General features: G+C 43.4%; 4 protein-coding genes across 7 annotated transcripts; 3 read left to right on the top strand and 1 right to left on the bottom strand.

The window, feature by feature from the left end:
- The first annotated feature begins 7535 nt into the window (after positions 1–7535).
- On the top strand, positions 7536–32517 carry pard6b (par-6 partitioning defective 6 homolog beta (C. elegans)). Its single transcript, XM_085781095.1, has 3 exons — positions 7536–7899; positions 9930–10152; positions 28358–32517. The coding sequence occupies exons 1-3, from the start codon at positions 7837–7839 to the stop codon at positions 29314–29316; spliced, it is 1245 nt and encodes a 414-aa protein (XP_085637221.1). The 5' UTR covers positions 7536–7836; the 3' UTR covers positions 29317–32517.
- A 1038-nt stretch (positions 32518–33555) lies between these two features.
- arfgef2 (ADP-ribosylation factor guanine nucleotide-exchange factor 2 (brefeldin A-inhibited)) lies at positions 33556–62569 on the top strand. Of its 2 annotated transcripts, none has more exons than XM_085781076.1 (39): positions 33556–34147; positions 36129–36159; positions 36618–36741; positions 38275–38421; positions 39829–40008; positions 41217–41532; positions 41631–41780; positions 42580–42707; positions 43226–43359; positions 44555–44789; positions 44927–45026; positions 45466–45605; positions 46516–46624; positions 46960–47149; positions 47315–47426; positions 47523–47728; positions 47849–47933; positions 49665–49836; positions 50299–50450; positions 50542–50670; positions 50806–50964; positions 51403–51550; positions 51717–51813; positions 52376–52416; positions 52517–52686; positions 53398–53549; positions 53654–53826; positions 53998–54158; positions 54260–54390; positions 55149–55278; positions 55440–55575; positions 56561–56699; positions 56907–56964; positions 57124–57232; positions 57343–57482; positions 57740–57917; positions 58599–58737; positions 59805–59922; positions 60801–62569. In XM_085781076.1, the coding sequence occupies exons 1-39, from the start codon at positions 33946–33948 to the stop codon at positions 60963–60965; spliced, it is 5586 nt and encodes a 1861-aa protein (XP_085637202.1). In that variant the 5' UTR covers positions 33556–33945; the 3' UTR covers positions 60966–62569. The 2 variants fall into 2 exon arrangements, with proteins under 2 accessions (XP_085637202.1, XP_085637203.1); XM_085781077.1 differs by having other exon boundaries at positions 33579–34147; positions 42583–42707.
- Positions 62570–63410: 841 nt separating this feature from the next.
- Positions 63411–97309, top strand: bcl2l1 (BCL2 like 1). Of its 2 annotated transcripts, none has more exons than XM_085781091.1 (3): positions 63411–63503; positions 67273–68027; positions 93742–96223. In XM_085781091.1, the coding sequence occupies exons 2-3, from the start codon at positions 67473–67475 to the stop codon at positions 93883–93885; spliced, it is 699 nt and encodes a 232-aa protein (XP_085637217.1). In that variant the 5' UTR covers positions 63411–63503; positions 67273–67472; the 3' UTR covers positions 93886–96223. The 2 variants fall into 2 exon arrangements, with proteins under 2 accessions (XP_085637217.1, XP_085637216.1); XM_085781090.1 differs by having other exon boundaries at positions 63441–64773; positions 93742–97309.
- A 1248-nt stretch (positions 97310–98557) lies between these two features.
- cox4i2 (cytochrome c oxidase subunit 4I2) lies at positions 98558–104510 on the bottom strand. 2 transcript variants are annotated; one of them, XM_085781093.1, is made up of 5 exons: positions 104379–104510; positions 102639–102738; positions 101479–101649; positions 99795–99926; positions 98558–98992 (listed from the first exon to the last, which is right to left on the bottom strand). In XM_085781093.1, exons 2-5 carry the CDS (start codon positions 102736–102738, stop codon positions 98859–98861), a joined length of 537 nt encoding a protein of 178 aa, XP_085637219.1. In that variant the 5' UTR covers positions 104379–104510; the 3' UTR covers positions 98558–98858. The 2 variants fall into 2 exon arrangements, with proteins under 2 accessions (XP_085637219.1, XP_085637220.1); XM_085781094.1 differs by having other exon boundaries at positions 102645–102738.
- Between the last annotated feature and the right edge of the window lie 24153 nt (positions 104511–128663).

Below are 128663 nucleotides of genomic sequence, written 5' to 3'. Positions count from 1 at the left end.
GTGGGGGAGGCTGAAGGAGAGTGAGAGAAAGAGAGGCCTGGCAGACTGTGGGGGAGGCGGAGGCCTCATCTGCAGTGCTGTGTGCAGAAGGAGCGCTTAACAGCCTTTCAAGGGGGGGAAGGGGAGGAGAGGGGAGAGGGAGGGGAGAGGGAGTGAGAGAGGGAGACGAAAGGAAGGGGTGGGGAGAAGCTCTGGGGGAGGGGAGGAGAGGAAAAAGGGAGTCAGAGAGGGACAGGAGGAGAAGCGAGGCGGAGGGAGAGGGGAGGAGAAGAGAGAGAGGCAAGGTAGAAAGAGGGGAGGAAGTGGAAGGGGCTGAAGGAGGAGGGGGTGCAGGGGAAGGGAAAAGGAGAAGGAGGAGGAGGAGAGAGAAAGAGTGAGAGAGAGGGGAGAAGAGGGAGAGGAGGATTTGGGGGGAGGGGAGGTGATGGCAGCAGCGGTGGTGGTGGTGGTGGTGTAGAGATGGCGCCCCCTGCAGCTGGAGGAGGGAGATGGAGAGGCCTCGGTGTGTGTGTGTGTGTGTGTGTGTGTGTGTGTGTGCGCTGTGTCAGACACAAAGAGGTGCAGGCTGCCGAGACAAAACAGCCCCCTGTGCTTAACCGGTCAGTTTAATATTTGCCCCTTTGCCCCTCCACAACACCACCTTCCTCCCACCCCCACCCCACCTGAGCTGCAGCACCCAACACCCCCACCTGAGCATTGATTACCAACATGAGAGAGAGGAGGAGGAGGAGGAGGAGTAGGGAGGCATGAGGTGAGGAAGAGAGGAGGTGGTAAGCAGATTGTAACGGTCGCCGTTGCGCCCCCCAACAGGAGCTGGATGGGTGGGGGTGGGGATGGGGGCAAAAGGGGCAAAAAATTAATAATAAATTTGTGCCAAAGAAAGGAGGCGGTGATGTTGTGGGTTCCACGTTTCATCTTGTTCTTCACATCCTCTGAAAATTGCATGTCAGTAGAGGTCATCTAGATCAGGGTGCCACACAAACTGGGACAATAACACAGAGAGAGAGGGGGGGGGGGGGGGGGGGGTGGAGGTGATGGAGGGGGGGGGGGGGGGGGCTGCTAAAGAAAGGCCTTGCAGACTGCGGGGGAGACAAGAGGCCTCTTCTGCAGTGGTGGGTGATGGAGTGAGGGGTGAGGGGGGTAGGCTGGCAAGAGTGGGTGGATGAGGGGGGAGGCAGGGTGGTGGGTGGGTGTGTGTGTGCGGGGGGAGGGGGGGCATAGATACAGCAGAGGGAGAGGATTGGGGGGGGGGGGAGTGGTGAGAGATGGTTGCAGACCTCTTTCACTGCTAGCGCCTCCTGCAGTCGGAGTGGGCTTGGTGCAGTGCTTCATCTTGCGCGCACACTCACGCACGCACACACACACACACACTCACGCACACACACGCATTCAAAGTGCAAATGATTCATGGAAAGAATATGGTGGAACTGAATCATTCAGTAGACAGAGGGAAAAATGCAATATGGACAGAGAGAGAGGAAAAAGGGACTGAGTGAGACCTGTGGTGAATGTGAAGAGAAGTCAGCTGAGATGGGGAAGAGGGTGGAGGGGGTTGGGGGGAGGGGGGGGGGGGTGAAATGTAAGGGGGGGTGTGGGTGGGGGGTGGGCTGAGAGAGGAAGTCACATGTCAAGACAGAGATGACAAGAATCTCTGCTTCTGTATTTCTGAAGGACACGTCGTCCACCCCGAGTGAACAGACGTGACGTGGAGGGAGTGTGGTTGATCACCAGACTCCTCTTAGGTTACACACAGAACAACTTTGATTGAAATGACGGAAAATCAAGACATTTCGCAAAGTTCTGAGAGATTCAAGACATCAAGAAAAGTGTACGGTGGTTCTTTAGGCTCTGGGGCCATGAGCCCGTCGGCTGGCTATGACATCTTTTAAAAAATATGGGAGTTCACAGACATGACGACAGTTTCAATCAAATCCTGATGTTATAATCCTCCAAACACACGACACGACCCAGACCATGAGAACACACACCTGACATTTGTAGTAATGGTGATCCCCCAGATCTCACAGAAACTCATGTGATCAAACATGAATTCAAAGTATGGAGGACAATCAAGGTCTGGTGTGTTCTCTTGTGTGCAACAAAAAACAAAACAAAAAGAAAAATAATTTGTGTGAAATCTTGACTGAGAAGACAGTGCAGATAGAGAAATACACCACTTTACAAACATGACATCGAGAGGCACAGTTTACACACCTCCTAGTGAAAAGTTAGCCTTGTAAACCAGCCTCTTCCGGAAATGCATTTCATTTCATTTCTCCCTGTGAAATGAAATGAAATGCATTTCTGGGAGAGGCTGGTTTACGAGGCTAGTGAAAAGTAGCCTACTGCTCAATCTCATCATGGCTATTACAGGTAGATCAGGAAGGTCCTAACTTGAATGGGATCAATAAGCTAGTCTTATAGACACAACATCTCTTGAGAATTATTTTGACAAAAAAAAAAAAAATCATTGTGTCATTGGGCCACACTGACCAACCTTTGGGAGGACAAACTGGGCCAAAATCAGGTCTGAAATCTAAATCATCTCAAGGTCTGCAGTGCACAGGGGCATGTAGAAGAAACTTGAAAAGATTTTGTATTTCATCAGAACAAAAGAAACATTTTTATCCCTTTGATCAAATTGATGAGGGTGTGCCGAACCACTGATCGACACAGTTTTACAAAGATGAGGCCAGTTTACAGAGCAGAGTGAAAACTGTGCCAAAGCTCAACCATTTATTGCAAAACCATTTTTGTTGTTGTTGTTGTTGTTGTTGTTGGAGGCATTTAGATCCTGGAACTACACCAGTAACAAACTGCAGTTACACTCACACACATCCTGCATCAGACCTGCATCAGCTCTGCAGATATGACTGGATATGTGACTAGAGCCTTTTTCCTCCATGTTGGAGGTTCTGCAGACAACAGCTGGACAGTGCAGGAGCAGGGGTTGTGTTAGAAACACATCAACTAAGTGATGGCAGACACATGTTGCTATAGGCTCCAATTTGCCACTCGAAACATGAACATGAACAGAAACACAGCAGACCAAAGGCCTCCTCTGCAGTGGTGAGTGCATTAAAGGAGGGAAGGGACGGTGAATAGAGTGTGTTTGTGTGTTTGTGCATGTGTGTGTGTGTGTGTGTGTGTGTGTGTGTGTGTGTGTGTGGCATGAGGACGAGAAGCCTTGCATGGTGACAATGAGGCAGCTGCTGGCGCCCCTCGTAGGAGGAAGGAGGATGTCTGCTGCAGCACGGTGCACATATCGTGGGGTGGGTCTACTGGTGAGCGGTGCATCTGTCATCTCATAGTTATTGTAAAGATGAACTGTTCTTTGCCTGACAACCAGTGACAGGTTAATAATCAGACTCAAACAATAGATGGAATCAGTGTAAATATGATGGAATCCATCTCTTGTGTGACACAGAGGTGGAGGTTTGATACCAAACAGCAGCTCTGGTCAGTGTCCCGCTCAACAAACATGCCAAGTCGAACATTTGTTTGCATGTGAACTTGTTCTGTCTCCTCAGTCACCATATGACCCTGAAGCTATAAATAAAATAAAAAAATACACTGTCTAGTGCAAAATGAATAAATATATTTGTTCTTTAGCCCTGGAGCTGTGCACTAAACATTTTCAGTAAAGTCTGCAGACTCAACAATGCACTCCTACACAATAATTTAACTTTGACAAACAAAGGAACCAATGCAGGCATGATGGTGAAGTGGTTAGCAGTGATCTAATGCAGTCAAACTGAGTACATGGCGCAGTCAAAGTCATTGCTAGAGGTAGAGAATTGTAATGTGCACTCATGTTTTTACTTGTGACATAAAACAGATACATGCTCATGTCATTACACCTCAGGTTTTTGCTGTTACAACCTGACTTATAGTTGAAGGACCAGTTTGCAGTGGTCAATGCCTGTCTAAGTAATATTGAATCAGCTATATTCACTATTCAGATCATCATAAAATGTGCAGTAGGCCTACTACTCAGCTACTTCGTCCAGCTTATTGTTTTGGTTCACTCTCATCTCACTGTTCTTGGCTGAAAGAAATAAACGAAAAAACTGAAGCTAGTGTAGCAGCATGTCCTTTGAATGTGTAAATAAGCCATGGTTTGCCAGGGGTTATTAAAGCAGATATCAGTGGAATGTTTTTGTTAATATAAGTCCTAAATAGTCCTATTTTCCGTCAGCAATCACTTACATGAAGTATTTCAGCCTAAACACGAGTCTCTCCGTCACTCTGCTCTGCTGTAACTCGAGGAGAAAATTTTCCTTGTGGGATACAAGTGTTATCCAATGAGGGGAGAGAACGGCATGAAGGGCTGTGTGTGCAGCCAAGGGATGCGCGTGAATGTGGTGACGTAGCACGAGGACCAATTGATGCCTGACAAGGGCGGGGGCTGCTAACTCATGGTGCGTTCAAGGAAACTCGTACTTTGTGTTTTTCCTTCCTGTGAAGTCATACCAGTTCGATCTGGTACGAGTTCACGGGTCGGAAGTTACGAGTGGCCGTTATAGGGAACTTTCACAGACAACAGGACGGTAAAAACACGAGCTACGGGTTACCTGGAACGCTACCAAGTCGTAGTTGTGACTTGAAGCTGTAACTTACGGTTTCAAAAGCCTGCCTGGAACACAGCATTAGCCGAAACGGCCGTGCCACTGATATCTGCTTTAAATATTAGTCTATATGTCACCGTCCTGTTGGGTTTCTACTGCCCCCAAGTGGCCAGAAAGTCTGTTATTGAAGTCTGAACGAAACGTTTGCTGCCTTCACATGGTTCTTCTACCTATAATCCTAGTTTACATTTGATCGGGTCATAAATGAATAAAATAATTCCAGAAAATCTTGGGAAAAAATTCAGCAAATTCTGGCTTTGCGGCCATTTAATTCTTTTGCGTTCCCATAGTTATATCGACGCATGATTGTTTTGTTGTAGCATTTTTCATTTTTGTCAATATTTCTGAGGTCTGGAGGTGTGTTGGAGTTTTTGGAGAATTACATCATCCCTGAAATCACATTCCTCTTTCTGCTCTTTCTATGGGAAAACCATAATCCACTCTAATACTCTTCCTGAGTCCATTAAAAATGCATTACTTGGTTTTATAATAATAGTACATGCTTGGCTTGTCATTGGCTTAATGAAAGTCATTACGTTGGCAAGAAAAAGGAAGTGAACCTGCATTTACATATTAATTTGTCTTAAAGTTACAATTATGAACAAACACAACCTATTTCACTGGTAACTCATAAATAATTCATCATTCTTCTTTTTCATTCACAGTTCACAGTAACATTCACAGTGTGGGCAGGTTGGAAATGTGGGTTAGAGCTACTTTGACTTTGTCAGAAAACCAAGGATCGATAAAACAGAAAGGGTTACAGTGTCATCTCAATGAGTTTAGATATTCATCTGTGCTCAGACAAACTGTGACTACTCTCTTTAGACGCGGGCATCAGTGAGGTAACAAAGAACCTCAGAGTAACATCAAGGCTTCATTATCATACATGAGTTTCCCATACTCTGATCACAGTGTTGTGTTGAGCAAGGAAGAAGTTCTTTAGTGTTTGGAAAACACATGCATGTTAATGTCTACCGGTAATTCAAGAATAATCCAGTTGTCTATCAGTAAAAATGTTGTTGGATTTGGAAGTATTTTTTATGAATGGCTGCATGCCTCAATTCTTTCTTTTTTTCTTTCTTTAACCTTTATTTAGATCTCGAAAGCCATTGAGGGTAAACCCTCATTTCCAATGACGTCGAGAGCACAACAAATCAACAGCAATCATATAACAAATACAGTGATCATAAAAATACATCAACAGCAATACGATCAGACATTATCAACAATTTTTTAGGATTTTTTTATTTTTTATTACACAGCGTTGATCCAAACACTTTTTCTACACCTGTACAGTTGTTGAATTGGTTTGTAAACATGTAGAGGTCCTATAAACTTGTTGGAATACCACATTTACATGTGGTGAATTTGTGTCTGTGTGCCAATACTGGATGCACATTTTACTTCATATGTAGGCTATATTCTTTATTTCTTTCTTTTTTTATAGGCCTACTTTACATAATATCTTAGTGTTATTTTTATGCTTATACTGTAATCCTGTGTTTGACTTGTGATATTTTATGACATTATTTATTCCACAGACTTTGTTATTATTCTTTTGAGATGTAGGCTAGTCATAATATCAAAATTCTGTCAAATCACATATTTTGCTCATTAGTGACATTTCAAGAGATACCTGCACTTTGTGTAACCTTTATTGCCTTATGAATAGCCACAGCTCAAAACATTTTTTGTATCCTTGTTTTATCCCTTTATAATGTGGACATACTGTAGGCCTACTGATGCTGATATTTAAGTAGGCTACATACATGCTGCAGGCCTATATGCCTCTTGGCCAAAAGATGTCACTATACAGTAAGAAACAAGGTGCAGTCATCATCTACAACATTTTACATTTATTACCCACATAAATTTTTATGTAGAGCCGCAGTATATCTGACATCTTAATGACTCCTTTAATGTACTCTTTATTTACTATAAACATTAATCATGTAAAAGAAGTAAAATGACACCATTCATTTAGATTATAATGGAAATGTATTTCCTGTAAAAAAAAAAAAAAAAAGAAGAAGAAAAAAGATGGATTATAAAAGTTACAGTACAATATATACTACAGGCCTATACATACATTTGTGTACTGGTAGTTTAAAAATGATGCATGTTTTATATGTTACATCAAATGTTTATTACATTTGTTTTGTGTTACGTTTCGTGTGTTTTATGAATATTTTAATGTATATGAATCCCAGGAAGAGTAGCTGCTACAATCCTGGCAACTAACCAGGATCCAAATAAAGGGATAAAGGAATAAAAAGCTATATAAAGGCTACTTACTGACATTTGTTTTTGTAGGTCAGAAGGTAACAATTTCAATTTTGTGCAGTGTTAGAAATCCTTATAGATATCCAGACTTACACATTGCTAATCATTCATCATCATCATTGTCCATCATTCATCTTCCCATAAACTTTAAGAAATGCCTTAAATCAAACATTTGTAACTTGCCAAATAACATTTACATTTGAATTTGGATATTCATATTCTCCTTCCTCCCTTGCATTCGTCCCTTGTTGATTTTGTTTTTGTTAATTAGCCTAAATATGTTTTGGCCTAAGTTTTTAGAAGAGACATGTGTGTAGGACAGTGTTTAGCTCCATTAGGCCCTAATAGTATTTTGTGGTCTGCAAACAAATAAACAATTAGATGGTAAAAGAATAACATTAATGTCACCGTGTTATAATGTGAAATGTTGTGTGAATATCATAATATTCACACAGTCTGACAGGGCTGCTGGGGGGCAGACGGCTTTTATTTTGAAGCGCAGAGGGAGTGAAAGACAGAGGCTGCGTCTTTTACTTTGAAGTCTGTTGTCGCGAGCTCTCCAAGCACAGTGGGAGAGAGGGAGGGAGGGAGGTGGAGAGAGGTAGAGGTAGAGTCAGAGGCAGAGGTAAAACAGACACAGTACATAGTAGTTGTGTTGTAGCAGCGCTGGCATCAGCAACTATGAGCGGAGATAAGTACACCGGGCTGAGCTAGGCTGGGCTGGCGGGCAGCCGCTGACACACTCCCGGGGAGACAACGCGGAGCACCGGACGTCGAGGAGCCTCGGGACAGCCAGTGTTGGAGAAGATTAACGGCTGTTTTCGGGGGGACACACGGCGGCGGCGGCGGCGGCAGGACCAGGACCAGGACGAGTGTGTGTGTGTGAGCGGTTTTTTGGCGGCGGTCCCGCTGCTAGCGAAACATGAACAAAAACCACCGAGTGCCGAGCAGCCGTTCACTGAGTGCCGTGGAGGTGAAGAGCAAGGTGCGTACGGACGCCACCGTCAGTGTGTGTGCGAGCTGTGTGTGTGTAACCTGAACTGCGGTTCGTTATCCCGGCTAAATTAGCCATTAGCCATTAAGTGGCTTGATAGCAACTTATGATATCGCACAAATTACATAGATATGAGCTAAAGCTTAACTAGCCTGACGCCGGTTGTGTCACCAGTGTGACTACCAGCTCGCCATATTTAAAAGTTTGGCGTTGACTGTGGCGTAGTTTGATTACAAGTTGATCAGATAAGTTTGATAGCTAGCGAGTAAGTTTGCAGGTGGAGGTTATTGTCGGCTGACGGTACAGTGGGACACTGTCACCTGTCACAGCCCGCCCCCTCCTCCTCCTCCTGCCCCTCGCTGCTCCTTCACCAAACACTGCCGAGAGGTGTGGAGAAAGTTTTTTTTTTCTTTCTTTTTCATCTAGTACAGTCCGGTGCGACGTTGACGCACTTTGAGTTTAATGAATCTGCTGTGTTGGGTCAAGCGCTGTGTCCCGCTGTATCCCTGAGCGCACAGGTGTCACAGGGCCTGGACAGGCTCAGGCTCCTTCCGCCGGCTGCTGCCTCCATCCTGTCGGCGGCACGACAACACACAGTGGCCCCGAGGGCTGTTTGCTGGCCCAAACTAGTTCTTCAAACTATAGCTGCATTTATTGACACAAACTTTGGCCTGTTTTTGGCTGTTTTCTGTGACACCACATATTAAGCTTGCAGTTACAATATAGTTTTTTAAAATTTATTATTATTACCACAAAATAGTTATGTGCTTATTCTTACTTTCTTCCAGCAGCTAATGGAGCTGTCCAGCGTCGTTAGGGATATTCTGTCCTCTCCTCTTGCTCTTAATGGCAGTACTACCAGAAACAGGCCATTGACCTGCTCCTTTCCTTAACCTTCAGTGGCTCTGAGGGCTTAATGCATTGCAACTTAGGAAAACTACTGCAAAGGCACATAACACATAAATCTGAGGACTTCATCAATTTCACAACTATGCTGCAAAAACTCACAACACATGCAAAGACACAAACATGCTGTAAATTCAGAAAATATCTTCACTAATTTGACAACACACTGCGAAAAAACTCACTGGTGGGCACAAAAAATGTCTAGAAGTTATAGATATAAAGATAGCTACCTGTTAGTAAAACAAGGTTGGTTTGGTTTATTATTATATTGATATCAAATGATGTATATGTTAATGCAAACATGGACTGTTAACAAAGTGTTCCTCTTCCTTTCAAACTTCTGTTATTTTGTTTTGTGTATTTGCAGCTGTTGTGAGTTTTTTTGGTGCATGCATTGTCAAATTGACAATTGAACTTGTTTTCTGAAGTTGTAACATGTTTGTGCCTTTGCAGCTGTTATCTGAAGTTGCAGTGCTTTGAGCTCTCAGGACCACAGGCACTGTAATAACCTTTAGTTAATACGGTGGTCCTGCTTTGCACCAGTGTATAAGAGTTTCCAGTTGTCAGTGAATTGTAGATCATCTTTTGTCAGTGCTGGGCAACAGTAACCACAACACTTGTGGCAGCACATGTCATCAACCCCACCAACGGGACATTGTGCCCAAGATCAGGCATTATCTGCAGCTATTGATCCAGCCAGGCCACACTGATTACAATGTGAAGTGGGAATACATGTGTCTTTCTTACAACAGCAGCTTAATGACACAGCACCGCTAAGTCTTAAACATGCCACATCCAGATAGAGACTCACACGTCACAAAGTCTGCATTAATAATTCATCACATGTGGTGTGTTTGAGCTTGTCCTCATTGAAGATAGCTCTCTTACACACATCCCAGAGTGGTTTTGAAATCATGAAATCTACCAGTGTACATGCTTATCAGCCACGGCCTCAAATTTCAGGCTCTTTGAAGAGATGTTCATTAATATTGCGTGCGTGTATAAGTGTTGACTAGTTTACATTCCAGGCTGTTTTCTTCTTAGACTTGTTTCCTTCATAGCTACGTGTGTATTTGTGTTTGTGCTCACGTGTATACCTGTGTGTCCTGTCCCAGTTTGGAGCTGAGTTTCGTCGGTTCTCTCTGGATCGGTCGAAGCCGGGCCGATTCGACGAGTTCTATGGCCTCCTGCAGCACGTGCATCGCATCCCCAACGTGGAGCTGTTGGTGGGCTACGCCGACGTGCACGGCGACTTGCTGCCCATCAACAACGATGACAACTACCACAAGGCCATCTCCACGGCCAGCCCTCTACTCAGGCTGTTCCTGCAGAGGAAAGGTAAGCACAGAGGAAGTGTTAGAAACGGTTATTGGGTCACTATCTATTTCGTAAAATACACACATACTAAAGTCTTTGAAGAGCTGGTTTACAGGAGCAGGAACAGGGTTTGTTTATTTAGTCTAGATGTATAGAAAAAAGAAAGATAAACTCGTGATTTACCACGGTATCATGTTAGGTACATTTTTAGGCTCAGTGCTCCATATAGCCTATATTTTGTCAACATTGTGCTGTTATTGCAAACAAACAACTAGATCCCTTTGGTGTCCCACTTCTGACCTACATAAGTAAAGGTCAGCGACTGAGAGACTGTGTTTACTTGGTGTTTAAAAAGAAAATTCACTGCAACACTAAAAAACTTAAAGAGAAAATGAGTATTCATACTCTGGACTTTTTCTTTTTAAGAATTCTGTATGATCACTATTTATCTAACCGGTCTGTATGATACTGGACGTGTGTATTTACTGTTGGTAATACGGGTTCCAGGTTCAGCACATACACCCTCTGTATACAATACTTTCATGTTTCTGTATAGATTGTCCCGTTGTAAAATATTGTGGGCTCCAAAAAAAAGTTATTATAGTGGTTTCACACTCAGAGTAGAAGAAGTAGACGTTTTATTTGTTGTAATTTATGGTCATGGCTGCAGCTTTAGTCATTGTTTACACGTGCACTGGGACTGCATTAACTTGTGTTTGTCAGACTCCAAATTTGAAAACTTCTGTGATCTCTGAAGTGCATCCTGACGAATGAGTTGCCGGGTGTGACCTGTTGAATGCAGGAGGAGCCTGGGGTGTGTTGTGCCGTGGCAGCCCGGGCCCGCGCGCGCTCTGTTGTGTTTAAGCTGCCTCGCTGTGCCATATGACCCTATACAAGCTAAGCCACTTTGTCAGGAGGAGATTAGTGGGGTCACTGTGTAGCGCTGCATGGGACCATGTTTCAATTACATGCTCCAGACACTAGCCCCATGCTGGGCTCACTGCTGCTCGCACACATGCACACGCACACAAAAAAACAAAACAAAAAAAAACATGAAAACACAGTCATGCAGGCATCACACATCAGTCATACACTCACACGCGGACTGCAAGAACAAAGCCAGGAGACACACACACTAACACTAATGCAGCCACAACCCCCCCCCCCCCTGCAGACCCCAATGCCCTCAGACTCTGGTTTCCCTCCTTATTTATTCCCCTCTCCCCCCTCCTCACCTTACTGCTAAGCAGCAGTTGGTCCCAGCTTAAAAGGCTCTGCAGTGTGCAGATGCAGCAAATTGGCAGCTTATAAATCATTTATTACATATCTTCAGACACTGGTTATTATCCATGGCAATGTCTCAATTGTAAGTTAATGGCCTGTCTACATTGGAGGCAAGTGAGGCGTATCAAGCCTACTCTGAACATCTTTAAAGCTGAACACTAAGCTCTGTTTGTTTATCACAAAAGTTTGTTTTAAAAACATCTTTAAAAGGGAACTATGTAAGACTGGCCGCTTTTCCTTTGTTTTGCTAACCCTCCTCCCTGTCATGTGCATTTGTTTACAACAAAGCCAACGGGAAATCAATCAATAGATCGCTACATAATGTTATATATTCCATGTATATTTGTGTAATCTTATCTGTCATAAACAAGAGATTACAGGTGACAGGGAGCGTTTGTGTCATGGTGCCGCAGAAACGAGAGCTGGGCACTGATCATGCAAAGTTACATGTCATTTATTAAACCACCACAATGACTCCAAAGCTGTTGAATTAAGGTTAAAATGTAGCATAGTTGAGCTAAAAATCCTGCATTCCTCTTTAAATCCTGCTCCGCTGGGGAACATAATGTTAGACTGACAGAAAGAATGACAAATTGTTTTGTTTTTTGTATAATTAGCTCTTCATGACCCAGTTTGGTGTCTGCACACATGACGACGCTGAACCAAAAGAAGAAAAAACAACACAGCTCCAACTTTGTTCACGTTATCAGCCCCATAGGAAGGAGGTCATATACGGGGACATGGGGTCATCAACATACCTGTGCCCTACCACAGCTCTCAACTGTTGACTGCTGAGCAAGCCCACTAAAGCAGCTCATGTTTACTACACCACTGTGTTTCAGTCCAGTCTTTCAGTCTCACAGTCACAAACTTGATTATAATGCCATTAGACCACCCGCCTGTCCTCTGAGACAGTAAATGGTCGATTATGTAAATGTATTAGATGGTCAGTGGTCAGATGTGATGGGATCGGTCATTATTGCATAAGAGCAGCGCTCCAGACAAGGCAGCGGCGCGGGCCAGCATTTGTTCCAACTTGGCCTTCATGGGGATAGTGACAGTGTAGTCTTATTACACTGATGTCTGGGAAATGTGTTTGGAGCTAATAAAAAAACAAGGAGGCTTTTTTTAGTTTCTGACAGACTGTTTCAGTTGGCATGACAACAGCTGATACCAAACTGAATCCAGGTTATCTGTGTCCCATGGTAGGTTCTCTGTGCGTGTTGTTCATTCATCGACATTGCAGCTGGTTTAATGGATGGATCGAGGGATGGATGTTAGGCTGCGAGTGTCTGTTGTTGTATTGTTGTGGTCTGGGTCTTGAATAATGCCCACATTGTTGGGGTTTCTGCTTCAACGCTACATCACTGACCAGCCACGAATGTCGTATTGTTTACTGCTGAAAAATAGGCTAAGTGTTTGTGTCCATGTGGAGGACCAGACTCTGTCTTTAAAAAAAAAAACTGCTTCAGCACACACCAGTATCTCCTTGGCCCCGCCCTCTGCCCGCGTGAACAATGCGTTGATGACTATTGAGCTGGCAGTGCGGTGTCCACTGTTTACCGGTTGTCATGGCACCAATGAAGAGGCCTGTTCATAGGTGGATTAACAGCACTGGAGTCTCTTTAAGGCTGATGAGAGATGCAAAGCATGCTGGGAACAATATGCTAACATTCAGGGCTGAGAACACAAATGGTCTGTCAAACCTTCATTTGTCATTTCAGTGTGTTTGATATCCTAATGCAGCTGCAACTGCTGTGAGTTGTGTGTGTGTGTGTGTGTGTGTCAGACAGACTCCACAAACTATTTCTGTCCATAAACAGAAGCAGAAGAATCAATACAATCTGAATCATACCGAGCCCAGGCAGCACATTATGATTCACTGATAGCTGAGGGAGCTGTTAAGAGCCATTTCCTGGTTCACACTCTTTTTTTGCTTAGCTCAGTGTAAACTGAGAACACGGTGGCCATTAGTCAGTGTCTGTCGCTGTCGAGGACTGTTGATCTAGTTTCTCTTTAAAATGTTGTTGTTGTTTATTGTGCTGTGTATTTCTGTTGTTATGTCAATGAATGCTGAAGAAGAGCAGCTTTATTCTGCTGCTTGGAGACCCAGCTGTTTCACATCTGGCCTATTGGTACACCCCATTCAGTCAAAGTGACAGTTGTTGTTCATCCTCCTAACTCCTTGTTTACCAGTGAAGTTGAATTATGATTATTGCAGTATTGTGTAATCATACAAAATGAAAACCAAACACACAATGATCTGTTTAGAAATGTCTTAGTACTAGGGGTGGGACGATAAGAAAATTTCATGTCACGATTATTGTGGCCAAAATAATCACGATTAATGATATTAACGCGATAGTAAAGGAAATAGACACCTGTCGTAATCTTTTTGATTGGGACAAGCACGAGTATGCCTAATACTCATAATTGTAAACATGCAAAACTATCGGCGACCACAGTGTTAAAGGAATAGTTCACCAAAAAATTAAAATCATTCTTTAGTGACTCACCCTCATGCTGATGAATACTCCGGAGTAGTTTTTTATTCCTCAAAGTGCATCTGGAGACCTGGGAGGCCAGTTCGTAGTCCAACGAAAACTTTATATGAGAAAAATAGCGCCCGACACAAAAACGTCCATGAAACTACACAAAAACCATTTCATATTCCTCCATACTGCTCATCCACTGCAATCCAAGTGTCCTGAAGGGGTTCCCGAAACAACATCATTGAGGCAAGCCTGGTCACGTCCGCGTGCGTCGCCTGAACGCGAGAGTGCGCACCAGGCAAATTCAATACAGGACTGTTTAGGCTGTAAAAATGTCCTAAATGACGTTGTTTCGAGTAAACTCTAGACTATATCCCTCCAGGACACTTTGATTGCAGTGGACGAGCAGTGTGGAGCAATATGAAATGGTTTTTGTGTAGTTTTATGGACTTTTTGTGTCGGGCCCTATTCTGCCCTACAAAGCAAAAAGGCAGTAACTACGCAGAGTTCCGAACTGAGAAAAATGACTTTAAAGTTATCCTGTTGTCCAGCCTAAGTAGTTGTAGGTAGATTATTGGACATGAGGCAGTTTTGTTACTTTGTATTAGCTTATTCTTTGTACATATTAATTCTCATATTTGATTTGATGTTTTACCCCTATTTTGCAGTTACTGTATTCTTGCTCTGTATTACTTGCCAAAAATGTGGCACCATACCAAGGAAAAGACAAACAGACAATTTAGGTCAAAGAGCCTTTCTGAACAGATTTTAATGGGCTCTATGCACAGCTCCACTACTTCCTGAATTTAAGGCAGCTCCTTTATTTCCTGTCTTACATTATTGGACAAACTGATTAATCCAGGTGTGTCTGAGTAGTCACAATGGTCAGACACACCTGGACTGTAAGACAGGAAATAAAGGAGCTGCCTTAAAGGGATAGTTCAACATTTTGGCAAATTGGCCCATTGCCATAATTGCTATAGTCATAGCAGTAGGTTCGTTACCTTTAATTGTAGGTGTAAGCTATTTTTAGTACAGCGGAGCGCAGCAGCAGGCTGCTCAGAGCTACGCTATGGAGGCTAAGGGAATTTCTTGGTTTCCCTCATTAAACTCATCAAATACAAAATCCCAAAACTCCACAGCGCTTTTGTAGACAAGTTGTGAGCTGCACAACCACCACGCTATGAGAGAATGACGGAACGATACGAAACGGAGCCGTTTTCGAGGTAAATTCATACAAAACCGCTGATGCGCGTTGCGTTCAGGGACAGTTTTTCAGCAAGCAGTCTCCGTATTTACCCTGTATTTACCTCGAAAACGGCTCCGTTTCGTATCGTTCCGTCATTATCTCATAGCGTGGTGGTTGTGCAGGTCACAACTTGTCTACAAAAGCGCTGTGGAGTTTTGGGATGTTGAATTTGATGAGTTTAATGAGGGAAACCAAGAAATTCCGTTAGCCTCCATAGCGTAGCTCTGAGCAGCCAGCTGCTGCGCTCCGCCGTACTGAAAATAGCTTACACCTACAATTAAAGGTAATGAACCTACTGCTATGGCTATAGCGATTATGGCAATGGGCCAATTTGCCAAAATGTTGAACTATCCCTTTAAATTCAGGAAGTTGTGCAGCTGTGCATAGAGCCCATTAAAATAGCTGCAGTTTTGCCATCATGAATATACAAGTAAACATACCCTGATAAAATGCACAAAAGGTAGCTTTTATTTAGGAGGGGGGTTAGGGGGGTCGTTAGTCGGACTATCCGGGGGAGGGGGAAGAGGGGTGGGGGGTGTGGGGTCGCGGTAATTCGAACACTGTACAATTAGCGCGACATAGCGCATTTACCGTTTATTAGCGGCCAAGAGCGACCTATCCATGCGTCCGTGCGTGTGTGTGTGTGTTTATGTGTGTGTACGTACGTGCGGTGCGCCCGCACGCGAGAGAGGCGGCAGGTGGAGGGGCTGACTGGCAAAGATGAGAGATGGTGAAACCAAGGACTTTGGTGAAACGCTGCTTAAAAAAACAAAACAAAAAGCGACCAACTCGTGCTTTGGCTTTCAGCCATAGTTCTCCATGCGGCTACCGCTACACACACAAACAAGGAAACACAAACAATAGAATGTGCCCCAGACGATCCTACGATCTCTGCACTTTGGCAGATCATCTACACACTCTAATCCTTCACGATCTAATATCGTCATATCGCCCACCCCTAGGCTAACGTACATATTTCGCTCGCCAGTAACGTTATAATTAGGAGAGTGACTTCATTAACCCCTTAGGGTTCAGCGCTATCGGAAAAGAGCAACGTAATACTTTTTTTAATGAAAATGAGACACGTCAGCCTTTACATCGATCCCATCGGTGTGTTTGTAGTTTACCCGTAAACCGAGCCGGTAGGATCGGGTGTCCAATAGGGACCCGTGTGCCGTCACATGACGGGCTGAAATCCAATGGGAAAGCTGTGAGCGGCCACCTGATCGGCCAAAGATCGTTTATTTACATCAAGATGATTGCGCTGTTGCCGTGTATGATCACTGCTATCAGGAAATCTCCCCTAAATCTCCCATAAATCCTCATAAATAATGCGTAAATTACCATTGATGCATTTTATGCAAGTTGATTCTCTTTTTCACTATTGTCAGTCGTCCATATTTTATGACAATGCCGATTGGCTTTGCTGCAGGTCCGACAGGTCGGGTTGTTCACATCTTGGTTGTCCTTGGTGACGTTTTACTATGTTTACGTTACTAGCTTGCGTGCGCGCCTCGTAAGGATTACAAAACGGACAATAAATTCAGGATTATGGCGATTATACGATTATGACGATTATCGAAATATTCAAAATTCTTTTATTGCGATTGACAATGATATCGTTAATCATCCCATCCCTACTTAGTACTTGTCAAAAAGATGTTGAAAATGCAGCTTGATCTTTTTTTTTATGGAAAGAACAATTTGAAGACCATTTAACACTTGATAAATTAATTTTGGTAAATTTCCCTCAGACAGTTCGGTATCTCTGCACATAATTGTTACTAACTGGATGATATTTGCACAGTGGGTATTTGCAATTATTAATTGTTTATTGTTGATTGAATCCCCATTAGCCTCTAATGCACAGTCCAATATTACGGACAGTATGCTGAGGACATCCATACATTAAAGCAGAAGTAAGTGATCCGGTCGTTTTGGCTAATGCTGAGTTACAGGCAGGCTTTTGAAACCGTAAGTTACAGCTTCAAGTCACGACTTACGACTTTGTAGCGTTCCCGGCAACCCGTAACTTGTGTTTTTCCGACCTGTTGCCTGTGAAAGTGCACTATAACGGCCACTCGTGTTTTTCCGACCCGTAAACTCGTACCAGATCGAACTGGTACGACTTCACAGGTCGGGAAAACACGAGTTACGGGTTGCCTTGAACTCACCATAACTTCTTGTCAGCCGATGGAGTTAGCAGCCCCCGCCCTCGTCATGGATCTATTGGTCCTCGTCCCTACGTCACCACATTCACGCGCATCCCTTGGCTGCACACACAGAGAGGACCACCCCTTTATGCCGTTCTCTCTCCTCATTGGATAAAGGTTGTAGGATACAAGGAAAGTTTTCTCCTCGGCTCAGAGCAGAGCAGAGTGACTGACAGACCCGTGTTTCGGACCAAACACTCTATATAAGTGATTGCCATCGAAGATATAACTAGACGTATACACAAAAATCCCGCTTACTTCTGCTTTAACAGTTATGAAAGAACAAAAGATTCAAGAGGAATAATTATTATATATTTGACTTTCAGTTTGATTTCTTTCATGAGGATGGTAAATGGTTTCAGTCTGTGTGCATAATTTGTTGTATCTTCAGAGTTGACACCTTTGATAAAGCTGCTGCTGACCCCAGAAGAATTCAGGTTTACCAGAGAAAAAGGCTTTCCTGGTACACATGATACTTGCATACAGACTGGTTTTAACAGGCAGCAGGTTAATGCAGAATGCATTTAGTCAATACTGGTGTGATACGTGCAGAGCAGAGCTGGTCTAGCATCTCTGTTTTAACATCAGTCGATAGAGTGGCCTGCTTGATTTTAGCGCTGTAGCTCTTGCTGACGTGTTATAACTGCCCCAGATATTCCAGGATCTATGGGATGTGCTCTGCAGAGCCATGAGTAATTGTACATACAGTGGATTAATTTGTAATACTTATTTTAATTATATTGTTGCTTGTGAAAGTGATGTGCTATTTTAGTCAGCCATGCTATGTTGAAATGTTGAATGTTGCATTTCAGGTAGAGTCTCTGATGGAAACTATGAGACACACCCAGCCCAAGTGTATGTTTGATCAGTAGGAGAGACATTTTCCCGGGTTGACGTCATGTTTGCCTCTGTCTGTCATCCAGAATATCCAACCTACAGAGTTTCCCCGCTGTCACCATGTGTAGGGCGTGAGTTTGTTTGGTGACGCTGCTCATTGCTCTCACAGTTTCACTCCTGAGTGTTCACCAGTAACTTAGAGGGGGAAAGGTACTGGGAGGAACAGGAATGTTTGTATTTGCATATCGCAGCTGGGACTGCCTTAGTAAATAGTCACCAGCTCATGAGTCATTCGGCCAAAGAAAACGAAATGTACAGTGTGAAAGTACAACTCGGATTAAAGTCTACCCACTCTGTAAACCAAGCAGCAGAGCAGGATAAGAGTGCAAAACGTACAGAGTCTGTTAAGTAACGAAAGAAAATGGCGATGGATGAGACGGGGTGAGAATGTGACGGTCACAAGGAGTCGGATGAAACCAGAAAGACAAAGATTTGGATGAAAGAGAAAAAGCATACAAGGCCAGAATGAACAACACAACATGTAAAAGGGAGAGATTTGTACAGCAGGCTTGAGATGAAAGGATTAAAGCAAGAGAGACAAAGTGCTGGCAGGTGTAATAGATGTCATTTTCCCCACAGAGCACAGGGGAGAAGCTTAGGGAGCACAATCTGTGGAAATAGGTAAAACAAAAAACAAAAAAAATCTGCCTTCCTTTTGGATTTCAAGTTTCCCACAGAGCATGAACTATCCCCCTAGGATGCTGTATGCAATGAGCGAGGGAAGGATGGATTCATGATACTGGAGGAGGAATGCGTGGAGGAGGAACATATCTTAGGCCCAATAAGAGAGATGGAAGGATGAAATGAGAGAGAGAGAGAGTAAACAGTATTAAACAGGGAGTAATGTATAAGGCATTGTTTTGCCAAGCATGTAATTAGAGAAGTGGGTAAAGGAGAGGGAGTAGTGTAAGTGTGATAGGAATGCAACTAGAGAGGGAGAGAGAGAGAGAGAGAGAGAGAGAGGAGGATAGTGGGAATAGTATTAGTGAGGGAGGAATGCAGAGTGAGGCCCCAGCTGGGGAGGGTGGGAGAGAGAGGGAGAAAGAAATAAAGAGAGAGATGGAGGAAGAAGGGAGGAGAGGAGGGGGGCATTTTGGGTGGAATGTGGCCAGGCTCTGATCATGTCTGCCGGCCAGATTAGACGGGACAGCAGGCCGCCCCAGACCCCGAGCTACAGAGCTGGGCTCAGCCTATCAATCGGGTGTAGATGGACAGAGAAAGAGAGGGTGAACGGTTGAGAAAGAGGGACAGAGAGGGGAGAGGACACACACACAGCCTGGCAGGCTAAAAGCTTACCCTGTACCCCTTTAAAACTTGGCTGGATGAGACAGCATGCAGGCAGCAGGGAGATGGAGGAAAGGTGGCAAAGACGGAGGAAGAACAGGGCGGCCAGTGGTAGTTCTGGATCTCTGTTATCAGAAAAGATGAGTGGATAGAGGGAGGGAGGGAGGGAGGGAAACAGACTTTGGAGATGAACTTTGCCTGCTTTGGCCTGAAGTACAGGTCATAAATACTCCCTGATATGCTGCTGGTTGACAGAGAAAAGCTGAAACAAAGGATGGATGAGCAGTCGTTTATCTGTATTTCAAAATAAAAGTCAGTGGTATAAACTCAGGGGTGTTTAAAGAAAGAAAATGTGGTTTCCACCCAAAGAATATCAAAAGAACGAGTTAACAGAGATTGACGTCATACGTCATAACGTGATAATGTGCGATGTCTTCTTTGTTTTAGCTTGTGAGGACTGTTTGGTGTTCAGTTTTGTTTTTTTAATCAAGAAGCATTCTTTCTGTGCCGTGCACCACAGTGATACAGATATGTAGCGTGATAAATGATATGCTTATCTGCTCCATTCCAGCATATTTACCCGAGCTAACCACGCAGCAGCAGTCAGCAGTCAGCAGTCAGCAGGCTCTGACATGCTGCTCCTACTCCAAACACTGTTGCCCTAACTACTGCCACTGTTTCTGCCTTATTCGCTTCTTATCCGTTGAGTAGAAACTACACTCGCATGCCCATGTGTACTTATTGAAAGGGGTTATTGGCTGCTGTAAGAGCTTCCTGTCCTCGTGGGCTGTAATGATTCTAATGGAGGGGTAATAAAGTCATTACTGAGGGCAGATTTAAGTTATGAATTTTAATGTTCACCACCCTGGCATTTAAAAAAACGTGCACAGCGCAGACATTTTGACCAGTCACCGGTGATACTAATTACATTAATGATGACTGCCTTGCTTTCACATGTCCTCAGCCAGTGAACCAGCAGCACGCCCAAAAAATCTGGACCGCATATTGAAGTTGAATGCAGTTTTCATCGCTGTAAGCTACTGTGCAGTCACCTCGGCAACGAGAAACGCGCATCATTGGCCAGATCTAACCGCAGGTGGCTGTGTTGTCTTCCAGGGTCAGACGCTGAAGGCAGGACAGGGCCAGAAGCACAGAGTCCCCCACCCCGCTCTCCCGCCCACTCTCTATTCAGACGCCTGAGCGACAGGCTTGTGAGGCCGGAGCCGCGCTCCCCCAGCCCGCGCGGCTGCTCCTCCCTCCCTTCCTCTCCTCCGCCCTCCCCGACGTCCAGTCCCTCCTCCTCCCCCTTCTCCTCATGGCGGTTACGTGTCGCCGGGCTGCGTAGAAGGCTCGGGTTTTCAGACCCAGATCTATCCAGACCCCAGACCCGGCCTCCTGCACCCCCGAATGATCCGCCCCTGTCCCCCTCCACTGCCTTGCCCTGTCCCAAACTCAAATCCAGCCTCAGCCCCAGGTGCGTCCCGGCCCCCAGCTTCCCTGAGACCAAGCTCCGGCTCAAGTCCCCCCTTTACCCGTCCAGTCCGTGAGCCTGACGCTGGTTGTCCCGGCAGATTGTCCCGGTTATCGAGTTACAAGACAAAACCTTTTGTTTCTAAACCAGATACTGCATCTACTGTCCCAGTGCTGGGCCTGAAGGGACAACTCAGTGTCCTGTGCCTGGCTTAACCAGCGGCAGCGGCTTTAAGAGTCAGAGCATCGACAGGACAGAGAAAGAGGAAAGAGAAGGATAATGGAGACAGAAAGAGGAAAATGTGCAAGAGGGACAGGCAGAGGACGAGATGCAGAGAAGACTCCTGCAGAGTGACTGAAGGACAGATTGAGTAAAAGGTGTGTGTGAGTGTTGGGGGGGGTGGGGGTGGGGGGATATTGCAGGAAGGAGAGGGGTGTCTTTGTCAGCACAAAAGAAATTGATGGAATTGCTTCATAGCGCAGCGTCACAGACTGGAGCTGTGTACGAGTGAGACTCAGGTGAATGTTCCCTCTGCCCCGTGGTGAGTGGTGCTAATTGTTTCATTACATACTACTACATTAAAGCTGGGTTTCCCCTTCAGAATAGATTTTTGATTTCTGTGTTTTTTTTGATAGATGACTCATGTCGGGGCAGAGTAATAAAGCAGGACTGATGAGTATAATAGAGAATTCACAAGTGAGATTATATGCGGAGGCCTAGAGGCAGGCTAATGTTCACGCCCGGCCTTTTTAATTATGAATTTAATAAGTAATTCCTCAAATTGGCAGCTCGGCTACATACGAGGGCTTTGTCTTAGCCTTAGCGTGCCTCCTCAGGTCTCTACAGCATCTCGCTTTTTCCCAGACACCTCGTTCACACTGTGTAGTCTGTTTTCTCGCCTGGCCCTATTCCGTCCTTCCTTCTCAGCTCTCTCCCTTTGACCTAACTCCTTCCATTTCTTCCTCCCTCTCTTATCAGCAGCATTAAGGCACTTTTATCTGGGCTGTGCCAGGGAGGTATGCTCACCACACCAGGAATAGTAACCCTCCGGGAATTTACTCCTTTGAAACTTTTTTATCACCTCCTCTCCCTCCCCCTCTCTCTTTTTCTTTCATTCTTTCTTTCTTTCCCTCTCCTCTATGTGTAAATGCTGTATATTTCTATCTCTCTTGCCTCTTGCACATCTTTTGTTTTACTCCACCCCTATTTTTTTTCTGAACTGCGCAAGTTCACACACACATGCGCGCTCCCCCTCCCCCTCCTCCACTCTCTTGTATCGTTCTGTGTCAGGAACACCGTGGCACCGGCTGTGCAGTGAACGTCCAGGCTTGTCATCAACAAACCTGACTGTTTCCAGAACACCATAACCTTCAACTGCGTGTCTGTGTCTTTGTGTGTGTTTTTTTTTTCTTACCCTGACTTTGAGACGTGTTTCATGTCTGGATACTGTAGACTGTGGTTTCACTTATCAGAGATTGTGTTCAGTTAAAAGTGGTCTTTTATTTTGAAACTTCTCCTTTCATAATGTTTCATCTGTTACTGCATCTTTATTGTAAAGACCTCGTGGTAGCCACACAATAAAGATTCTACTTTTGCATCCTGTCGCCATTTCAACATAAATTCTTGAAATTAAAAATGTGAAGGGCGTGCTGTAGTACAACTTAACAGCACTTGTAGTAGTGATAGTGGTAGCACAATGACAGACATGACTCCTTCCTGATAGTATAATGTCACCTGGACACAGTATCAGGTGTTACCCCTCACAGCACCAGGAAGTAATGGACTGTTGGTGTCATTGTTGTCGTCAGGAGTCATTACATTACAAGGCAGACCAGAGCTTTGTCATCCTGCATCATCATAATGGTAACACTGTAGGTGTAGTGTTTACAGGATAAGTTGGTGTAATGACAGTGTGAGAGCAGGTGTAAGCATGAAAAGGGTGCAGCTCAACAGAAGTACACTCATCTAATACCTTTTTCATATTTATTTAAAATTTTTACACCGTACCAATAAAATTGTCTGTATTTTCTTTATGGTCAAGATAAATACTTAGTGTGCTGGATGGATATAATGGTGTCAGTGGCTGTGGCGTGTTATGAATGCCTGCACATTCCACTTATTCTGAGCCATTAACATTGGCTCTTCTAAAGGCCAGAGTCCAGAGGTTGAGTGCAGTGAATCCCGAGTGTGTAAAGAAAAAAGCTCAGAGGGAGATGATGTGTTCAACCAATTCACGCCAGCTCACACAAGTGGTTTCCTCTCCTCAGGCAGAGTTGTCTCAGTGTCTTCAATGTCAGGACGGAGGTGCATTAGCCGTTTGTCGTAGTTACATAGTACAGAGGAGCAACTAAGCAACGCTCTGTGTGTGTCCTCACTTGTCACGATGTGTTGCTAGGTTGTCATTTTCTCCTCCGCTGCTTCGCTTCCTTTGCTCCTCACTGACTCCATTCACAGTGTGGGAAATCAAAGCAGCCATTGCATAGCTGGAATACCTAACCTGTGCAGAACCATGGCAAGCGCACGGTTCAAGATTATGTTTTCTATTCAAGGTTGGTGAATAATGCCTAAAGTATGAGAACGTATTCTGATGCAGTGCAGGTGCATCCTCTGCGGGGGTTTTTGAGGAGAGAGGAGCAGGTTTGACAAAGGTAACCGACACGGATAATTATGAGTTTAACACTGAATCATACACTCTTTGTGTCTTTGTGTTCAACCCTCTCTGCTTTGTAACACTGACATCTTTCAAATGCACATTTGTAACACAGGCTACATGTAAATTGTAAAGTCACAAGCCTAAGATGACATTACCCATCATTATGACATAGTCAGAGGTTATTTTCCTAGGCAAAACTTCTCCCCAGCCACAAGAAACATTAGACAGCTGTTTTTGTCGTAGTATCCGTCTAGGTAATTGACAGTTTGCTAGTGTAGTAAGAGTGTTTATTCGTCTGTGTATGAAGGGCTTTGAGAGAATGTTTGTGTCTTTTTTTAATCCCTTCTCAAATCCAAAAATAGAAGAGCAAAAGTGTTGGGCTGTCCTCATAAAATAAAGATGACGAAAAATGAAAAATTAAAGACTTGTATTATCGTTTGGTAGGAGGACATCTTGCACTAAACATAATGATTGCCTATTCACATGGAAGCTAGTAGGCACCAGTATGTCTGGGTAACTAGCTTACAACCATCAATAGTAGCTAGCAGTAGCTAACTTTTAGCCACAAAATGTATCTTTTTTTTTTTTTTTTTTTTTTTACAATTTATGGAATATTACTATTTTTTTAAGTATATTTGGGGGGCTTTTTATGCCTTTATAGATAAGTATAGTTTAGAGAGACAGGAAATGGGGAGGCAGAGAGAAGGGGAATGACATGCAGTAAAGGGCCGCCCGATGCGGGTTTTGAACCGGGGCCAACTGCAGCGAGGACTGTAGCCTCTACATATGGGGCGCCTGCTCAACCAACTGCGCCACTCAGCGCCCCAATTTGACAGTGTTGTCATTATGAAATCAGTCACCTGGAAGCATTAAATCGTCTCCAGTGTTTGCAACTAATGGAACCAAGGTTAGCTTAATTAACTAGCGAGCTGCAGCAGCTAGCTGTCGGTTAGAAATGAAACACTTCTTGTCCCAAAATCAAAAACTCACTCATTTAATCTTTACAAAAGGTTTTGTAATGGTAGTAGTAAATCTGCAATTGTCAATATAATCTACTTGTGTGGTAACCAAGGACAGAGCTGGACAGGTGTGGAAATGAATGTGAGGCGTTAGCAAAGAGTCACAGTGTTTAGTGGGCACGTGAGTAATCAGGTCATTTTACAATTTGTATATTCAGTCTATAAAAGTTTACACATCAGCTCTGTGACAAACATCGTCTTAAATCTGGTAATTTTACAACTTTTCTATCTCCTTCTGTCACAGTTGACCTCTGACTGTTTTGATCAATCATTAGCCAAACCAGGCGCATACCTGTTCACTCTTTGGCTGCAGCATACCTTCATCATGCCACATGTGTTTACTGAACACCGAGAGCATAGAAGTGGTGCTCAAACTAACACAGCAACAAAGGAGGAAAAAAAGAATATCATCCATTGATTATAACGGACCACAATCGTTCTGTTCCTGCCAGTTATCAATGTCATTTAATGGGACAGACCGCTGATCATTCTCTGATGTTCCCATAATGCAACAGAGGTCAAACCTTTGGTGTGGATGCACATCTTCATATGCTGTACAAGACATATCTATAATTGGCCCTAACTGACCAGAATAAATTGAGGAAAATAAGCACTTGGACCAAAATTACTGAGAGGATGGATCAATGGGAAAATAACATGCATCATAAACATAGTATTGGTTGTTTGTGGCAGTTAATTACACATTTTTATACAAGTTTAAACATTTGGTGGTTTGAAAGCTTAATATAGAACATGCTAATTAATCTTCAGCAACATGAATAAATAACGATCCTACTTGCTAACCAAGCAGGTTATTTCTCTGTCTGTATTTGTACTTTTCCAAACACTATGACAACTACCTTTCTGCTGCCTGTTCAACATACACACACACTTAAAGCAAAGAAGAGTACTGTCCAAATGTGTTGGATATTTTATGTATGATCGCAATCAGTGGGACAGTATTATTAAACATAGGAAAACAGAAGAAGAAGGTAATTTGTATTTTCCCAATGAGGAACCCTGTGTGTGTGTGTGTGTTTATGCTGAGAGTTGCCTGTAGGCCTTTGTTACCAATTAGACTGAGAGCTTTGCTGGTGTGCAGCTCTAATGAACTATAATGTAGCTATGGTTTTTCAGTGTGTTGGGTTTCTCTGTGCTGCAGTTCATTAGAGCTCAGGCATCATTACTGCCCGCAAATAAACCTTATAGACACTCGTGCACTGTGTGTGTGTGTGAGTTTAAATGAGCGCCTGTGCTCGCCGATGCTTGCATATGTTGTTTTTCATGTGTGTGTAGAGTTACACATGCATGTAGTCAAGCTATGCGTATATACCATTTGATACCAGGGCAGCATCTCTTTGCTCTGTGTGAATGAATTGCCCCGAGGGACCATCACATTCTCTTTCCTCAACTATAACTCTAATGTCAGGTCTGGCTTTTCACATGCTGGAGATGGAGGGATGGTGGAGTGAAATGAGACGTGGAGGGTTGACTCCTTCTATGCATGATTGCACCGCAAGAGCAACCCTTGTGTCAGTGATGGAGGGAGACATGGGCGTGTGTGTGTGTGTGTGTGTGTGCACTGAAACAGACACCTGTACATCCCAGCGGCTCCTTTTTATGGCCTTGTTAATGTATGTACCAAGACTTGGAGAAAGCAGTTTGAACAGAAACACAGCTTGGATTATAAACTCGTTTTATAGCACGCACTCTCGTGATGATATTGTCGCTATGTGGAGCTGGGCCGTAAGGTCAGCGCTGGCAAAGATATTGCAAATGTGTATACACTAGACCCATCATGCCTCATGGGAACTGAAATGCGAGACTGCTGCTCTTTCTTGGGACAATCGATCCTTTGTTTTGGTTGTAGGGATGGAGAGGGGGGTGGTTGGGTGCGTACCTGTCAGAACCTGAGAGCTGGAATCTTTATCAGCCACCTGAGTGGATGTTTTCCCAGATTACACACACACACAGTCATGCACCCTCAAAGGTAAGGGGACAGGTATTCAGTGTAAGATTGCCAGAGCTTTATTTATAGAGCACTTTTATCTAAAAACAGAGTTTTCAAAGTGCTCCAGAAAACAGCAAGAAATGGAAAAAGTTCAGATGAAAGATGTTAAAAATAAAACCAGATGGAGACAAAAAAAGAGCACAAAAAAGAAATTGAAAGTCGTGTTAATGTTTAGTAGCTTATATTATGCTAGTTAGCTATTACAGAGCCAAGGTCCAGGTTTTCCCTCACTCACCTGGCCAGCCCTTCCTCTAGTGTTAATGGGAACTGCTCTTGGTTAAAGTCTATAGCAGCATGACCATGTACACACTTCCACCTCAAAATGTCCATAACAATGGGCAGTGACTCATGCAGCTAAAGTGTGACCATAATATTCTCTGTTTAATGTGACCTTTCTGGCCTGTCACAACTACAGCGACTCTCATGCAAAACCATGACACTAAAATAATCTTTCAAGGAGTAGATTGATGTTTGTAAAAAAAATGTGTGCATTTCTTTTTTTTGCTGAGAGTTGTGTGAGAGCCTGGACACCTCATCAGTGTTAATATTTGGCTGCAGGCAAGTCTACACCAATTTAGAGGTTATATCTGATCTGTTTAATCTTTGCTTAAGTGTAAAAACATCATAAAACTTTGTTTAGGCGTCAGCAACGACACTGTGCCACAAATTAGTCCCTAATCACACCCTGTAAAACACCAACTAGACATTTTGCTGTAGGCTCCTGGTTGTAGCTTCTTAATTTAAAGGTCCCATACTACATAAAATAAGATTTCTTTGTCTTCTTCGGCTATAAATCAGGTCTCAGTTCTGTATCAATGCTGAGAAAGTATTAAAGCGTCAGTCCACAGAGAAATACACAGCCTGAATTCAGAACCTGAGCCTTGAAATGAGTCATCAGCAGTTTTGTAACTTTGTGATGTCACAAAGCAGTCGCCGCCTTCAGCCAGGTCCCACCTGGACCCACTCCAATCAAAAGAGAGACTTGCTTAGATAAAAAAAACTGAAAAAATTTAAAATACAAGACCTTTTTAGTGGACTGAAAATGATCATTATGTAACTAGTCCTTTAAAAGTTGGAACTTTTTTGTCCTTTAATCTGTAATGTCATAGTTGAATTCAACATTAAAAAGACTGTGAGTTGAGGACCCTCACTGACGATCTATGACATGAACCATATGCTCATTAATCTACAATACAGCATCCCTGTGCACCATATGCACCTGTGAGGCTGTGCGCAGCATATGTAGGCTAATTTGTGGGTGGCAGCTTGTCAGAGTGCTGATGAAGGACAGCCAGTTGGACTTGAGCGCCTGTTTGGCTGGCATGGCATTTTGCATCAGTTTGACCTGAGGGGAGCTCGGGGGATCGGCTTCTTGTCTGCGTTCAACACAGACGCCCCGCAGCGTTACCCCAGGCCCAGAGCTGCTCTGTTGTGAAGCATTATTCATTCTTGTGAGACTACATGATGCAACAGACTGTCAGCCTGAATAACCACTTGATTTGTAATGAGCCCCGAATGATATTATTGGAAAATTAACCTGCTTTTGTCAACATCCTCTTTGTTCCTCTCTTCCTCTTCTCTCTGCCTCTGTTTCCTCTTTTTTTCTCTTCTTCTTCTCCATCTCTGCTTCCTCCGTTTTTTCACTTTTTGCAGAGGAAGCCGATTACACAACGTTTGGCACCGACTCGCTGACCAGGAAGAAAAACACAGTGCTATCTGCGGTTCTGCTGCGGCCCGACGCCAACAGGAAAAAACCGCCGGTCATCATCAGCCTCCCCAAGGACTTTCGCCCCGTCTCCTCCATCATCGACGTGGACATCCTGCCGGAGACGCACCGACGCGTCCGCCTCTACAAGCACGGCCAGGAAAAGCCTCTGGGCTTCTACATCCGCGACGGCTCCAGCGTACGGGTCACTCCGCAGGGCCTGGAGAAGGTCCCGGGGATATTCATCTCTCGCATGGTGCCCGGCGGGCTGGCGGAGAGCACGGGCCTGCTCGCGGTCAACGACGAGGTGCTGGAGGTGAACGGCATCGAGGTGGCTGGGAAGTCTCTGGACCAGGTGACGGACATGATGATCGCCAACAGCCACAACCTCATCATCACCGTCAAACCCGCCAACCAGCGGAACAATGTCGTCCGCAGCGGAGGAGGAGGAGGAGGAGGAGGAGGCGGAGGAGGCGGCGGCGCGGCGTCCGGTAGCTCGGGACGCTCCTCGGACAGCGGCGCCAGCTTCTACGGCTACTCGTCGCAAGCCGGAGTCGGCGCCGCGGCCTCCATGCCGTCGCACATCATCCAGAACTTCCCCGCCGGGGAGCTGGAGAGCGACGAGGACGACGAGGACCTGGTGATCGAGGTGGGCGGCGAGGCCGAGCCGATCCGGCGAGCCCCTTCCAACTACAGCATGCCCTCGCTGCCTCGGTACGAGCCGCACCTCAACCTCCGCACCACCACCTCCGCCTCCGCCCATTCCATCAACGCCAACGGGACCCTGCCGGCCAGCGGCAGCAGCGGATCGCTAAGCTACGCCAACGCAACGTCGTCCACGCCGTCCCCGGACAAAGCGATGGAGAGGCGGAGTCTGGAGGAGGACGGCACGGTCATAACTCTGTAGACTGGACGTTAACGCACTGAAACACTGGAAACCAGAGAGAAACAAACACTCAGATATTTCCACACACACACACACAGGCTCGGGGGAAGTCACGGACCAGCAGATCCAACAACAGGGATGGTGGCTGCGCCCGGGAAGCACAACAATGTGTGTACATATTGAATCTTAACAGGACGCTCATACCTACATGTTTGTACATGCTAACATTTCTACATCAAACACTGCACCCTGTACCTTGATCCTCGTCATGCCAATAACCATGCATGTGTGCCATAGTGGTCACCCCCCCCTCCTCCCCCCACCTCCTTCGCTTGAGTTCTGCAGGCACTAAATGTCCACTAGAGGGCAGAGATGAGACGCCCCACTCTCCCCTATTTCTTATCAGTCCCATAAATAGATGAAGGTATTTCCCATAAGAAACACAAAGTGAAGCAGGATTTAAGCCCAACCATTTGTTGACAATCTGTGCTGTTTTTTTAATTTTTTTATTCTTGCTTTTTTTTTTTTGCCTTGTCATCCCACACATCCACACACACCCCTGCACTACACTACAACCACCTGCCTTCCATGCTCCACCCCCCCCCCACGCCACAGCATGTGATTTGGTGAACACTTTGCGGTACTTCCCACCACTATTCGGTGCCACAAGCTAAGATCTGCAATAAAACTATAAGTTTTCTTTTTCTTTTTTTTTTTCCGAGGCCGAACCACTTTTAAAAAAAACAAGTCTGGGCTCTTTGTGTCGGCGCAGATGCTTTTAACCACTGTTTTTAGCTGTGTTTCTTCTCTTCACCTGCTGTTTGTTAACAACTGACTGAATGGTTGATGATTTTTAACAGTTCTTGGGAGCAACTTGTACTTTGCTTTACCATTAGAGCCTATGTTTTATATTATTATTATTTTTTTTCCTGTTTTCCTTTTATATACCTGTACGATACTTGTGTCTCACAGCACAGGACTGCACGGCCATATTCCATCTGACCAAGTGGAACTTGCTCGTCACTCCGTAATATCGCTCCCACCTGGGAATGGGACATGTTTTTAGAATTAATTTCCTTCATATTGCACTCCCTCTTCTTTCCATGACAAGGGCTATTTCCCCTGCTGCATGTGTACAAATGAGAAAATGTGAGTGTGATTTAATTTTTGTTGTTTGTTTGTTCTCTCTCTCTCTCTCTCCCTCGCTCACTCTCTGTTCTTCCTGGACCACAACTCAATATATCTAATCACAGGGCTGTACAGCACACATCTCATCTCTGTTGTTTTCTTGGCCCGGGCCGTGAGTTCACTTGGATGTGTCCTGAGACATTCACATATGAAAAGTGTTCTCTTCAGTATTTCTGCACCACTACACAGGGCACACTTTTTTTTTTTTTTCTTGCAATCAGTAACACTATTACATGATGTAACACGATCATTGTATTCAGAATATGTTTTAAATATTGACTTTGGGGCCTACAGTAAATGACACATCAATAGCTGGACTGTAACACTATTAGTAAATCACAACCACAGGAGTTAAAGTGAATGGTGCATACTCGGACAATGGAGAAACCGTTTGCCTGTATCTCAAAATAAACCCTGGTCAGATTGAGTCAGACTGAAGCAAACCCACATGCAGACTCGCTGGGTGCAGACTGATTCACTCTGTATTTGTTAAAGGTGAGGCAGGTCTGCTCTCATGCACAGCACAGTCTTGGTCCTGAGCTGCACTTGGCATTTCAATCGGAGTTGTTGCCCTAATGAAAAGTCCCCAACAAGGCTGTAATGAACTTTGTATGAAAGGTTTGCCGTAAGATAAAAAAAAATTCCTCATGATTGATTAATGTTTTGTCTTTAAAGCTGCAGCAGGAAACATTTTGATCATGTTTAAATTCCTACTTCCCTTAAATCAACTTATGCCAATCTACTGATGCGAACGTAACTATCACCAACATGTTTTTTATTGCACAGCTTAAAGTTATATTTGTGGGATTTTTCTTTTTGGCACATAACTCCCATTGATGAACTGATGAAATTGCTCAGACAGTTGTGTTCCTCATCACATCCACAGTACGAAGTAATTCTGGCTCAGTTTTAACTCCTGATTCTGAAGCAGATCCATAGATAGCACTTATTGGAAGTAAAATATCCATTACTGCTACAGACTGCTGTTAACTGCCCCTCTGAAGTGGGAGCAGATGGTCTATTGTTTCGCTTATTGATTTTTTAGAATTTGCTTTCCTGTTAAATGATAACATTAAATTTAGGTGAGATTTTTTTTTAAAACACACACTCTCACACATTATTTTCACTCACTGACATTTTCAATAATGTTTATTGGTTTCACCAGAGCCAAACTGCACCTGTACATTCATGGGGATCACCTTCACACTAATGTATCTATCATGTTTGAGATCTGTTGTCGTCACACAGTCAGTCTCTATTACTGGAAACCAACACACTTGGTGTCTACTGTATTTCAAACTAACGTGTACAAGGTGATGTCTGTTTTGGCCTTTTTCTAGTACAGCAGGTGGGTGGGCCTCTGTCTTCTGTCATTTCCCAACATTAAAAATAGGGATGAATGGTACTCTGAATGGAAGTTTTTTATTTTATTTTTTTTTTTAGAAATCAATGTTAATTTATTTTCTTTGTCTCTTAACTTTACTACAGGACACTGGGATTGTAACCACAGCGAAGTTTTTATTTATTCTCTAATCATATGTCTTTCTTTGTACACAATTTATGACTTTATTTTTTATAACTGATGTTTTCTGTTTATTCTTGATTGTTGTTTTGGTCATAAATCTTATGGTACAGTAGATGTTATTGCCCAATACTAGGTGACAGAAGAATCTGTACAAGACATGACATTATTACTATTTTTTTTTTTCCATACTGTGAATATCATTATTTTTTGGGAGAAAAACAGTTGTATTAGCACAACCTCAGAACAGGCTTCATGTTTTGAGTCCTTTTTTTTCCTTCTTTTTAAGTGATTGAGCAATGATTTTTGCTTGCCAGATAAATCCTATGGTATAGATTTGTAATGAAGATTGTCAGTATTTTCATATCAATGCTATATATGATGTACATTTTTATCACATTTAATGAGAAATGTTTTAAGATTCAACTGGAGATGTATAAATAAATAGATGTACACCTGTAATTTCTGATTGAAGGAGCTGGATAAAATAAACTAATATGTAGCAATCTTCACTGTTCTTGGTGTGCATCAATAAATGGAGATGGGTAATATTAATGTACCTTCCCTGGTAGGACCATATATACTACGGTGGTGAGCTCCATGGGAAAATGTATTTTCACTTTAATTCCAGACACAGATAACACAATTACTGAGTGTGTGACTATTTTTGTCACAGGTTCAAGCACAATCTGGAATAAAGCATCGGTTTCTGAATGCGTTATTTACTTTGGGTGTCCCCACACTTCACAGCTCTGCTCATAAATAAAATTAATCGGAATCAGAATTGGCTTTACTTGTGGTGCATGTGCACATACAGGGAATTCCAATTCAGCGTTGCTCTTAAGCACTACAGTAACAACATAGAAATGAAAATAGGGTAAAAATGTAGGTCAGAAAACAGACAATAGTATTCATCATATATAATGTATTATAATAATTTATTACAAATTAAATTCCACTAGCAGATAAATTAAGTATCTTTCCTCATTTGTCATCTGCAACATTCAAGTGCATGTTATTCTTACTCATTATCCATTATAATTATTATCCAGTAGTCATTCTGAAATGGTTAGTTCTTCCAGTCTCTTCTTCCATCTATATCTGTATGGATATACGTATATAAATAGAGGAGACAGAGGAGGGGAAGGAAAAGTAAAGAAGAATATTAAAAAGGAGGAGAGAGATGGAGACACAGATGAAAGGAAATATGCTGTAAAGGATGGAGGAAGGAAATAGGAGATATGAAATGGATCTAACAGGTGAGAAGAAGAGGAAAGGGAAATGAGGGAGTGAGGTCGAGAAATAAAATGAGGCTGGGTATTTTAAGAGGGACCATGTAGGCTACAACATTAAACATAAATGCTACAGTTTGATACCTTGCAACATACATTGATATTATTATTAAAAGCAAAAATCTTATCAGTCCTGTTCTCTAATTTATCCTTGATATGAAAGGTTTCAGGAGCACAGCTGTGGTACAGTTGTTGTTCATTGTGGTGCTTTAGCGCCACCTGCAGGACATTTCAGGAAACAGCGCCTCTTTCAAGGAGCGCTTGTTTTGCTCCAGCGGCCCAAACGGCAAACTGTTGCTCAACTCGTGTAACGTTGCTACGGTGTAAAAGTCCACAGCTGCTGTCAGAGACGTCTAACCGGACCTGTCGTACGACCATCGCTCGGTGAGGTAGCGCTGTGTGTGAGTGTGACCTCCGTGTCCCGGAGGTTACCTGCTCCTCCGGGCGCCGGAGTCAAAAACCTCCCAGACAGCTGAGCGTCACGTGACGTGACGTGTAAGCAGCATGGCGGCGCTGAGCTGAGATAGCAACTGTACCGGACTGACACCGATAGCCTGGCTCGCGTTAGCTTTTCCTCGTCACCTGCTCGCTCGCAGGGCCAGGCCGAAGATGACGGCCTGAGAGAGGAGCCATAACAAACACAGAGAGATGCAGCAGCAACAACAGAGGCCACCGCAGCAGCAGCAGCAGCAGCAGCAGCAGCAGCAGCAGCACTACTCGCAGTCCAAGGCAGAAAACAGTAAAACCAAGAGCATGTTTCTGTCCAGGGCGCTGGAGAAAATCCTGGCGGACAAGGAGGTGAAGAGGAGCCAGCACAGCCAGCTGCGGAAAGCCTGTCAGGTGGCGCTCGGTATGTGGGTTTGTTTTGGCTGCTGTTATGACCGAGCCCCGTGTGTCTTTTATACGTGTCTCGAGCTGAAACGTTCAGGTCGTGTCTGGTTTTTCACCAGGACACACAGGAGCTAGCCTGCGAGCTAACGACAGCGTTAGCATCTGAGTGGCCTCCGTCCGTCTGTGGGGCTCACAGACAGGTAGTGTTAGCCGGATGTTGTTTGGGCATCACTCTACACTGTAATGTTCATTAGGAGATGTTAACACCCTGCCACCACAACCACAACAACAATAACAACACAACGCCACCGACGTCGGCAGCCGCTAACCAAGCTAATTAGGTAGCTGTCGTTAGCCAGCTAGCAGGTTGGTTAGTTAGTTAGGGCTCGGTTAGCTCGCTAAACAGACCAATCCCTGTGTTGTACGTAGCACTGTCACCCGGCCAGACAGCCAGGTCCTGCTCTGCACCCATGCACGTACACACACACACACACACACACACACACACACACACACACACACACACACACACACTGGGTATCTAACTCCAGGATACTCTGACGTTCTTGCTTTTCCATTCAACAAAGTCCCGGATAGTGTTACACGCACGCACACACACTAGTCTCTCCACTTCATTGTGGTATTGCTGTTTATATTTCAGCTCACACTGCCCTGCCCATTTGTGTGCAACCACCTCCTTGTCATATTGCTGTAGCTTTAGTTACAGACAGCTGTCAGTGTCTTGTATTGCATTGTTTCTCTGCTGGATAGAAGCATTTGTCAAATAGTGGTCTGATACCTGATCAGGTTGAATTAATTGTTTAAGTTGGGGTGATGTTTTCGCCTGGGGGGTGAGGAAGTCAGCCTGTCTCACTCCTCCTGATGCAGGCCATTGAAGGATTGGCAAACAAAGAGGTTGTGTTTGCTTTGTTATTGAGTCAATTAAACAGTTAAAACTGTTGAACCGCAAAACTGACTGCAAAGTAATAACTGCCACTGAGAGGCGGGCAAACAGGTTGGTGTGTGTTTGAGCTGCTGGCCTGGCCTGCTCTCCGTCCATGTTTGTCAGGGACACTCTCTCATTATTCATGTTGCTCCTTTTGCACTCCTCACCCCGCTAATGTGGATTACTTTAGTGGTTATCTCATTGTCACACTGTCTGGTATAGTGGTAAACTGTACGCAAGCTTCTTGGATATCTCATTTCCCTCCCACTGGTACAAACTCGTGGTAGAAAGTTGTCCTGCTGTGGATCGCAGGCCTTTCCATGATGAATTAGGCATGCAGTAGTTTTTTTTTTTTTTTTTTTTACAGTGAATACCATTCTATATAAAGGCTCAGTTCTGATTCATACAACATGGAGAAACGGATTAAGTTAATATGCTGTACAGTGTGTGTGTGTATATATATATATCTGATGATTACTTAAAATCTATTATATCTGCGATTGGGACATTTCTGTGAATATTTCACAAGCTGATTTCCCCTGTTGTCCTGTAACATGGGGAGTTCATGGAAGTCGACTCCAGCAGTGTTCACTACCATATTGTGTGTTATTTTAATCGATTTGGTTGGTCACATCTGGCTGCTCATGCCATTACTCACTGTGCAGCCAGGCTGCTATACCAGGTAGCTAATATAAGAAGTGTGTGTGTGTGTGTTTGAGTGTGATAGCTCTCGACAGATCGATGTAGGATGAAAAATTGTTAAGAAAGGAGAATTGATATACAGTAGGAGAAGAGTTTAGATGGGGGGAGGTGGAGGTGGAGGAGATCTGCTAAGTTGAGCCATATTTAATTAGCGAGAACGCATTAGTTAAATCCTGCTTTGTATAGTGTAGGAGAGTTAGACAAAAAGAAAAAACCTGTCTTACTGTTGTCAGTTTTCTGATTAGCCCTGTAACCCACTCATTTAGTGTCAAATCATGTCACACTGCAGTGAGCTGCACGGGTCAAAGTTCAAACTTCTCTGACATTTAATCTCCTGTGTCTCTCTTCATAGATGAAATCAAGGCAGAGCTTGAAAAACAAAAGTAAGTATTGTTACGCACACACACACTCTTTTCAATGAATGAATGAATGCCTAGCAGTAGATTCAAGGTTTTTTTTTCTTCCCTCATCTCTTGTGACGAAGCGGAGGTAAGATTTGCCCTGAAGCAGTCTGCAGTAAACTCCGGCTGCTCACTGTGATTTGCGACTAAGGTGATTTACTGCTTTTATAGCTGCTACTTTGGAGTATATCAGCAGCGGTTCAAACGGCCTACAGATGATACGTCTGCTGCTACGGGCAGGCAGGCATCTAAATGGCATCTAACGTCATGGTGCATTTCTGAGGGTTAAAAGCAAAACTTCAGTGCTCTGTTAGATCCAGCACCACGACAATGAAGATGTTTCACACAGCACTGGATTTATTAACATCCTCCATTAGAGTTGCCATTAAGTTTCAATCTGACTTTTCCCCTCCGCTCAGCTGTTCTGCTCAACCCTGCAGGGATGGAACGGTGGTCCCGCCCAGAGCCAACTACATCGAGGCCGACAAGTATGTGCTGCCCTTCGAGCTGGCCTGTCAGTCCAAATCCCCCCGGATAGTCAGCACCTCTTTGGACTGTCTGCAGGTTAATATTCAAGACCACACACACACACACACACACACACACACACACACACACACACTGGGATATCCACATGTTTTCAGTTAATTACTTTCAATAGCTTTTTTTCCCTTTGTGACTGTTTCGCAGAGTTATTCCTGGTTGTATTATCCACCTGGATGTGAACGGGGCGAGGCTTTGAAATCTTGCTACACCTGCTTTACATGTCAGACATGCCCCTAGAACAATAACTTAACATTCCACACAAACACACACACACACACACACACAAACATACTGTTTACTGTATTTCTTAAGTAGCTTGTGGATCAGCTACACTCAGTGGTTACTCACACGTCCATTCAGCCTGGTGTTGATGGAAAGAAAATTAAATCATGGAACGAGAACACACGCACATAAACAAACTGCACTTCATTTTCAGTATTTTATTTTTGAATGCTTATTTGCCTCATTTTAATTGTCTCACTGCTACAATTTGTAGTCTTTAAATGTTTTAATCATGGTTTATTTTATGATTACATTATTGATAGTGTACTGTCTCTACCGTGGTGAACTATTCAAATCCTGCCTCAAAACACGTGTCTTTAAGTTGGTATATAAAGTCTGAATGGTTTCCTTTCTTTATTTCATAGTGATTTTTACAGTGTAAACATGTTTTGCATTAGCCCTGATGATGTCATCAGGGTTATTCTTGTTTGGGTGTGAGGACCATAATTTCTTATTAAGTGTGTGTCACAAACTGGTGGCAGGAAGTTTTATGACTTGGACATTTCACAAGACCACGCTAATGAATAATGCAGTTCTTAAAGTTGCATTGTGGGAAATGTAGTGGTTTGAGGGGCTTGATCTCAGGGTTCCTAAGCTAGTATGGAAAAGTATGGAAAATGGAAGCTATTGTATGGAAATATATTTATCTTAATACTTATTTGGTTTTGGTCCTATGTGAAGTCATTTGGGTCAGTTATTTTGTATGCGCTATTGCATCTCCTGGAAATTATTTGGTGACATAATGGCATACAGATTCAGAATAATGAAAACACACGATTTATTGCATAATTTATTTACATGATACACATCATCTAATTACTCAAATGTCACAAATTATTTGAATTTTTTTTACCGAGCAGTCTGGAAAAAATATGGAATTTTGAAATTTCAAATGTGTAGGAAGCCTGTGCATATTCTCATTTGTCCAGGTCATAGTATCTCAAAGGAGGTTAAATCGAAAGCAACTGGACTTACTTATTTGTCTGGGAAGACGTTTCTGTTTTTTTTTGTTTTTTTATCCATCTCAGTTCCTATTCTGGGGCATTGAAGTGCACTGCAACAATTTCTGGAGTGTCGCTCGAAAAAAAATCTTGTTCAGCTTTGATCAAATAAAAACTAAATAACACCTGTAAGATGTAGAACAATTAACCACAATACGCTGCTTAAATGAACCCTGAACCCACACTTACTTCAGAACAAACAGAACCAAACGTGTGCGGTGAAGCCTGCCTCTGCTGCTCTCACCTGTGCTCTGTCTCCCTGTGGTAGAAACTGATTGCGTACGGCCACATCACAGGCAACGCCCCGGACAGCAGAACCCCAGGAAAGAGGCTGATCGACCGGCTGGTGGAGACCATCTGCAACTGCTTCCAGGGCCCCCAGACTGACGAGGGAGTCCAGCTACAGATCATCAAGGTGAGCCCGGCAGCACTCTGTACATCTGGCAGCCTTCACATCCTCCAGCTGTCAGTGCTGTTGTTTATTTGAGACCTAGTTAGGGCCAAGGCCCCGCATGTTGTGTTCATTTAGACTTTATCATCAAGTTATCATAGGACAAATGGCTAGAGATCTGGATCACCAGTCACCAATGTGTTTATATCAACTCATTAACTTATTCTTTTTTGTTCCTTTCATGCTCATTATTTCCCATTTCCCAATCCCTTTACTAGCGTATTATGTTTCATGGGGATTGTTTACCTTCTTTTGATAATTCTGAGCATCCCTGGTAACCACCTTATCCCTGTGTTTAACATCACAACACTATGAACTGTGGGTTATTCCATGGGTAAACTCAGCAGAAATGTGGATTTGCTGAAAATGTGCATTTAGGGCCTAAAACGTCTGTGAAAGAGTTTTCATGCACTTGAGGATTATCACAATGGGGCAGCCTGAAGCCCTCATGGACTGACCAAGAACATGTCTCAAAGTCAGTGGACAATTTGCTCTGACTGGGACACTCTCTATACTTCAGAGAGGTGTCAGTCACGGTTCACAGTCATGGAGGAAATGAGCGTTATACTGTATCTGCTCTCAAGTGAGGAAGATCAAAAACCACCGTACTGAATATGCAAAGAAAACTAGATCACATTGTCAGGCACTTAAATTGGCCTTTAATATTCTGTCACTTCTGTTGCAAATCCACCTTTCTCTAGACCACGCTAATGACAAACCACCAGTTCTGTGAATGTGGCCTTTGGTTCAACCAATGAATGATCACTCCCTTCACTTATCTTATTGAATCTAGAAAAGCTTCAAGTTTCACACCTCTGTTTTCATGTAGAACTTCTCTTTTACATTTAAGAAAGGGGCTCAACAGGCTTCTTTGTGTGTGGTGGTTATGATTCACAGCTGCTGTGTGTTTCCTCATAGTTAATGAAACACACATCCTGGTTGACTGTAAAGGGCAAAGTCTTACCTGAAGGAAACGCAACATTATCACTGTTGACAGAAGATTTACAGGACAGATTAGGAACATCAGTTTGGCTTACATTCACCACCGAAGGACATGTGAATGTCAGTGCAGTCAATTTACACTGAACTTGAAAACAACATGATATTTAAATGAGTTTGCCTTGCAGGCATTGTTGTAATAACTTTGGCTCCTTTTCATTTGAAAATGCTAATCAACCTTTCTCAGCAACATTAAAATGGCAACAGAGCGGAGCCGCAGCAGAGTATAAGAAGCGTATGTCTGCGGCTTCGTCGTGCTCCACAAGTAGGGAAGTCGAGTGGTGATTCAGCAGGTGCAGCGGCTGCGTCTTCCTCACAAGAACATCCTGTGCGATAACTCTCCACTTCCCCTTTTTTTTCTCTCCCGTCCAGGCGCTGCTCACTGCAGTGACCTCGCCGCACATCGAGATCCACGAGGGCACGGTGCTGCTCACCGTCAGGACCTGCTACAACATCTACCTGGCCAGCCGCAACCTCATCAACCAGACCACGGCGAAGGCCACGCTCACACAGATGCTCAATGTCATCTTCACACGCATGGAAAACCAGGCTGTTAGTGTAACCTCGTCCTCTCTGCCGCGTTACATCAATCCATACTGCTGCTTAGTGCTTTTCAATGACTGCGTCTTCCCCTACATGCTGCAGGGAACTAGGATTCGATACAACTGATTTCAAAATATACGTTTTCTGTCAAGCAATGTAGTTGAAAAGAGATTTTTTTTTGGACTGCACAAAGGCAACGACTAGATGCTTTATGAGGCGTGTGTGAATGTCACAGCCTGGCTCCTTTACAACACCTACGATACTAATGTTTGCCAAGAAAATATTGTAAAGCCAGACACTTCCACAGTATGAGGCGTTTGCACAACCTCTGCATGTGATTGATGACACATATAGTAAACATTTAGCCTCAGGCAGCAGCCAGTCACAGTAATTAGCCTGTGCTAATTATTTAATATCAGCTGCAAAGATGCAGACTTGCAGCCGAAAGCCATTTGTCATTATGATCCATTTTCAGCAACAGCCACCACAACACATTATGACGAATGCCGCAACACACAAGGTTCATTTTCAATCCACAGTGGCAAAACCACCTGGCCAGCCAACTCTAACAAATGGATAAATTGAATGCGAACGCACTGCTTTCCCATTCAATCCAGCCCATAAATCACAACCACAGCAACGAAAGGAATCACCCCTGAATTTAAAGAGGAACTATGCAACATTTTTAGCTTAACTATGCTACATTTGTACCTTAAACAACTTCTGAGTAACTGTGATGGTTAAATAAATTGTTCCAGGGAGAATGGAGGCTCTCTGTCTGCCACCTAGCGTCTCTTGGCCGAAAATCAACTTTGCAAGATCAGAGCCTCCGACCCGGTGTCCCAGCTCTCGTCTCTGCGCACTGCAACAAACGCGCCCTGTAACCCATAATCTCTCGTTTATGACAGATAAGACTACACAAATGTACACATCGTAACGTGTACATGATAAATAATGTTATCCATCACTCCATGAATTTCTTTCTCGACGGCTTGATTGTAAACAAATGCACATGACCAGGAAGAGGGTTAGCAACACAGCGGAAAACCGTCCGGACTTGCATAGTTCCCCTTTAAGATATGAATAGTTTGTGTTATAATGAGCTAATTTATCTTCAGATTCTACCTGATATGTGCGAATCAAACAGTTCAATTCCTTTGTGTAAAACACATTATCGACACGGCTTCTCCTCTTCTCATAATGTCCCGCCTTCACAGGCTCTGGAGGCTCAGGAGCAGGAGAAGGAGCGGCTGAGACTCCCCCAGCAGAACCCGTCTCCTGTCCCTGGTAATCGGAGGTCCGGCTCCCCCTGGTCTGATCGGACGCCCACCCCAGATCCCCAGAGCTCCCCGTCCCCGGCAGCAAGTACACCGGACCTCACCAACACAAACACCAACACCAGCTCCACCCCCCCACCGCCAGCCCCTGACCTTGACCAGGAGCAACCGCCAGACACGCCATCAATCAATGGAGAACCTGAGACCGGCAGCGCTCCAGTTAACGGAGGAACAGAGCCAGTCACACCATCAAGTGGTATGTTCACGCCTTCAATCTAAAGTCCAGCTCTTTGTAGTTGTTTGGCTTCTTATTCTATATCAAAAGTCTGAATCTTCATCATTCTTCATACTCAGTTTTTGAAGATGACGGTGTAGAGGTGCCTCCGACATCACAGCTCGCTGAGGAGGGGGACAAACCAGGGAGCTATGAGAATCCAGCAGGGTCGGTGACGACTGAAGGCGAGGAGGCGGAGCAGCAGCCGACACAGCCTCACAGCGAAACAGGTCAGGACTCAACTGCCTACGTTGGCTCCTCTTCTTCTGCCAAATGTCACTACACTTGCAGGGTTCCCACGCGTCCTGGAAAATCTGGAAAACCTGGAACATGGTTTACCAATTTCTCTATTTGACTCTTTCAGATCCTTGAGGATTTCTTTTCTAAAGAAGTGCTGAGTGAGAAAACTAGCGACATTTAAAAAAAAGAAAATTACACAGATACATACACATACGTACTTATACCCACACAAATATATTCCAAATAATAATAATAGTACTATAAAGAAAAAACAAAAACAAAGCACAAGCAGACAAACAAAACTAGCGACACTGAGTTGATGAGTGTTTCCAATATTGGACCGCGAGCATGAGGGTTTTCTCTCCTCTGCTGAGTGACTGATCAGCAGAGGGCTGTAGTGGGCGTGTTTTAAAAACAAAAACATGTTTACGTTGTTATGATGAATTTGTCATAATTTCTAAACATGTACGATATAATTTCGTAGATAAGTTGGAGCTATAGACTGCACATCTTTAAATCAGACTTCTGGGAGAGAGAATGAGAGAGAGGAATAAACACAGAAACAAACTGGTTAAATGTACAAAATAAGGTACGAGTGACGAAAGCATGAATGGGACGGGGGATGTATTAGTGTATGAGGTGATAACATGTCTGTCATGCTGTAGCAGCTGAAAATTACCTGGAAATGTCCTGGGAAATGATTTAAGGAAAGAGTGGGAACTTGTGAACAACAATATTTCTCCTCTGTGGTTCTGACCTGTGAAATGTCCACCATGGCCTCTCCTGCAGCAGAGGAGCATCCATCCCATCCTGCCACCGAGCAGACAGAGGTGTCTCCCCCCAGAGTCAGCACAGAGGGCCAGCAGATGAACGGCATCATCGAGGACCGCTCCTCAGTCTCCTCCACAGACATGCTGGTGAGCAGCGTTACGTACAGACAGAAAGATCTGCCAGTTTACCTCAGGTTAGGTCAAGGAGGAGTCACTGCACATCACCGTCTCTGCCTACCTTTACTATTGTATCGTAGAATGTGGCTCTTGTCGCCTAGCAACCTAACCATCGCTCAGCTTTTATTTCCACAAATACATGAGGTTTTAGGCCTCGTAGAGCTCTCTAGGCCACTGTAGCCAAGACTGAAGTTGAAGATTTCTGATTGTTCGAGAGTTTTGCCAACTCTGATGATGGAAAAGCTGTGAGAAGCTTTTCTGCTGTCAGACTTTTGATAAACGAGGTGAAATGAGAACTATTTAAATGGAGCATGTTTATTCTGCTGGCATGAGTATTTAGCCACATACAGTAGAGCCAAAGGAAACATCAAGCTCCCATCAGTACGGAGGCGTCCTGCCACAGAAACACTTCTCAGGCTTGGCACTTCAAAGGTCTTGCCATCAGGTGTGCTGTATCAAGTGAAACTGACTTTGGTCTTCTGTCTCAGGACGCCGAGGCCCTGCAGGGAGCCCACAACGCCGCTCGCTTCTCTCACATCCTGCAGAAAGACGCTTTCCTGGTGTTTCGCTCACTGTGCAAACTCTCCATGAAGCCCCTCGCCGATGGACCTCCAGACCCAAAGTGAGCACCTGACCTGACACTTACTAATTTCTACGTCATGGCAGTCAGTCATCCTTTTTTTTACATCACATGATGATATAACACAGAACATGGATCCTAAATTATCTATTTAGTTTGGCAAAATAAACACAGCTGCCTTCAGCTCATGCACACCGCTTCATTTCAGTCTCGGCGGGTTAATTTGCCCTTTTCCATCCCAGTGTGCCCCTGTCATCTCTGGTTACTGTAACATTAGACCCTTGGCCAGCCACAGTGAATAGGCCAGAGTAAACTGAGCTAAGGATCAAGCTCACAGAGAATTCAGTCTGTCCTAGATACCACGCTGAGACACTATTATACCCAAGTATTGTTTGCTCTCCTCAACTCACGGTAAACTGTGGAAGGTTATTTATAGAAAGGGCATGAAAGCACATTAATTCCGACTGAGCATGCAGCCATACAGGCCTCTTTAAAGGGATAGTTCAACATTTTAGCAAATTGGCCCATTGCCATAATCCCTATAGTTTTAGGAGTAGGTTCGTTACCTTTAATTGTCAGTGTAAAATGTTTTTAGAACAGCGGAGCAGAGCCATGAGCTGCTCAGAGCTATGCTACTGTACGGAGGCTAATGGGATTTCTTGGTTTCCCTCATCAAACTCACCAAAGACACAATCCAAAAACTTAAAAACGCTCTAGTGGACAAGTTGTGACCTGCACATTCACCACGCTATGAGATAATAACGGAACGTTAAGAGACAAGAGTTGTTTGTGAGATAAATTCATGCAAAACCGCTGATGCACCTTCCTGTCGAGGGCAGTTTTTCGGCAAGCAAAACAATTCTGTCTCGCAACGTTCTGTTATTATCTCATAGTGTGGTGAATGTGCAGGTCATAACTTGTCCTCGAGAGCGTTTTGGAGTTGTTGAATCGTGTATTTGATGAGTTTGATGAAGGAAACCAAGAAATCCCATTAGCCTCCGGTGAGAACGCACCTTTAGCCTCGCTAGCTCTGAGCAGCTCACGGCTCTGCTCCGCCATTCTAAAAATAGCTTGCACCGACAATTAAAGGTAACAAACCTACTCCTAAAACTATAGGGATTATGGCAATGGGCCAATTTGACAAAATGTTGAACTATCCCTTTTATGTGTTTGTGGGTTTCTTTATATTCACACTTGAGGCTGTCACTGATACCAATGTAACCGCTCTCCTCTGCAGGTCGCACGAGTTGCGGTCCAAGATCGTCTCCCTGCAGCTGCTGCTCTCTGTGCTGCAGGGCGCAGGTCCGGTGTTCCGCACCCATGAAATGTTCGTCAATGCCATCAAACAGTATTTGTGCGTGGCGCTGTCCAAAAACGGCGTCTCCTCGGTGCCCGAGGTGTTCGAGCTCTCTCTGGCCATCTTCCTCACCCTGCTCTCCCACTTCAAGGTCCACCTGAAGATGCAGATTGAGGTACAGAATCAGTGCCGCCTGAGTGGGAAGATGACATTTAAAAAAAAAAAACAGAACATTTAGACTGGAAGAGCTCATTTGGTTTAAATATCACACTTACATCTGACAGTTTTCTTCTTTTCTTTACCTTGACTCAGGTGTTTTTTCGGGAGATTTTTCTGACCATCCTGGAGACATCGACCAGCTCCTTTGAGCACAAGTGGATGGTTATCCAAACGCTAACACGTATCTGTGCAGGTATCAATCCACTCACATGAGTTTCCCATCAGAGCCAAACCAAGAAATAAATTATAAGCAATAAAACCCACAAATAACACTAAAACTCTTGTCAGACATGGAATACATGTCTCTGTTATTGTGATGGCTTCTTGTTACAGAGACACCAGCTACTTTAACCTTACTCTTACAGCTTTGTTTAGACATGACAGTTTATTCATAGACGGAGACAAGTGCTTGCACAATATACAGCACCGTCTGCTTATTTCATAATGTCTGACAGTGGAGAAGCACAGAATAAAAAGACAATGGGACTCCTGTTTAACACTTGTTTACTTTACTTTAAAACTTGGTAGTCCACCCTGTTGTTTCTAAAATAATTTAATTATCCGGTAACATCTAAAAATTGTCCTGCTTTCTGAAGGATGCTCTGTTTTGTAACACGTTCCCCTCCCATCAGATGCTCAGTGCGTGGTCGACATCTACGTGAACTACGACTGCGACTTGAACGCCGCCAACATCTTTGAGCGACTGGTCAACGACCTGTCTAAGATCGCTCAGGGCCGGAGCGGTCAGGAGCTGGGGATGACTCCTCTGCAGGTACACACTCAGGATTCAGGATTCAGCCTCACTCTGATGCTTCTTTCTAGTATAAACAACACAGCAGCATAAGTTTTGAATTGCATCGACACCAATATGTTTTCATTTTAAAACGGCATTTTCAAACAAAAAAACCCATCTCTGTCCAGACAAGTGCTTTATCTCCATATCAAATGATCTCAGTCCAGACCGTTACATCTGCAGACACACATACCTGAGCAATCACGCACACTGGGCATGCTCAAGCTGGTGCAAACTGGAAGCAGATTGTCTTCTCTACAGTTGATTAGCTGCAAGAAAAATATTACCAATGGAAAAACGGCAAAGTCAGCTGCCAGCCGACCAGATACCAACATACCTCCAGAGTTTTCAACCTAAAATGCAACTGACATTGTTTCTAAAAGTCTGATTTCATTGCTCTAGAAGACAAAACAAAAACAGTTTGGGTGTATTCTCATAACCACTGACCACATTACCTACTTGTAACGTGGTCAGTGTTGAGACAGGACCCTTCTGATGCTGCGGATATGCATGACATCCTCAATTTTCTATGTTGCCTCTCCCTCTTTTTCATTAATTAACATAAATAGTCAGATAAATATGACAACTTTTTATTTACATAAGATAAAATAGAAAATATAATTTAAATGTATTTCCACAATGCAGCAGCTTCCTTGGAGTCTGAGCACACAAAGAAAAGGCATAGCCTACTTAAAGGTGCACTTGTTAATTTCTCAAAAAGTTTTGAGTTTAAAAAACATAACAGCATCGATTCAGAATCGTCCCATTAAGAATCTCGATGCATCTTTAAAAAGATTATTTTCGGCACCTCTACTAACACTATAATTGTGTGTGTGTGAGTGTATGTTACGGTGAATGAACTTGTGTACGTGTACTATGATTTCCGCAGGAGCTGAGTTTACGTAAAAAAGGTTTGGAGTGTCTGGTCTCCATCCTCAAATGTATGGTGGAGTGGAGCAAGGACATGTACGTCAATCCCAACCTTCAAGCCAACCTGGGTGAGTGTGAAGTGGACAGTAAATACAGTGGGGAAAATAAGCATTTATCCCCTGCTGATTTTTTGCTCTTATTTCACTCGATCAGATGTAAATTAATGTAGAACCTTTATATGATTATATTATTTCTGGATGTTTTGTTGATATTCTGTCTGTCTCTGTTAGAATAAACTAACCATAAAAACTATACACCCACATTTCTTTGTGGGGGAGCAAACTTACAAAATCAGCAGGGGATCAAATACTTATTTTCCCCATTGCATGTGAGCAGCACACAGGAGGATGTATTTCATGTAATGTAATCATTGTGCATGTGTGTCTATGTGATGTGCTTGCAGGCCAGGAGCATCCGTCTGACAGTGAGGGAGCAGAGCTGAAGCTCCCGGAGCAGCTGGTGGGACGTAGGGACAGCATCAGCTCGCTGGACTCCACCGTCTCCTCCAGCGTCCCCGGTTCCCACCCGGACCACCCGGAGCAGTACGAGGTCATCAAACAGCAGAAGGACATCATTGAGCACGGCATCGAACTGTGAGCCCCTCTGTCTTTGTCCGCCTGGTTGGGATTCGCATCAGGATTAGTTAGGATCAGGATTTATTGACAGAACAGTCCCTCAGCGTGGAGGATTTGCACTTTTACACCGTTTCTCGTTCTAGAGAAACTGAACATGGATCTTTCTCTCTGCTCTTTCTATAGCTTCAACAAGAAGCCGAAGCGGGGCGTCCAGTACCTACAGGACCAGGGCATGCTGGGCGTCACAGCTGAGGACATCGCACAGTTCTTACACCAAGAGGACAGACTGGACACGGTGAGGTTCTGATTTACATCCCACTCTGCTCTCAGACAGTTAAAACAGTTCATTCAGGTTAGTAATCCTCCAACCACTTGTCCTGTGCGCCCACAGACCCAGGTGGGAGAGTTTCTGGGAGAGAACATCAAGTTCAACAAAGAGGTGATGTACTGTTACGTGGACCAGCTGGACTTCTGTGGGCGGGACTTTGTCTCTGCGCTCCGAGCGTTTCTGGAGGGCTTCAGGCTGCCGGGAGAGGCCCAGAAGATCGACAGGCTGATGGAGAAGTTTGCTGCTCGCTACCTGGAGTGTAACCAGGGGTAAGGCTTCACCTTTATAAGTGAAACATTTGTATGGACTTACAGAGGTTTATTAATAATTCTCAACAACATACCACTTCATTTTCTAACTGTTGCTCTGATGTACGTCTTGTTCTGCAGACAGACTCTGTTTGCCAGCGCAGACACTGCCTACGTGCTGGCCTACTCCATCATTATGCTCACCACAGACCTGCACAGCCCTCAGGTGAGAGCTTTGTGGTGTTTTATGTCCTGTCACCATCATTACCACATCATCATTATGTGGGCCATTGTCTAATGGAGGAGGCTGCTGTGTCTCATGTCTCTGGAATAGTTACTAAGCATTTACAAAATTTCTTCAGGCACTGGCGTCACCTTATACTGTTGGTTTAACATTCCTCTTATGGCTTTTAAAGCACTTCATGACCCAGAACTATATTTTTGAATTAATTGCCGCTAATCGACATGCTGATGCTGACTTCTGTCTGATGACCTTAGACCTGCAAAATTAGAATCTTCTTTAAAGGGACAACGAGGAGTTTTGGAAAGCGAAGTGTTCCCACATTACCATGAGCCTCCGCGCGCACGGTGAAATTCTTGGACCGGCACAAGACGGACGTCTTGCCAAGAATGTTTTCATTAATCAAGAATGAAAGTCGGAGGTTCAAAGACGATCAGATACCGTCGTAGTTCCGACCATAAACGGTGATTCGGCGGCATTATTCCCATGACCCGCCGGGCAGCGTCTGGGAAACCGAAAGTAAGAAACGCTGGTCGGCTCGCCCAGCATTTCCACCACTAACAATAATAACAAAATAACGATAGAGACAAAATGATATATTTATCGAAAATGGACCTATTAACAAGTGTGGGTAACGGCGATTCATCCACATTAATATGAGACTTTTTTATAACCAAATACAAACTTCTCGTTGTTTTGCTTCTGAATACATTTCTTTCACATAGCTTTTGATCAGTCTCCTTTATTTATATGTATTATTTTATAATTTTATCCTTTTGAAGCACCTTGTAATCTCTGATTCTGATCCTAACTTTTCTAATGATATTTTTTGAAGTCACAACAAAGTTCTTTCCAGATCAAACGGAAGAAAAGCAACATAGCAGTTTTGCTTTTCTTACATTTGATCTGGAAAGAGCACAAAATGTGTGTTTTACACCCGATCAGACCAAAAACAAGCTGTCTACATTAGTGGGGGTGTGTTGTATCAGGTGTTGATGAAATGTGACCCAGGAATGGCAAATCCATGAGCTTTGATACTGTACCTGTCGGATGTGGCGGCTTTTAACACTCTGAGAGTGGCAGCATCTTACAGCTCAGGATTATCATCATAGTGAAGGTAAATTCATTCTTTGCAGCAGCTTCAGTGAGATAAACAGTCAGACTGACCACAGCAGCAGTTTCCTCTGTCTGCCCTTTTGCTGCTCACCGCTGTGTTGCTTTACCTGAGCCCTCTGTGTTGGCTGCACACACAGGCCTGTATCCGACTCCACGCTGCTCCTCGCTAATAGCCGCTGCACCTGATTTATCTCTGCTGACACGCGACTGTGACAGAGGAAACCGCGTCTGAAATTTAAAGTCGGAGAAAAAGCAGGTGTGAAATATTTCACACTGTGACACACAGACAGACTTACGGCAGGAAAGAACAATGAGAGAGGACAACAAAGAGAAAGATGGGAACACGGCATCACGCAGTAAAAGTGGCAGTGACTCCTCCTGATTCTGATTATGTGTTTTCCTGCCTTTTAATGGCTCAACATGTCCAGTCCTGACAATGTGACACCCACTGATGCCTGACAAGTGTGTGTGTTTTTCTTAATTCACACATATGCAATGCTCGAATAATAGGAAAATGTTTTTTTCCCCACTGCATCACAATCTCCCACCTCTTTTTATAAATCACCAACTCTTGTCTCTACATTTTGTCTATACATGTAGGTGAAGAACAAGATGACAAAGGAGCAATACATCAAGATGAACCGTGGCATCAACGACAGCAAGGACCTGCCCGAAGAGTATCTGTCTTCTATATACGACGAGATCGCAGGCAAGAAGATCGCCATGAAGGAGAGCAAGGAGTTTTCAATCACCCCCAAGTCCACCAAGCAGAGTGAGAGCTTACACTTGACACAACTACAACTCAGACTGTAGGCTTGTCACGATACCAGAATTTCAGTAGTCAATACCAATACAGGTAAATTTCCACGATTGTCGATACTTATTTGATACCACAATTAAAAACAAAACAAAAAAAACTAACCCATGTACTTCTAAATTCGTTAGGGTGCTCTTAAAAAACAAAACAAAAAAAACCCCTTGTGCTTCTAAACTCGTTAGGCTACTTTATTAAAAAAAGAAAACAGAAAAAAACGATTTAACATCAAACTTTATTGTATTTAAGCTCCACTGTGCTTCAACAACTGCTCACACTGCACAGAATTTAAAGAGCATTTTTTGCGTGTCGGCATTGACTTTGTACCGAAGTATCGGTTCTTGTGACAACCCTATAAGACTGTTCTTTCTGATACTATTCACTATTTGCTTAAAACTCACAACCGTGTCCTCCCTGCAGGCGTGGCCAGCGAGAAGCAGCGGCGTCTGCTGTACAACATGGAGATGGAGCAGATGGCGAAGACAGCTAAAGCTCTAATGGAGGCCGTCAGCCACGCTCAGGCCCCCTTCTTCAGCGCGACACACCTGGAGCACGTCAGGCCCATGTTCAAGGTTTGGCGTCAGAAACTTTAGCTCTTCATTTTCAGAAAAACAACCAAAGAGGAGTCAAAGACAGTGGTTCCAATGTCTTGTCTTCTTCCAGCTGGCGTGGACGCCCCTGCTGGCAGCGTTCAGCGTGGGACTGCAGGACTGTGACGACCCAGAGGTGGCCTCGCTCTGTCTGGAGGGCATCCGATGTGCCATCAGGATCGCCTGCATCTTCAGCATGCAGGTCTGCTGACGTTTATCACACAGAATAAGCCAGATGTTTTCACACGACACGCTCCTGTGTTTCATTCTAGTTGCTTTTACTTGTTAAATGGACTCTGCGTTTAGACTGTGTTGTGTCTGGCCTTTGTGTCTGTAGTTGGAGCGAGATGCGTACGTCCAGGCCTTGGCCAGGTTCACCCTGCTGACGGCCAGTTCCAGCATCACAGAGATGAAGCAGAAGAACATCGACACCATCAAGACCCTGATTACTGTCGCCCACACGGATGGAAACTACCTGGGCAACTCCTGGCACGAGGTGAAAATTAATTTTATTCAACCTCAGAAATTTTGGATAGAGCTTAGAATACCTGCACTTGTAAATGTTTGCATCTTAAAAATGGGAGAAGATGAAAAAAACTGTCCCCCCCCTCACAAATGGTAGAGAGAAAATTCTTAAATACTAAGTTCACATTTTATTTTGAATCGTCTTACAGTAAGAGTACTATCAATTGTTAATTGATCCCAACTGGCCAAATAATGATCAGAGATGATCCTTAGAGTGATGCATTCCCTATATATGTTTTTTATTCACAATAATTCAATACAAAATATAACAAAAATATTCAGCTCAAATCACTACCCTCCCTGTATTAATTAGGAATTGACTGATCAGATTTTGATAATAAAAGTGCTCATTTATGATCACAGTTAAGAGGATGTTTGAATTATGAACACTTTTCTGTCTGTGTTGTAGATTCTGCGGTGCATCAGTCAGCTGGAGCTGGCCCAGTTGATCGGCACAGGGGTGAAGACGCGCTACATCTCAGGGGTGGTTCGGGACAAGGAGGCCGGCATCAAGGGCTTACCCTCGGGAACGGAGGAGTTCATGCCCTTGGGGCTGGGTACGACACATGTTGAATTCTAGCTGTAAAGAAACTGCACTCAGAAACAATGACAATGGTTTTTCTTACATATTACCACATTTATATCAAACAGCACTGAAGCGTTGTTCAGTGTGCTGTTAAATTTGGTGTGTGTGACTGTAAACTGTGTGTTTTGGTGTTGCAGGTAACCTGGTGGGAAGTCAGGACAAGAGACAGATGGCTCACATCCAGGAGTCAGTGGGAGAGACCAGCTCTCAGAGTGTAGTAGTAGCTGTGGACAGGTGAGACAGACCAGACAGAACAATAATAGAATATTCAATTAGAGCTGCCCCCGACCAAAGAGTTTCTTGGTCCACCAGTAGTTGTCATTTAGGGCCATTTGTCATCTAATATATAATATATATAATTCCAGGGCTGAGATAGAATGTTCAGTAATATTGTAACAGTTTGCTGCATTACAGAGAAATACAAAGCAGTAATAATATCTCTAAATGATCCCAGATTTTAGATTTCAAGAGTGGCTATAGCGTGTTGTCTTAGAGGACAGGAAAGGAGAATTAAAAAACAAACAAAAAAAAACTTACAATGAGTGTGTGTCACGACTTCCTGTATCTGGCCTTTTAAATTAAAAGCCCTCTAACCTTTCATACACACTTCAGTCATATAGATTTTGACTTGGCCCCAAATGTTTTATTTAGTCGACTAATGACTTCTTGATCAACTAACGCTTGGTGGACTATTTGGGGGCAGACCTATGATCAATGCGTGATCTATAATTTGTGTTTCATGATGAAGAAAGCGTTGTTTCCCTCCAAACATTAAAGCTGGGTTTTACATTCACAGGATCTTCACTGGCTCCACCAGACTAGATGGAAATGCCATTGGTGAGTGTGTCTTTCTTTGCTCCTGCCATCACTGTCTCTGTGCATCCTAAAGTGTAGGAAAAGTCATTCACCGTGTCGCTGTTTTAAATGTCTCCTCCAGTGGACTTTGTGCGGTGGTTGTGTGCTGTGTCCATGGACGAGCTGGCCTCGGCGCACCAGCCCAGGATGTTCAGCTTGCAGAAGATTGTGGAAATCTCCTACTACAACATGAACCGCATCAGGCTGCAGTGGTCTCGAATCTGGCAGGTCATAGGAGACCACTTCAACAAGGTCGGTAAACTGGCGTTTTGTAAAATGCCTCACAAGAAAATCCTTCATTGTGCTTCATCCCCATGTGTTTTAATGGGGTGTGGTGTGGCGTCGGGACAGGGTGTTCCTGTGGTAGCTCTCCCTGCTGCTCTTTCCACTCTGATGTACCAAAGTAGAACATGTTTTGAGCATGAAGTTGCACGTTCACATTTTAACAGTGTGTTCAGGTGCCCCTCAGCACGTTGGATTAGTTTTTATCTCCTGCCTGTCTGTTTCATCCTTGTTTTTATCAGCAGCAGCAGGAGGGCGTTTATCACTCTGTACCCTGCCTGCCCAGCATGGGACGGCAGGCGCACAAAGTCAGCCCAGAGCTAGTTAGCACAGCAGAGCATGTAGTGTTTTTGGTGTCAGATTTTTCCCTCAGGAGCTGATCTACACACACACACACACACACAAAAACAGAGCTAAAAGAGTGCTAAGAGTGCACATTTGGCAACCGGAGCCAACTCCATATGATTAATGATGCTGCTCAGTAGGAGCCTGATATTTTAATTAGTAGCTGATATATCATCAATTTTATTTATGTTAGCATTATGTTAATAGGTTGTTGTGGTGCAAGTGGGTGGCTGAAGAAAGAAAAATCAACTAATGCAAAACCATGATGATTATTTTCATAAAACAGTGTGAATTTAATGTATGATTTATTCATCTTGACTTCTGTGTTATATACAGGTGGGCTGTAACCCCAATGAAGATGTAGCCATCTTTGCCGTGGACTCACTGAGACAACTCTCCATGAAGTTCTTGGAGAAAGGAGAATTGGCCAATTTCCGCTTCCAGAAAGACTTCCTGCGGCCGTTTGAGCACATCATGAAGAAGAACAGGTAGACGATGGTTTATTATGGGCGGGCAAGGTGGGACATCTTAAAGAAACAAAGTGACAGGATTATATACACGTGGATTTTGATGTTATCCACTGTGTTTACAGGTCCCCCACTATCAGAGACATGGTGATCAGGTGTGTGGCTCAGATGGTTAACTCTCAAGCAGCCAACATCCGCTCTGGTTGGAAGAACATCTTCTCAGTGTTTCATCAGGCTGCCTCCGACCACGACGAGACCATAGTGGAGCTGGCCTTCCAGACCACCGGCCACATCGTCAGTGAGTATGGCTGCAGCTGTTTCCTAGTGGCAAAACCCACTAACAGAATCTGTGCTGTGTGACGATGGGATGGATCCTCGGTTCTGCAAACAACTGAACCAAACAGCAAATGAAATCAGCGACTCTCATCTGACTCTCTGTCCATTTTTTTTCCCATCACTTTCTCCTCAGTGAACACTTTCCAGCAGCACTTTGCAGCCGCTATAGACTCGTTTCAAGACGCTGTCAAGTGCTTGTCGGAGTTTGTGTGCAACGCAGCCTTCCCTGACACCAGCATGGAGGCCATCAGGCTCATCCGACACTGTGCTAAATACGTCTCAGAAAGGCCACAGGTGGGTACAGCTGACCCGTAACAGCTCTGTGTTACAAAGTATCGACAGTTGTCCAGATTGAGCTATGATGTAACACACCTTTTGGTTGTGTCTCCGAGCAGGCTCTGAGGGAATACACCAGCGATGACATGAACGTCGCCCCTGGAGACCGGGTGTGGGTTCGTGGCTGGTTTCCTATTCTGTTTGAGCTTTCTTGTATCATCAACCGCTGCAAACTGGACGTCCGGACCAGGTACAGAACAGCTCAGTGTGGTGGAGAGGAAGATGTGGATCAAACAGTGTTAGATGGAAGATAAAGTGTAGATTTTTATTTCTTTAGGTATTATGTTTTATACCTAGGGAATTTGAAATGATTAGCTGATTGATTAGTATCATCAACAGAGCGTAAATCTGCTACTATTTTGATCAGGAGTTAATTGTGTCATTTGATTTTATAGAGACTTTAAATTTTTTTTTTTCTTTTATTTCACACAGTTCAGTGGGTATTTCATTGGCTAAATGCTTAAAAACATTATTGACAGGTTAATCAACAATGTTGATCATTAGTTGATTATTCAACTAGAAATCGTTGGCAGCTTAATACAAATAGTACACATTTACTAAAGTCTATATAGTCACACATATTTAAAATGTTTTACGCCTGAATGTACACCTGCAACAAAGTCCATGTATTTTAATGCCTAAATAATTAGTGTTATACCTTTAGTTATCTCGAGTGCACTCAAGCACCTGTTACTAGTCTGGCTCCAGGCCATTCAGATATTTATACACTGGACCTGCCACGAAACATTTAGCCCCATTATCAGTGTTTAACCAAGCACAAAGTGTAATAGAGTGTAATAATGATTGTCTTTAAAAAGATGATCTCACTGAAAGATTCAGGGCTAAAGCTTCTCACTGGTGTTGTTGTGCCTGCTCTCTTCCTGCTGGCTGCTGAGCTTTAATGCAACAAGTCTGATGTCTCAACTGTTTTGTCTTTGCCTCTGGCAGAGGTCTCACGGTCATGTTTGAGATCATGAAGAGTTACGGCCACACCTTCGAGAAGCACTGGTGGCACGACCTCTTCAGAATCGTCTTCCGCATCTTTGACAACATGAAGCTCCCCGAGCAGCAGACAGAGGTCAGAGGGCATTGGTTGTGTTGTTTTTTTTTTGACAAGCCACTTGATCGTTTTAAGGACATTGACCTGTGTGACATGCAGAGCCTGGAGACGTGCGCTGACATACAGAATGAAAAAAGTAGATGAGTTTTTAAAACCTCCTCGTTCCTTCTTTCCTCCAGAAAACAGAGTGGATGACAACAACGTGTAACCACGCACTGTACGCCATCTGTGACGTCTTCACCCAGTTTTATGAGCCACTCAGTGAGATCCTGCTGGTTGACATTTTCACACAGCTACAGTGGTGTGTGAGACAAGGTGGGTGTTCACATTACGCCGACTGGTAAATCAGAGTGCTCACAATTCAAGCTCTTAAATCACGGATGTAACACCTGTGATGCTTTGTCAGATTTACACACCAGGTACGTTGGTGTTGTGCTGATCAGCTGGATTATACGTAGACTTTAGACTTTTTAGAGGACAGAGCAAGGAGGTAACATTGGGGGCAACACACAATACAACATATAGACAGAAGTGTACACTTCTGAGAGACTAGTTAAACCTTAGAGGAAAAAAAAAGGTGCAATGTCCTCAGAAATATTCACATTTTCTACACTCATAAAAAACAACCTGCCTTTGATATCTCAAAATTAAAGATAATGACATAGTAATAACTTGAATGATTGAAGATGGTATTCTGTTGCCACCAAACCTTACTTAAGAGCACTTTTGGTCCTAACCAGATTTTTTTTTTTTTTACAGAAAGCTTCTAAATAAAATGTTATTATCACAGTGAATGGGTTACATGGGCCACCCTGTGATTTTTTTTTGCTCTAGCCCAGATTATAAATAGGAAAGTAAGAAGATTTGCCCGAAATGTAGGAGGATAAAGGAACTGAAATGTAAATCCCTGCAAAAACTCAAACTGAAACAATCCTCCATTCAGCGAAAGAGAATAGTGTAGCCCTCCTTCCTGATAATTTCTAATCGGCTACTAAATATGAGCATTGATTTCTCAGGGATATCAAAGTGACAGCTTCATCATTGCATGCCAAGGAAAGCCTATTACCACTGAGAAAATCCTAAAAAAAATATTCTGATTAAAAGCACAGCAGTCTCTTGAACTGTGCCCGGAAATATGAATAGTGAGCTAATGAAAGCAGTCCACCTACATCACAGAGTTTGGATCCAACTCTGCTCTGCTGGTGGATCTCGGTCCCTGACCGGCACCTCGTGAACCTCGGTGAAGTAGTGGAGTGTTTGTACGTAGCAGCTGTGAAGTCATTACCTCCTTCTCCCGCAGACAACGAGCAGCTGGCGAGGTCGGGAACCAACTGTCTGGAGAACCTGGTGATTCTGAACGGGGAGAAGTTCAGCCCCGAGGTGTGGAACATCACCTGCTCCTGTATGCTGGAGATCTTCCAAAACACCAGCCCTCACACGTGAGTCCACACACAGCGGCTGGACTCGGGTTCACTTACAGCTGCCTCAGATTCAGTCAAGTTAGACACATTAAACTGGTTGTAAGACAGAATGCTAATGAGAGAGAGTCATGGCTGCTGAATTTTAGTTACGGTGCTTTATTGCTGTGACAAGATGTAAATTTCAACACTCAATTCACAGTCTGTCTTGTTTGCTTTACACGTCAGTTTGTTGACATGGCGACCGGCTGGACAGGATGAAGAAACTGCTGATGGAAAACATTTTGTAAGAAAACAAATAAATTCACTCACAGACTAAACAACAATTATGTGCATCACCAGCAGCTGTACAGATGCTTTATGCATTCAGCCAATGAAAGGACAGGTTACATTCCCACTGTATCACAAGTCTGACACTGTCACTGTGGGTGGTGTTTTCATTCAGGAAGCCGATTTTGACACTCAGTCCCAGAGCAGCTATGACCGAGCTCTGTCTGAGAGAGGACACAGTCAGATGTCCAGCGACGACACCTGGAAGGGCAAGTCCAATGCTAGTGAGTACACAGCACACACACACACAAAGTCTGAAAAACTGTAATGGTGAAAAAAAACCTCTCGTATCTCATCTTTTGTCTCTAAACCTCATCTATGTTTTGTGCTGCAGGAGTTTCAGACCAGAAGCTGTTTGCTGGGCTGCTGATTAAATGTGTGGTTCAGCTGGAACTAATCCAGACCATCGACAACATCGTCTTCTTCCCGGCAACCAGCAAAAAAGAGGATGCTGAGAACATGGCTGCTGCACAGGTGGGTCACACCAGCTGCTGTCAGATTTTATATCCACATCGTCCTGTATTCAGTTGTGATCATCTTTTGCTATTTGAATTTGTGAAGATGATTCTGAGTGTTTGAGATTATATGAAGAGGTGATCAAATGTCAGATCAGACAGGGCACTGTTTTTTTAAAAATAGTTTTTAACTTTACAAAACTGTACAAAACATACCACAATAAGTGAATCAGTTTACACCTGGCTAAAATGATGTGTAACTTTGTTTCCCTGCAGCGAGACGCTCTGGAGGAGTCGGAGGCGGAGGGAGGGGGGATGGGCCCAGATCAGGGTATGTACCGACACATGACCTCTGCACACCTCTTCAAGCTACTGGACTGTCTGCTGGAGTCACACACCTTCGCCAAGGACTTCAATTCCAACAATGAACAGAGGACGGCGCTCTGGAGGGCAGGTAAATAGAACGGGGAAGTCCTCTGTTTAGTTACTTCTCTTCTTGGAGTTGTATCCATGCAGTGTATATGATAGAATGATTTTGAAAACGTGTCCAGATCATGTAACGTCAAATATCTCATTATCTTGAAAGGTCTCTTAATAATGACCTAATAAGGCACCATGTGTTCTCCTAGTTTTACAATGTGAGCTCAATCCTGAAAGCTCAGCACAACACTGTTGTTCCCTGACTGAAGACTGATGTTTTCTGTATTTGGTGAGCCGGGTCACAGAGAATGATCTGAACTGATCAGGTCTAACGTAGTTAGGTTTGCTTTATAAAACATGTCATTCTTACTAGAAACCATCTTTTTGAAAACATCTTGTCAAGAAGTTAAGCTTGTATTTGTACAAATTTGCTGCTGCTGCTGTCTTTATAACAGTAGGGAAATAGCAGGAAATAGGCCAAACCCAAACCAGGGGCGTTGTGCTGCATTCACTGCCTCAAACATCCAAATGTTTTGGCATTTTTGCCCTGATAGAGGACTAGAGAGGAAGTGAGGAGGGGAGAGAGAGAGTGACAGGCTAATGTGTAACGCAGGTTCCATGAATGTCTCAGTCCCACATCATGTGTCTTTACCACTAAGCACTGTGTTGTAGTTGTCTTCTTTTAAACAGTAATCATGTCTCTTCAATCTGTCAGGGTTTAAAGGAAAATCTAAGCCCAACCTGTTGAAGCAGGAAACCAGCAGCCTGGCCTGCAGCCTGAGGATCTTGTTCAGGATGTACTCTGACCCGCAGCTGCAGGACTCGTGGACCGACATCCAGACACGTCTGCTGCTGTAAGTACAGATCAGGGACCACTGCTGTGTTTTCAATAGTTACATACAAAATAATCATGTATGTCTGGCTTTGGGTACACAACACTTACATGTATCAGTGTGAGCTATTTATAGCTGGTTTTGGAAGTTGTTAAATAGAGGAGCAATATCATGTTGGTAATGTTGGAGTTAAATGAGATGAACACAAACATCAGATGTTGTCTGTTTATTCATATCAGCTACCAGGTATGGCAGTATCGTAATATTAGGGATGCACGATAACTATTGGCACAGATAATTATCAGCCCTATATTGACTGATAATTTCGGCATAATTATCAGCCAAAATACACAGATAAGTCCTATGATGACATTTTTTGCCGATTATTAGAACCAATTATAATTAGCTAACATCGCCTTGATTTTTGTTGATTTTTTGAAGAGTCATAACTGTTATTGTATTTATCTTGTTGTGATTACAGTAATGATGTTGGTTACCGGCACATTATTTGGTGAAGTCAGAGGCAGAGCTATAATATTAAATTAATCTTTCCTCACTACATCTTAGCCTTTCTTTACTTCAGGTGTGTGTATAATATATATAAACAATAAAACATTAAAAATGTTATTATCGGCATTGGTTATGAGAAGCAGGAAGTTATCTGTTATTGGTATCGGTGGGAAAAAGAGTTATGATATTGTTGGTAATAACTATCACTTAGTTAATAATTAAACCTTCAATAAATAAGCACCAACTACGCCATTTCCACAAAGTGCAGCACTGGTGTTTGTTTGGGGTTGAGTGGAGCTCATGTATTTATGAACTGTACACCATGTGTGTAGAATATATTGGCATGTAAGAGCTCGGTTACTGAGCAGAAGAATATGTACCAGTAGAGACCAGAAGTATGAGATAACTTTCTTAACCTTTTTTAAACCCAGGTTCAGGATGTGCAGTCTGGGCTTCCACTCCAGCATCATAATAATCATCATAGAGACCAACTTGTTCTGCGTACACGGTGTCTGAGAAGCAGCTGTGTTGTGTTGATGTTCATCCTCTCTTTGTGTGTGGTGTGGTCTCTCTCTCAGGGTGTGTAGTGAAGCTCTGGCCTACTTCATCAGTCTGACCTCAGAGAGCCACAGAGAGGCTTGGAACAGCCTGCTCATGCTGCTGCTCACCAGGACGCTACGGCTGCCCGATGACAAGGCAGGAACACACACACACACACACACACACACGAGACAAACACGCGCAGTTTACTCACAACTACACATTAGTCAGAAGACGGAGAGGACAGGACAAACAAACATTATGGAGGATCAGAAATTAAAGAGAGGCTTGCCATGGAAGGTTATTACGGTAGTTAAAAATGAACTGAATGGAAACAATAGGTGCTCTTTAGGTTGACCCTTTTGTATTTCCTCTCTTACTTTGTATTTTTGTTATTATTTGTATGCTGTGAGCTGTCACGTATGATTCACACACTCTCTGTGTGAGTGCATGATTCATGGATGATTCATGGCAGCCTGTGACTCAGGGTTTCTTTTCAGGGCATTTTAGGCCAAAACCGTAGCAGCGCTGAGTTAGAAAACAACCCAGCACGCAGCTTGAAGCAGTAGGAAATGTTGGTGTCGTGCTGCCAGCTTTAGAGGAAAATGCCAAAACGCCACACAAACCACTGCATCAACAAAAAAAAATGTAACAGTATTGTAAAAGGAGTGGTTGGCATCACTGTGTTGTGCAAGGCCTGCTGTGAATTTTGGGAAAGTCTTTGTGCTACAAATCGTGTTTATTTGCTTGAATGTAATTTCGTAATTCAGTGAAATTGCCATGAAAGCAGAAAAATACAGAGAAATCATACATCAGCCAGGACAGAAATGGCTTCAGCGCACAGTTTAACTCCCTGCTGTGAACTCTGTGTCCTCCAGCAGCGCCCACACATCCCAGAGCAGCCGCCCTTCTTCTGTCTGTTGTGAACAAAAAATATGTTCGGATACGCTGCCTACATCTTTTTGGGGCTGAAACGCATACATATATCTCTTTGCTGCCCATTTACATTTTCTCACCCTCTCCTCCTCTTCCAGTTCAAGCCCCATGCCTCTTGCTACTACCCCCATCTGTGTGAAATGATGCAGTTCGACCTGATCCCCGAGCTGCGGGCCGTCCTCAGACGTTTCTTCCTGCGCATCGGCTCCGTCTTCCGCATCGCTGCTCCCGAGGGGGCGACCGCCCGGACTCCTGCGTCCTAGATCGGGGTGTGGCACAGGAACAAGTGGATGGGACGGATGGGAGAAACTGGAGATGATGGGAGACGTTGACGTATTAAAAGAGACTTTTCCCCCTTTCTGAGACTGGAACAGATTACAGCGGGGGGGGGGGGGGCTACAATCTGAGGAGGAAGATGACAAAGACTGTAGCTTTTCTCTCAGTTCAGGACTCTGCATTCAAGTGTTCAGCTTTTCTACTAATGCACCCAGCTGGTAGAGGAGTCTTCACCTTGTCCTTCCTCCCTTCTTCTCTCTCGGGGATGAACAGCACTGTGACCAGCACTCTCTGCTGACTGTTGTCATTCATCATCCCCCCACCCGACTCATCTCAATCTGTAATGACTAGAAAAGAACTGTAAACAAATAATTTATTGATATTGTTGCGAACCCTGTACCTGATTTTTAAAAAAATACTTAACACAAAAGTATATCTACATGCTGAAAGCAATTGAACTTATACCATTGAATTTGATGAACCTTACATTTGCCCTATTTGCGAAAATCTCCTTGGCCGCCTGTGCCTGTTAGAAAAATGATGACACCATCAGTGTCACCCTTATTGTGAGTTTGGTGATCTAATCAAAAATGTGTTATGGTATCTGAACCCTCATGTATCAATACCCATCCCAAAGCCTTGTTTGTCACTTTTAATGTTTATGTTCAGTCTTATTATTTGTGTGTTACCCAGAAGCGGGCTGTTGCCATCGCATCTGACAACAATCTGCATCTCTTACAACACTATCAAAGATACAATGCAGCTTTGTTTGGGATGGCTTTGCTCTGTGTGACACTGCCGTCCTGTCGTCTTTATCGTTCTTGCCTGTCAGTGAGATTTTACGACTTATTTATTTTGCTCATTTTCTTTTATTTGTTATGTGATTATTTTTTTCAGGATAATGGCTGGTTTACAATGAAAGGTTGGTGGAAAGACTGGCTGCTTCCCGCTGCCATTTATTCCTTCATGTGTTGACCCACTAAGCCTTACACTGAAGGACTTAACTTGGAGTCAGCTCCTCTTGGCTTTAGCATTACAGCTGGCTTAGGAAACCTTCCACTAACCCATCGATTGGCCCTGTAATGTTGCACAGTGGTTGTTTGTTTCCCCCCCACACGCTTTTGCACATCTGTTGCAGACTTGTATTAACACCACCCAGCGGACCAACTTTCTCTGAATGGTTGGAGCGCCCATCAGTGTTGTCAGATTCAACAGTAGAGTTCAGCCACAGAAGGATTTAGGAACGGAGCACAACCAAAGCTCGACTCTGACAGAGATACTGAAATCTCTGCATCCTGGATCCTTTGTAGTCTATTCCATGCCTTTTTAAAGAAGGATGTATGTAATTATTTAAAGTGCATTTAAATATTTTTTGAGAAGCATTCCTTCCCTCGCAACTATGGATGTCTACTTTTCTTCCCTACAGCAAGGGAATATATAAATATATATATACAGTGAATGAAAAAGGCAGACTGTAAAGTTTTCAATGTAAGATACATAGAAATGAAAGTGCTATACGGTTCTATACATAATATTGTGATGTAATCTTCCAAGCATTTGGTGAAGTAATCAATAAACCTGAATTCTGATCCACTCCAGTCACAATTGATTCAGTTTTAAAGTGAACAGTTTGGTCAAACACAGGTGCAGCAAATAACATTAACGACTGCTGCAATCATGCGCACTATCTCATTAATTAATATCACCTGCTAAACCTGAAAGTGAAAATGTGAGTTGCTCAGGGGCACTGAAGCCAGTTTTAGCCCTGCAACATTTGCATCACAGTCTCTTTAATCACAGGTCAAACTCAGACTCATATTTGCATTTAAAATGAACCATAGTTGCAAACTGTAAATGTGGAGGAATAATTTCCAGCGCGTCTATACAAAGATGACCAGAGCGTGGCGCTGTGCCCACACTGGTAGCCGTCCTGACCTCGCGCTAGTTTTTTGGGGTAACAAAGGTTACCATGGAGACCTCTCGCATCCTTTGTTTGGCCAACCAAAGTGGAGTAATGCCTGACAGCTGCTCCACGGATTCCCGTTAAGAAAGTGCCATGTTTAGTCCACAAACCAGTGAGTAGACAGACAGACAGACGAGCATGAATGAGTTGGAGTCAACCGCCGAGTTAAATAATTAACGCCGGAGGCTCCGACAACATGAACCAGATGAGTTTTAGCTAACGTTAGTTAGCGCTAATGCTAAACTGGGACGCTCTTCCCTGCTAACACCGGCTCGTTGTCGGGTCAAAACAGGGAGCGACTCATAAATACCACTGTCCCGTGTGAAGACAACTCATTTTCTCCCTATTGCTGCTGTTGCAGAGTGTTGACGCTGGACGAGGCTGCCGTCTCCGGCTGTTCTCCGGCTGCTGACTCGCTGAGGTTACGTAGGGAGCGTAGCTGTGGGCGGATCTGCTGTAGCCAGTAGCTAGCCAGGCAGGCTAGCAATGACGGATGGGATTATTCCTGCCGGGGTCTGGATTCTGAGCCACCAGACATGATTTTATGGAGACCACCATACAAGTAAGAGCTCCCGGTCAATTAACGAATGTATTTCCAGAGGGGGGATGCGTTCTTAGCATTTTGCGGGATCGTGAGAGGAGTAATGGTAGGAAAAAGGTGGCTTTTCCTCTCAGGATCCAGCCTAGGGAAGGCGGTCGAAGGATTTGAAAGAATGCGTAACCACAATTATGTTTCCTGCTAGCTTTTTTCCTCAAATGTCATCCTGCTTAATGCGAAGTGCACACGTCCACTGTGCTTAATGATTTAGCCGGTGCAAATACACCGTTGCTGGGGTGTACAAGCGTACTGGGAGCGACTACAGCAAGAATCAGTAGGTTAATATGATAGTGACAGCCATCTTCAGCAGCCACCTACAGTAACGATAGTACAGACGGGGCTGGATGTGTGTGTATGTTTGTGTATGTGTGTGTAATGATTTGGTTATAAATTAGTTTTTTCAAATGCTGATCACGGGTGTGGTGAAGTGTGTTTAAAGCTGCAGCTTAGGGTGGTGTCGCAAAGTGGAATTTTTATGCGGTGTGATTAAAGGTCCTTGCCCAGTGTTTATGACAGGAGACTGGGATGGCTTTGCTGCCTTCAGGGGCTCGCACTAAGCCCGTTCATCCGCGAGTAAATTCAATTTGAGAAATGTGCTTCTTCTTTTTTTTGATTGGAATTAGAAAACGTGTGGGATGATCAAAAAACAAAAACAGTAAAAAAGCACAGTTGGACAGCAGTGACGGGGCTAGAAAGGAGGAATGCGGCAGGCAGTCGTGTCGTTTATGTTTTGGTTAATACCCTAAACAAAATGTATGTGACAGATAAAATGTGAACAAAAGGGTGACAATGACGTCCCGTACTAGGTTATTATACACACAATCGGGAAAAAAATTAAACCGGTGTCTGTAATTGTTGCTAACACTGTTTACTTACAGTTCATAATGTAGGATAGAAAACACAGCGTTTTGTTAGGGGTTATTTTTACCAGATGGAGTTTTTCCACTGGGTTTTTAAAAGCCAGAACAGCGATCGTGAGCCACATATTCAGACATCTCTGAAGGCGTCTCTGTTACGTAATAGGAGGGCGGGCTGGGCATGCAAAAGAGACGTGGGAGGAAACGTTCAAACACTCCTTCACACAAAGTGGCTATCTTACATTCTTGGATTTTGACAGCTTTTTGCACCAACACACACAGACTGACATCCGATTTCGGGACGTTTTTCCAGAAGGACACGGTGATCGAACCGAGAATAACTCCATGTGATTTTTATTTATTACTCAGTACAGCTGGTAAGACGCTCACGCTGTTCTTTCTATCTTTTATATAGCCGTCATATCTGATTAACTATGAGAGTGGATGTAAACTGATGTTAAACGTGGAGGTGTAGGTAGATAAGTGACACGACCAGCACGTACAGAGGCTGTGTGTCGCTCCTGCAGCCTCGGCTTGGTTTATCTGTAACTTACAGTCCAGATTCCACCATAATAAACACGACCTCGGCCTCCCGCTTGTTTTAATTTAGTTAATATTTGAACGATTGTCATGGTGAATGTTGCGTTCAGGTGCCACATTTCGTCGCGACTCGCTGGTATTCCTGTAGGAGCTGCTGTGTGGTGTTTACATCAGTGCTTGGGCTTTTAAAACGCGAGCCACGTGCTGGGAGCTTGGGACCATGTGGCCATTGTAAACACTGCTGCCTTGTGGCTCTTTATCTGCCATGAGAGGCAGTTTCTGGTCCGTTTGAGTGAGATCAGATTAAATGTAGGCTGTGTAAATCCAGGATTTATTTATTTATTTGGGTTTATTTGGGCTTGATAGAACTACAGTCGTTTGTTTGCTCAGGAGTAGCGTCAGTAGAGTCTGAATCAGACTTCTATTGTGCTGTTAGAGGGAGTAGTTGTACTTACTATTATGTAATGCCACCAGCAGTATTTGCATGGAGCTCCCCTCTTTGCCTCACATACTAATTATTGGGTGCAACAACTTATCATCTTAAATGTCAGTATGGTTAAAAGGTCAGGTTCTTGTGTGATAACCAGCAGACAGTTTGGGATCACCTATAGGTCATCTTCCTCCCACATCTTTTTGTGTGGACCAGTTCGGGACAGTGACAGCAGTGGATGAGGGAATGGCTTTGTCAGACAGCCGCCTACTCACATCGTCCTTTGTTTCAGGGATGTCGACTCACTTAGAGTCAATGTATTGGCCTCAGGTGGACATACATCTTGGATGAAGTAAATGTTTTGTATTCACTTTAGTAATAAACTTAGGTTTGGGTTTGTGGTGTGAAAGATGATTGTTTCTTGGGCAGGAATATATGCTTATTTCATAGCAATCAATGTTAGGATTATTATCTGACTATTAATTATTCAGAGCACCTATTAATTATTAGCCTGTTAATCACTTGAATGTCAAATGAAAAATGAAATAGAAAATTTCTCAGCAGTTTCCTGTCGTAAATGCCTGTTTTGCCTGGCCAACTGTTCCATACTCAATTCACCATTGCTCAAAACGGAGTCATGCAGCTAATGCTCACAAAGGACAAAATGACTGTGGCAATGTTTGAGATTTTAATGACTTAAATTATTAAGTGTTTATAAAAAAAGACTTTTAATTTTAATTGGACATGTCAGCTGTTTCCTTTATAATGGTATAATGATCTTAGCCTTATAGGAATTGCATTTGACTTCTAATCAGCCAATCAATATCTCTCTATCTGTCTTCGTGACACATTTTCAACATATTAACCATCACAACTATTCTGTTTTTTGTCTCTTAAAAACTGTTCTGTGCCTTTATTTTTGAATCTCTCCCATCTGACCCTGTCGAACAGATGTGAAATAGAGGGCTTATTCATATGTGGCAATCTGAACACCCCTGCAACTGCGGGTTTCATACATCAATGTGAAACCACAGAATTTCTCAAGAAATTGTTAAATATAATTGTCAATATATTTCCTGACTTTGAGTTCATTAGAAGTTCACTGCATTACAGTATGTACACAGGAACTACATTGTGAGCAAACTAGACTCCTTTATTTGTTCACTGAGACAGCTCATTCCACAGTCAGGTAAACAAGACAAAATGTACAGCTGAAGTGGTGAAAAAAGGTGGCCAATATCTACTATATGGTGCATGTAGTCTTATAATGTTGATGTATTTAAAAAAAGAAAAGAAGTGTCGTTAATTACATATCTGAGAACAGAGATAATGATGATGACTTGTTTGTTTGGAAGCGGCAAGTGTTGGAGAAAAGTTATTTTTACTGTATTTGGAGACACAAGCGCATGATGTGGCAGTAGAGCAGTGTGTGTGTGAGTGTGTGTGACGGTAACAAAGACAATGTGGAGCTGAGATAAACAAAGTGTCTCAAAGCTCAGATTAGAGGTCAGAGGTCACTGATTGGGAGATGACCACTGTCTCCAGGGACCCTCGGGCCAGACTGTCCCTCTGATCTCTCCTCACCTAAACGTCACCTTCCTCACACCACCACTCACTTTGTCTCTCTGGGTGTCCCTTGTCCTCTCACTCTTTAACACACTCTCACTCACACACTCATACACACACACACAAAAATTCGCTCTACCATCGTCTCATTAATATCAATGCCATCTGCTCCATATGTAACAGCCCAATTAGAGAGATGCACTTTGACCCTACCTGTCCAAATTTAATTTGGAAGTCTACAGCCGTCCCTGCACACTCCCCCCGTCCCCACACACATATAATCACACTGCATGCGTATAGGCTGTCCAGACTTTGACCTTTTATTATTGTCTCTTTACAGGGCCTGAGCTGATTTGTCAGCCTTGTGTAGGTTTGGTTTTCAACCCCCAAGTGTCCTCTGCATATCAGTGGACCATGGTGATCTGAACGCAGGGAGAAAGCCTGGCACAGTGTGTGTTCACTCTTAACACAGGAAAGGCCTGACCGCCAGAGGAGCAGAGACGGACCGAAGCAAAGAGAAGAATCTAATTTAAACACAAAATGTCTCAAAACAGAGAACTGGTGGTTTTCTACATAACGTATAAACTCTCCCAGCGAAACTATCCTCTCACGCACATGGAGCTCAATGAGTCTCCCAACAGGACTGACGGGGGGGAGGCAGGGTTGGCGGACGAACAGCGGACAGAGACGCACGCCAACGGGACCTCTAACGGCACAAGTCCAGGAGCCCGTCCCGAGTCCCCGCAGCGGCAGCAACGGTTGCCGTCCACGACGAGCCTGGACGCCGTGAAAGAGGCCCTCCGGGACTCGGCCAACGAGTTCGAGCTGCGATACTCCCGCGCCTTCAGCGACCTGCACAACCAGCTTCACATCACGCCGGCCACGGCCTACCAGAGCTTCGCAAACGTGATGGACGAGGTGTTCCGGGACGGCTTCAACTGGGGCCGCATCATAGGGCTTTTCGTGTTCGGCGGGGCGCTCTGCGTGGAGTGCGTGGAGAAGGAGATGAGTCCGCTGGTGGGCAGGATCGTGGAGTGGATGACCGTCTACCTGGACAACCGCATCCAGCCCTGGATCCAGAGCCAAGGAGGATGGGTGAGTCTCTCACACACACAACGCCGTCTGTTTGTGTTACAGTACAGGGTTCAGTTATATGGGGAACACAAGATGAGCTCCGACTAGTGGGCTTAGGGCTATTTCTAGAAATGTGTATGGACACCAATGGCTTGTGCCGATTTGATTGTATCAACAATGGTTTGGTTGTGTGTGGGATTTAAAATGTGGTTCTCTATCACACTTGCTGTTAAGACCAGATTTGCTCAAGTCTGTAGATGTCTTTTATGCATCATGTGCCAGTTGGTCAGCCGTGTCTCTGTCTGAACAGTGAGGCTTGATTATCTGCATGAACTGTCCTCAAGTGACACCGTGTCATTGGTTGAGAGTAGGATCCAACTGATATGAGATTTCTGGGGCCAATACTGATGTAAGGGAGGGAAAAAACCCAATAATCAGTTAAATAGCCAATATTCCCCATGTTTACAAAAACAAACAAGTATCTCTTAGATGTTTTGGAGGCACAACATTTTACCATTTGACAATAAATTACTTTTGTCATCAGCGCAGCACTGTGGTGAACTCTTGGAAATGTTAATACAATGAATAAAAATAACTAGGAAAAGGTCTAAAGCCTACAGTGAATAATTACACACTTGTCAGTCCTGCAGTTGTGTGGAGCAAACCTAGATAAATGAGGGAAGCACAAACAGGGAAGCAAGTGGATCAACCGATGAAGGGCGTTATATCTAAATTAAAGCCAGACAGTTATCAGTTCACCTGCAAAGTTTGAAGGCACAAAAAAAGTGTTTGCATTGGTTCTTGGCCAATAGGTAAGATACTGATACTGATACGCCTGATAGAGGCTCACATCAGCCCATTTAATTATGAACTTAGAACATACCGGTAGTTCTTTGTTTAATGTTTGTTGTGACTTGGCTTATGCAGGTGGCCCCAGATATGCCCGTATGACTACATTTAAATTCTATCAGCCTCCATGAGATTATGACATGGCACAGGGGTGGGGCTGGATCTGTGGGCAGTGGAGGAGATAAAAGTTCAGATATGATGATAATAATAATAATAATGGAGCAGAAAAAAAGGCACCGCACAGCATTTGGAAAACCATCTGTGCTTTAAACGGTAAAAACATCATGTATGTTTGTGTGGTCAGCAGCTGGTTCAGCTGTTCTCTAATTGATCAGCAGCATGGAGCTCAATGAGCTGAATCGAAGTGGGAGCTTAACAGGCTACATCAGGGCTTTGTAGCTCTCTGCCTGGGGATCGAAGTTCTCTCATCACAGGGTGGGATGAAGTCCAGGGCTTTTACAGATAGCCCTTTGTTTTACTCCGGTCAGTTGATTGGCTGTTTTTTCCCCCCCTATCTGTCCATTTCTGTTCTCCTCCTCTGCCCCTTGTCCACTCGTCTGTTATGTTCTCCAAGACAGCTGCATGCAGATGAAAGCTCCATGTTTTCTTTTGTTTTTTTTCCGGGGTCAGTTTAAAGTGAGGCGCCCTGGTCCTGTATATCACAAGCGTGTGTGTGTGTGTGTGTGTGTGTGTGTGTGTGTGTAGTACAGTGAACTCTTCCAGGACAGTTAAGGTCAGCTCTTTTCCTTTGTGCCCGCCATTTGATGGTATGAAGGAGAGCGGGAGCGAGGGGAGGGGCTGTTTATAGTCACTGCAGTGCTGTATAACACCAGGTCAAGGGTTGATCCTATGGAAACCGACATACCATTGGCTGAGCAGCGTACCTAGAAGGATATCCAACCGGGCAGACCATGCCGTGGTACGCTGTACATGATTTATTCACCGTTTTGAAAAGTCCATCTCCACTGCATTGGCTTGATTTGGTAGCATCGTCCGTTGTAATGACAGTCTCAGATTCCTACTGATGTCCAAGATGTCTTGAATGCATTAACCTACATTCTCTACAGTGTGGCTTTTCTTGAGCTCCTTTTGTCTTGAGTACGGAGTCCTGCATTTTCCAATCATCTCAAACGAAGTGGGTTGTTACTGTGACATAGGATGCTGTTGCTAGGGAGTTCTGCCCATCTGTGGCAAGAGCCACATCTTTGTCTTTGGGTAATTCCTCGTATTTTGTCTGAGGTACTGCTGTAGATTCCTACGATTCTGTCCGTCATCATTTCTCAGACATGAATTCAGCACCTTGGTTCCACCTGCTGACAGGTTTCTTCATGTAAGCCTCTGGTGCTGCACAGTGAGCGTGTGACGGGCGGTGTGAAACATGACTCAAGACATGACTGTTTGGGTGGAGTGGTGAGCATCATACTCATATTTTGTACATGTGCCCTCAGGTTGATGATGCTGGAGCGGCTGCCTAATTGTTACAGAGCTTTAATGCAATTTAATCTTGTGCTTCCACTATTTTGCCAACTACTGTCAAAAAATCCGAAGTATTTCCAAGCTGGTGCCTCAACTGTCTCTGCAGCCGGGTTGGGTTGTGATCTCTCTGCTGCTGTCAACACGGGCTATTTTCTCATTTTGACTGGCATTTATTTTCACTCAATGAAAATATCATTGAGCGGCTCCAGTCCTGTCTGTCATCTAATACATTCAGCCTTGGCCAAAGCAGACAGCTGCGGAAGTGCCGCTTGTTTGTTCATTTATTTATTCTTACAGTCGAATATTTAAAAAAAACTCAACACATAATAGAATTCAGAATAACCCCTGACAGCCTTACTGGCAGCACAGCACAGAAATCCCATCTTACATGTGTCTTTGATGTCATGTAGTCAAAGTGATCCAGTCTCACCCACAGTCAAACAAACACATTTACACCCTCAGACAAGGCAGTTGACTTAGCAATGAGTTATCGAACAGCATGATGTAGCTGCTTGTGGTTAGTGGCTTGCATGTCAGGGTAACCTCGGCTTGGAGAAGTGAATGACTTCATCAGAAATGTTGAATGGACCGGCGTGCACCAGAATCCTGTTGTGACGGTTTCACTTCTCCTTCTATTATTAACATTCTCTCGAGCACATGATGCCACTTCTTTTTCCTCACAGCTTTATGTAATTCGCTTTTATTTTGCCGTGCTTCCCTGGCGCTGAAGGGGAGAGCACTGTGTCCCATGTCAGTTCTTCATAAGGTGCCACAGCTTGCCACAGGGGTAGTCCCAGCGAGCAGCAGAAGATGTAGTTCAGTAGGTGGATTACCGGTGGAGTCATATCATTTCTATCAGTTGCTTTTCCCTCTCTTTGTCACAATAGCTTGAGTTTCTCCCTTTCATGTGGTTTGTCGGTTCAAAGCCAATCTAGACAGTCCCTTGAATGTACCACAGTCTCTCAGCAAACCCACAAGAGACTTTGTTGTTTTTCTTTCTTTCTGTCTTTTATTTCCCTCTTTCTTCCTTCCCTCCCTCCCCTGACGCCTCCTCACAGGGATGAAGCACAGAGCCGTTGGCAGATGTTGGAACCTGAGTGTAGCTGTGAGGCAGGTGTTCCCTCAGTGTTAGCTGATGAAATATTAGTCTGCTCTTAGCGGCAGCAAGGTCACTTTCTCCCCCTCTTCTCCCAACCATCAATCTGTATGTATCATGACCGTTTCTACACAACTTTTTACCATTTGCTTTTTTATTTTGCAGGGTTGTGATAAAGTAGAGAGGAGGAGAAAGTTTTGCTTGTAGGTGGTAGTGTAATAAGAAAAAAAAACATCCGATGTGACAGGATGATGTAAGATTGTCTTGGAGCTCTTCTCTGAAGTGATTTGCATGATTAGTTTCCCAGAAGTTGGGGAATTTACAGATCTGTCTGATCTTCATAATGTAATGTTTAAAAATAGAAGAAACAAAAACAGTGTAGCATTCATAAGCTGACACCTTATTAACGAAGCAGTACCCTGTACTTGAATGCACCATTCTGCCCAAAGCTGAGGCAATCAGTTGTCTAATAGGCACAGATTCTGCAATATCACATATTACATTGTGTAGACAAAATATTTGATCTGGTAATCTGGCGATTATTTTCCTGTACTCCTCATTAGTGTACACATTTTGACAGTTTTGTTTACTGGTCAGTATTGGTTTCAATGAGTTAATCCCAAGAAAAACAAACATACCACACAATCTCATATTTCAAAAGGTTGTGTAGAAAAAGTAATTTCTTAAAACCTAATATAGAACAGCCCTAGCGGGTTTCATCCTCTATAATAATAAACAAAACCAAAAAACATGGTTACCAAATAAAGCTAACGTGAACGCTAGTTCCAAGAGGAGGTCATGCTGCTGAAAAGCTATTGTTCTCTTTACCCACGCACACAGCATTATGTCCATGTAAACACTGCTACACATAAAGACACCTGGTAAGACAGGCTTTTTGAGCTGCTGAAATAGTCCAGGCGACAGTTGGATATTGAGAAGTGAAAGGTGTTTTGCTCAGCAGAACAAATCTTGCTGATAAAGCCTCGGCCTAAACGATCCCCGCCGGAGCTTATTTTGGAGCCTCCACTGCCCGGGATGCTGAGATATTTGATGGTAGCTTGGGACCTGGGGTAAATATGCTCAGCCAGATTCTGGCTCCACAGCCCAAGGTTTTAAAGGAAGCGCAGGAGTGAAGCCATATATTGTCAGATAATAAACCTCCTTGGCAGACAGCAGCGGTAGAGACACTGCCATCGACCTAATAATGCTGTTTCCAGCAGAGCAGGCGATGGCAGTGATTACTCAGTGGAGATTGAGCCGCCTCGGGGTGGGGGTACGGGGGTTATTACCAATTATAGATGAATAATATCTCGACCTGCTACTGGGGGAAACAATGTTTTTTTTTTCCTCCTCTGACAGACTAATAAAGGCTTAACTCATTTAGAAGAATCACGCTGCTGCGGTCTGGGGAAGCTTGGCTGGAGCTGGATGTGGATGGTACAGTATCCAGTACAGAGGGGGCGTTAGCTCAGTCGTGCTGCTTTATGGTGTTGACGGCCTCGGCAAGGTCAAGAAAAAGGTAACGACAGAACAGAACAAATGTCCATTTGAATCGTCCAGTTTTCTTCTTCTTCACCTGCTCGCTAGATTTTCTACAAATCCTATAAAAAAGTCTAACACTAACTGATAATAATAACAGTAATTATTAGTATCATTGTTATTACCACATCGTATTTGTATGTTCAGAGATATCCCCAAAATCAACACCTTCAGTTTTTACCATGAAGACAAAAAAAACTGTACACACTCCTCCTGCTGGATATTCTCGCTGGACCATCACTGATGTTTACGGAGTTTACAGACGTTACAGTGCCCAGCTGTTTGAGAAAAACAACTGCACAGCCAGTAGAAATATAGAGAAGGGACGGGCCAGTGAATTGTTTGTTTTGCCCTTTTTTCGTGGTGGTACTTATGAACAACAAAAAACATAGACTTTATACAGGTAACAGTGTATTTATCTGCTGTGTTTGTGTGATTATAAACACACTGTTATAAAGACTGTTGTAAAGTGGGTTAGATATTGAGGCTGTAATAAAAGGCCCATGGAGGGTAAATCCATTGGCTTGTTTTGACAAGGAAAACACCTGAGCTTCCTTTGTGTCATTTTCCCCGGCAGACTTATTTACTCTTTCTCTCTCTCTCTCTCTGTCTCCCTCCTGCTCTCTCCTTCACACACTTTCTCTCTGTCTCTCCCTCCCTCACCGTCTCTTTCTCTCTCTCTCTCTCCCTCACCTTCTCTCTCTCTCTCTCTGTAATTAACATGCACATAGGATAGGCAGTTAGATCCACAGAGTCGTCTGTCAGACTGCCCTATCGAAGAAGGAAATCTCCCCCATGGGACCTATCCAGCCCGCCCCCTTCTCTCTATTCTTCTCACACCCCCCCCAACCCCTTCATCTTCCATATATCTCCCTGCCTTTCACTCCGTGTCCTTACCATCTCCTCTACTTGCACCCGTCCCGGTGCTGTCAATCGATTTCTGTCCCTTATCGTTCTACCCCCCCAACTCTCTTTATGGTTTTTTCTGCTCCCTTATTTTCCACCTTGTATGCCCTTCCTCCATTCCTCCTTTCTCATTTTTATTCCTTTCCCCCCATCCTTGCATCCATCTGTCTCTAGTCCTCTAGTCGACGCCACAGATTATAGCAGATAAATGCATTACAGGTCACAGATGCTACACATGGCGACAACCTGGCAGACGACCCTGTGTAACAACGCTCCGGACCTTTTTCCCATGTTTGTCAGTTTTGTTAATCAAGCACACACACACAAACACACATGGACCCTCATAACACAGTCGTCAGCACTATCGATTCCCTCTGACTTGATCCCCGTTCACCACCCCCCACGCACCCGCCCGTGCATCTGCCACCTTCTCTTCATCCTCGCCTTCATCCCTCTTTTACTCCTTTCTCATCTCTCATCCAGCCATCCTCTTCCTCCTCCCTTCATCGCTAATGGCTCACGTGTGTCTAATTAGGAGAGATGTGTTGTTTTTTCCTCCGTAGCCGTCTGGGTTTGTGTTTTAAGGACAGTGTTTTTGCTCATCAAGCAAAGTTTCCATGAACATGAACATGTGTTTTGTTTGTCAACACTTCTGGTGCGCAGTGTTGTCGTCTCATACATTAGGAGGTTTTATTGTATAGTGGCGCGCTGCTGAGGGGAGGGGACGGCGGCAAGTCGGGCTAGTCATGTGACTACCTCAAACAAAGGACCTGTGGCCACACACACACACACACACTCTATCACACACACTCTCACACACATATAGGAATTTGCTTTACTGGCTTTTTAGTTGTGCCCGCACAGGTGTGTCGAAGCCGTGTCGCTGAAAAGGACGACGGATCCAGAAGCGACTTTTGTCATTGTCTCATTCTTTAACTTGTGACTCATATAAAAGCCACACACACAGACAATGCTCCCGCACACCCTCTTTGCATTGGATCAATGGCGGCCACTTTTTGTTCCAGCGCTGTCAATAAACGCCTCTTGTGCGGTGGGCGGCTCTATGCAGATTGATCTCTTGAATGTTTTCATATGAATGTAGCTGCTCAACCATGGACGGTCCCCTTTGTTTTCTGTCCGCGTGCTTCCGCGCTCTGGCACTAGTTTTTCAGGATCTGTGACATCAGATGCGTGTATGTACGTGCATGTGTCGGTATTCAGCAGTGTGTGTGTGTGTGTGTGTGTGTGTGTCAGTCACAGTTTGAAAATGGCTGCGAACAGATTGTATGATTCAGTCGCCCCCAGGTCCGTGATGAGAACATCGAGGATGTGTCGGTTGTGTTAAAGCGAGCGCACGTGTGTCCTTGTTTATACAGACTTTTGTTTGCCTTTGAGGAGAAACACTCAAACTGTTGTTGTGTGGAAGCAGACGGCTGCTGCACGCCCGGTGCAGAGGGCATAAGAACACAACCAAACTGCACAAGTGGAGTGATGCGAGTTAATTATCTGTAAATTTGAAGGTAATTCATTGTGATAGTTGTTGTGTGTCAACACATGTCGGGGCATATTTCTCCTTAGCACATGAAGCAAGCAAAGGTAATTAATCCTGGCATGGCGCTGTTTACCTCCCCTCATGTGATCTGGGTACGAGGCAGCGTCCAAGATGTTGATAAATCCTCTGCTGATCAGCTCTGTACAGGAAAAAGGTTGGAAAACACAAAAACTAACTCTCCTCTATGTGTTTTAGTTTAGTTTATTGGTTTAAAATATACAGAGACAGTGCACATTAATAAACATTTCTGTAAACATGACGGTTTAGCCAAGTTGGCTAATTTTCAACTGTAGTCTGGGCAGGTGACTTGAGCACTACAATAATTAAAATGCATTAAAAAACACTACTATGCCTGCTTATAAAATACAATACATTACAATACAATATATTACAGTCCATAAAATATACACTGTATACAGTATATACATCACAGTTTCAGAGCAGATGGTCTCTCAACCATAGTTTTAAATTTATTTTAAAAGAAAGGTAAGTGTCATACTCCCTGAGCTGTGCTGGAAGAATATTCCAGGTGTGAGCAGCTCTCAAGTACACAGTCGGGGGGGGGGGGGGTGTCATGTAGGATCTTATAGGTAAGACAGGCATCTTTGAATTTAACAAAATGATCCCAGCTCAGTAATTTGTAATGCTGAGAATAGTGTTGTCACGATACCAACATTTTGGTGCCGGTATCGGTACCAACATGTTTTTCGATACTTTTCGGTACTTTTCCAAACAAAAAGAGAACACAAAAAATGTCATTATTGGCTTTATTTTAATAGAAAATCTTAGAACTATAACATATGCATCAGTAATCAGTAAATCCGTAAACAGTTACTTCTGCTGCAGGATTAAATTTCCATCTATATTAATCTGAACTCTTCCTAAATAAAAACATTAGTGGTCTGTTTAAAAATGAATATCAACTTGTTTTCTTTGCATTATTTGAAGTCTGAAAACACTGCATCTTTTTTTGTTATTTTGACCAGTTGTAATTTTTGGGAGAAATTGTTATCAGTAGTTTATAGAATGAAACACAAACGTTCATGTTACTCAAACACAGACCTATTGTTTCCCATACGTAGACCAAATTGATTCTGTGCCCCTCCCCCCATCAACACAATATCGTTCCGTTAATTCATCTCCACGTAGCGCTCCTTCGCTGTGTTCACTCACTCACAGAGAGAGAGAGAGAGAGCGTGCAAGTGGTGGTGCGCGGTAAAACCGAAACTCATCAACCAGCAGTGTTTGCATTAATTAACGAATCTGTGGCGGCCCGTCTCTCTCGCGCGCGCGCTGGCACACACAGATACACACACAAACACAGGCACATGGACAGGTGGCGCTGTAACGGTAGGACGCTGCGGCTCAAATTACAATGCGGCGACTTCACGTGGCGACGTCACCGCTGCCGGCGGCGCAAAAAGGAAAGTACCGGTCCCATCTAAGCGCAGTATGGTACCGTTTTAAATGCGTCAGTACCCCGGCGGTACCACTCTAGTACCGGTATACGGAACAACCCTAGCTGAGACAATGATGATGAGCATTTGTCTTCTTGACAGTACCTTCACAGCCTGATGATAGATTACTTGTACAGATTTTAGTGTTGTACAAGAGGCTTGTGCCCGGCTCAGACATTATGACAGGTGTGACATGATGATAATAGCATTAAAATACAGTACTGCTGCTTATTGTTTGTTTTGTCGTGTGTGTTTACATCTTCTGTCTGTTTCCTGTCATCAGTGGTCATGTGAAAGGGAAGACCTGTAGCCCCAGAGCCTCATACGTGCACAAAGGGGAACACAAAGCAGGGAGACATCAATACAGACTCTTAACGACCACATTTGTAGGATTCAGACCGCATCTGAATCTCTTGATCATTTATGAACCCACACACACACTCTGGTGCCACAGTGGCGAGACGTCCGTATGTACCATACCCTGACACTGTTTGTGTATACAGCACAGATATCCAGCTGTGTAATAGATGAGCGTGTGTGTCTATACTGCCAGGACACCGCAGAGTGCGAAGCTATTAGAGCAGCTTTGCCAGACTGGTAGACATCCGACTTCTGCTTTAGTGCACCATTATGTGCCACAAACCCCTTTCACCCTCCCCCTGGAAGTATCCGGCAGTGCAAAGAAGACGGGACAGAAGAAGACAAGGGTATAGAGAGACGGGGCCCGGTGCAGATGGCAGAGAGGAAGGCAGACGAGAGGAAGAGGAGGCTGGTGACTCAGCTAGACGAGGACGCCGTATGCAGGCCAGTAGGTTACACTGCACGTACGATACGGTGGTTGATTCCTACACACCGCACCAACTGAACAGCTGTATGTTTGTGGAGCAGAGTGAAGATGCTGCAACGTTTGGTTGCCTACGTGCTGCTCCACTTCTCTCCGAGGCTTAGTGGTGAAATCAGGTCACGAGCAAGGGCCCCCCCCTCTTCTTCCTCCTCCTTCCATCTTCCTCCTCATTCTCCCCTCTCCCTCTGTCTGTGCTCGTCCTCCCTTTTTTTTTACCTTTCTACTCCAGCCCACATCCTTACACCTCCTCCTGTGACAGATTCTTTTTTCATTTTCTCCACCTTCTGTCTTCACACAGACCTACAGTAAGCATCTGTCTGCATCCCTCTCCTCTCCTCTGATTGTATTTCATTCCCCTCCATCCCTCTCTCTCTTTATCCATCCCTTCGCCACTCTCTTTTCTGTTTCTCTCTCTATGCTCATATCTGTGATCAGATTATGAGGCATATCATGGGATTAGTGAGTCTCATGGCATGTATTAAAGTGGGAGAGCTGAGGGGTGGGTAGGGAGGCTTGATGAGTATTTCATGGTAATGTGGCACCCAATCTCATACAGCACAGGGACTAAATGATGATAAAGAGCATCAAGGCCATCGTCGTTATATATATCACAGGCTTGTTTGAATGGCAAAGGGAGCAAAGCATTAAAGACAAAAGATATCATCCGTGGCTCTGGAATAAGACAGAGGCGCTAATAGAAAGAGGACTGGTTCACGGCCTGTAGATACTCATCTTCTGCTCAAGTGATCCTGGGGAATTAAGTTTTTTTTTTTCATGTCATCAAAGTTTGTGAAGATATACAGTAAGCTAGGGGAAGTGTAGTATCAAAGAAACTCCTCTTTTCACATATTTCTCTCCTCCTGGGTTTCCCCCTTTCAGTTTCGAGTCATTTTCAATAGCTTTCTTTCCTCTTATTTTTTATTATTATTTCCTATTCTGTCCTTCTCCTTGTCTGTCTGTGTGTGTGTGTGTTTGGTGTCTTTCATTCTGTCCCTGCTTGCCTACATTCTCCCATCCAGGCAGATGGCAAGTCTCAGGGTCATGGTGAGGTGTCTGGGTGGGGTGACGGCCCAGAGGGTGGAGGGTTATAACGTTGAAGACGTTCAGTCAAAGACCGTCTCTGTCTTCTCCACCTCAGCTGCGTGTCTCCGCTCTCCTACTCATGTCTTCACACTTTCCTTAAACATGTGCTCCCTCTGTCAGACGTACACACTCAGTGAGTGAGTCCTTGGCCTTTCCTGCTGCGTGTCAGCAGTGTATACATAATGCGTGTGTGTGTGCATGTGCATGTGTGTGTTTACTGACAGAATGGGGGTTTGTAGAGAGAAACACCCCCCCAGAGTGGGGCAGGGAACAGATTGGAGTCTGAGCCTCCTTGTCCTGACTCATTAATCTCCTCTTTAATTCATGGCCTCACCGCCGGCTCAACACACACACACAGAGATGTAGACACTCACATGTAGCCCACTTGAAGGTTCAGAAAGAGAAGAAAGAGTACACACTGATACTGGCACAAACACCATCAAGTGTCACATCTGAGGCGAGTTTTAATGATTCAATTTCCTCATTTACGCAGCTTCCTTCCTGTTACTTGAAAATTATCCATCAAACCAGTTCCTGCAGTGATCGACAAAAGACTGTGGTGTTAATAAGATTGGGAAATAGCTCAACAATAGATCCAATGGACCATGCAAGTTGTTATTGCTGCACTTGTGAAGATGCACATTAATAATTTGAGCAGTTCCTTTCTGGCTGAAGTCCAGTTCATTCATCATTGTGATGATACAGAAGAAGAACGAGTAGAATGAGTAAAGTGTCATCACAGCACTGTCTCTCAAACTCTCCCACTTGACCCCGCGCTTGTTTCAAAATCCCGATAGTTTGGGTCTTATCTGCGTAGAACTGCTCCCTGTCAACCCGTCATTTAATATGCCATGTTTTCTCCCTCCCAGCAGTGAATCAGAAAGAGAAGTAGAGAGGAACCATACGCTGAGCAGAAATCCCATTTATTCAGAGACCTGAATGTAAAACAGCTTCATGAGCAATGGAAGAATAATTCCAGCTATATGAAACATGCACATTTTTAAGCATCACGATCCAAAAGGATGCTCTCCTCTTCAGGGCTCAGCAAGTGTAATATGTATTTTTCATATTTTCTTTCACAGTGGGTGCGTTTCTGCTGTTTGGCTGCTTGAGTGGTCCATCTTTTTTGGATTGGATGGGGTCTCGATCATTTTCTCAGTATCTCGCCGGGACTTTGCCCCTCGTTGAATTACCCAGCATCTGCTCTTGTCACTTGCTCAAGTAGAATCTGTTAAAGGGATAGTTCAACATTTTGGCAAATTGGTCCATTGACATAATCCCTATAGTTTTAGGAGTAGGTTTGTTACCTTTAATTGTCGGTGCAAGTTATTTTTAGAACGGCCGAGCCAAGCCATGAGCTGCTCAGAGCTACGCTACGGAGGCTCATGGGATTTCTTGGTTTCCTTCATCAAACTCATCAAATACACAATCCAACAACTCCAAAATGCTCTCGTAGACAAGTTGTGACCTGCACATTCACCACGCTATGAGATAATAACCGAACGTTATGAGACGGAGTTGTTTTCGAGGTATATTCATGCAAAACCGCTGATGCACATTCCCATCGGGAGCAGTTTTTCGGCAAGCAGTCTCTGCATTTGCCTCGAAAACAACTCCGTCTAGCAACGTTCCGTTATTATCTCATAGCGTGGTGAATGTGCAGGTCACAACTTGTCCACAAGAGCATTTTGGAGTTGTTGGATTGTGTATCTGATGAGTTTGATGAGGGAAACCAAGAAATCCTATTAGCCTCCGTAGCGTAGCTCTGAGCAGCTCGCGGTTCTGCTCCGCCGTTCTAAAAATAGCTTGCACCAACAATTAAAGGTAACGAACCTACTCCTAAAACTATAGGGATTATTATGTCAATGGGCCAATTTGCCAAAATGTTGAACTATTCCTTTAAATCTGAGTGTTCCCTTCTTTCTGCTAAAAGGGCATCAGATAAATGCCTTTGCTGTGGTGGGCCTCTCTTCTCAGTGCTCAGCTCTTCAGTAATTCCTTCCCAGCTTGGTCATATGGAACCTTTTGGCAGTTGGCCCGACTCTCTAGCTCCTGCAAACACTTTGTTGAATGTGATGAGCATGAAGAAAGGGTCGGAAGGCCTTGAGGAGGAGCAGGACAGGATGAAGCTTGTGGGGTACATGAGGACACTGATACAGTAGAAGGAGGAACAGACACACACATTGTTGGTTTGTCCAACTGGACACAGATTTGAATTTGCTATAAAGGCTGAAACCGACATCTCGAAACCACTAAGCCACTTGAAAAACGTTGAGCGATACAGTACAATACAGTAATTATTATCACATGATGCTGATGACGATGGCAGTGTGGGTATCAATGGAAGTTATAAGATTAACTATTTTTTTATTAATACTAAATTTAGACTCTGTTGATAGTGTCCTCAGTGCTGTGTGATTTCATTCAGTGAGACCATAATGAGTGTTTAACCCACAATGATAAAGCAATATAGTAATCAAAAATCATAATTTACAGAAGCATTTACAGACGTCATTTGGGATCATGTAAAAGCAGCCTTGGCAGTATAGTGCCACTTGCAAGCGTCTTGGACAAGTTTCTACAAACTTAGCTGACGTGGACCTGTGGAGCAGCAGATGCTCTCACTGGTAGAGCCTGTCCAACTCAGTCGGTGTCATTTATGATCAATCAACGACTTTTCCCTTCGACAGGACACTTCATTGATGCATGCACTGGGTAAATGTTGACAGTATTGATTAACAACAACAAAGATTTCTCAACACTGGTTTTAGTACTCGCCCAGCACTGCTCTCCTCAGGTGATGTTCTGATCTGAGCTCCATGTTCAGGGATTCTGACGTCCAGAGACTCACTCCAGTGTTCATATCGCTTTTGGTCTGAACTACGCTCAGCAGTGAACATGAGCATCAGTCTGAGGTTGTATGCACATCTGTCTGCCTTCCTCCAGATGTAGCTCTTGGTTCCTCAGGCCAAACACTTCAACACTGGTCTCACCAGACCGGAGAATGATTTCAGACTCCTTGACATACCTTTAGCGAGGTGTTGACTCATGACTGGCCTCAACAGCTCCACCATGGATTTGTGATTATCTGAGGACTTCCTCCAGCAAGTTCTCCTATGCCTGGATTTCTGACGTTGCCCAGATACAAACCATGACACAATTTGATTGCGAAAATATTGTTGACAAGCAAACTGGCAGTTAATGGATTCTAACTAGAGCAAATGACAAAAGCAGACATTAGATAAAACTGAGAGGGGCAGAGTTCAAGCAGAGCACGAGGAAAAGGATCAGCGTCACATCTGATCACATCTGAAACACGAAACACGAAATCCACAGAACTTAGAGTACTTGCACTGTGGGAACCTGTCTTCACAGGTATGTGTTTTTTCTGGATCATGGCCAGTCCCCTTTGCCACAGATGGTCTCCCATCAGGTCCTAAAAATAACTCAAGAGTAATCAAAGCAAATAGGATGCAACTGGGCTCAGTGTGAAAGGCGCCAGAGCAAGGAGTAAACAAGTCAACAAGATTTATTTATTATCTTCGCTGCAGTGCAAAGGTGAAAGAATATGAATTTTGCGGGTTATGTTTAGGAGTTGACTTGTCAAATGTCAGTATGTCATTCAGCATGGAGTCTGGTTTGTGGTAGGTTGAGTTTATCTCGGTGAATTTGATGTTTACTGTTTGATCCACTGGTCCTGTGATCTGCTCATGGGCCGTTTGTCACAATGCGACACAGAGGTCACAGGACAAATCACATTTACTCACTGTACTAGCTTTAACCTCTCTCTGGTGAGATGACATCACCTTGTTTCACCAGCCAGAACATCGTGTCACCTTGTGTTGCTCCGTAAACAGAGTTTACAGACCGGTCACATGGATTCCACTGTCGGTTCGCCCAATTAGCAGAAAGAAATACTTGAAGTGTTGTGTATCATGCTGTACTCTGGGCTCAGGAACAGTGTGTGTGTGTGTGTGTGTGTGTGTGTGTGTGTGTGTGTGCACTGTGCACAAGGCCATGCGGTGTTTGCATGCACACATCCCAAATGTCGCAACTTACAGGAAGCGTTGCTCAGCGACAGCCAGGACAGATGACGTTTTTTTAAATCAGCCGTCTCCATGTGACTTTCTGGCACCACCAGGCTCTGAGTCCATCCATGGCTGCTGGTGAACTCTCACAGCTTTCCCTTTAACTTTCCACACATCCTTTACTTTCTCCCTTTTGGGTCTCTAATCCCTCTCTAAATGTTTCCCTTTTATTGAGTTTCTGTGAATCAGTGTCACACAAGATAAATGATCCCGTAGAATACTCTTCTATAATATTGCCTTCATTTCTAAACAGCCCTCTCAAGGACGTGGAAATACACTTGATGTATTGTCTCATTATAAATAATTGTCAGTCTCTTGCTGGAACGTCTGCCTTAGATTTAGTCTAGAAGAGAAATGGACAACATACACTCGCAGACAAAAGGTCTGTACATTGATGACTGTGCAGATGTGACTCAGACACACTGCCCACTCCCTCACCACAGATATACAGATATACGCTTCATAACAAACGTGTATGGAATTCAAAACATAAAGGTTAGGACACTGAAACAGTTTCACATGTTTTAAATACAGTATCATGACACCTACATGTGTCATAAGTTGCCAGATTTTTAAGTACAAGTTTGGGAGCCAGACTCCGGAAGCAGAAATATTGAAACCATAACCACATCTCTATGTGTCATCATAAAGGACTGCCACCGTTGGTGACTCATTAATTCTCATTATATCCAGCTCCAGACAGAGCATGGCCTGTTACAGTTTCTGTAACTTTCTATTTGACCCTGTCCCTTTCCACATTGTTACACTAGCTCAAAGCTGCTTGATCTAGATTACTCTTGTAAAGTCACTGCTGTTCAGACACACACACCCACACACATTCATACATGTGTGTCCTTGGGGAGGAGTCTATGTCAGCTTTGTACCAGAGGTTTCTAGTTAGCAATGCTGAATTCTCTGGATTCCTCTCATGTGAATGCCACCTGCCGCATCCTTCCTGTTAGCAGCACGGTTTCATCACACTGAACCGGTTTCCAGGCCTGGGCTTGTGGCCGGTGCGGCCTGAACGTCACATGCTCAGCAGGTTGCTAGAAAGAGGTCCTCGTCTCTCTGCTGAGCGCCGTCTAGACCAAATGTTGCACACACACACACAGAGGAGCGCTCACTATTTTAGAACGAGCACACAGCCCCACTTTAAAATTCACTTACATAAATATATCACATAAATGAATTAATTATTTTTCTCAGCAATGAAGATGTTGATTGTTTTTTAATTAAACAATTCGTCTTTCGGTGCATATAATGACATACAGACATCAGGCCCCAGGGTGTTTTTTTTTTGTAATTATATTTTTATTGGAACATAACAATGCTCAACACATCCATCACACTATCAGTAACAATTTATTCAAAACTATATGAGAAAGAGGTAGAAAAAATGTTCCATATGTATTGCATAGAAACAACAGGACCCTCATCCAAGGGGTTTCAACCTCATTTAGGTCTGATTGCTGGCAGGTAGAACTGAGTAAATCTGTTGTCAGTTCCTTTTATTTTCAAGCACTGAGCTGTTCATTTGGAAAAACAGCATTTGGATTTTTCTTTTTAAAGGAGGATTTTCAGATTTAGTTTAGACAAAAAGGAGTGAAATCGTCGGTCTGAGGTTCCTTCTTTAGGGAGCAGCCTGCAAAACCTGGTCTGGATCTGTACAAACATTGCCCTTCAAAGTGTAACTGCTGTAAATCTTTATGAATTTAACTTAGCAGTTTGACTTCCACTTGTTGAGATCAGTTTTTGGTTGCAGCTCTCTGACTTTGTATCTTTGACTTTTCAGTTCTGCAATTTCCTGATGGCTATCAGCCGACATGTATGTGATGTGTTAATGTTGTGATAAGATAATTCTGCTCTGCGTGCTGGCCAGTTCACAACTCTGGCTCTGGTTTAGTCCCGTTAACAAAAGTCTTTACAATGACATGCAGATCTCACATTTTGGAATCTAGACTAGTCACAATCACACTTAGGATCATTGATGGATTTGCACAATTTTTCAAGCAAAAATAATAGATATGGCCAATTGATTGAGCTTCTGGTTGTTGTTTTTATTTTTATCATTTAACCACCAGTCACTAAAAATAGTCGTTGGTGGTGCTCAACTCTGAAATAATGACGAAGATAAACCGATTTGTCGGCTCACTCGCCCGCTCTCAGTTTGACATAATAATGATGACAGGATTGCAAATATTAACTCAGTGTACTTTTCAAAGTGTCCTCAAGTTATTTAATTTTGTTCAGTCTTCTGCCCCGTTTTTGCCTAAAAAGAAGAGGATGTTGGGTGTTAATCGATGTGTGTGTCTCTGTGTCTGTGTGCATGTCGTGCTCAGAGGGTTTCAACATCAGGGGAGTTTAGTGTGCAGCTTGTTATGGTGCAACACTGGAGCAACAGACAAGTCAAAGCTGATGAATGGGAAGCTGCTGCTAATGATCGTTAAAACGCTCCTTTCCCCACATGTAGTATTGGGCCATTTATCAGCTCCAGAGATGGACCTACAGGTCCAAAACACACTCGCATATCACACACGCTAATCAGCTGCTTGCCGGTAGCCTTGGCAACCAGCTGCCGAAACTCCTTCCCTGTGCCCTTTCAGTACCTCTCTGCCTTTCCTTCTCTCTTCTATCCAACCTTATGCTTTCATGAGCTAATCCTTTTTTTTTCCTCCTGGCTGACAAAGAGAGAGAAAGTTAAAGAGGCAGAGAAGAAACAGAGACGAGGCCTGAAAGCTCTCGGCAGGCCGCTGCCTAGCACCTGATTTCCTCAGGGAACGGAGCAGAGATAAAGAAATAAAGGCGTGACCGTGTGAAAGGGAAAGGAAGAGAGCAGATAAAGACTGGGTTTACCTGCCAGGTGGGACCACGGGAGATTGAGCATATCAAACCCGCAGTGCTGCCTTGACATGTGCAAAGTGAGCCGACTGGTAATGCCGCTAGAGAAATAAAGCGGGGCGGCGCGCTCATGCGTTCGGTAAAATCAAGTTTTTCTATTCATTTATTTTCCTGATTCTCAAGTGAAGAAATGGATTGAATAGACAGGAGACAGATGGCTGCTTCCAGCATTTATAGCTTGAATATGCAAAGGAACAATACAAGTAACCATGGTCATTTATATTTAAATCAACTAATGCCATGACATCCTGGTGCCGCTAATGGAAACAGCAAAGGAAATGTTTGCATGCGGTGTTATAAACAAACAATTAATGGTTAGAAATTTGCTTAAATGGTTCTTTAGGATTGGCCAGTGACTCTTGAGTTCAGCATCTAAACTCTGAGCCGTTTGTTTCATTACTCTGTGATAGAGAACAGGGTTGGGCAAGTTTCCAGGAGTGTCACAGACTTAAAGATGACTCAATGCTGGTTTTACTGTGTCACATTTATGCTGGTGCAATAACGCATCAGAGAGAGCAAACTGAATAGGGGGGGAAACACAGTGTTTGTCTTTTTGCGTGAGTGTGTCTGCATCCTTGTTTGTGTACCACATCTCATTTGAATCAGTGATGACCCGTCACTGAGACTGTAAGAGTATGTAAAAGGCCTGGCTCTGTAAACACAAGATCAAAGCTAAAGATCACCCAGACCACTTTACATGTTTAATAAGGGCCGTACATTTGTTTGATAAAAACGGTAGACACACTCAAATTCAAAGGTGGATATGAGTAAGCAGTTTCTGATGCTGCTTGATCCCTGTCATTCTGACTTTATGCTACATTGAGCATGTTAATCAGTTTTATTTAGGTCAGTCTTATGTAGCATTGGATTGGAGAGATATTTCAAAATAGAAACAAGGACGGAAAGCTTAAGAAAAGACTGAAGACATTTGAAAAACATCTACAAACTATGTTCAAACATAATTGGTTTACTAACATATAGCTTACCATCTCTGCTGCATCCTTATTGTATATCAGACAATTGTTTCCAAATGTGACTTGTTTTGTTTGGACCATAATAGGTCTCAACTCTTTTACAGTTTCATAATTAGTCTTTGTTATAAGTTTAATGGACAAGTTTTATGGTCATCTATTTGTTTCTAACCAGCTGCAAATTGAAATGAAGATGAAAAACCCAACAATGACTGTAGTATGATCCACACATCAAAGTATCTGTTATATCTTCACCTTGGCCATGGAGCTCCATCAAAACTATTAATGAGCATCACTGTTGCACTAGGTGACATGTTCCTTCATCACTATGAACTTGGCTGCAGTAGATTCACTGTCCTGCAGCATTAAATACTCATATAGTGTATATGCAAGTGTATATCAATCCGCGGATGAAAATAGTCCCCATCCAATGCACAGTTTCCTTCTTTTTCTTTTTTTTTTGCCTGAATACTTATATTTGTGATGTTTTTAAATTATATCATAAGCACCGTTGGTTTTAATGCTTTGTTTATTGACAATAACAAAACTATACAGCCATTCCTCTGCCTCTGGTCTACATGGACTCTTCCAGACACATATAATGAACCTGGCTGCTGCTGCTGCTGTAAAACCTGCAGCTTCTCAGCTGAAGTCAGCCCTGGCTGCTAATTTACACTGTAACATGTGACACATGGTGGTGGGGGGGGTTCTGGTAAATGTTTCAACCACAGCTCTTTCGGTAACATTTTTAATGTTTGAATATTTCCAAGAAGAATCATGGGTCTTACTCATGTAAGTCTAAGCTAATCTAGACGAGACCTGCAATTTATGTTTTATGTATCAAAGCTGCAAAACACATTCTTATTTAACAATTAGTCAAGTGTCTGAACAGTGAACTCAGGAGGATCTGTGTCTCCTTCTGCTAGAACAGAACCAGACATCCACTTTAATGTTGAGGTTTCACCAGTGTTTGAACAGGCACTCCTTTACACTGCCTCACACTACCACATAATCAATACATTGCCTCATGATATATTTCCTCTGTATTATCATGTCCTGACATGTCTGTTTTACAGGTGTCAGTCACCATCACAAGGTGTTGTCGTTTTCCTCTCTCCACCCTCATTCCTCACATTATTCCAGGCAGCGGTCAGACAGCTCTCAAGAAACACTTAAGGGGGGGCCGCAGTAAAACTCTGACTCATATTAAATGATGTACAGTACGGTGTAATCAAACTACGTCATTGTTTACTTTACTTCCATTTATCAATCCCTCGTGCATAATTCAAACTGCTTCACTTTATTGCTGCTCGGTGATCAAGACACTTAAAAGCAACTTTCCTCCGGTGCAGCTTTCAGCCCAGCCTCTTGTTGCACACACTTCTTTATTTCCGTCCATGGTGTCATCTGTGTCTAAGAATTGCAATCAGTTTGGCTAAAAATGGCCAAAAGGAAGTTTGAACGAAGCTGAAGACAAATATTTAATCTTCTCGACAGCTTCCTCACACACAGAGACAGTCAGGAGTCTCTTTGATTTCCTCCCAGTCATTAACAGGCCTTGGTAGGGAGAGTCAGTATGCGAGGGCCAAGCTGTTCTAGCCTTGACTGAACTATGCATGACATGAGCCCATGTCTCCAGCGAAGCCTTCAGATCCGCACATATTTATAAATTCCTCCGCCAGTACTCATTGACCCAGCGCTCAGATCTAAACATAAGTGTGAAAGCTTCTCAAGGATGTTTGATAAGTGTTTCACAGTGGAAGTATGCGCATGTTTATTTAACCGAGTGAAACCATGAATGAAAGGATCTCATGTGAGAGCAGCCTGGCTTCCTCTGAGCCAACAACCTGCGCTACAGATCCAAGGTGCAGTGACTGATGCAGACAGAGGTGTGTGTGTGTGTGTGTATACATATATATGTGTGTATGTGTGTATGTGTGTATGTATATATGTATGTGTGTGTATATATATATATATATACATATATAGTAGTAGTAGTAAAGAAATCATTTCAGCTGACAAGGATAAATTAAATCGGGGATACTGCAGCAGCCAGCTAGCCTGACAAGCCAGACTATATCATTAAAATGTCTAGTCTGGCAACGACTGGTAGACCTCACCACCAATCCAGGGGGCAGGATGAAGGCTGTCTTTCAAACTGCCTCTGCACGCAATAGGGTAGCACTACGACCAATCAGAGCAAAGAGCAGGATGACGTTAGCCTGACAAGCCAATTAAGATGTATGTCGTCATGGCGTTAAGCCCGCCCAACGACTCTCTAAACAGATATGATTGGTGAACACAATCGGTGTTCGAGACTCAAAACGTTCCTATGGCTCGTTTCTAGACCTACAGAGCAAATATATATTGCTGCCGCTAGGGTGCAGCTAGATTTCTAGGCTAGCAGACAACAACGATTTACAAGTTTTAATAATAAATGTTAAAAATAAAAGTGCAACAGTACCAGCTGCTAACACTCCGTTGCCACCTGCTTAGCTTCTGTTGTGTTTCCTAGCAGCTCACTCTTCTTCTTCAGTGTGACAAACCAGATGCACAAACTGCAGATTGGAATCTGGATCGCCATCTGTTCGATATCTAATCAATAATTTTTTACCAACATAGATAGGACCCAACACTAATATTGGATTGGATCAGTCTATCTCTGTTCTCACAGTTTTCTTAATCATTCATCGTTGGTTTCATGAGAATTATTTGCTTTATCAAGAGATTGAATATCAGCGTGGTGATACTAAATATCTGTGGAGAAAATCAGATAAATGTTGCTATAAATAGGTTCACACCATCAGCGCACTTGCGATGACACATGCATCGAGCTGTCAGTCACTTTTTTGGTTAGGGACTGAGCACAAATGAGGTCATCACCACCACGCCATCTCCTCCGCACCATCTCTTATCTTCAGCCGGCACATTTCCACCCTGCATGTTCTTAGAAGTACGAGCTGCAAAGCCAAGATTGGTTTCCTCAGAACTCGACTGCAGCATCACGGCGCTGCAGACGCCACCGACGAGTCGAATGCAGCAACATCCCCGCTCATGCTTGAGATATTTACAAGTCATCCTGTAACTACGTGCGTGTCATTGTTGGTACGTTTCCTGAGAGACCAGTCAGATTCATTGTTTGGGTTTTCAGTCCGTTCTTTATTGGTCCATTGGTGGTGATGATGTCACACATTAGGCAGGGGGAAACGCCAGGGCGGGGAGGCATGCTGGCCTCCACACCTCTGTTATCAAACAAAATATCAAATTCCTGAGGAATGATAGCCAGCAGCTCTGACCCCCCCCCAAAAGGCCTTTCTCTCTGTAAAACACCTCTGAATCATGACTTGTCACTTTGTCTTCACTTCCTCATATTGTTACACTCAGACTGTGAGTCTGTTAACTGATAGCGCCTCTTTCAACAATACAACAAGTGTCAGGGCCTTAAGGAGCCGCAGGACGCGCTCATTCATTTTCCCTATCGATCGGGTCGATATCGAAGCTCATTAATTTTCACTTCAGCAGACTGAGATCAAGATCCCCACCGGACATCGGATCATCCTCAGTGGACCGTCCTCACTAATGTAACCACTGCTGTGCACAGTCCTTCCCATCACAATATTAATCTCAATTTGCAGTCCACTTTTCTACACCCAGAGTGGTTCACACAAGCAGCAAAACAAACATGAAATGAAAACATCACAGAGACAATGTAAGTGTCTTAGTGCAAATAGACCAAGAGCTGTGTCACCAGCAGGGGGCGATGAGTAGTAATCAGTAAAACCAAAATAAAAGCAATTGCAGTCAATGCTGTAATCAAAGTCTAAAGTGTGATATTTGGCGCTAATACCAATAGGGAGTAAAGAATTCCAATAAGTGATTAATGAGCTGATATTATTGTATACATACAGAAACTGTGTTTGTCATATTTATTAAACATGGTTCAAAGACATGTGACAAATACATATTGTCGGTTTGGCGCGTAACTGTTTAACGATAAATAACTGAACAAGGAAGCCTATGGTGAATAATTACACACGTTTTCACGAGCCCCCATCAGTCCTACAATTCAAATAATTTCCAACCATTTCATACTCTTCATATATTGTTTCATCTCTTCAAGATTTCTTCACTTAATTCAGCATTGTTTTAACAATTTATTCAGCTCATTCAGCTTCCAGCTTTCAGCATTCACCCGTATTTCCTTCAGGAAATGCATTCTCTAGTTTCTAAATGAAACCCAGACAGTTTGCAGTTCAAGTACTGCAATTATTGACCAACACATGCACCAATATTGAAACTGATATCTGCCCAGTCAATCAGTCAGGCCGTAGAGAAATCAGGAAAAGCTCCACAATAAAAGAAGAGATCTAAAAGAGGCCGCTGACCCTGCTGACCTGATTTCCTCAGGCAGCTCCCTCCACAGTTTCAGGGCTCTGACTGTTGAGGCTCCATCGCCTTTGGTTTTTTATCTTTGCCTCAGGAACGACTAAAAGACCTCAGGCTACGAGCTGGTTCCTGCTGTTCAAAGGTCAGGTGTGCAGCGCAGAGAGAGGCTGCGAAGAGCTTTAAAAGTCAACAGCAGGATCCCACCGAGAGCCGCTGTGATGCAGTCACCTCATCATCACCACCGTTTCCCCGGGACTGAGACCTGCACTCCACATACTGGAACTGCTCCTCATGAAGCTCCTTACTCACTGATCCACATGATCGCTGATGATGTCATGTTTCTCACGCTGCCGGTGTCCATAGATACATCACAGGAGATCAGTCCTGGGTCTTGAACCAGACGCAGCTGAATGAGACGTGTGGGGGCTAAATGGTCCGGTGAACAACTCTGTGTTAACTCACCCACCCTTTAAACCACTTTAACTCGTTCACTGCTGCCGTGTGTCTTGACTCTTTTGCGCACCGTGTCTCCCATCTGTGGATGAAACCAGAGGTTGTGCACCGCTTAATTTACCTGTTGTCATGGTGATTCCTGTTATTGGAGCTTCCTCCGTTGTCAGGTCGCGGTCAGGAGTTTCAAGTGAGTTTGTTAGTCTCCTCTGGAGCAGCCCCCGTGTTCCTGTAACTCCTTTGATACGGCTCTGATGATTTACTTTGCTTCATTACTGTTTCCAGAAACCCCCCCCCCCACCTGCATTCTTTCTACGTCTCAGTGATTCCTGCTCCGTCCTTTCACTTTCCTGTTCCCGTCAGTAACAGCCTCCAGATGACCCTGTGGCCCACCTGATAAATTGCCAACTTTATCAGACTGAATCTGAATTAGTCATGTGACCTCTATTCAGATTTAATTCTCCCGTCTTCCCGCTAAGACTCTCCGTCAACATGGACTTCATCACCGGCAGTGACTCAGTAGGGCCAGGTCCACCTCAGCTGATCCACTAGTTGTGTTTGTCCATTTAGATGTGAGCCTCGCTGCTGCCTCCCTGTGGCCGTGGGTCAAAACTGCACGATCCGCGGCTCATTTCCAGGAAATGATTTCAGTGGGCGGCAATGCAGGCTTGGCAGAGCGAGGACGACGGTGGGAGAGAATGTCGGCAACAACAGCAGGTCTGCAGGACGGAGGGGACGCCTGCAGCACGAGGGGATGTTCAGTGGAAAAATTTGTAAACTGAGCTCCTGTGAGCAGCTTCTGATTCACGGCTTTAATGTTTTTCTTTTCCCTTGTAATCAATGAGACGTTGTTATGAGTGTGCAGGTGGCTTTTGGGGCTTTTCACTGGTCGTGATGGTTCCTTACCTGTGCGTTTGCTGTGGTGAGTGGAAATTTCCACACAGTCATATGAATACCCAGATGTGGGTGTCTCAGCAGTCGTCATTGTGTTTGAGGCCCGCAGACCTTTATAGAAGGGAATCTACCTGACTCTCTAAACCTGTCTGCGGCTGCTTTTTTATTTAAATGGGTGTTTTGGGAAGTGATCAAGTTTGCATGCTTTTTTTTCTTCCATATTTGAATATACAGTATTTCACATAGTCAGCAGCAAATACCCTGGTGTTAGAGCTGCGTGGGTGATATGACCTAAATATAAAACCGACAACCACACTTATATTTACAATTTGAATGCATTGTTTCCCCTAAAACCTAACCACAAGAGACACAGGAATTAGTCAAATAATTTGAAGGCTCATCTTGATCGGGGGCTGGTTGCATTTGTCATTTCAACACCATAACTCTGTCAATGTGAAACACCAGCATATCTATACCATAATACATACAGGAACAGGAGGAACTCTTCTTCTCATGATGAAAATGATTGTGCTAATGTTGCTGCATGTTCGCTAGTAGGTAGTTGTAGAGCTGCTGATGTGAGTGGCACAGACTGCTCCCACTCAGCTGCTGCCTCTGTTTGAAACGCGGAATAAACGAGTCATGTTGCTACTTTAAGTCATCACAGATGTAACAGTGACATTGTAAACATTGTTTTATCCAAGGTTGGACACAAAAAAACTGACAAACCCCTTCCAGACGCTGATCCCCTCACTGTTATCAGCTTGTGCCGTCATGTTGATGTTTCACCTGAGTCTAAGGCAGTAGTTCCCAACCTTTTTTGGCTTGTGACCCCATTTTGACATCACAAATTACTGGCGACCCCACAATCATGATGCGCCAGCTCAGATATTTTTATATGCTGCATTTTGTTTGAACTCAATATATATTCAAAAAAGTGAAAGTATAGAATACAGTTGTTTAAGATTGTGTGTGTTGTTTTTCGTCACATTTTTAAAAGAATAATTCATTTTAAGTTGTTTTTTTTAATCAATTACAACACATTTCAGGCGACCCCATTTGAATTTCAGGCGACCCCATGTGGGGTCCCAACCCCAAGGTTGAAAAACACTGGTCAAAGGGGAACTCTTGGCTTACTTTGAGTACAAAAGTCCAAGTGAAACTCAGTTTCCGTTCTTAGACATCGTCCTGAAGCATCGATTCATCTACCTAGGTTTAAGCCTTTCCTTCTCTCCTTGTCTTCCAGGAGCACTTTGCTGAAATCTTCGGGCAGGACGCAGCAGCAGAGACCAGGAGGTCTCAGGAGAGTTTCAAGAAGTGGCTGCTGGCGGGGATGACCCTGGTGACCGGGGTGGTGGTGGGCTCGCTCATCGCCCAGAAACGCCTGTGAGAGGAGCCGGAGGACGACGAAAGTCTCGACGCCCGTCTCCCACGATCGGCCCTCTCCACCACGCACCTCCTTCACTACACTCAGCGTACACGTCGTAAAAGTTGAAATGAAGGTCCTGTTTGTCTCCTCAGAACTGATGATGTTTACTTCCCCTCCCTCACACAGTGGACTGAGAATCCTCACTTTGTTGGACTGTTGAGGAGGAAGACAGAAGAGGAAGAGTTATTAGTATTCATGTTGCCACCTTACTCCACCCTGGTGAAATGTGCATGGTTATACAGAGACAGGCATATTACTCCTTAATTCACTGAATCATTGTTATTTCTGTTCCCTTTCTTGTTTCTGTATCATTTTTTTGTATGTATGTATTAGTTTTAACAAATTTTTTGTTTCTCATTTTCAATCTCAAAAGAGACTAAAACTGATTTCCAGTCTGCACAGACCTGTCTGATGTAAAGAGTGGGCCTGGGCTGCTCTACATGTCTCATCTTGAAGCTCGTTTCATCACACGTCCCCTCACACAATAGCTTTGTATGTGCCATATGGAGACGGATGTGTCCCTGAAAAGCTCCTGTAGTTTCCATCCTGGATCACCGACTCACACAGTATAACATCATACTCCATGACTGCATACACTGACTGTTTTGTGCTCATGCTTTTTAGGTTTGGTGTGACTGGGAAACGAAAAAGGAGTCGGAGAGATTTTGGTTGAGAAAACAATGAGAGTCTTAAACTGAAAAAAAACCTTGTGGGGAACTAAATCAACTTAATCTTCTGCTTGTTTGTGTTCGTTGGTGCGTTTTGGTTTTTTGGATTTGTTGAAACATTAAAACCCCACTGCTCCCGCCGAGCTGCACCGAGCTCACCGTCGCTCACTCTGCCTCCATCTGACCCTGTTTGTGTTAAGTCAGTGAATCGGCGTGATTGCAGCACAGACAGAGCGGCGTGCAGTGGCTCAGACCCGTGTTTATTCCACAGTAGCTAAATAATGCAGCAAATACTGTAGCAACACACACACACACACACATTCGACGGAAGAGAGCGACACCGGTCACAGAGACTTTTAGACGGATCTTTCAACAGCACGAGAGACTCTTTGATCCCAACAGTCTTCAGGGTTTCACATGTGGATATTTGGATGTCAAGCTGTCGTTGTGGTTACACTTTACTTTAAGCCCCGCCCCTCCATTCTGCTTCGACAAACAACATCAAAACAATGAATGATTTACAATACAGTCTAATGTAATTGTGAGCAGTTTTAACAACATTTTTATTAAGGTATGTGTGTGGACAGCTTCTGTGAAGAATCCAAAACTGGGGTATCGGCGGTTAATGAACGACTGACAGAGACGCAGCTTCACTCATGTTTAATGATTGATGATTTCATATTGAACACTAACGGTGTGTTACTGGACATTTTACAATTCACTCTTGGGGTGGGTTTTCATGAAGACACCGAGCAATTAAATAAATAAATAATCTATTCTCTATTATCTCCAATTATAAGCATAATAACAGCTAAATTTATGTTTTTGTATGTATATACATCTTAAACCCAACTCTGAATTGTTATTTAGATACTGGGCGTTTATTATTTCTAGTAGTAAACTGGCTGATTTTAGTATATATATATATATTTTTTCCTAATATGACTAAGAGGTAAACAAAAGGGAAACTTGACAATGATACTATCTCTAAATTAAATCTAAAAGCCTACTTTTATTTTGCTGCTCTTTGTTGTCACTATAGTCAGCTGACAAATGCACTGAAACAGACATACCTGCAATAAGCTAATGTGTAATTGTAGCAGTTCTTATCTCCTAATCACTGCGTCTGCAGGAAGCTCACATCAGCCACTGTATTAATCTGGCCCGCTTCATCGCTCCAGTTCTAATAGCAGCTGCGATGTATCACTGTCAGTCGCTCATCATCTGTTCATTGTCCAGTTACAGAAGCTTCACAGGAGCTCATTGTTGAAAACTGTGTTGATCAACTTACCAAAATGACAAAAAAAAAAAAAAAAAAAATCACCTGTTAAAGCTTCTCAGATGTGAAATTTTTACCTCTTCTCTCTATATATAATAATCAATAATCACACCTATAACAATAAACTGAATATCTTTGGGTTTCAATCTATAGACAAACGTTTTCAATAGCATTTTATCAGGATATATCAAGTCATTGAGGAAATACTAATAAGTTGCAGCCATAGTTGTTTACATGCACTACTCAGTGTGGGGGTGGGGGTGGGGAGAGGGGGGTTAAAGTAAAGTATCAGAGTCATTTTCACTGATAATTTTGCAATAAAACCAATTCATGTGCTGCACTGTTCTCACAGAAAACTATTCCTGCTGTTTTTTTTTTTTGTTTGTTTTTTTTCCCCACTGTGCTGTTTGAATAATCGCTGCCATTAGTCCGAGTTATGTTTCATCTCAGTAAACATCAGAGTTAACATGACGTTGATGTAGCAAACTGCAGCTGCTGCCGTGCACGAGGAGAGACGACGCAGTTCGGCATCACAGGTTTCAGTTTGATGAGGAACGTGTCGCGGCGTGTCTGTTCACCGTCTTAAGGAAACCAGCCGCCGTCTGAGGCTGCAGAGGCGTAAAACTAGACGCCAGAGCCTCCGTCTCTCATCTCATCTCACACACACTCACTCCTAGTTATCCACGCGTTGCTTTCACAGTCCAGCCCCTCCACACCCCCCCACCCCCCCGTCCTCCCCAGACGCCTCCAATCTGTCAAATCTCCATCCGTCTCTCCTCCTCTCCCCCTCTCCCCCTCTCCATCCAGCTCCACCTCTTCCTCTGCGCTCCCCTGGCTGTCACTGCACCTAGTCACGTGTGTCAGTCACAGCTGGCCCACCTGCTGCTTCACACATACACACACACACACACATACACCTGCCAGTCAGATGTAGTCCACAAGAGACGGAGAGAAGGAGACCTCGTCTTTGTTTCTCAACATCTTTCCATCTTTAATTTAAAGCTGGAGTCGGAGGAGTGTTTGTCGCCTGGTGTTCACGCACCAACAACTGGCAGCTCCGTTAATTTACTGGGAAGGGAGGGGAAAGTGGGGTAATGGTGGTGGTGGTGGGGGGTGGAGGGTGTTCTCCTCCCCCCTTCCCCAACTGCGTCAAATTTGATCTTATTCCAAATCCAGTCTCCAGCTCACAACAGTATGTCCCTGTGTGCTAAAGCAGAACAATATAAAGCACAACACGGCCTCGGTGCGCTGACTGACAGGGACCGTCTGAAGCTCATCAAACCAGAGTTCAGCTCTAGATTCAGCCGTGTGGAGCCACACAGAGGAAACATTAAAGGGAAAGAAACACCCATCACTGCACTGTCAGAGCAGCTGTGCCTCCATCTTCAAAGCAGGACTCATCTCTCATCCTTCAAAATCAACCAAGCAACACTTTACCAAAATAAAACAACAAAACAAACCGATGAGTCTCCCCCTCTAAATGCATCTTATTGGCCAAGATCTGCTCTCATACATTCCAGTACAGTATATATTTCTATATTTTTCTAGTGTGTGTCACACCAAGAAGCTGCTCGTTGACTTTTCTCTGCTGTCCAGGCAAACCCCCCTCTTACATATGTGTGAGTGTGTGTGTGTGTGTGCATGCGTGTGAATTTCTGTTCCCGAAGGAGGCACAAATGAAGGAAGTGTGACAGCATATATATTTACATATATATGTATTTCTATATGTAAATATATATGCTAGTTATTTAAACTAATTAGAATAGTGCGTTAGCTTAGTAACATATTTAAGAAAAACTGAACTGATGGCTTTTAAACATTATTTATATTTGGTGTAAAAAGCATAATTGTGCCCCTTCAAATGGCCTTAAAAAACCCCCATCTTTGCATTGATGTGCATTGTCATTCATTGTGCTTTTATTTTGTAGGGTTGTTGAACTGCTTCTAGGCGAGAAAATGCAAAAAACAAAGCAAGAGGATATTTTCAAAAGGAAAAAAAAAAAGTTGGGTCTCTGGTGCATTTTTGTTGGTCATAAGAGTCTAGAACAACCATGTCCAATGGTCCGTTTGTAAGTCTTAGAATGGCATTGTAAAAACTTTAAATTACGTTGAACTAATAAAGCTCTAAAAAAAAAAAAAAAACCATGTTGGAGGATGTGGTGAGTCTGTCTCTGTCTTTTTCCAGAGTCTGGGCTAATGGGTCAGAGGTCATGACAGTTCATCTTGAGAGCCGTTTATGAGATATTTACCTGAAAACCACAAAGACCTTGTTTGTTTCAAAGAGCCACATACATGGAGGGATTGGTATTTGAGACAGAAACAGATCAAAATACAGCTTTAGAAAAAAAAAACTGCAACCCTTGAATGCATCCTATAGTGTTATGTGTAATAGTTCTGATGCATGCATGTGTAGCATTATGTAGTATCAGTAAGACAGATCAGTGCTTTAGACTAAGAAAACTGAAAGATATTGTTCCTTAAATATTCCTACTTTCAACTTATATGGAGACCTGTCCCTGAACGCAACACATCACCTATAAGAAGCTGATCTTGTTCTTTATAATCTCAATAACCTTTAGGTTAACCTTGAATGTACCTGAAGTATCCTGCTGATGTAAATGATTTGTCTCTTGCCATCCAGATTCAAACAAACACGACTCCGTACACACTGATACAACAAAAGACACAGAGACACAAGTAAAACTTTATTATCATACGGCTCCACCTGGACGGACACGGTGGTCATCACCATGACGAGGGGCAGCAGCAGTGGGGGGAGAAGCAGCTGACTGACTGACTGAGGGCCAGAGGTGGTGCAGTAAAGTGAAGACTCCAGAGATGCCGACAGTGGATATGAGCTCTATCTTTCTAGTGGTTTTTAACAGTGACGATGCAACATTCAAAGCCAGAGCGGAAACAAAGCCGAGCTCTGGAGTGTCGGGTCCGAACTGTGAGCCACCTCCGCCGCCCCAGTCCAGCCCGTCCCTTTACTTCCACTGACCCTTTTCATAGTCCCAGTTGACGGAGAAGCCCTCGATGGGGTTCACCCTCATGTCCAGCATCCTCTTCAGCTGTTTGGCCTGCCACTCCTCGTCAAAGGTCCTGGGGGTTTTAGGGTAGACTGGAGGAAACAAGAGGAACAAACAGACACACAGTGCATCAGTGAACATTGGATACTTAAAGGGATAGTTCAACATTTTGGCAAATTCGCCTATCACCATAATCTCTATAGTCATAGTTCATCTCCTTTAATTATCGGTGCATGTTGTTTTGAGATCGGCGGGGCAGAGACGTGGGCTGCTCAGCGAACACAATGGAGGTGAATGGTACAGGTCTCCTGTCCCTCATCAAACTCATCAAATACACAATCCAACAACTCCAAAACGCTCTTGTGGACAAGTTGTGACCTGCACATTCACCACGCTATGAAATAATCATATAACATTATGAGTTGGAGGCAAATGCGTAGCCGGAACTACATTTCAGACATAACTGCTGGGCGGAGTGATTTAAAAAACGCAAGTATTTTTGAGTATTTGCTTCACATGTCGTAATGTTACATAATTATACATGATCATTTCATAGCATGGTGAATGTGTACAGTAGGTCACAACTTGTCCACGAGAGCATTTTGGAGTTTGTTGGATTGTGTATTATGAGTTTGATTAGGGACAGGGGACCTGTACCGTTCACCTTCATTGTGTTAGCTGAGCAGCTCACGTCTCTGCCCTGCAGATCTCAAAACAACATAATCAAAAGTAATGAACCTACTATCACTATAGGAATTACGGCAATAGGAGAATTTGCCAAAATGTTGAACCATCCCTTTAAAAGGAGCAGAGGCGCCATTAATGTTGTTAGTCACTCATTTTTCTGCAGCGACAGTTCTGAACGTCTACGTGACAAGAAAACTGATTTATTACCATAGAGCTTCTGCCACCAGACCACCAGCCCGGTGAAGCCCAGGAAGATGAAGATGCCCCCCATGACGGTCTTCCACTGGTGTGACGGCTTCGTCATCTCTGGGAAGGTCTTACAGAATGACAGCCGGTACACTGCAGGGAGGGGCGGGGAAAAGGGCAGAGGCAGAGGCCAAGGGAAGACATTAGAAAAGTGAAGACATGTCAATGTATCAGAAATAGAAACACATTCAACACATTCACAGTGAGGGAAACCAGTCGTCATTTAGTTTGAAAAGATCACGTATAATGATAGACAATATCTGCATGTGACGCCTTCTGTTTGTTTCATGAAGCAAAAGATGTTACTCAGTAGAGACACATTTGTATCAAAAGTAAAAGTACAATGTCTCCTCTGACTGATATGTTATGATGTTTGTCATAAATAGCTAAATTGCTACTGATGCATTAGTGGAAGAGAAGTATTTTAATGTGGTGGGTGTCATGGTTTGTCTCTGGTTTCCTGTCTTATTGTGAAATTCACTGTGTCTTGTCTTCCTGTGATTACCTCATGTATCGCAACTGTGTCTAGTTTCTCCCTGTGTATTTAACCTCATTTAACCTCTACCTGTTCTTTTTTGTTGGTTTGTCTGTGTTCATCTTCAGATCTCCTGTGTGTCTCTGCTGCTTCTTTGTTCCTGTCTCTGTGCCCTGTGTTCTTTCTCTATGTTTCCTGTGTCCCTGCCTTTGTGTATGTTTTTGTGCTCCCAGTAAGCCAAATCATTGTTTTTTTTTTATTATACTGTGTATTGTGTCTTCTGCATCTGTCTGGATTTGAGTCCAGTTCAACCAAAACCGTAACAGTGGGTCAAGGTGGCACTAGAACCTCCACAATGAAACTGTTATATTTAAAGTAGTGTCTACAGCAGTGATAGCTACTTTATATACAGTACTTTTTCAGGCACCAAATCTCATATAAATGATCTGAAGACACTTTAAACAGTTGTGTCAAGGCCTCACAGTATCATGGTATGTCAACAGTTACAACAATGAACAACAGAGTGACAGAGGAAGAAAAACTCCCTTTAACAGGAAGAAGCCCTCTGTTTACAATCTGCTCAAGTTCTGCTGTGCAAACTTAAATTTATATTTTGTACTTTTCTCTGATCTTCAAAGGAAAGTAGAAGTTGAAATTTAGAGGGGAAATCTTTAGAAGTCAGAAGTGAAACATGTGACAACTAGACACTGTTTCTTTTCCCTTTTAACATGGGATCACGAGTGGAGAAAGTTGGAACCGCTGATTTAATCTGAATTCCTGAACAACATATTGTGTTTTCTAAACTCATCATGTGTTTTGAATGTTACGTTTTATTTATATATAATAATAGTGATAATAAGAATCATAACAATATGAAGAACATTCATTATCAAATGTAAATATCTATCAGAGGGTATCAAAGTTATATTATCATATAATAATAGATGATGTTGCATTATGATGTAACATATGATGTAACACTAACATTTTAGATGCTCATAGGTTTTTATATCTTACTCTGCACAGTATCAGCAGCCACAGCTGTCAGATACAGGGAGTGTTACTTTTGATGATGATTCATTTCCTGTGTGTTCAACTTGTTTCAGTGTTTTATTGTGTGTGTGTGTGTGTGTGTGTGTGTGTGTGTGTGTGTGTGTGTGTGTGGCGTACAGGCGAGCTTCTCCTCTTTGGACAGCTGGCCCCAGGGTCCCTTCTCCTTCTGTTTCAGGCTCTTCTCAGAGGGACCATGGGCGTCAGTGTAGGGTCTGTCAGGCAGGGGGATGTCCGTGCGGTCCCAGTACATCGGCTGAGACATGTCTGTGGCTGTGTTCTCCGCCACATCTGGATGGACAGAGGTGACAGAGTCATGATATTTTCAAATGACGCAGCAAAGTTCAGTCAAGAGACATTTAAAAAACCCAGGAAATGTTACTTGATGATGTCAAGTCATGACGGTACAGCAGCGCCATCTGCTGGTATGACAGAGGCACATTATCAATATCTATACATACTGTATATCTGCAACACTGAGAACTTTTATTTAAATTCAGCTGGTTGATTTGAATCTGTTTTTAAACAGATACTTCAGGCTGTTGTGTAGCAGCCAGTTACAGAAAATATTTTCCAGTCAGCTTTTTAAAAAGGTCTACAGATTTTACACCAAGACCTTTGACCTAGTTACAGTTGTATTATTCTTTTATACTTTTCACAAACACAATGGCAGCCATAGTGTTTCCAAAGGTTTTAGTGACAAAATTTGATTGTACCCAAATCATTAAGTACATTTACTCAAGGGATGTAGTTAAATACGTTTTGTTATAATAATAATAATAATAATAATAATAATAATAATAATAATAATTATTATTATTATTATTATTATTTTTACATTTTGAGGTATTTTAGTTGAATATGTCCATTTTCTTCTGCTTTATAATCCAGTTTCACCACATTTCAGAGGGAAATATGAAGCTTTTTTCAGTTTGTGTCAATTCTCTCCATCTTTAACAGTACTTTATTGACCGGAAAATTAAGCCATTATCTATCTATCTATCTATCTATCTATCTATCTATCTATCTATCTATCTATCTATCTATCTATCTATCTATCTATCTATCTATCTATCTATCTGTCTGTCTGTCTGTCTGTCTGTCTGTCTGTCTATCTGGTCCCTGCAGTGACCTTTGACCTTTGACCTCTGACCTGTTGTGTATCATAGACATAGGCCTACTGTTATATTTGTGACAACTTCCCGCCTCCTGTTTCAGTCTCGGGGACTTCTCTCTACTACCGCACAGGAACTAATTTACCTGGCGGATGTGATAATTACCGTGACCGTGGCTCGCCATCCTCGCGCTGCCGGTGGCGAAGGTCGCCGTCGCGCGCTTGGCCAATAGCCCTCCCACGCGCCCTGCAGTCAGGTGAAGCATCTGGAAACAACACAGGTAACAACACACAGTGATACAGGTGAACAGTAAACTCTCATAATTCCTACGAAGTGACCTTCTCACAAAATGCTACGGCTAAGTAGCTAGTTAGCACCTGAGCTAAGTTTCGTCTCAGAGCTCCAGGACACACAGCTGTAAGGAGGTGACCTACTTTTAAATTTAGATGACTGAATTAGGTTTGGACGGTTTTTTAATGAACACAAAAATAGATACATTTAAACAAATTAATAAATTAGTTATTCCTTAAAAAACATTCCAGAAAAACCACCAGCATTTTTAACCAAGTGAACTAAAAGTCATGAATAAATAGGCCTATATATTTTGAGTGTAATAGTTTTGTTTACTTGTGCAGCTGTTAACTTTCACTTACAGTATTATTTTGTCACAAAGTAAATGGCATTGGTAAAGAGGACCAAAGCACCTGAACGCACCACAGGTTGTAGGCCTTTGTGACTCAGAGGAGCGTTTAAAGGGCAGCTGTGAGTGTAACCAGCAGTTCAATGAAAGGCAAAGACAATATTTAGGTTATTTTTCAATTATTGCACAAACAAAAATATGCACACATCACATTTACACACAATAATTCTTAAAGTGTTCACAGTCCATAATGTTTGTGTTTTATAAAGTTTGTCTGGATGAAAACTACTTGATAGCACATCGTAATAACGCATCAGCACAGTATCAGATTCAATTTAAAACTAATTGCCAAAGCAGAACGTGTGTCCTTGATGTGGGTGTTGGGTGAATGTGAGGGTCAGTGATACGCAGCAGATGACACCACGTGGACAACGCTGCACTGACCTTTTTTTTTAACTTGATGTGGAAAGTTATTCATGTTCAATTTGTTTTCCAGGTTTGTTAGTGATGAGGAATAGTATTTAAATCATGCTGGAAGATTTAATCTCTTTCCCGCTGCTTTTGTCCTTTCAGCTGAATTTCTATGGCTTATTGCACACACACACACACACACATACTAACACACACACAAGCACAGCGTCTGAAAATGGCGGATATTGGCAGGTATTCAATTTAAGAGTCCGTGCTGACCTTCTGAGAGGGACAGAAGTGAGGCAAACGACTTGACCTGTTTACTAAAACAAATTTAAAGAAAAACACTGTCATTTTTGTCCCATGCAGTTTCTTTTCTTTATCTCAACACAGTTTATTACGTAATAAAAGGAACTGGAGGGAGCATTGTTTGCGTCCAGTAATGGCTATCAGTCAGCCTTGATGTTTACTTTTTCTCTCAAGTGTTTTATTCCTGCAGAGACAGAACATGCAGACGAGGAAATGTTTTTAACCACAAGGTAATACTTTTTTAAATATGGTATAAAGTTCTAGATACAGCACCAGCGGGTTTTGACATACTTTATTCTGTCTAGAGACTGTTTTTTTTTAGCTTCCTGTACTAACACAGCTGCTACTGCACATTTAAGCAATTCATGAAATCTTTCAGCTCGATCTATGTCACGGTTTACTATCCTTTCTGCACGTCCGCCACTCTCCCTAGCTGTGTGGGGTAAGGGAAGGAGTGGGGGGGGGGTATCTTTTCCTCTGTCATCTCCCTCAGTGTTGCCTATTATAGTCTTGTTTACTTGTTTCAGCTGAAGGCAGATACTTACGGTCGGTGTCGGGGAGTGGATCAGAAAGTGCAACAGCAGAAAGACCAAATCCTAAGAGAAAAGGGCCGTGCAGGACTTCTTTCCCGTTTTTGCGTCTCTGCTCTTATCGCCACATAAAAATAAGCAGGAATCAACTGGTGGGCGGGCGAGAGAGATGGGAGAGAGAGAGAGAGAGAGAGAGAGAGTAGGGCAGAGGGAGGGAGCTTATAAAGGAGTGTGACCAAAACCAGCTCAAGTAAACAATCTGAGAAAGCTTTGATAGGAATGGCAGAGGCAGAGAGAGTGGGTCGAGTTTAGTTTGCAGATCACACACACACACACACGACAACAAACTCAATCTTTACTTCAACAGCTCTTGTTCACACGGTGGGCTGCGGGGTCGCTTCAGGTGAGGTTACTTCAGGACACAGACAGGGCTATATTTTACAGCAGGCAGGAAGTGGGACAGTGCGGCGCGCGCATAGTGAAAGTGTTATTTATCAGAGAGTCAAGAAAGACACTCTGTCTCACTCACACACACACAGACAAGATTAGCCGTCACATTTTACACTAACTAATGCCTCCATGAGGGCAGGTTGGCACCGGGTCACCATTATCCCACTGTTGCTTGGCGGACTGCCCTGCGGTTGACTGTCTGTGGGCGGGTTAAGGCAGCCAACGGTCACCGGCAGTGCAGCGGAGTCAGGAGGAGGAGGAGGAGGAGGAGGAGGAGGGGCGAGAGTCCCGAGGGTCAGATAAGGACTTGTTCACAGTAACCCCACTCTGCTAGGCCGTGTGCGCCGCCCAGAGCTCTCTAACTAAAATGCAGCTATAGGCAGCATTAGAATGTGCAGTAAATGGTGTTAAATGGATCACATAAAGAGGGAAAACACCTGTTAATTTTTTTTCCAGCTTGTTTAAATTTACTTTAGTAACTGCAGTAACAAACCTGTGGTAAATGTTCTTGATATTGTTTTTGTAAGTTTAATAGATAGAAATAGATCGTGTTATGCTGTATACTCCTGCTTTAGGTAGATGAGAGGAGCCTCAGCTGTCCTGCAAAGCTGTAACACCTGGATAACTTTTCCTTCTTTTCCTTGATATAAAGGATGTTTTCTAGAGTCAACTACCTGTCCCCTTCCTCCCATCTTTGTGAAGTGTCCTTACTGCCAATAACTCCAAACATCAAAGTGTCCTTTTTACTGGTCTGCTTGGAAAACGCTCCCCTTGTGCACCTAGGTGTCGATTTAGTACAACCCTGCTGGAAAATTATGAATTCTAGGTGTAGTTGAATGTAGACTCTCTTAAAGCAGATATCAGTGGAATGTTTTTGTTAATATAAGTCCTAAATAGTCCTATTTTCCGTCAGCAATCACTTACATGAAGTATTTCAGCCTAAACACGAGTCTCTCCGTCACTCTGCTCTGCTGTAACCCGAGGAGAAAATTTTCCTTGTGGGATACAAGTGTTATCCAATGAGGGGAGAGAACGGCATGAAGGGTTGTGTGTGCAGCCAAGGGATGCGCGTGAATGTGGTGACGTAGCACGAGGACCAATTGATGCCTGACAAGGGCGGGGGCTGCTAACTCATGGTGCGTTCAAGGAAACTCGTACTTTGTGTTTTTCCTTCCTGTGAAGTCATACCAGTTCGATCTGGTACGAGTTCACGGGTCGGAAGTTACGAGTGGCCGTTATAGGGAACTTTCACAGACAACAGGACGGTAAAAACACGAGCTACGGGTTACCTGGAACGCTACCAAGTCGTAGTTGTGACTTGAAGCTGTAACTTACGGTTTCAAAAGCCTGCCTTGAACACAGCATTAGCCGAAACGGCCGTGCCGATGATATCTGCTTTAAAGACCACAGACTATTTTAGGAGTCAGTTAGAAGATTTAATAGAAGATGTACCACAACACAAGCAAAGTGTAACTCTCCAAAAGAGAAAAAATAGAAGGTAGGCTGGGTGTAGTTTAAAGATTTCCTGATGCGTAGGATGACCAAGTCCTTTACTGGCCATGGAAGTCTGTGCAAATGAGCAATATGCAGATATCCCATCTATTAGGGGAGGCAATTAGAGACCTCAAGGAGATAAATGACACAAGGTCCTTTTATTCTCTTCAATTTATTCTTATACAAGTAAGTAGATTAAATACAAGGGTTTTCTCAGTGAGGTGGATTGTATTTTATGGACAGTGATTCCAAATAATTGTATGAGCTTGTTACTCCAGAGGAACTTAAAGATTTAGTCCATGATGTGTAGATGGTTAAGGCGTTTTAATGGGGTGACTTTTTCCCAGAACTCTATTTAATTCGAAAGAACAAAGTGGTTTTACCAGGGGAAGTCAACATGGCTCTTACCACCTTACTTGTAAAGAAGGATAAAGATCTTACTATCTAGATCTAAAACCAAGGTTTTGTCTCAATGACTAAAACACTGCATGATTTATACCGGTTTATACGTCGTCGTTAATCTGCCAAGAATCTCAGACACTCAAAATAAAATTGATGTTAGCAAAGATGATAAAACACCAGTGGCCGTCATGTGCTCAGATGCTGTAAAAGGTTTGATTGGCTGGAGAGGTCATCTCGTCCATATGATTAAAAGACTGTATGCTGCTCCATCAGCGATGATCTTGACAGGCAAAATGTGCTTGTTGCCTTTTTCACTGCCAGATCAAACCGGCAGGGCTTCCCCCTGAGTCCATGTCCATCTGCCTCTTCATGATGCCCTTCATGCAGAATCCTTTAACATCTGCAACTCATCTGCAACCTGTCAGGTTTTAAGATTAATTGGTCAAAATCTTCTTATATCCCCTGAATCAGCTGTCCTCCCTGAGGACATCTCCGTGGTCAAACATTTCAGATATCTCAACGTCAAACTCTTCCTTACCCTCTTAACCCAACTGTCGATTGTCTGTAACATGATACAGCACACACCATAACATCCTCCAGGACTTTAATAGATGGTCTGGGCTCCTCAACTCACTGCAAGATTCAACAATGAAAATGAAGGAATTACCAAGAGTGTCAAATTTACTCCCTGTAACAACCTTGAGGACTAAGCAGAAGCTCCACACAACAATCTTTATGTTTATTCAGAACGATAAGTGTCCTAGACTCCAAATGTCACAAGTTTTATTACACCTTTGATCTGTGTTGTTAACGCCTCTGATTAAGTGGTGTGCTTTAGAGACTCCAGGACATAATTTACACCAACATTTCTGTCAGGCAGCTGCAATAACATGACTCCGCAAAAGGCCCAGAATTTGTATGTAGTGTTCGCTGCCTCTGGCACTCTGACACCTCAACATTCAACAACAATCAACTACTCACTGGATGGGCGACTGTTTGTCTTTTCCCTCAGGGTAAAAAAGATTCACATGAAAGAGATTTCTTATAGTCATGCTAGTCTTCACTTGTTCCAGCATCTGAAAGGCTGTTAGGACTAATTTCACAAACTCATCACTGGCAGAGGAACTTTCAGAGGCTGTGTCTTCTTGTCTACTTGAGTCCTCTTACAAGGACCTGACCTTAGCTCCCCCACAGCTGAGATCCGATTGCTATTACTTTGATAGAATAGAACTCTTGTCACACTTAACGTACAATCTGTGCAATAAGATTTTCCATAAAATAGGGTTGAGCTGGGATTATTTGATATGGACAGAGGAATGTAGCAGACCACAGCTGTGGTGTGGTGTGATGAAGTCAGTCTGGTGTTTTGCCACTGTAAGTGTGTTGTTGTTCAACACAACTGCTGTGTTATATAACCCTGAGTGAGTATACGTGCTACAGCTCACTCACGCTACCTCATTTCATAGTCTGCATGTTCACCTGCTCTCCCTCCACTAACTCAGGTCAAAGTACATTCAGAATGACAATGTAGTTTGGCAGGAACAGGCAAGAGCTCATGAATAATTATCTAGTTTATAATTCTTTAGGCTTCAGCTGTGCTCATGTTACACTTGCTGCTGTGTTGGTTTAAGTGCAATAGTGAGAACTGAGTGCTCATTTACATTTGAGGCTACTTTGAATCTTAACTCAAGGCTTCATAGGCAGATACTCTACTTCATATCAGCAGCTAGTTATTACTCGACATATTACAAATCTTACAGCCAGTTGACAGTTTAGTAGTGGTGGAGTTAGAGGTAAATAACTTTGGCAGTCCTGCCTGACTGATAGATATCATACTTAGAGTAGAAAATGTGGAATTATTAGAAAGACTAATGCAAAATAATTCAAAAGCACAACAAACCTCATCACATCATGTGTGACCGATCGTTTCGCCAAGAGGTCAATGACCCCTTGGCGAGTGGATTAGCACGTCTTTTATGGGAGAGTAAGTTTAACTTCAGTACCGCTAGCCGCCACACGCCGTCACTTCTCCTTACTGGTACCTCGTGACTGTGACTATACCCGCGGACCTCCGTTACACATGTGTATAAACAGTTAAAGTTATTTCCACCCCAACCAACTACAGCCAAAACTTAAAACATTAAATTATTAAACATTATTATTATTGTTGTTGGTGATAGTTGTCGTAGTGTAGCCGATGTTAATCTGGCCCTCCGCGTTGTGTTTCGGTACGGACTGCCCCAGGTTGGTCTCCGGCATGGCGGGCGACGATACAAACCGCTGTGCCAAGCGGTCAATGACCGCTTGGCAGTCTGGTTTGCACGTCCTTTATGGGTGAGTGAGTGCACCCGGACCCTCTGTTACACTCACCCCCGCTGAACTCACTCCACCCAGGGCATCCGGGTCACGGCACCACTGTAGCCGATGTTAATCTGGCCCTCTGCGTTGTGTTTTGGTTCGGACTGCCCTAGGTGAAGTTTGAACCCTGGTCTCCCGCACGGCGGACGACGATGCAAACCGTTGTGCCAAGAGGTCAATGACCGCTTGGCAGTCTGGTTTGCACATCCTTTATGGGTGCGTTACAGTAGCAGTACCTGCAATCCTAATTTAAAATGTAATATTTAAATGACAGGGATCATTATATCTCTAATGAGCACCTTTTCCTATGATAATTAAAACACACATAACACACAAACACAACATCAGCATTTTATCACCTTATGAAAGACATATTTATACATGCAGCAGTAGAGGTGAAGTGACATTATCATTACTTTGGAGTTGTGTTTCTGTGTCACCTCATAAATAAGTATGCGTCCATTATTCATTTTTCTTTTAGCTCTGTTTTTGAATTGAACCAAATCGTGACAGAGGTAACAGGCTCTTTATCTACTGTATGGGGGGCAAACTTACTTTTAACCTGGACATATGAAACTAAAACTACTTGCATGGCTAAACACTATTAGAAACTATTGCATTTATGTGGACTGACCCTTTAGATTATGTTACTTTAATTATTAATACCACCAATGTCCACTAGATGGCAGCACACCACAGACCTTTGAGGCAGCACACATGGCTGTGACACATTTGACAAAGAAAACGTTTCAGAGACAAGACACTAATGTGTTATAATAATAATCATACAAATAGGTCTTTTTGTGCCATAGTATATCTTTTATTGGAAAAATAACCACATGCACAACAGTTAGGTTTATTGTTAAAGTAAAGACCTTTTTATTGAATGATCTGAGACTTCACCTGTTTCTCCATGACAATTCATTTACTTGAATGATGCTGTGCAGTGTTCCCTCAACACACATTACCTGCCTTTCTACATTAAATAGTTAACTCAGGTGTGTCTGTCAGCGCTCCAACTTATTGCGAGAGCTGTTGTCAATATCATCAACAACAGGCCTCATGCTGCCCGACCAGCTGTGTTTTCAGTTTTCATTTCTGGAAAAGAGGCCGAAACCAAGTAACCGAAACGTGATTGGTGCCCGGCAGATTTTCCAGAAGTACACGCGAAGACGGCTCACGGATGATTAAACGATGGAAAGTCAAGTGGAGCTTGATGAAGTGCATTTAGTCCTACCTCTCCAGACAGAAATTAATTTGACGAAGCTGCTCCCTTGTCGACACGTAGCGAAGAAGACGTGGCGTCTGTCAGGGCAAGACGGCAGCTGCGAGTACAACGCGAACCCAGTAGGGCACGCGTCCTTGATTCATTTATGGAAATTAGATGAGGACCGTGACGGTGCAAATAACCCCGAATCAACCCCCTCTCCCTTTCTCCTCCTCAATCCCACTCTGTCCTTTATCTCCCTGCAGGGTTTCACCCCACTGTGACCCCCCTCCCCTCCCCTCCTCAGCCGCCCTCCCCTGTCCCATTAGAATTGGAGATGTTACTCCATCTCTCTGGAGGAAACGTTTGCCATCCGTCACCTCTCCTGTCCCCTTTGTGCAGTGCTCACCCATCGTCTGCTTTCATAACAATAAAGTAGCAAAAATGAGGATTGAAGTGTGTGTGTGTGTGTGTGTGTGTTCTTGTACTTAATACGTTGTGAGGACCGGAAAGAGTTTTTAACCAACATAGTGAGGACATTTTTGGGAAGTGAGGACATTTTAGCCGGTCCTCACTTTTTCCAAGGGCTGTTGGAGGGTTAAGACTTGGGTTAAGACTTTAGGTTATAATTAGGTTAAGAGTAATGGTTAAGGTTAGGGTAAGGGGCTAGGGAATGCATTATGTCAATGGGTGTCCTCACAAAGATAGCATTACAAGGATGTGTGTGTGTGTGGTGGGGGTAGCCTGGAGTGTCAGTTTGGAGTCAATCTGGCACGTTAACCAAACGCAACCCCCTTTAAAATGGTCCAGATCTCTCAGTGGCCTGCTCGAGCTCGTTTCCTCTCTGACACCCTGACAAAAGGCAGATTCAGCCCCGGCGCTCGCTGACACTGACACTGACGGCTCTTGGTACTGATGGCAGCTGAGAGAGAGGTGACACCCAGAGTGCTTTGTCATCCTTTATCATCTCCTAGTTTTGCCGAGATGAAGCTTCGTCACGTCGCTTTTTTTAAAAGAATTCGATTCGGTGTGCCCTGCAGGAGAGTGACTTGCTCCTTGTGATTCCACTGCGCTTTGCAAGTTTTTCTCCTCTCAAGTTTCCCCTTTCATCCCTTTTTTCGTATACGGCGTAGGTAACTGTACGTACAGTAACGGCGCTGATGGCTTTGCTCAGCCAAGGGGAAACCGCGGGGCAGGGAGGCAGAAGGAGCGAGCCCTGCGAGTGTCTGCTCATCAGTCAAGAGAATGCGTCTGCGAGAAAACCTTAATTCCTCTAACATGGTGTATGTAGGTCACAGAAAGCAAAAAAAAAAACCCAGTGTGATGCTGTGTGTGTGTGGCCTCGCATCATTCTCACTGCTCGGCCTCCTCCTCCTCTGTGTGAGAGCCTCAGACTCGTGCCTGGCTCGATCTGTCACCGTCTAACCTCAGCATGTCCAGGCTTGTTGCATTTGGCCTTGTCCTTCCTGTAGAACTTGTCCGCACCTTGGCAGAATATGAGTGTGTGTGCGTGTGTGTGTGTGTGTGTGTGTGTGTGTGTGTGTGTGTGTGTGTCGGCACGTGAGTTTGCATGACTGTCCGTCCCCTCCAATTCCACCCTTGAGGCATTGTGCGTAACTGGGTCATACTGCCATCGCTCCCATGCTAATGATGTTGCTCCTCCTCCTCCTTCTCTTCCTCATTATTCCTCTTCCCGATCGCTTCTGCCATATTCTGCTCTGCTGCTTTGTGTTGCACTGGTGGGCCCTCTGCCCTCGCCCCCTTATTGGCATCCCCTCAAAGAGAACACCGATGCATGACTAAGGATGAAAGGGACTGGGAGGTGGCCTTGATCGACTGCTTGCTCTGCATGCATAATCCACAAACATACAGGCAGCCTACATTTCATTATTTGATCATTTACCGCAGTTCATGCAGAATACCCATCGTGTCAGCGTGCTTAATTCTTCAATACGTCCTATCAACCCTCCATCCATCTGTTTTCAGCTCATAAACTGGATTGGGGCTGCATGCAGTGCTCCTTGGCTAAGGGAAGTCCTCCATCCTCAGCCATGTCCATGCAACCCGTCCAGTTTGTTCTGGATGTCCAGAGAGGAGGAAGGCATTCACTTGGAACGTCCAGATCACCTTAACCGACCCGCAGCAGCTCTACTCTGAGCCTCCTCGAGCTCCTCTCAGCTTCTCACCCTGTCTTTGTGAGCCTGGACAGAAAGAGAAGCAAATTTCTTTGCCTGGCATTGGTCATGCTAATTTAGCGAAATGTACCATTTATGTTTGATTTCCCTCACAAAACAGCCACTATACCAATGGTATAGACACTGGCTTCAAGCTAGTGATGGACGCACTGGCTTTTATCTGTATGAACAGTTATTTCCACTCTCTCTCCCTTTTCCCCCCTTTGATCTTTCTACATAGATGAAGTACGTCCATGAAGCCGCAGGACACACAGACATTTTTTTTGCTCTAAAATGTTGAAACATTTTTAAATTGCGCAGCGCGCACCACCCGAGGCACCACCCCACTAATCAAAAAGTCTGTCCATGAACTTTGCTTTAGCCCCTTTACAAAACAAACACACAAAAACTCGTTAACATCTGCCAACACATGGCAATGCAAGAAGTTTTTGCCTTTTTTGGGCACACTATAGACACACCAGTCACCTGTCCAACATGGTGCTCTTAATCACCACGTGCTCAGGTATGAAAGAATGAGCTGCAGCCCTGAAATAAGTTTAAACAATTAACAAGTTGAAGTGGAGACTCTTACCCCAAACCAAGGATGAGCGAGCATGTTAGCTAACGTTATTCGTGTGTGTGTGTGTGTGTGTTCGTGTGTGTGTGTGTGTGTGTGTGTAACTGCATGTAACGATATGGGCCTTTGCAGTTGAACAGAAAGGTAAACTTGGCTGGCGGTGTAAAAGATGTTAATCACCTTCTGAAGCCTGTTAACCTGTGAATAAACCTGCTTGTACCTGCCTATTCAGATGTAAAATGGATGTTTGTATTCTCACAGTAAGTTGGACCCCAGCCGTCCCACAAGGACATTTTTAAAGAAATGACATTAAACACCCAAAATAAACCATAATCCCTAACCCTAACGAACAGTTTACACTTATTTCCAGTCCAGCCTGAGTCAGAGTGTAGTCCTGAGGCCATTAAACTCTCCTTAGCTGTGGTACTATGCTATTTTGGAGATAATGTCCCTGAAAGCCTCAGAGCCCTGCATTCACAGAGACAGCACTTGACTTCCTGCTGAGAATTTGGACACAGCACTGAACAGCTCATGGTGACAGCCCGGCAACAGTACCCCCTAATAAGACACCCTGTGAGCCACTGTCATAACTCTTCTTCAACTACATAAAACACACTGAAGACCAACTGGTCAATGGTTTTATGACTGAGACGGACTCCACATTGTTTCCCCTGAACCTGAGGTTTGCAGTAGTATCAGTGGGGTGACATAGTGAAGGAATTCTCTGGAACTGTCTTTGTTACACCGTACAATTTATCAGATTTAAATTAGATTAGGAATCAAATGTACCTGCAGCTTTTTCAGAAATATTCTCTCATCATGATCAAGTCGTCTCCCATGTGTCCGTTCACCCATGTTGACAGGTTTCCACTGTTTATTTTTAATGATGCCAAACTGGAAAAGGCACTAATCAGCTCTGAGGCGTTTCCTCTTTGTCATACTTTCTCTTTCTGTCTCTCTCGCTCTCTCCTCCGCTCAGTTCCTCCTCTGAGAGTGGGTTTTTAAAGTAGAGGTCTGCTGAGGTGTGATAACATTGTCTGTGGTTTCAGACTTGGCACTGTCATGTTTCCACGGGGCGAGATGTCTCACCCTTGGTTTGCAGTTTTAGAATTTTCCTACTTCCAGGAAAACCGGGTTAATGGTTTGGTCCTTGAACAACATTGTTCTTCGATCACTGTGTTTATAGTAGCAAACAAGACAGTCAGATGATTGGGTAAAGCAAATTCAGGTTGGAATTTCCTCCTTTGTTGTTCACAATATTCTATCACCAATATTAGCATCTTAAATAGTGAAGCATTTAAACTGAGGGCGATTTGAAGACCACGAGAAAGCACCGTTTTTCTAAACGTGTTAATGTTTTGGGGATGTGTTTTGCTTTTGTCCAGTACTGAGTGATGTAGTCATCCCTAGATGTCTGTTTTAGTCAACACTGAAATTTTGCGGTTGTGTTTAGTAGTTTCAGTCTGTATACAGTCTGGTTTCAGGTAACCTTCTTGTCTCTGTGAGTCAACCCACAACAACCTGTCCTGCACAGCTGCGTCAATGTCATCCACACTTGTCAGATATTTTTAGTGAGGTAGGCCAGTAGTCTTAAGCCGGACTACATATAACTGTGATGACTGGCTGTTTCTTCAAATGTCAGTGACACGACATAGAAAATATTTAAATAACTGAACATAAAACAGAAGATGCTGGCGAACCTGAGATCACGGTCCAGGCTATCATTTAGGATCTGTTGTGGAGCTTTTTACATGAGCCTGAAAGCTAAAGGACCGCTACTGAACTTTAAAACTCAACATAATGCATAGAACAAGGTTTCATTCTCTTTAGCTTTCATTACGCAATTCTCCGAACTGTTCATCTGAAAGATATTCCCTCATTTCGTGATCAAGTCAAAGCAGTTTCTATTTATATAGCACAAGAATTCAAACAATGAGCAGTGACAAGGAAAAACTTCCTTTTAGAGGCAGAAACCTGTGGAGGGACTGGGCTCAGGTTGGGCAACCATCTGCCAGGTGGCGAGAGTTGCATCATTTTCAGACTTGTAAACCTCACGCCCGGTGTGGAAGCATCTGTCTTGTAGAAATCTAAGAGTTTAACTCAGTTTCTCCTCTAGGAAACCAGGCTCATTCACGGGGTGAGCAAAATCAGGACAGTCTTGCAGGTACCAGACAGCCATTAATTTAATTAATTTAATGAAGTCAACAGAATGTCATAGTGTTAGTATAATGACACCCGAGTGTTAGAATACCATGTATGAAGTATTTACTATTGCTGCTTTCTCAAAAACCTGATGTTAAAGAGGAACTATGCACGATTTTTGTCTTATGCTACATTTTTACCTTAATTAAACAGCTTCAGATTAATTATGATGGTTAAATAAAAGACCTTGCAGGGTCAGCGCCCCCGACCGAACACAAATGTGTCCTGTAACCCATAATCTCTGTTAGACTGTTGATTTGCGGGATGCACTTTTCTGACTGATCAATCCAATCCGTCCCACACAAGCTCAATTAGAGGGAGGTCTGGAGACTGAGAAGGCCAAACCATTTTTGAAGTACACCTTCTTCTTCCTTTTCTGACCTGTTTCTATCATCATGACTTCCAGTTTCTTCTAGTTTCTTCAGGGTGTAGTGAACTTCTTTGTTGTACACCATTAGGCGTTGTGCAATTTATCTTTCAGTGTATCCCTCTTTCCTCAATGTGCAAATCTGTACACTTGTTTCTTTACGTCTAGCCATTTCTGTGGTTTGTAGTTTGTCAGAGATATGAACACAGTTGAGATTTATTTGGATTTTTGTATGCAAACTCTCAAAAGCCAAAGAGCTGATGTGAATAATGCAAACTGTGATTTGTTTTTTTACTTTTGCACTTAAGTTGTGACTCTTGCACATCTTCTCAACCCTCTTTTCTTTTGGTAACATTTATTCAGCAATAGTCTGGTAACATATAAAGGTAAATTGAGGGAAATTGTGCATATCAATGAAAGAAAAGTCTGATCATACAGTAAATACATCAAAAATTCATAGAACTCATACTGTTTTTTAAGGAAGGCATTGTGAACAGAAACTTGAAGTTGCTTCCAAACTTTTGGCCTGTAGTGTATACACGTAACATCGTGAATGATATATAATGGTATCCAAGGATTGCTTTCTTGCTGGCTTTGTTGAAAACAAATGCACATGGTTGGGAGGAGGGTTAGTAAAACAGCGCAGAAGCAACTGGACTTGCATAATCCCCTTTAACACTGTATTTTATTTTCCATTTTGAGTTTTAAAAACAATGTGAGAAATGCAATTATGAACGAAAAAGGTAAGCAAGAGAAAAAGGTTCTTTTTGCAGTGTTCTTAGTGTTGTGTTAGTTGGTTACCGTGGAAGCAAAGGCCCATTTCTGCCTATGCCCTTAAAGCTGTGAGCCTTCCTCTGTGTGTCAGCGAGGGTTTAGTCCTCATGATGGATCACCTGTGGACACAATGCCAGGGTCCCGACCCACTGGGGTTCCCAGCAATGCCCGAATTAACTTAATACCAATTAATCTACAAGAATGCGCTGCTCTGCCACCTCGGTGTCGTTTGTGAAGGGGCCCTGGGCAAACGTGACAGGAATGAATCAGCTCCCTGGTCTACGTAATTGGTGCTAATGGCTTTTTTTCAAAGGCAACCGACAAACAGTTTAATGCCGTTTTGTCATTAGCTGTTTCAGACCAGCTCATGAGTTGACCCAGGAGATTTGTCGTGGCAACATAATGTGATCAGCTAAAGACTGAATTTATTGAGGGTGTACAAGATGCATCAAAAGGAACTACTGCAACAAATGTTATTAACAGTAATGTTTCATTTGAACTTTGGTGTTAACAGTAAAATTAACCTGACAAGTTGGTACTCACAGTAAGTAATAGAGATGCGGCTAACATAGGAGCCTGATGCTTTATAAATCAATGGAAGCCGATGGGAAACACTTCAGTTTCCCGTTTTTCAGCCCCACCTCCACATTCAGACTATTGGTAGATGCTTCAACTTGAAGATGTTAGCTCTGGTGGAGTTAGTTAGCCCTGATGGAGTGTGCTGCTAGCTACAGCACACTCCATCAGAGGCCTGACTGAGGGTTTGGGGGCAACTGCAGTGCACTGCAATGTCTTTATGGAAGGTTTATAATTGTCACTGCAAAGTGGGCCAGTATGAGGGGCCATCAGGGGACCTCTTCACCTTGGGGGCCTCAAGCATTTGCCTGGTTTGGCTCTCCTGGTGGTGTGCCTCTGACTGCCTGAATGCTAATAGCATAAGGGTACTTTGATCACTTCCTAGACCTCCTGGAAGGATGTGAAAGGTAGTCCTTATGTTGGACCAACAGAATTGAACTGTCTATTTCATAAAGAAACTATCAAAAAACAAACAAAAAGTATGAATTTTAATCTTAACTAGAAAATTTCCTCTCGGGAAATTTTGAATGGGCCACGGGAGCTACTGCGGGTTGTGCCATCTCTGTCAACATGGGAATCAAACCCACGATCTTAAGGTCAAGACAGAGCTGATCAGACAGACACATGATCATCTTTCTATAAGCACTGATATGGAGGAGCTGTAACCACATTAGGTTAACTGTGTGTGTGTGTGTGTGTGTGTGTGTGTGTGTGTGTGTGTGTGTGTGTGTGTGTGTGTGTGTGTGTGTGTGTGTGTGTGTGTGTGTGTGTGTAACTGTAATCACATGAAACTGGCTCTAGAGTCTGTGTGTGTGTGTGTGTGTGTGTGTGTGTGTGTGTGTGTGTGTGTGTGTGTGTGTGTGTGTGACTGACTTGACACATAGTTAGTTAGTAGCTGCATCCTGTGTCAGTCTGATTTAGCTGTGTCTGTGTTTATAAACATTTAAACGAGCGCCAGGTGGATTGTTTATGAAGTTAACGAGCTCTGGCCTGAGGATCAAAGAGGTTACCACGGCGATAGGGGCCCCCGCAGGCTGAGACAGACAGAAACGTGGAGAAAAAGAGCCATTTTCTGCCTCTGCACCGGTCTCACATTTAGGCTTCGCGTGACAAAACGGTAACTCCTATCAGAACAAAACACAGAACACGTTGCTCTAAGGACTTCCTGAAAATTTCGGTACGATTTGGTGTTTCTACAGTAAATATTTTGGAGAGGATGGCAGTTTTAAAACATCAGGCCGTTCTGCTTCTCTCAGAAAATATTTGTATTGGAGTCAATAGCTGCGTTTCCATTACAGATTTTCGCAAAATAAAAGCGATATTTCTGAAACTTCGAAAAAGTGCAATTGCTATTTGCGGGTGTTTCCATTGAAAGGTATTTTGCGAATGAGCCGTAATGCGTCTTGCGTTTCTATGGTGACGGCACAGCGGCTCAGCTGCCTACAGCTGTTGCTGTTATTGTTTTTAACAAAGACAAAAACAGCGCTTGATTGCTGAAAGGCAAAGCCCGTGTGGCGCTGCAGCGGCCACAAATAAGGACGCACTCACACGGGACAGTTGTACCGTGCTGAAGCTCTAATGCCCCCTCCCCTCTCCCCCGTTGGCCCGCACTCACACCACCTCCAACCCAAGCTGATCAAGCACGGCCTCCGTTGATATAGAGAGGGACTATTTGTTTACCAACACGGCGGATGTGCGCTTTAACTTGACTGCAGAAAGAACGGAGCCTTTTAAACACCGGCGGTGATGAGGCGCTGACAACAATATAGGTGGTTGTGTGTCCACACACCCGTACTGGTTTATGTGACTTAAGGTGACATGTCGGCGCAGGAGGGAGTGGGAGCGTGGATGCGAGCCAGTCTCCTTCAACCATGCACGGGAAAGGGGAATGATAGGAAAGGTTTTTCTAATTTATTGAGAAACAATGCCCAGGTCAGCAATGCATGACAATAAACATGTGGTTCATTTGTCCCCTCAAGTTACATAAACCAACACAGCGTGGACACACACAACTCCGGTGACGTGTAGAAAAGCGAAAAAAGTGTTTCCATTACACTTTTGCGATACACGTTTGTATCGATACGTCTCAAAAACCACCTCATGAGAGCGCAAAAACTTTTTTGCGATATTTGAGAGTTTTTTCGAAATGTAGGTGTTTCCATTACCAGTTTTTAATTTCGATATTTAGGTTTTGCGCATTTCAAGGGGTAATGGAAACGCACCTACTGAGGAGCAGGGACAGACGTGGCCGCACGTAGAGGCTGATTCTGTAAGTTCTGTAAGTCTCTCTGATATTTTGAGCACATGAATTGATAGATAACAAGTTTGTCTTACAAATTCTGAAAAAATTATGTGTGTAGAGTGTAAATTGTGGCCGTGCTGACAGTTTATCCAGAAAAAATACAGAATGTTTCTTCACTCTCTCCCACTCTAACTCTCGATGATGTCACGTGCTCTGACACGAACATTCCATGCAATACACAACCATTATAAACTCATAATTTCTCCAAAAATGATCATGGTCATTGATCACGGATTGATCAAAAACTATATGACCTATCAAAACGTGGAGTAATACGACAATACACAAGACTTGTGTCTACTGTTTAAAGTTTAAATGGAGTCTCTAGGTGAAAGTATGCCTGAGCAGTAGACGTTTGTTAAACTCCAATGATTGGTCTTTTTCGGTCTTTTTTTTCCGCCCGTCCCATTGACTTACATGCAAAAATTTTGCGCAGTTTTTCGCGACTTACGTCGCGAAAAATTCGTAAACTGTTGAGAAAAGTAATAGCCCACCGATCCCGATCAAGCCGCACGTTTTTTTGTTTTTTTTTTAAAGTATATTTTTTGGGCTTTTATGCCTTTATAGATAGTACAGTTGAGACAGACAGGAAATGGGGAGGCAGAGAGAGGGGGGATGACATGCAGCAAATGGCGCCCGACGCGGGACTCGAACCGGGGCCGACCGCAGTGCCCGGGCTTTGCCTGGTCCCTGCAGCTATTTCATAGCTGTTGGGACCAGTGCCCGGTGCGATTGCCCGTGGCCCTAATAACAAGCTCTCCCATGGAAACTCACTTAATCTTAACATTCATCATTGCAGCTCTGACAGTGATTTTGAGTTGCAGTTTTTGTCGAATGCTTTTCAATCCCTCATTTCTTTGTATTTGTATTAATAAACAAGATTAAACCTCAAAGAAGCTCAGATAGTTGATCACCAACTCTTGATACTTGGATCACTAATGGTCGTCCCAGCAACTAAATGGAGCTGGACTTTCACTTGCTTTGTGTGTCAAATATATTTTCAGCACTAAGTCATCGGCACGATGCATGCATGGATGCATATCAACAGGTCATCTGTGTATTTTCATTTTCAGAATGAGTTGAAACCAGTTTGCCTTCATTTTAAATCTGGAGGGGAAATCATGTAAGAACAAGTGAAATATTGTGGATATAAAAGATGTTTAAATGAAATTAAAGACACCAAAGTCAAGTCACACACAGGTGCCCAGTGATAAGTATCAGGTAACAGGTTGCCACTGGAACCATAACCTTAATTCAGGCAGAGAGGACGTGTTAGTGTACAGTTGTGTCAGTAAACTCTGCTGCAGGGCATGTTAGTATGTGTTCCAGGATTAAATTCCACTGAAATTGTTTTTTTGTTGACACAGTGTAAATTATTACATAAATACTCTATGTACATGCTGAGTGGACACACATTACACCAATTTTGCATGCAACAACTCCACATCTGATGTTTTACATGTTTGGACCGCAGTGTCAAATCACATTAAGAAGGCAGTGCATGCAGCCACACTGAGTCAAATAAAACTCCTAATCCACAGTTGCCAGCGCGGCCAAACACGTGTTGGCACACAGTGAATGCACACAAACACCCACACGCACGCACATACAAAAACAAATGCACATTGACTCTCTGAAAACCCACCCTGGCACGAGAAGCAGAAATTCTCTAAAGGAATGTGTTCATATCCTGGTTTCTGAACAGGTGACCTGGAGGGAGCCAGAAGTGACGGCTGGAGCTGCCTGGGGTTTTCTGAGCTCTGTGGGAACAGTTGGAGTCCACGCCCTGGAGTTCACCGTCTCCAACATGTTGCTGTATCCTAGCTTCATGTCAAACCTCCCTTGATTAAACTCTTCAACAGGAGGAGTGTGGATGGCATCACTGACACAAGCAGGTACTACTGATCTGTAGAGATGTTCCCATACCACGTCCAGTACCGCCAAAAATACCAGAGCAGGCATTACACCGATCTGATACCACAGACATTAGTTTGGCCCATGATCAAACTGCAATTTTCTCACAAATATTATTTGATTTTGAAGTTGTTGTTTTATACTGTATTGGACAGACTCGTGTTATATAATATATTTCTGAACTATGTGGCTGCACTTTATCTGTTTATTTTAAGGTAATTGTCATTTATTCCTTATTTTGTTTCTTAGTTTTGAAGTTACTGTTGCACTGCTGTTGTGTGTTACGGTGCTGTTTTTAAACTTTAAAGGTCTTTATTTTTACACACTGTGGCTGCACTCACACAGCTGTAAAGGAAGTGTTTATTCCTACAGATATTTATGATCATTTATAGAAACTATCAAGTCTTAATCAGCATGCACATTCTCCTTTGGGTGGTGCTGGGAGCAGATCCCCAGTCAAGCTCAACATAAAAAAATCAACACTTGCTCCCGCACTCACTCGAAGCTATTTTATTTAGTCAACGTTTCGGTCTATATTGACCTTCATCAGGACCCAGTATTTTACTCTATAGAAACTACACAGAGTAGTAGAGTACAGTCAGTGCTGCTGATGGTGGATTATTTGCTCTCTTGTGTTCAGAATCAGAATCAGGGCTGCACATTTTATTGAAATATGACAGAAATAGCAATGTGGCCAAAGGAACTGCAATTTGTTTTTTGTGATAAATGTAAAATGTGTTGTGGTGCTGCAGAGTTGGACTGGCCTGGTCTAAAGGAACATGCCTAAGATCATTATTTTCTTTCTTTTTTTGATTGGAATTATCATTCCAACTGAAATTGTGACTTGTCGTGGAAATTTCCTTTAACTTGTGAGAGAGAAAATCATAAGTCCAGCAAATTGAGGTTTCATTTTAAGTATTTTATTTTATCTTGCAAGAGGTGGACTGTCATACACACAAAAGTCTGTACGAGAGTGCACACTGAGATTTGGCAACGTCAGGTTACATAGGTACAAGAGCAGGAAGGAGCCATGTGCTCCTCTTTGGAGGCGGCATCATACATTGTCCAATAACATTATTGCATTCTTGCAGAATAAGTTTGCATAGTACAAGTTTGCACTTAGCGCTCATGACATATCATTGGACTATTAGAAGATCAGCTCATATGTAAAGGCAGGAAGCTAGTGGTTGACTGTAACTTAAGGTTTGTTGTGGTTTTTTCACACTTCAGCATGTTGACATTTCGTTGACATCTCACTGTGGTTTTGGATATGGAGACAACTGCTTGCTTAAGCGTAATCATCATAAAATAACAGGAACCAAGTCGGACACCTGCATACTGCTCTATGCACAGCAGACAAGTGCAACTTGCGCTTTCTTTGAAGTTCACCTAAAGTTCATGAGCATACATCTTCAAAGTTCAATCAAGGGTCATAAACATAAAAATTTCCATTACAGACTCATAACACAATTGCAATTTGATTATTTTTTCATCAGCTCTAATCAGAATATAGAGTATATAATATAGAGAGTAATATAGAATATAGCTCTACTTGTACCAAAGCAACACTCAAAGTTTATTCTCTGAGCAAATCATCAGCTCACATGAATTTTTAATCAATATCGATGATTGATGTTTTGCTTTCTGAATGATAATATGGTCGCTATAGCTGCATCGGTCTCTGATTTAACATGTGAGATGTAACAAAATGATCATACAGAGCTTTAACGTGTGTTCGTTGGCAAACATGTTGACATCAAAAACACTGTGACAAATGTGACGACTACCTCTGAGGGATGATTCAACTCTTGCCTCTGATTCACAGCTGCACAGCTTCCAGTATCAGCCACGTATATTATCTCCCTTTTATTATTCATTTTCATGGCATCCATAATTCATGTTTTGTTGAAGTGCCTCTGTATGAGTACAGCTGAGTGTCTGCGGGGGGCTCCATGTTGCTGCAGTCGGGCTGGTGCCACACACTCTGCGTCATGTGTCCCAGATTATCAGGGATGAGGAGATGGGGACGGTGGAGGAGGAGGAGGGAGTAACATGGAGGGGACAGGAAAATGATGGGGTTGGAGTGTGTGGAGTGGATGATGAGTGTGCTGGTTTAGCCGTGGGTCAGCTGTTATACATAAAGAGACAGGATATCCTTGAAGAAACTGAAAAAACAAGATCAAAAGAATAATTAAACATTGTGGGGAAAAATGCTTAATCACTTCCCTTTGAGAGACAAGATCACCTGTCTGTCCATTGTATAGGCTGCTGCCTGGAGACGGTCAGCTTAGTGTAAAGACTACGGGCAGTGGGAAACAATGAGCCTGACTCCATCCAAACGTTTTAAAAACAAACTCTTAGTTCTAACACATTTTGAATGGTAAAACTGGGACGTGAAAATGACAATTTGTCTTATGATGACTGTGACTTCTGGAATTTTTTTTTTGTCATCACTAGTTAACCAACAATGACTCCAGGAAGTTGCTGTATCCAGCAAAGACATAGTCCCACACACAATGTAGGCTATGTGTCCACAACTCGGCACTCAGGGGCGGCATCCTTTGAAGGATGAGCTGAAATGAAGGTCTGTATCACGAGCTGTGCCCACACTTACCAGTGCATCATAAAACACTGCTCCTGTCCCCTAGCAACCTTTATGACATGCAATTTTTTTTTTTTTTTTACAAAAGTTTGAGGCTTTAAAGCCCTTGTTTTTTTACCGTTAGGGTACCATTTCAACTGAGCTGAAAGCCAATACTTACAGTGATGAGCCTTCAAATTGGGATGGCCTAGTTGTACCACTGTGACACAGTCAGTCTTCCCCCGAAGGATTCAACCCCTAAGTAGCGAAACAGTTAGAGAAAAACAGTTAGTGAAAACTTCCCTGTGTTTTATATTTATAGCAGTTTCTTACTAAGTTAAACTAAACACAGAAGCAGCTTGATCAAAATTAGAGGGATTGATTAGAGTCTCATAGTGAATTATTGAAATGACTCTGGCTTTGCTGCCATGTTGCCATGTTTGTTGACACATTTGTGTCAGAAAAGTGTCAGAAATCTTCAATGTGATTTTTATTTCAGTTTTTTTTCTCAGTTGCAAATACAGCATATTAAAATAACATCTATTTGTTTTCACTCAGATTAAAGAAGCAAGGTAGAACATGTGAATCGATGAGTTTTTAGGTGTATTTTGTTTCCCTCTGGCAGAGCTGGGCTAGCTACAGTACTGTACATGCATATAAGAGCTAAGTGGCTGCTGGCTTCTTCAGAACTGAGGAGGCCTTTCAGATGAGAGGCGAAACGTCCTCAAGAGCCGAAAGAAATCCAGTTGCCTTTGATTTCAGCACTTAACAACTGTATGAATGGCACCATACCAAACTACCTTATTTTCCAAACCTTCAATACAACAGCACTGGTTCAATGACATTAGTATGAATGGCATAGAGCGGCGGTTTCCTGTCTCACTTCACTCTGCAGTCTGTCCATCAGCAACCATTTGTTTTCATTTCTAAGCTCAAAGGTTTCAGGAGACTATCAGAGGGTTAATCGGGTTAAAGGACATGTTGGTTTGACACTAAGCCTTTGTCGTCACCATCTTCCTATAAACCTATAAAGGCTGCATTCACAGTAGGCCTACAACACATTGACCAAACTGCTGAATCCTCTTTCTCTCAAAACAAACAGCTTTTTGCTCTGTTACCCTCCCACCAGAGGTTTTTGAGGCCACTTCTCTAGATAATCCAAATGTTTCAAGCATCTTCCATTTTTGCCTGACTGCTGCAAAGAAACAAAGTAAAGCTGTGACCTGCTTTCCTTTAATTGCTTAAAATGCATTTGTGAAAAAGTTATAAAGGCAGCACTTTTTTGAGATGATTAAAAAAAGAAAGAATTAAAAGTGGAGGGGAGAATATTTCAGGTGGAGGAAGGGAGGATGACAGAACGGAGTGATTATGACTTATCTTCCCATGGGCCTGTGTGTATGTATGTGTGTGTTGAGGGTGGAGGTTGGAGTCTGGAGGTTTTATCTCCCCTGGGCTCTGACCCTGACTCTGCCGTTAAACCCAAACCCTATATCACACGTTCGTGGTTAAAGCCAATAATGAGTGTGTGGGTGGGGGTCCGTTGGACTGGGACCCCCAAAGGCAGTTAGAGGAGTGTGTGTATGTGTGTGACGGAGACCCCCAGAGACCACTATGTGTGTGTGTGTGTGTGTGGTAGGGGGACCCCAGAGTTCACACCAAGCGATGAGTGTGTGTTATAACAACAGTGGCCGTGGTGATGGAGGAGGACTCAACACAAAAGATCCCGGCACATGCAGCCCTGACCTGCGACCTGCTGCGTCTAGTCGCACCCATCCGCTCACTCCCTCCATCCTGCCAGCCCTCCGTCATCCCCCCTATCGTCTACCTCCATCCCTTCTTTTCCTCTCTGGGGATCATCCCTCGCTCAGATGGAGGTATGGAGCAGCAGCTGGTTGTCCGTATAGAAGGGAAGTGGAGGTGGCCGAGGGGTGGGTGAGTGGAAGAGGCAGGGAAGCAGAGAAAAGGGGAAATTGATCTTATTTATGAGTTTTCTCCAACCTTTGGCACAGATTTGCATTGTTGTCAGATGTCTTTGACTTCAGCAGTCGATTTGGCAAATTAGTTATAGATTTACAACCAGGCAGTGCCTCTTACATCTGCAGTGTTTCTGTGTGTGTTTTTTATATATCTGAGTGAAAAATTGACACTTGAAAGGGAAACAACTGGTTTGTTTAGGTTTTCTCTTTTTGGAATAATTTCAGGCTTTGGAAATTTCCCTTTACCCATTCTTGCAGACAGTTTGATGAGGTGATCGATACGATACAACTTGCAAATCTATCTGAAAAATATGGGAAAAAAACTACAAGTTAGCTCAGTGTAACTGGAAACAAGAGGAAACAGCTAACCTGGCTCACAGAAACCAAAGTGTAAAAGCACCGAGATGTGGTTTCATGGAGGTCGATGTACCAAACTAATTCCTGAAAAGACTCCAGGAAGTAACAGGGCCCGTCAAGGAAAGTCTTCCAGTACTAGACTGTGGTCTGTTTAACTCCTTGGTACATTTTTTGTAGAAAGCTCTGAACACTACACTCTGTGTGCTAAACAGCAGATGAGAGTATAATCCTCTCATCAGCTCTCTACAAAGAAAAAAACAAACAAACCCGAATAGGCTTGTTCTTCAAAACTACCTCTAAATGTGACACAATGAAATAATGTCACTACAGCTGAGTCACAGGGTCAAGCATCCCATCAATATTCCTGTCAATTTAAATTCAGTTAAGAAGTTTTGCGAATGCTACACAGCGAACATTAGCTACTTACTTCCCACTCTTACTGAGAGCTTCAGCTATTGTGTATAAAATAAGAGAAAAAAAAGTTTATAATGTGCCCTGTGGATGGAATTACTAATTTAGTATTGGAAAGTTTCTGAGTTAGACAGGCTGGGGCTAGCTGGTTAGCATGCTAACTTCAGAAGAAGAAAATAAGTGATGGAAATAGGAGAAAAACAATTGTTGCTATTTATGGCTGACTGTTGCTATGGTGGGTATAGGGATGGTTGATGTTGAACTTGTATGTTTTTTTTTTACAGTGATGTAAAACAGCTGCTAATGCTAATGCTGGCTATGAAAAGGGGAAAAAACATTCCTGCTCCTATCTCTTCCCCATCTTCACCATATTGTCTCCTCTTTATGCCTGTTGACAATCGCCCCCCCAAGGGTGTCTGCGCTGTCCCGGGGGAACCTGCTGCCAAACGGTGGTAAATCACCATCTGTCTCAACTCTGTGATCACCTGACCTGAAATTGTCAACCTTGACCTTTGACCCCTCCACCCCCACACGTGCCTGCTGTGCCTGTTACCCTGCGCACGCATGCACGCACACAGTTTTTTAAAATCTGAGCTGCTTTTTAGCAGTTTACTCTCCTCTTTCACAACCTCAGATTAACACAAGAACACATGCACCTTACCCCTCTGCCTTGTTTGGTTCACCTAGATGATAACAAATCTCTCTTGCAGTCATTCAGTGATATCGAGCTTTTGCAACATCCAAAACCATGACTTTGTCCACAATCCTAATACAATAGAAGTGAATCAAATAGAAAAAACTAGTAAAATACTTTTGAGGCGATAACAAACGAAGATAATAAACATATAGAAACAACTCTTTAATTGTGCTTTCTTTAATGGGGGCATATCGAAACAATTAAGAATATATTATTAACACACCATCCCTGTTATCATGTTTAATTTCCCTGATACCCATGATAATAAATTATGTTGTGTTTTTGTCCAGAAAGGGGATTGCCCTTTTCTGAATCATAACTGTGTGTTGCTTACTTATAATTATAGTGTCTTTTTGGGTGAGATGAGAATATTAACTGCAAATAGAGACAACATGCAGAGGAAGAGGATGTTATTGTAGCCCTGAGTATTGCCTGCAGGTCTTCCTCTCAGCTTGCTTATGGCCCTGACAGCCTCTGCAGAGAAGATAAGGAAGCTTGTATTGCCAGAGAGACAAAATTCAGAAATACAGGAAGAAAAGTGAAAAACAAACTGCGGCTGCAGAGCTGGACCTAGTGTGGAGAGTGCACAGTGATAAGGTAGCCTACAATTTGACAGCTGAACAGTCAGAGGACACTGTCGAGAGAGAATGTAGTGAAAATTATACCCTTCACTGTGTGTTTTTTAGATGTAGAGTTCTTTAGTGTTTTCAGCACAAACAACTTTCCCTTTACTACCATGGCAGTGAGTCGCAGGCAAATGTTTAACATGTGGTAGCAGATCTGAAACTCTGGGCTAATAAAACCAAAACTATCTGCATGGCCTAGGTTAAGAGAGAATCTGTTTTTGTAGTGATTTGGGTGAATTGGCTCTTGAATTGTCTGGAAGAGAAACGTTGAGGGAAGTGAATGGGGACAGAGATACTTGGGGTTTTTGTCTCTAGTTTGCCTTTATATTAGTAAACAGTATATTTGGTGGTAATGATGGTTTCAAATGAAATATGTTTTATACCCACGAATAACAGGAAGCACGTGAGCATGTCCAGGACTTAGTGGTTGCTGCCACATGTGAGTAGAAATTGGTTGACTCTGTTATGAGCTCATGGAGAAGCTGAATGCCGTTATTTAGCGACAAGGTTTTTTTTTTATAAGTGTGTGTGTGTGTGTGTGTGTGTCAGTTTTTCCATTTTTCTCACATTCCACTGTGTGGAGGTAACACAGCTCCACACTACCATTATAAAACCCAGAAGAACGCTGTGGTCGGTCCCCGCTGGAAGTCTCGTCTGCTGCCCGGGCAATTGCTCCGTCCGCAACTCACGTTTTAACTGGAGCGCCAAGGCAAACCAGACTCAGCCTGCTGCTTCCATCCGATCGTGTTTCTCTCGCTGTCCCCTCTCACCATCAGTTGTGCAACGTGGTTTCATCATTTTCTCCATACTCCACTTTTCTTGAGTGTAAATATTTTGTTCATATTAGCTTTTAAA

This window comes from Trachurus japonicus, chromosome 7 (assembly GCF_045865225.1).
Source record: "Trachurus japonicus isolate A0001 chromosome 7, Traja_1.0".
In the NCBI taxonomy this organism is placed as follows: Eukaryota; Metazoa; Chordata; class Actinopteri; order Carangiformes; family Carangidae; genus Trachurus; species Trachurus japonicus.
The sequence above is the reverse complement of the archived record's forward strand: the minus strand, read 5'-3'. Positions and strand labels throughout refer to the sequence as shown.

What these genes read in the sequence shown, in the direction of transcription:
- pard6b (XM_085781095.1), top strand. Translation starts at nt 7,837, where the DNA reads ATGAACAAAAACCACCGAGTGCCGAGCAGCCGTTCACTGAGTGCCGTG. An exon ending in CCGTGGAGGTGAAGAGCAAG is followed by an intron (nt 7,900 to 9,929) that starts GTGCGTACGGAC and finishes GTCCTGTCCCAG; the next exon opens with TTTGGAGCTGAGTTTCGTCG. An exon ending in GCTGTTCCTGCAGAGGAAAG is followed by an intron (nt 10,153 to 28,357) that starts GTAAGCACAGAG and finishes CACTTTTTGCAG; the next exon opens with AGGAAGCCGATTACACAACG.
- arfgef2 (XM_085781076.1), top strand. Translation starts at nt 33,946, where the DNA reads ATGCAGCAGCAACAACAGAGGCCACCGCAGCAGCAGCAGCAGCAGCAG. An exon ending in ACAGCCTCACAGCGAAACAG is followed by an intron (nt 41,781 to 42,579) that starts GTCAGGACTCAA and finishes CCTCTCCTGCAG; the next exon opens with CAGAGGAGCATCCATCCCAT. An exon ending in CTGCTGATGGAAAACATTTT is followed by an intron (nt 56,965 to 57,123) that starts GTAAGAAAACAA and finishes GTTTTCATTCAG; the next exon opens with GAAGCCGATTTTGACACTCA.
- bcl2l1 (XM_085781090.1), top strand. Translation starts at nt 67,473, where the DNA reads ATGTCTCAAAACAGAGAACTGGTGGTTTTCTACATAACGTATAAACTC. An exon ending in TCCAGAGCCAAGGAGGATGG is followed by an intron (nt 68,028 to 93,741) that starts GTGAGTCTCTCA and finishes CTTGTCTTCCAG; the next exon opens with GAGCACTTTGCTGAAATCTT.
- cox4i2 (XM_085781093.1), bottom strand. Translation starts at nt 102,738, where the DNA reads ATGCTTCACCTGACTGCAGGGCGCGTGGGAGGGCTATTGGCCAAGCGC. An exon ending in GATGGCGAGCCACGGTCACG is followed by an intron (nt 101,650 to 102,638) that starts GTAATTATCACA and finishes CTGTCCATCCAG; the next exon opens with ATGTGGCGGAGAACACAGCC. An exon ending in CAAAGAGGAGAAGCTCGCCT is followed by an intron (nt 99,927 to 101,478) that starts GTACGCCACACA and finishes CCCTCCCTGCAG; the next exon opens with TGTACCGGCTGTCATTCTGT.